Raw genomic sequence first — 142,267 nt, 5'->3', positions numbered from 1 at the left:
ATCGGTTTTTCTTTTGATATAGTCATTAAACGATGGCGGCGCCGCGGAAGTAATGCGAAAGCAGTTCCCGTGGCGTCGTCGGTTAAAAATGAAAAAAAAAATATAGGTTTTTTTAGGAAAGCTAACATATTTGCGATATTTTCGATGCCTGATTCTAATGTTTCATTAATGTTGGTTAGTATGTTGAATTTTCTGAGTTCGTCGGAATATTGAAACTATTTATTTAATAAAACGTCAATGTATATAATATTATCATTAATGATACATTGATATCTACTTATTTAATATAGATTATAGGCATTGGAAATTGTTCCTAAATGAAATAAAGGAAACTTATTTCACTCCATATTGTAAGGATGGCAATAATGTAATGCTTATAAAAAGGAAAATTGTACGATAAATATCGAAATCTAAAAAAACATATAAAAAATTTAATATTAACTCAGACACTGATGTTGCTATACTCATTCTGATGATGATAATCACAACTTTATAGATTCAGGTTGATTTAAATACATCTTTAATTTATATTATTTTTTGTAACTTTGTATTATGTCTTAATAGATTATGAGGATAAAATTCTATGGCTCAAAAATAATACTCAACTAAGCCAAACTTTTCAGACATATTGGGTAGAAACAGTTAGATATCGGCATAATTTCAATCATAACCAAACATAATTTAATGGAACCATATCCTGCTCTAAACAGACCTTTAGGCCATTGTTTGGTTAGTTTTTGTTAAGTACCTATTAATATAATATAGGCTAATGGCTATAAGTATCTATTTACCTATATTAGTTGGTGAGATCAGGGCGTAGTATAACCTTGCACACCAACAGAGGGAGAGTATACAATAAATGCCAAATATGTATAATGTATATTGTATAGGTACTCTATTACTTTGCGATACCTCAAATAGGTAAACTGCAGCGGGGGCCTAGGAAAACCCCACATCCGGGGGCAAGCTATGGTATTATTACCCCCATCACCTCGATAATTTCTATATTGAAAATTATTGTGAGTGGTGGAGGTTAGCAAGAATGTATTAATTGTAACATTATTAGTATTTTTAGCTGTTTGTAAAATTTAAAAACTTAACTGCATTAAAAAATTTTTCATTTATTTATACATTTTTGAAATAAAAAATTTGAATCTTAATACTCGTATACCATTCAATTATAATTTTCATATTTACTTATTACTGTTAAAAAACACATATAAGTATATTAATTTGCTCCTGGGGTATAAAAGTTAGGTTAAGTATATTATATTTTATTATTGTTGCAACAAAAGTTGATCGTGTAAAAATCAGATGAATTAAATAGTATTTATTCATAGGTGTTTGTATTTCTTCTACAATAATAAAATACATTTCTTAAACTAATTATTTACCAACAAACATATTACCAATCCTCTTTAGTGCACGTATCTGGTGACAACGTCGCCTGATCGTCGCCAGTCGATCTCACGATCAAGGCGAGCGTAATTATCAATATAATAATATTATATAATACGCCATACGCGCGTAGGGTGTATAATACGCAGTATAGTCGATATAACAATATTATTATACAACACAACACAACGTATCCTATACATATACATCAGTACCAGATCGCGGTCGGCAGCACATATTGGATGGTTTTTTTCATTCCTCTTTTTAGTTTTTTTTTTCCTGTTATACGTGGAGAATGCTTAATAATATATATAGTAATATAATTAATGCACGAACAGTATATATATATATATATATCGCGATGAGAACATTATTTTTTATTTATATTTTTCCGAATAATCCCCGTTGGCGGCGCACTATAAATTATGGAGTTGGCACTTGGCATCTGTGCAGCAAATATCACAAAAAGTATTTTATCTATGTGCACAATGCACGCATATTATACATATATATATATATATATCAATAACATACGTGCGTATATCTCCAAGATTCGATATATTTATTTATAAATTTTTTTTGCGCATTTCTTTCGCGGACATTTTTCGTGGATAGGCATTGTTCGTTTTTCTGTGACTATAGCGAACAAAAAAAAAACCACACAACACGTTCGTCGTTTCAGACGGCGCCTTCTACAGCGCATAAATATTAAGAGCGTCTGAGCGTGTATTACGTAGGTATAACTGCAATCGTTTTCATCTCCTTACTATATATATTTCCATTTAATATATAATACCATACGAAAGAGTTGCATCCCTATATCCATTTCTTTGTAAGGGGTTGGGGAGTGGGAGTGAAAAAGCTCCGAATCCTACAAAATCTTTAAAAATATATATGCAATGCTCTCATTGTGAATAAGAATCTTGTGATTTTTGACGCATCCTCGATGATGATGATTACTACGTCACGAAACCGAATTCACGGTACACTTACCACTTGTAGATTCGAGTCTTTTTTTTTTTAATTTTTATTGAGAATAAGGCTTCAACAGATAGGTTATTAGCCTACGGTTGTAGATACAATATTATTAATGGATGCTTTAGTTATGATTGTATGTTACATGATTACAGATTAAGTGATTATATATTTACATTAAATTTGCCATTTGGTATGCGTCATAGATTTAGCTTAATATATAAATTTTTGTGTCGATGCCAATGGATTTGAAGGAGCTATATGGATCTGGTAGGTATTGTGTTCTCCAAGTGTTTCCTCCATTAAAGAAGGTTGGTTGAGGATGATACTTGCGTTGACATATAGTATTCGAGTCCTTGACACCCTTGTTTTTCCACTATACTTCACTAATCACTATATTAAAAATGTATGTTGTGTTCTTTAAATTGATAAAAAATTATGTAATTGGATTTTAATTAATTATTATCAAGATAGAGTTATAAGAAATATCCATTATACTTAACCGTTTCACAGGTGCTTACTCAATTTTAGCACCCTTATGTTTTTACTGAAGTACACTTTTTGATGTATGAAAAGTAAACATTAGGGGTAAAAATTTATATTCAGACGGTTAAACTAATTCAATAATTGTTATTACTATTTTATATAGAGAACCGTCAGAATTCAACTTGGAGATTATTTTAAGATAATTAACCAGGTCCATTGTCAAGAAACACATCAAAGTATTCCAAGGTAATTGCTTGTAATTCATAATATTTTTTAAATATCTGTGAGGGGAGGGCTCAAGTGTATACTCTTTTGACAACGATCGTTTACTCGGTAATTGGTGAATAACGTAAATCGTAATTTATACACACGTAACATATTATGCTATAATAATATTGTGTTTATAATAATATAATATAATACAATGCGTATATATAATTATCTAGGTATTATAAAGAATTGACGTAAATGTATATTAATAGGCACATAGAACACTATATCATGGCCCTCATCTATTGTTCTTCAATCCGGTCTGATTTAAAGAACGCACGTCAGTCCTCTGGAATTTTGTGTATACGATACAATGTATAATATTATAAATTTATAAACGCTATAATTTTATACGCAATTCGGATTGGTTGACGAAGTAAAATATATTATTTTATTTTTATGATACGTTGGTCCGAATCGGTGTGAAGGCGATTTACGAGGCACTTATACGTACACGAGTTATACATAATATTAAAAGTGATCTTCTCGGCGGTCGGCGCAGTACCTAATAGTATCGCACATCGGGTGATGCGACCAGATATATTTAGGTACACAACGACGCGGTGTGTCGCTTGTGTCTATAAAAAGAGGTCGGTTATTTCAAGATGTTTTGTTTTTCGTTTCGATTGTTGTGTGAGCTGCAATAATATTGTAACGTGCGTTTATGCAAAGAAGTTAACATTTTCAGGCTTTTGTCACAAGACGGTTTAAAACGTTTTGCACACGGCTCTACGATGTAACAACTGTATTCACACGCAGGTATATTATAACACCGAAATATCCAATAAATCGATCTCAGTGTCAATAGGTTAGATTCCCAATAGGTATACGTCATGTCCAATAACATACTTAGGCCCGTTTCACATGGCACGAATCAAACGCGTGCGTTGTTAGCTTATATTATTGATTGATGTACATCGTTTAGTAGGCACTAAGCAGTCTTGTCGATCCGATACCAACACATTAGATGGCAATCCCACCATACCATTCCCATACTAAGTTGTTGTCACATATAGGTACTTTAATTTATAGAAAACATGTTAAATTATAAATTAAATACGTATAATTAATAAATAATTTGATGAACTTCAAAAATTTAATTTACATTTTAGTTTAGCCTTATTTACATGCATAGTAATTTTATAAATCACTATAATATCATTAAATGTAAAATTCATGATTAATTAATAATAAATCGATGAGGCCCATCGCAATCGTATTAGTCGCATCAGGTAGATAAATATAAATGCACCTTGCACGTTTCTTCAAATCATAATAATATATACAAGATATCAAATAGGTTAATTAGGTTAAGTTATAATTTCTTTTAAATATTATCGAAAATTATACATTATTTAGTGTATTATATTATCGCGAATTTCATTATTATTACACCTGTACGTGTTGTATGTAAAAATACAATATAATACGGAAACCATATTGGCATTACAACTATTAGATAAAAAAATATCATACAAACCATCAATACCTGTGTAACCTGTTTTCTAGTGTTAGCAGTCTATTAAAAATTAAAATACATATTGGCTATTAATTATTATTAATAAACAAGTGTTTAGGTACCAATCCCAAACATATACTACAAAACATATATTATATAGGACGGTACTATTATTTTTTAAATTAACGTCATTTACAAACAAGTGGAGTAATATTTAGTAATTTGATAAATATATAGCCAGACAGTCTTTGCTCAAATTTACACACTCATTACAGTGACATACTCGATGTCAAAGTACACTCGACATCTATACAGTGTACAGGGTACAGGCTACAACTATACACCAGTCGAGGTCTCTGCATTTTTAAATCTTATGCAGTAACAATTATTTTCTCAGTGTTTAGTATAATAGAAAGCAATGTGTTGAAAATATAATTCATGTAATTTATGAACCACAAAATAAAAGTTTTTGTTTAAAAAAAAAAGCTTATACTAATATTAATATTAATCTATCAATATTTAAAATTTATAATAATGTTCTAAGTATAATAAACAATAGATCCGATATTTCTAAAATCTATATCTACTTTTATATTTTTGTAAAACAATTTTTAAGGAATATCATCCTTAATACAAATATTTTAATAACTGAAAAATTATTCATTCAAATGTTTATTTAGGTACATTAAACTTTTTAAAAAACTAAATCAATAGATCTCAATAAAAAGGGGAGGTCTTTGTTTGTTAAATAGACAGTTGTATCGCAGCAGAACACTCCTTAACTAGGTATTATAAATAAAATATGATGATTAAGTATATTTCAAAATTTCGAAAATCAGAATGTTAATAAACTCATCATTATATGGAAAAATTGCCGTTATCGTGGTTGGTGAATCATTTTGTATACATTTTATATTTATTTAAAACTTAAAGTTAATATTATCGTAAGTAGTTACTACCTGCTACCTTTGTCATTATAATGCCATGTCCTTGGAGATGGCCGATTGAAATCATATAAGCAAATAATACATATTCAGCAAAATATTAATTTATCGTGCGTTTTGCAGTGTACACATAGTTTTACCGCATTAACATCTTCCATTTCGAACAAAGAATGTTAATTGGTCGTACTTATATGTATAAATAGTGATCTCATCAGCCATTTGTTTTTCAACATAAGCAATATTGAAGATTTTTTATAAATACTTCAAAATATTGCGTGGACGATTTTTTTGCTTCACTACCTCAGTATAAATGGTATCAATATAATTATTGTATACGACTGTTCTACGAATTCTTTTTTAATTTCATACGTAAACAAAAAAATGTATCAATTAAACGTCATATCATTAATTAGGCGGCTATAATTTATACACGATAAGCCTATAAATTATAATGTGAAACTCAATTATTCTTATAATTAGCAGTTATTAATTATTAAATTACATTAGGTAGCTCTGTTCTCTGTTTTTTTCTGTTAAACGCATCAAATTATAATTTATTTTTGAACATAACGACCCTGAGAACAGACATATTTAAGGGGTTGAACTCTTGACCTTCTCTGAGCTCTCAATGATCGTATGTCGTAGCAAAAAAATAAAATGTAATTTTAGCATTCTACATATTATATGTTATAGAAGACTGCTATAGATTTTAATCGCAGATTATTATATATAGAGTATCCTTTGTCTTGACAACGATTTTTTTCCTCTGATGTGAACAATATGTTGCCGCTTATATTATAATATTATACTCGTCGAATAAACTGCAGCAGTCTTCTCATTTCCAAACAATTTCAGTCCTGCAAAGCGTATAATAATAAACCATTCAAAATGTCCAACACATCGGTGCGGCTATCGTATTAAACAACATACCAGTTAATTCAACGATAACATATTATAATCCATATATGTATATAATAAGAAGTCCTGACTGATTCGTAATCAACGCACAACCAAAACTATGATAGCTAGCGACTTGGAATTTTCATCGTTCGTTTATATTATAGTCTTGGCGCGCAGGTGAGCAATGAGGAAAGATTTTGAATAATTTTAATTTTACAGAGGTGGTCAAACCGGGATCTTAATATTCATAATGGAAAGAAACATTTTTTTTTTCATAAATGGTTGGCATTGGTTGCAGATTAAAATAAGTGATAATAGAAGAAATTAATATTACTTTAGAATTTGGATTTTAAATGTTTAATTGTTCTATTATAAATCAAAAAAGTTTAACAATTTTTAAATTTTACAAATTATTTAATAGTTAAAAATTTTAAAACGCTCATATTTTATAGTTAAGAATTGAGAATTTGAAACAAGGTCAAGTAGTCCATTCTGCAACCAAAATATCAACAAAAAAATATGAATGCAGTTTTTTGTATAGTTATTTTAAATTCAAATTTGGACAAAAGTACGTATTAAAATAATCAAGAATAACGATTTTAGTTATATTGTTCTAATTTAAAAACATTTTTTTGCGGGTACTTTAAACTTTTAAAGTATATAATTATATGCATACAAATAATATTAATTCATCCTACCTGTTACAGTAATAATGATAACAATTTAAATATATTATAAAATATCCTAAGCCGACAAAACCGTGATATCGTATCATTGAATTCAAATTTAATATCATCCAACATCGCAATGATCCAATGAGACACTAATTTTTTTTAAGTATTAATAATTAGTACTTAGCAATTAATGTGTATATAGTGATGGACGATGGTAGTTTTTCTGTATATTTAACTGTTTTAAATCTTGGTGTTTGACAAAATTCTACTATATAGTACCATCTATAAACAATTATATAAGCGTCGTGCAATTGATATAAATGTTGTGAGTAAGACAATTTAAAACTGATTTATTTTGATTGCGTAATTATATTATTTAGTGAATAGCATCTCAAATAGTTGTTCCTACCATTGTAGGTTGAATTAGGTAAAAACGACAAACTTGATATAATTTTGAAACTTAAGAACTAAAAATTATGCATTTACGTATACACCTTCCTGGGTTGCGATCTCATAGGTGGGATAGCTATCTAGCCTATATGAATTATAATATGATATTATGATTTACAATTAAAAAGATATTGCTTCTACAGCAAATTACACCCGAAAGGAATTGCAGAGCTTTCACAATATTTTTTTAGTTATAATTCAGGTTGTACCTACTATATCTATATTTTCAATTACTTATTATATGTGTATAATTTCTAACTGGATATCAAAATAAATATATCATACATAACATACAGTATCATATATGTATATATACCAACATTATAGTTAATATTATCTAACATCGAGTATTATTGTATCAAACATTCAAATATTTTATTTCAAAATAATATTTTCACCAATGTGTCACACCAATTCAATGAATAATTGTATAATATGAACACACACTAATTAAGAATTTGGTGTCTAATTTCATTAAGAGTTATTTTTCTTAATTTCTTACCATGTTTACATATTTATGAGATTATAAACTTTGTAGTTGTATAGTTCAAAAAGTTCAATCGGGTAAGATTTATTATTACACATAAGATATTGTTTTAGTATAGTTTCATGTATGTAGTATAATATATTATATATAGTCAATTTTAATTTCTTTACCCACTTCGCAATGAAATGACTCACTTTAATTGGAACTTTATTGCGGCGAGCAAGACCATAACATTTAAGCATTTCCTACTTCTGGGGTGGTGGGTAAATCAATAATTTTGAACTATGATTTTGTCAAATTACAAGAGTATTTTATTTTTAGGTTAACTTTACATATTATGATGAATGTCTATAATCAAACTTTGTTATTGCTGCATTAATGCATTCTCCTTGCTTGTCGATTTCTTTATATAGCTATATAAGTACACATTAAAATTAGCCATTAATCAATGTACCGATCTACATAAGCAATGTTGCGTTGCCACAACTTTAAGTGACATCTAGGTCATAGAGCACCATGTGATCTGAAAATATGTCAAAGTAAAAATTTTAAATTTAATTCAACAAAGAATGCACGTGGGTGGAAGATGAATATTCAATATCAATTCCGCTGGCCAGTGGCGTGGTGAACTTCATTATGTTATGAGGCACAGTTATATTGTTAGACCAACCACCCAATCCAACCATCACAAAAAACATTTAAAAAATTTTTTTTAATGACATATAATATTTATTCATTTAAATAATAATGCTTTTTTAACACATCAGATGATCTTTGAGGACACCCACCACCCCTCAAACTGAGGCACGTGCCTCAAATATAGTCCTTCCTCACGCCACTGCCGCTGGCATTGCAGAAGAAGGGACGCGGTGCAACAATACATTGTATTGCCCGGACTTCAGCACGTCAAAGGTACATATAAGTTTTTAGCAGTTTGGGGGAGTTGGTAAGTTGGCTGGTCCCGTCAAAAACACTCGGGAAATGCTTTTCGCCCCATCGAACTGAATTTTGCACAGTATGGAAATGCGTCAAGCAAGTTTTCCGCGTTTCGTGTTGTTGCTGAAGATAAACAGTCCACGCATTTCACAACATTTAAAATACCTTAGACCGGAGAAGTCGACTGCAGGACCACGGCGACGCAAAAGCGGGGAGGATACGAGAAAGAGCATCGATGGTGCCAGGCTGCAGTTACGATGGCGTTTAGTGAAGGACAACGAAGCGGCGGCGGCTGTATATATAGGTATAGTAGATGAGGTACCGGCGTGGGCAACGATTCTGCCCGATGGTACCTGCATGCGATGATGACGGATAAGTGGCAAATCGTTGAGACAGTGGACACTTTGGCACTCGCAGGTAAGTGGTAGGTGATATGTGCTGTAGGAACTCGGTCGTCACTCACGCCTGACCCGCGTGGAAACTCGACCGTTTCAAGGTTTGGCGGCGATCATCATTATAGACGAAAACGCGGCTGAAAGGACATCGTCAGTGCGAAAGTTACCGATTGTCCAGTTAGTTTTCAACTTTTCACCCTATCAGGGAAATCCCACATCGGCCGGGTCGATTGTCCGCGGTCATTTTCGATTCCACAGCACCAAATCTCTCTTCACTCGCTCTGTGTCTATAGTGGTTTTCGCTCCACGCCAACCGTCGACGCGCATGACATCGCGCACTAACCGCCACTCGTCGCTGTCAACAATCGCGACCGTGGTACTTGTCATCCACTCGGGACATCCGCCTAAAACTTTCATTTATATTAACGATTCTTTGTTAATTTGTTATGTATTCACCGCACTTTTTACGGAGTAGAGACTTTGATTCTAAATATCCAAAGTGTTGACCAACCCATCTACCGAATCCAATAGTATTTGAGATGTGGATATACCCAAACCTGCTATAGTTAGTTTTGATTCTACTTTTGTAACTTAATTAGTTGAATTTAATGCACATAATAATTTAATCTAACTCTTTAAGAACAATAAGTAACTAGTTTTTTGTTCATTCCAAAAATCCAAATGTTCCGTAAAACTGCCGAGTTTTGACCATTATATTAATTTAATATCTATAGCCATGATCATAATTTATTAAAAAGTTGTGAATTTTGATTTTTTTTTTTAGTAAAGAAATTTATCTTGTTACATTATTTCTTATTGATTATTTGTATTAGTTTTCCTTGATACCTATATATTTATAAATTTATAATGACCAATATGGTAGTATAGAAATATATACACGACTAAATTATAGTAGGTATATAGTATTGTTTTTTGCTTATATATTTCTTATTTTGTAATACATTCTGTATTCTAACTCAGTTTTTGCATTAAAGTAACTTAACTTCAACTAATTGAAAATAATAATTAACTTACCATGCTTTATATTTAATACATTATTATGCTTACTAATTGATTATTAAATTAGATAATCTCTCTATACTTCTACCTCGAGTCCTCGACAAGAAGTCAGGAATTATTATATGTGAATAGTATTAACAATATTATAAAAAGCTATTTACCAACCTTAAATAACAATCAAATGTAATAAATATGAATTTATGAATCATGGTTATACTTGAGACTGAATCGAGAGTCAACACGGTATTATCATATTTTCTTAAATATTTCATATCCTATTATATACCTAGTAATGAATGTTGGTAAACCAGCGTATTTTTATATATGTGAGCTGTTAGGGATTCAGATATCAGATGTTGGTGTTTAAAAAAAAAAAATAGTTGAAGACAATTTTAAACAGTGAATAAAATGATAGTTAATTAACTATTTCTATATTTAATTTAAGCAAAAATTATAAAGGAATACAAGTCGTGTTTGTGTGAATGACGCGAAGGTGTGAAGGTATAAACGGCGATGGTACATTTTAATGAGCTTTTTTTTTTTTTTTTAGCATCATAGACCATTTAGGCCCTTTGCTGCCAATATCAAATTCTTCCACTCTTCTCTATTATATGCATGCATTAGGTCTCCATGCCAATCTGGTCTTAACTCTTGGATATCTCTTTTGACTACATAACTAAGAATTATAATAATTAATAATTACAATAATCATAAATTATTGAGAATTTTGTTATGTTATATTATAATATTTTTTAACTGCGAATTAAAATGATGTGATACAATTTATAGACATTCTAACTTCTAAGTCTAATATTAATCCATTATTATTATAACTATTTATAACTATTTATAGCGTTCTCTAATACTATAACTTTGTTTTTTATTTTAAATTTTTTAGTTAATATGATTGTTGAGATATATGATTAAGTTTTACAAAACCAAGTCCTTATAAGACCTTAACACTGGCGAAATTTCCATGAACCTATGATTAGAGGGGAAAAAAATATCAGAGTTTATAATCACCCATCTGAATTTAATCTGTAGATATTCTGGGCTCCTTTATAAGTGTTTTTCGGCTCTTTGGTATTGAATGGCTCGCGTGTGTTCCTCCAGACGTCTGTCTTTGGGCGTGATCGTTGAAAATTGTTATTTTTGTAAAAAATGCGAAAAGCAGCTAATGGTTATGAGTACTTATCGATTAATATTAATTTTTATAAATTTATCAGGATTCTAGGAGTATAATTATATAATTATCTGTTTTAATTTTCTAAGAATCCGCTAATTTTAGATTAAAATTAACAGTACCTATTTTAAGCCAAAAACTACTAATTATACCTACGTCTATAATACGAGTACATCAATCATATTGTGTTGTTGACGTTGTTGTTCTATCTATTCGTTATAATTGCTTTTATGTATTATATGTATTATCATCGCCTTCAGGTCGGAATGTTTTATCACCACCCGACCACAGTTTTTAAATTCACAAAAAGCAAACATGTTTAACGTTTAAGTATTGCTAGCCTTACACTGCAGTTTATCGTTTGTTGCCTTCCAACGGCGTCACTAGTCAATCTTTCGTATCTCAATTCGCAAACGCATTGTCATGAATTCAAAGAGCCATACTACGTTTTTAAACAAATGGCTTAATTTTTTTTTTTGTTTTTTTTTATAATCGAGTTTTTGTATAATACCTATTTATGTACTATGCTCAAGGAGTCACAATATTAACCATATAACTTCGTGAGTTTCTTTAATTATGCTGCTCACAGTGCTCTTCTACCCAGAGAAAATGTATGTTTTATGGCAACAAAATTAAGTCCTAATGATAAAAATCTAAAATATATTAAATAAAGATTAAATGTAAAGTATCTACGTAGTAGGTACTTATGTAATATATTATTTACATTATTGTATTTATAGCTGAAGAATTGAAAAAATATATATGTGACGACACTAACAGTACAGAAATTAATGAAACAAGATGTGAGGGTGCAAGTGGTTGTGACAAGAAAATATAGAATAAAATATGCAGGAATTATAAATAAATTGATTGTCATTTAAATTTAAAAATAAGTAGTTAAGTAAATAATTTAAATAAGTAGTTAGAATTTTAATATTCCTATTGATATAAAGTAAATATAGTTAAATAAAATATGTTAAATATGTTGGTTTATAAGCTAATAAAAATATAAATTAATAATACACTATATACAATTATTTTGATTAGGTATTCAATAGATTTTTAACTCATTTTTATTATTGATGCATACTGCATACAAATTTATTAATTATGACTATACACAAAATAATTTATCAAGATGTTAGTTTTATATTAAAAAACTTATTTTATTGGATATTATTACTATCATTACTTTTAATAATAAGTAGTTTCTTTAAATTTTTAAATTTTTCTGAAAATAGTCATCTTGAATTGGTGTTAGCTATAATATATATTTTTCAGGGGATATAAACATAAATATGAAAATGATTGATGATATAAACATTTTAAAAAAATTTACAAATATTTACAAATAGTAAAACAATAAATAATTGGTAGTATAGGACATAGGTATTACCAACAAAAATATTTGTTTAAAAAAATAATTCTTGTAAGATTATTTATTTATGGTTCTGTTTCAATAATTTTAATTTTATTATTTTAATTATCTATAGGTACTCTTTATAGTTACCTACTTCCATAGACCATAGGATATTATTGGAGTATTGAACAGTGCTTGTTTTTTATGCTAGTACGCCATTTTCTAATAACCTTCTAATAACTATTAAGATTTTAATAGCTACATTTATATATTATTTATGTATACCTGTAGATACTTCTTTGTAAGCTTTTTAATGAATTTTTTAACAAATTATACAAGTAGTACAAATACATTTTTTAATCATTCTAATAATCTTTGTGCTCAACATTGAGATTGACAAGTGATAGCGTTGACACATATTATTCATATATCATATACCAATTTTTTTTCAAGTTTAAATGATATATCGTACAGTATTTTACTACCACTTAGTTTTTTTATTGATTTATATAACATCATTCAAATTTATTGAAATATTGATTCAAAGAAAAAAATTATGCCTTATAAATAATTTTTTGTTTTTGTTAAACAAATTAAATATTTCTATTTGTTTTTTTTTATTGAAGAAATGTATTATATATTATTATATATATTGTATAATGATATCCTTTGTTTAAAATATAAAAATTTTAACGTTTTATTATGTAAATTTCCCTCACATAGTAATGTATGTACTTTAGTATATACAATAGGTATACATTTAGATATAAAAATTGATCTATACATCCAGTTTACAGAATTTTTAATTGTATATTTTGCATTACTTATTTTTAATTTATACTTACAATCACTTGCATAAATAAATACATATAATTAAATGCTATATAATAGCCCAATGAATTATTTTATTTATATAATAAAATATATTTAGGGTTATGAGTGTAAATTTTCATTTGAAAATCATCCAATTTTTACTAACCTTGAGATATATATTTTTATGTTTTCATAGGAGTACTAATTAAACTTTATCCATCAAACTATATCTCTATCTCTTATGCCTATAGTCTTATCTATCTATACTTACTTATAAAGAAGTAAGAATTTGATTAATTTTTAATGATAAACTAATATGGAGAAGATATGACCATTATATGAATACTATATACCTACAAGTAAAAATAAATATTAACTTGTTAGGTACTTATTAGGATTAGGACTCAAGTCGTATTTAAGTATATCATATACAATTATAACAATTTTAATATTTGCTCAATTTTGTCTATGCTACCTGAAATTTACAGTTTATACTACTTTAGTAGGTAGTAGGTACTTAACATAATTTAAGATTTATTTATACTATAATTACAAAAGTTTTTACGATAAACAATAAAGTTGTATTTATAGTGACTTATTGTATAATACAAATTCTAAAATGTATACCTAGGTAATAAAATACTAATAATATATTAATATGCTAAACTTAAATAGCTAGTAAAGTATAATGCATATTTACAAACTAAACAATATCAGAAATTATAAAACTGATTATATTCATATAATATTTATTATGAATTATGGTATGCTAAAGAAATAAATGGTATAATTTTTAATAAGTTTCATACCTAGCACAGAGTAGAACCCATATTAATAACTTGACTACCTATATTTTGGATAAAAATATGACTAGGCGAATTTAAAATTTTCATTTTTCACAAAAATTAAGTATTTTAAACCCTTAATTGTATTAGTTCAATTGATAGATATGTGTATTAATATGTCATTAAACTGAATCAAAGATATCATAATATTAATTGTTACACTCTAATAGTTGTTACCTTTTGAAGTATGTATAGGCAAATTAATATTTAAATTAGCACATCGTTTATTATCTGCGTTATATAGTAAGACCTAAAAACTGATCTCATTTATGATTTATCTTAATTAAATTTGTTTACATTATTTCAAACATAGAAAATTTTAAATATTTATACAGACACTTTTTCTTGAAATCAGCAACCATCATTTTCGCTACTTCTTTTTTTTTTTTAATTTAATTTATATAATTAGACGTAGGTACCATTTACGTTTGAGAATAGTATAATAGTATTAACAGGGGTCGGCAACCTTTTTGATTTCATGGGTAAAAAATTATGATATACATTTTACACAGATCACAATTTGAATAAATTATCTTATTTTATTTTAAACAAAAATGTTTAATCATATCAATTTTTTTTTTTTTAAGTTCGTTAGTGTTAGGTTTATTAATTTAACAAGGTATCTATATAAAATAAACAACTTTTAATCCACAGTTTCCTGTCCATACTATCTTAGATGTTAGTTAGTTATTTTTAAATAAATTATAAATTTAACTCACGGGCCACCTAAAATTACTAGGTACCTATATGAGCCCTATATGCGGTAGGTTAAAATAAAAACTAATCAAAAAACATGGATGTTTTGAACGACGTTCATAATAATTATATAATTTACATACGCAAGTACTCAATAATATCACGAATCACAAGATTAAACGCGTTTTTAAATTATAATAGCTGAAAGAACAAGACTTGTCAGTGACTTAGTCAGTATAATGCAGTGGTTCCCGAAATGAGCATCGCAAAAAGTTTTTAAATACCTATAGCTATATAAAATATGATATTTTTCATATTATATATATATATAAATATCTACAGTTATTTCCATGTAAATGTAACAAATATTTTACATTTATTATTTTTTGTTGATCTCCGAAATTAGTTCTCTCATTTATTGTAATCGTTATCCTCGAGTGTACACACCGATGTTTCATCATGATGCTGCCACACTAATATCTATATATATTTCTATCTATATATTATAATATATATAATACATAGAAATTAACAATGAAACAATGAATGAGCTAAAAAAGGTCATTAGTAGGTCTGAGATTTAGAAGCATTTGCATCTTTTTTCCTAGAATGCTAACACGATGCTTTCCAAAATACAAGTTCTTTTCATGTACCTACACAGCAGTATGCTAACAACTATATTGTTTCTGTATATTTTTGAGTTTAAATGCATTTTCAAACATTTTTAGAGTGTCATCTATTTTTTTAGTTATTTTTAATCTATTTCTAGTAATATTACGAAAACAAATATAATATATTATTAACACATATTCGGCACTTGGTAGGCACTTATGTGGGTGCAAACGTTTATGGTAATAACATTCACAAATCCATAGGGAAGTTGCCTCCCAGTACCCCTAATATATTATAACTATTGCTACAACAAATGTAGTTTAAAAAATGTATTTATTAATAACTATTAATTGGGTCTCTGTATTTCAAATATGTACATGAATAGGTATGTAAAAATATTATTAAAAAACAACTTTTATTTTGTAAATATATTATTATTATTTTAACATTTAATCACGGACTAAGATTTTAGTCCGTACAATTAATTGAGTAATCAGATATAAAATAATGAAATGATCCATGGTGATTTTTTATTATCAAAATTACGTTATATCAGTATAATTGTTAACAATAAAATAATTAAAATATATTTTACTGTTGTGATTGTCTGTGTGTGGGTACGAAATTATACCTTTGCCCCCCCCCCCCCAGAAAAATTGTCGTGGGTGCAACTGTACCCTCTTACCCCCCCCCCCCAGATGCCGCCTATGTATTAACACATATTAATATATTACTAAAGCAACATAATATAATTGGTATTAATATAATTAAATTAAATGATTTACAAATTTATCCTGGTTTATGAAGTAATCTGGGGTCAATTTCTAGGTTTTAAGATTATATAAATTAATTTTTTGAACCGTCATTTTTCGATATTTTTAAAGGCATATAAATCTAAGTTCTATAGTCATTACTCATTAATATGTTGTGAGCTATAAAAATTGAAAAAAAAAATACATAATAGGTCAAATCCATAGACCTGAAGAGTATCAGTTATGTATGGTTGACCATCATTAAAAGTTTGGGAATTTCTGAGCTAGTATGTAATAATAATAATAATAATAATAATAATAATAATAATAATAATAAATATAATACTAGGTAGTTTGTGCCAATAAAAACGGTCGAGTATATAATTATATTTTGTACAAGTTTTTAACTCATTTGTGCACCTCCACCATCCACATCAATGCCGCATACTATAGCAAACCATCGCGTGCTCGATTAAAATTGTTTTGAATTGAAATAACAAGCCGTACAGTAACCAGCGTTTAGTGCGTATATATTGGCGTGTTGCACATCACGTTAAATTCCTAAGAACATCAGCTACAATGTACATTATACATAAATATTATATTATACATTGTATAACGTATAATGCGCGGAGGTATTATGCTCGTAATTATATAGTAAGTATGTGATCTGCATGGCCGTCCCGAGGGCATGGCGAACGGGGCACACGCCCAGGGCTTCGCGTATATACAATAATATAATATTAAATCGTGTAAATAAAATCTTTCTAAACATTTCAGCATATAATATTGTAAGTCCAGGGCCTCGCAAAACCTGGATACGGCACTGATGATCTGCCATGGCATATAGACGACGGTGTGAGTCAAACGGTTCGTACCTGAGCAGGACCATCAGAGAATATTTATTTTATTATACTCGATGAAGATTGTTAACTCAAGATAGGAATTTAAGCTTCAGATTAATTTTACACCCACTGGTCTTGTTTTTCGCGAGGCTCTTGTACCTTGGAGATTGTACAAACGATCAATAACTGTACCTATCTAATATATACTTTGTACAAAGACTATTTATGAAAAAATATTAAACAGCAACGGTAATCATTCCCGCAAACATTGTATTTTTTTTTGGTGGTATTTATATGAATACATGGGATCAATAAGCAACCAAAATATCAATCTCTCTTTTATCAACCATCACTGTTAATTTTAATCTATTATATAACGTGTACGTGCGCCATATCAGTGACGGCCATATTCCAAACACTTTCGCAGTTTTCTCTTTGACGTATATTATAATAACGTCATCTGACTCATCTGAGTCTGACTTGCAAGGACTATAATAAAAAATATCTGCTTTTTTAGCCACTGTGGACGCGTAATGAGAAAACTGTTCGCGCCTAATAGACTGCACTATATAATTTTATATTATTATCTAATTGCCTTATAGCTAGGCATGACGTGATTTAAAAAATACCATTTTACACTCGACGAAGATTTTTCTATTTCTAACGCGCATTAAAATTTCATTACGTTAATTTTTTAATCAAATTGTATTCGTATTTTTTAGATTAGTTTGTCCTTAAAAGTTTACACTTGGTCATTCTTCACTGATGATGTTTTTACTAATAACAAACACAAAAATCAAGAAATTCCTTTCTATATACAAGCCAGAGTTCTGGACCTGGTTTAATTATTTTTATTTTCTCTCCATGGTATGCACAATGCACCTTTATATATTACAGTCTCTACACATAATATTTAATAATATGTAGAATATAGTTGGTATCTGAAAGATTCCTTCGTCCAATTTTTTCGTTTTTATTATATGATGTAATTATTGATGATTATACTAATTACTATACATTTATATTTGTATGCAATAAATTTATGAACTATCTAGGTAATTCGGCTCCGTTGTTTTGGTACAGTGCGGTACTGTCAAATTATTTACTAATCCTAATAATCTATATTATGGACTACCTAAATCAGCGCTTCTCAAACTGTGGTAGGTACGCGTATGTCGCGAAAGACTCCATGGTAGTACGTGAAAGGCCGCATGGTGATTGGATGGAAAATTAAAAACAAATATTAGATTTTACAATATCGTGTGTTTTTTTTTAATATTCAGCTAATAAAGGTTAGATTGCACGGAAAATACGTCAATAAATAAGATATCGTATAGGTATAATCGTTGATATTGTCGATATTTTTAATCATCAGTGGTACGCGACTGATTGATAACATACTTAATAGTGGTACGCGAAAAAACAAGTTTGAGAATCGCTGACCTAAATATATATTACTTATAAATATATCGTTATCGTTATTAATTTTTTACGAGATTCGCACAAACATGATATCGTTTTTTTTTTCTCAAATTTTGATTATGAAGCGTCGCAGCGGTATAAATGACAACCGTGTTGTGCATTAAATTGCATGACTGTTCTCTTGGTTGTATTTATAGACTTACCAGCTACCTATACAGTACGTCAATACACTTGTAATATACGTTTCAAACAAAATAATTATTAGACGGGTAAATACGGCAGTAATGTAATATCGCGTATACGTGTCTATTTTCATGATAATATTACCTATATTATTACTGTAGGTACATATTTGTACTGTGATAATGGTCAATGGCCCCGGCAATGCTGATAGTACCTATGTCGCGGCCGTTTTCGTCGCGACGAATCGATTAATCGTGAAAAAATTCATAATATAAGTACTTATAGCTGAAAATAACACTGCCGCCGAATAAATAGAATCTATATAAGGATGTTGTGTGGAATATTTTACCGATTTCGTTCGGTTAATGAACATCGATACATTAATTATATTCACTGAATATAGCTGCGCACCTTTGTAATCTTTAAAAACAGTTTCAAAGGTAAGCATTGCTATACTTGTCTTGTATTGTGTACAAACTATACAGAGTACAGAGTGATGTACCTATAGGTATAATATATATATATAAGTAAAACACATTCGTGTTCTGAAACATTGTAAATTAGGGTATATTAATTGGTGAAAATCTAAACATGCGTAGTAACCTGCGAAGAGGTTATTTTTCAATAATTTGTTATTTTCATTTACGAAAACATCCTATTAAAATAAATTCGATACTCACAAGTATGTTTTTTACTATCGTGATATATTTTTGAGTTATTTCATCGCCGAGTATTTATACATATCAAATTTATATATAAGTACCATATCGTCTCACATTGTTCTCACTGTAAGTTACTCAAATTTCTGTTCGGCATAATATAGGTACATATTTTATAGTATACATACACAAATGTATGGAAAAATAATTTTAAAACGAGAAATAAAAATACTCATGAATTTTGGATTTTTATTTAAAAATCAAAAAATTATAAACAACAGCGAGAGGCTTGTAAATATGTAAATTTAGAGAGAAAATGAGACTAAAAGTTTCCAATACAAAATTATTATTAAAAAGTTTTAGCATAACCTGATTTAATTTTGAATAATTATTATTCATATATTATACATAATCAACTTTATACAAAAAATTATAATCCACTCGTTGGAAAAAAATCTATTAATTATTCTTTAAATCTGGAATTAATTTAAAAAAAATTCTTTTTAATCCGGAAATCTCATTGATGTAGATGAAAAAATTAAAAATACTGACAGCTGGTGGAAACTCCACGATGTATATCCCATAGGGCCTATGGGATAGGCCATAATATAAATAGTTCACTACAATATCATGGTATATAGGTGATTATTACTTATTAGTTATTAGGTAGCTTATTTATTATTAATACTAATTCAAATTCAATTATAACAATAAACCATTTGATTTAAAATGTGATAAAATTTCATAATAAGTCTTCGTCATCTGATTATTTAAATACGTTGGTATCTAGTACCTTCTATCAAAATTCGACTTTCATTTTTAAGCATTACTATTTTGCTAACTACAAAATATGGATTCCTCTTGTACCTATATACCTTATAGTATTATAATCTTATATCATATATTATTAAAAATTTTCTGCATAGTGACGATACCAAACATTTGTGTTCAATTCAAGGTTTAACATTATAAATTAATGGCTCGTGCTTAGGTCCAATTTAAGATAATCCCATGAAACCATCATGCACCAAGAAATTTAGCGATCTAATTATTATGTATGTATCGGCTAGAATTTCAGATAGGTCCCTAGTAAATATTTTCACGTTATTCATAAAATCATCATCTTATACTTACACTTCTTTATGATAAAAAAAAATTTGAATTCAACAAATTTATTTTTGCCTGACAATTTTCCCACTATTTTACTAAATAATAGACGACAGTTATCACATAATTTAGTTATTCTTGATAAATTAAATTATAATACCTATTAAACCGTTTTGATAATTAAACTATCATTAAAATTTGATTATACTAGCTGTAAAAGTCACTTCCAACAAAAAACATAAATCAAATAATTATGTTTTTTAGTACCAATAATTGATGGAAATATTAAGGACTTGGTGCTTTGGGAAATTAAACCCACTCACACTATTACCACCAAACGATGCTAAATCTCCACAGCTAAAAATCTCATAAACTAAATAGGTATGGATTTAATATAGGTAATAGATTTCTACAATAATTATTAAATTAAACCCAATACCAATAGAATAATAAAATTACTATGTGACCGATTATTTTACCACCGATAAATTTGTATTTATGATGGTTGTCAGCTAGGTATAGCGATTCTTTAATGAATACAAATATTAAAAAGTACTATTCAAAGGTATACTTTGAATATTAATTGTAAATAATGTAAGTTATGTTAATAAAAAATAATAATTTATATTTGTATATATCTAAAAATTGTATATATGTACACATATATTGATAAGATTATAACTAGTATGTCTGTTGGGAAGAGGTGATGGGTATTATCTTAGAATATTTACGCATATGTCTTAAACTTCTATATAATTCTTATTAATATCATAAAAATTACTCTTATAGAAATTAACAATTTATGACTTGGATATTTTCTTATATCATCATCGTGACATCGTATTATTATTTAGTTCAGTTACAAACCGTCATAAATTAGGTAAGTAGGTACTCGACACTTGTGTAAGGAATATTATTATAATTTATAAGTTATAACCTATAACTTCATTAGTCACTAGCTCAGTGACTGCAGTGACTTGTAGATTATCGTAATTACTGAGTATACTAATCACTAAGTTGTGATTATAATATTTTTCTGGTTTTCCCGACATCATATTATTTTAGTAAAATAAATATGTATGTATGAGCATAAAGTGGTAGGTAAAGTACTATAGAAGTTAAGTCTAAAGATAATGCCTCTGCCTTCCTCATCAGAGCTAGGATGTTTAATTATTTTGATTTGTGACATGTCATATGCCATATAATTGATTTAGCGGTGGATTCAAGGACATTCGCAAAAATATAAGCCTCTCCCACCCTTCTTATAGAAAAATCAAAAGCCACTAATTATATGATATGCACATATATTTTAATTTTACAAATGATGAAAAAAATCATCAAAGACAAGATATCTCTCACGAGCACCATTGCATAGATTTAGTTTCAACTTTCAATGAATACCTATAATTAAAATTAAATTAAATTTATGTATTTGCATGCAACATAATTCAAGCTACAAACAACGCACCCTATTTTTATTTATTGAAAAATATTAATATCATGATACGTTTATGATTAAAAAAAAAAATGAGTAGGTATCTAGTTTATTGTTAGGCAATAAAATAATATAATAATTTATAGATATTATCATTATTACTATTACGATGGTCATGTATCTCCTTGTAAAGTGTTAACGAACTACGCATATTTGAAAGAGCCTACCCCAATAATATTTTATTTATTTATCGATAGCTTTTTATGCAATTCACTTCAGTCTCAAAATATTCAATACCTATAGTTAGTAGATAGGTACTTATGCTTCGTTAATTAATCAGCGATTGACAATAAACTATTGTTTATGCACTTTTAATGCATTACATGTATTGTTATTTATAACGAAGGTCACTAAATCATAAAAATTGTAAATTCAGACGACAAAGTTGCATCTTCCTTCTGCACTGCAGTATTTATAATAACGATCGACTATTGAAGTGTGTAAACTTTAAAGGTACATTTTATAATATTGGTTATAGTCATATTATAATATTATATTATATTGCGTACGAAGTAGGTACACTTTTAAATATTATTTGTTTTACCTAACTTATGTAGTCGTCACACGTGCACGTTTGCAGCAGGACAATCTACGCATAGCGCATACTGCGAACGGTCTGTATCCTAACCTGACCTAATCTAACCTGCCTATAGTACCTTATTATCCTACTAAATTGGCACTGATGATATTAACATTAATAACGACATTGAACACAAAGTGTTTGCCTATATAATAATATTAATTATTCGAAAGAAAAATTAAGCATACGTCGCGTTCTTGATGCGATTCACTTGAACTTGGTTGTGACCGTGCCATGGGGCCCCCTCTTCATATACATCGACTTAATGTGACAGTAGCGGTTGGCGGACTGATCGTCGTCGCATTTATAGTTTTGTTTACTTGTATACTTCAATATTATACACGAGCAATGGTATATATACGACTGTTGTGGGAGGTTATATAGTATTACGTTTGAAATGTACTTGACATGTAATGCACATATGACATATACCTACCTGTTTCTCGTATACGGGGCCATATACGATGGTCTCAAACCTCGAGCACCAAATATTGTTTGCATATTTTGTCTGATATAACATGTCGTCATATTCAAAATTTCAACGAGTTACATCAATGGTTTTAATAATAATGTTACACGGTTTCTGAGATCTAGTCTATTGCGTATTTGTATTATACATAGTGGATTGATATTGACATAGGATAATATATCCTATACAGTAGGGTCTCGATAATCCGAACGAGATTGGGGAAAGGGGTCGTTCGGATTAGCGATTTGTTCGGATTACCTATGGCTTAAAAAAAAAAACATCAATTTTATTTTTATTTAAAATATGAAATTTTATTTTTATTTGTATTAATCGTGTAAAAACTCGTTATTTCAAAAGACATTGAATACATAAAAATATTAATATTAATTATGAACTTTACCATTTAAAATATTGATTTTTTTTTGTACATTGGTTCCCGTTATGAATTGGTAGCCTTGTCCCACATAATTGAAAAACTTTATTACCGGAAAATATTATTTATAAATACATACATAATATGTACATATTATGTAGTATGTACATATTATGGCGATAAGATAATTCTCAAGCCCGTTCGGATTACCGCGTCTTTCGGATTAGCCTGTGTTCGGATAATCGAGACCCTACTGTATATATATATAATATATGAAATACATCTAGTAATTAAACGAATCAAACATATTGGACACTTGAATATTGTTTGATTATTCATAACAGGTTAACTAATAACAAATTAATGTATAATATTAATTTCGTCTACGACTATTGATTCAGCAACGGTATTTTTATGCCGATGTTGTAATCGCAACCGACGCATCAAACACGGTTTATATAGTAGATACTTATTGACATGACGAGTGAGTCTTTCAAATGATTATCGTTGTATAAGACAATAAGTGATGTATTATTGCATTAAAATGTATATAAACAAAACTAAAAGCTTACTGAGTACTCATTGGAGTAGAGTGCAGACACTTTGTAAAGAGTACGCTCATCGCCCTGGCTCGTAGCGACGTGACTTGGTATTCGCTAAAACGCGCATATATGCTAAGCAGTAACAATAATAACAATAAATTGTACAATGTACAAACCCTTTATTGAATAATATAACCAAATTTACTAATGTACATTATTTATTATTCATGTACCATCATTAATTATCATTAAGCTAACGGTATTCTTAACATTTATTTATATTTATTCATAACGGATCATAATATTATATAATTTTTTTTTTATCTCCTTTAAACATACCGATTTCTTTTTCGATCATGTTTTTGATGATCGTATTAGGATTCTGAATTTTCGTACTCAAAAGACAAGTACCTATATATTTCAATTTTTAGTATAACTTGAAAATACAAGTACGTAGCTGCAGCCTTATTATTTTCACCACTGCACTGTGTATAATAATAATATAACAGATCATATTATAAAGCTTAATATTATGTGAAAAATGTTTAACCACTTATATTATATGGAGGTCGCAAAAAGGACTGATGAAAATCATCGGTGATGTGGAACACATATATTTTGAGCACATGAAGAACACTGGACATTCTAAAGTTTGCTTGGGCATTTTTTTTTTTTTTTTTGTACGTTTATATTATAGTTTATAGCTCATTGGTCGCAAAACTAACATTGTCTTATTTTATCTTTCAACTCTATCGAAACGAGCATCTAAGAAAGACAAAATAAATTTAACGAAATACAATGTTTTGTCATACATATTATTATTTTATGCATATTATACATGTACTATTATTCTATGTGTTTTACGTAATACCTAGTATACGTTATTTGAACGATTTTTTTTATTACATTTTGTTCAGAGAAGTTATATTTGCGTATAAATGTATATTTATATATGATATACTTGGATAGGTTTCGTGTGTTGATTCTTTTTTTTCCAAAACTAGTTTCGATGACTCTTTTTAAGGTGAATTCCAATTCTATAGGTTTCGAATTTATACGTTTGTTCGATGTTTCGAGAATAAATTCCACAAACACTATCAATCACGTAGGTACCTATTATACGCCGAGAGAGAAGAAAAAAACCCATTGTTTAAAAGCTGTTTTTGATGGCACAGTAGTGAACGTATACTTAATATTATTATATTATGTAGTAGGTACGCGTGCGAGTATAATATTGTAGCTATTTATTGGTTTGGGAATCCAATTATAAGTTTTCTTTTGTTGACCAGCCCTGGTATTATATTATTACTATTATTATTATTCTGAATCTATAGTTCTATGTTATATCAGCTATAGGTACCTTCATATGTCGCACTATACCATACTATGTTGATTCCGTTTATCAACATACAACATACCAAATTTTACTTTTGAAAAAATCCATTTTAATCTGCTAATATTTTGATATTTTTGTAAATTGACTTATTATAAAATTTAATGTTAAGAATATTATCCAGTTGACCTCAAAGAAGAATTTTTTAGTTTCTGAGTGAATCGATTTTATGATGAAGTGTGTGTTTTTTTATTTTTTTTTTATTTGTATCCGTGTACACGATAAGTCGACGAAATAATTCTTCGATTTTTAATTTCAGTAGGTATCTTTTTCGGTGGGAAAGTGAATTTAGTTGGTGCATTCGGGAGGTCAATATTTTAAATTGGAAATTCATTAAAATTTTGCATATACCTACTTCATTTTCGTGATGAATTAGGGATATTTTTCCTACTTGGAATTTCATTAGTTTTTTCAAACTCTATTGGATTAATTTTGGGAATGTGATGCAATGGTCAATGGGCATGTTTGGTAAATCGTTGTATTTTTATAATATTATACAATATTTTTTAATTTTAAATTTACATCATCATTCATCATATACAGAACGATAACTAACGGAATATTTTACCTGGGTTATCTTTAGATCTTACAAACCTATCACGCGAAAACTATTGATAGTCGGTTGAGATTTTTTGTCGAAATATTTTCACACTGTACAAACACACAGGCATGCAGTTTACAGTAAACACACACACTCACGGATACGAAATCGACCAGTGATATTTGGTAGAAATGCAAGGACGAGGTACATATGCAGCGATAGAGAAAATGCGCGGGCTGAAAGTCGTGACGACATAGACTTCAAAATAAAACCACGTAATGGCGGTATAAAAAGAAAACTGATATTGACAAGACTATAAAGAGAATTGTTATTCAAGTTTATATTTACATTTATGTACAACTCATATACGCAATACACCCAAATATTTTATAGATTTAAATAATAATTAATTATAATATGTTATATATGTACGTATTTATTATTTTTAATAATGCTACTAACGTATTATTTATACTCACGCCTTATTTTCACAGATTAGTACAAGTATAAATAAATAATCAAGTCACATAAAGTCTTCAAAATGTAAAAAATTATGTTGGTAGCATTTAAATTTTTGATGCATAACGAATAATGACAATAATAGTCAATCCGGATATTTGTACACCATTACGCTACCTACCAATGGGCAATGGTATCGAGCTAAAAAAAAATATGCCAATTCGATAAAAAAGAGCATTATTTATCAATTACAGCAATGTTGATAAATTCATCAATATAATACTGCATTATTACCAGACGATTATGCATTATAATATAATTTACTATATTTTAATTTTCATCCATAGCTTATGGTATCAATATTTATAAAAGTGAATCGCATATAACGCTAAAATTATTAACATTAACATTTATATATAATGCATTTTTTTTAACGATGTTGCATATAAAATAGTTTTGAATTTTTTAATAATTAATTAATCAATGATGTTTTGGGGTCAATCGAATATTGATTATGTACAGAATTATGAACTATACTTCATAAATCGATCGCCATTGACTGGTCGATCTTTAAAGGAATATTGGTCATCGAATTAAAAATTATTTAAACCAATTTCGGCTCACTGCGTTATCTTTTACACATTTTTATGTTTTTTATACAAAGTAAAATATTTAATATTTACCCATTAGCGAAAAAAAAAACAATGTTCCAATGGAGAATTAATTAAAGAAGAATATTATTATACAATTTATTATTAAGCAGCCGCGTGTAATAATATATAAATATAATAGGTACTTAAAAAAAGTGATCTATCACCACAGCTACTTAAAATTTTAAAGTAGCTCACTTGATGGAAAAGGTTGGCGACCTCTTGTGTGTCGATATACTACAATTTTAATTCCGTTAATTTTACACACATCTAAACGTATACATATTATATTAGATAAATGTTAGTGAATTATATTTCAACATAATATACCTAAAATATGTACTAATTGTGTTTTTTGCATAGACTACTGCGTGTTTAGTATAATAAATATGTTAATACATGTTATTATAATAACATTAATTGTGTAAAAATATTAGCTGTAATATTAGTGTACCTAATATAATAATGTTGCAATGTGCACGTGGTGATCGGTGACCGTGAAATACGCTTTGAGGTACGACCGCATCGAAGGGCCTGCGGATAATCAGCACCGACTAACCGAAACCCTATAATTCTTTCATATATATAAATTATAAATGCAATGTTTATTATACGTTATTATCTTGTATTCCAAGATTCGATAAATTGATCGAAAGAGCTGCGAATTAAGCAGTTATAATTGCTAAAATGCAATAAAATGCATTGTTGACGCTTAATAATAATAATAAGCTAAAATTAATGAAAAAATTATGATAATTATTTATAAATTATGTATTTTACAATACGCATTGTAAATCATTTACAAAACCTAGGAAAAAATGTAAATCTAATTATCAGGATTTATATTTATTTTAATATTTTATACAGAGATTATTATACCTACAAATACTGAAGTACGTATATACCTACCTATAGCTTCAGTATTTATTGTATTAATAACCATTTTTTTAGAACATAATACTTGTCTACTTATATATTACTCATCGTATTGTCTAAAGAAAATTACATTGAAAATTGGATCTGCAGCTTAGAGGCCATTGAATTACGCATATTGTAAATTATAACGATTGAGCTCTACCATAAAAATATAACGATTGATTTATCTAGAAAATTGGCTAAAGAAAAAACAACTATAGGAATGAACTTATTTACGTAAAATTCCCTAGTTAAATAAATATGTTGTTACCAAGAACAATAAAAGATTAATAAGTATATGTTTAAATAAAGGTAAGTTGATTTTTGATAAAAATCCTATTGAAGCTAACGAATTTATAATAATTAATGAATAATGATATTTGAAAAAAAAATATATGTTGCTATAATTGTGGAGAAGTGGATGCGGAGTTGTTACAAAAGTATATTAGTATATTAGCTACTAAGTGATATAATGAAAAATGCGTAGGTACTCTATTTTATGCTTTAAACATATAGGTATAACTAAAAAAAGCGGGAAAGTGGATGTCGCTCTGCTGTACAGTAGGTTACAATAAGTGGGTTACTGTAATGGATGGAATTAAATTTGAATCCAATGATATAATATCATTGTATACGAAAAATGATTCTGAGCGAAGGCGGTTTATCTGTTTAGGATATATTATAGATTATTAAACATATTTTTAGATTTAAAATAAAAATTTTTTATGAATTTCTAAATTAAAATAATTTGCTAATTTTCATGATTTTTACGTTTGTTGTCAAAATTCAAAATTTGAACGCTTGTAAAAAAAAATTGTGACTATATATTTTTAATATTTTTTAACTGCTATTGTTACAATGTGTAGAAGCCTTGTATTAAATTTTCAAGCTTTTCTACCCAACAAATACATTTTTATCGATATTTATAGAAAAAAAAACTAAAAAAAGTTGAAAAATTAAAATGTCAGTAAACAGCTCAAAACAAATTTAAATATTTTGAAAATTTTATCAAATATAGAAAATGCCTATATAAACATTCAGTGAAAATTTCAAGTAGGTAGCTGCGGTCATTTGTTTCAAGAGTTCCACCAAAATAAGAAAATCGCTAAATGTGAAATCCAGTGAAAATCCAATGTTGTAAAAATGTTAATTTCAAATGCTCATAAAAATGTAATTTGAATTTCCGGTGAACTTTTTATTTGTGATAAAGATTGAAAAACTTGTGTGGAATCTTGTATTAAAAGATTTAAAAAGAAATTTTTTTAAGAAATTCTAGCTTAAAATAATTTGTGAATTTTTGTGATTTTTACGTATTTTGTCAAAATTCAAACTTCGAATGCTTATAAAAAAAATTGTGACTATGAATTTCTTTAATTTTTCAACTGCTAATGTAACAATATGTTAAGAGCCTTGTATTAAAATTTCAAGCTTTTCTTTCAGCAAATACATTTTTATCGATATTAATTTAAAAAAAACTAATAATGATCGAAAATTGCAAATACTTATGAATAGTTCAACTTAAGTCGAATGTTTTTTTGAAAATTGCATTCTAGATAGAATATACTTATTCTATAAAAATTCGGTGAAAATTTCACGCAACTATGGTCATTTGTTTTAAAGTTACTTCAAAAACCAAAATAGATTTTGTCGAAGACTAATTGTGCGTAAGATTTCCAGTTTTTCCCTTAATTTTTAGTTTGTTTTTCTCGATTATTTAGAAAAGTATTAAGAATTTTTTACTTTTGACCCCCCAAAGCACCAACTAGATTCACTTTCTGATGGAACGAGGTACTGAAGTCAAAAATCGAAGCACTTTTACTGCCCCAAAACGTGATGACAGGACACAAAAAAATAAATAAAAACATACATCATGGTAAAAATGTAAAATCAATACATTCATCGCTCCGCTCAGAATCTAAAATTGTATCTATTGAATAATTACTATTTAGCATCAATATATTATTTATTATTTAATATTTGATTGAACTAGAGTCTTAGATTTTGTACACTTCCTTTATTATACGATGAGCACATTGATTTTTACAATATAATGGGTTTTTTTTAGTTTTGAGTTTGAAAACACTTCATTTGTAGATGAAATGCTCTGATTATCAACACTGATAGAATAATTTCTGGAAAAAAATCATTGGAACTATAATTGGTACTTTTTGGAAGTGAAAATTAAAATTTTTAGTACTTTTTAAAATAATTTAACCCAAAAAACTACAAACATTTGTTAAAATTGTATAATATAGGTAGTAATATATAGTTATAAAAATAATTTTTTAATAACATATAGTTATTGCCGTATTGGTTCCCAAAAATTTGAACTGTCTTCGACTGTTTTTAGATTTTTTTATAAATTTAAATGAAAATTTTTTATTCAAAAAGCTTTAGCAGGTTGTACTTAATATTGTAATTTAAAAAAATGTTGATTATAATTTATTCCAGAAATTGATCAAATGAAATATAAAAACTAAATCAACCTAATACATTCAAATACATTTAGGTACTAATAACAAAATGTATTACTTTAATATATATCATCATAAAATAAACTTAATAATATGAGTTGACCGACTGTCTTCACTCAGAATCGTTTTTCGAATTTAATGATTCATCTTTGAATATTAATTTCAAAAATATTTTTATTTTATTTATATTATAATATATGTTTTAAGTAAATCCTAATTGATTGTTTTTCATAGAATCTTTAAAGATTACCTTATCTATATTGCCCATAAACCGTGCATCATCAATTCGAGCAACGTTTGATCGAAAATAATTATATTATATACCTACTTATACTGCTATACATAATTTATAAATACAGCCAGACCAGCCAGTGGTCGTGTATATATGTGTGCAATGTGGACACGAGTCAAAGACAAATTAGACTGTAAAAAAAACCAAGTTTAATAAATTACAAAAAATAATTAATCTCTACAATGTCTAAAGTTATATATATGTATATATACCTAATATATTTATTCGTCTTTAAAAAATATAAAATAATGATTATCAATCTATACGCTTCGGGGTGCACTTTTATTAACTAATATATATATATATACAGATTAACAATGCAACAAGTTATCGGTATACTACTAGGTTCTCATATTATAGCTTAATTAATAAACCGCATTATTGTTTTAATTGTTGTTTGTTTTCCATAAAAGAAGGTTATAATTTGTTTTGCCTGGAAAAAATTTATAATGTATTAAGTACCTACATGTCATATGCCTATAAAAATAAAATATACAGGTGTATAATATTAATGGATTATTTTGGACAACTGCTGTGATGTTGTTTATTAAAGCATACCAGTAATTATATTGATGTACTTATAGGTACCTTTTTTTTTTTTTCGTGATATCGACGATGCTGCCGCAACTGCTTGCGCATTACTTCGACAGCGTCGCCATCGTTAATTGCAAAAAATAAAATATATACAAAAATATACGATACGTTAAGAATTGAGACTATTAAAATAAACGAAACGTACTTATATCTACTCTACATTATATTGTTTTATATTTCATTTAAAAAAGTTTTATAATCAATGCGCTGCGTTGTCACTTGTATTTTGAACATCAATAATTATTAAATATATTGAGCCGAGTAAAAACCTATTTTTTGATAGAAATTACCAACCAGGTGTTTTTTATTTACTGGGACTACTTTATTATGTGGACACTGGACGTGATAACAAAAAAGTGTTGTAGGTACTGTTGTTATTTTTCGGAAAATTAAACACGTTCGAAAATGTTTTTTCAGTAATAGACATTTAATTTGTTTCGTTTTTTTCTCATTGTTGTGATATTTTGATAAAGCATGTCTTGTACACAATATTATAATAATATAATTTAGTAGTTGTATATTTGTTACTTGTATCAATGCGCATAGGCCAACCTTTATAATATTATTATGCAGCGTAAAACGTTTATGTTGTATATTATTGTAATGAATAAAAAAAAGTAAAAGTAAAAATAAGAACACAATACGTTTTTTTTTTTTTTTTTTTATCAGATGATAAAACGTTTAAAGTGCACGATATGCAGCGTTGTCGTCTGCCACTGCGGACCCCGTGCGCATCTCTTGAAATATTTTCGGGGTGCATAATTTATCACGAATCGCTGAAACCCGTACCCGCGGTAACTGCTACCTACTTATATGGTATATATATATATATATACGACTTTTATTTTTTACCTATTAAGGTACATATATATAGGTATATAAAACATGCAATATATTTATACACACACCTCGTCTATCCATGCAGTATATACCTTCTAGCCTATTCAAATAATAATAATAATGATAATATATTTATACTATATACTAGGGGTTTCGCACGTACTTCGGGATGAATGACGATAAACATCGCACCTCGTCAATCATCCAATTCATACACGGTGTTGATTGCTATCGTCACCAGTCTATATTTTTAGGCAGTTCAAAATAGCGTTATGAAAATATAATGATCCGAGTTTGTGTTACTGTTAGACACCATCACGAGTGCAACATCGGCATTTATTCGTTGGAAATATTTTTATCAGTCATTTTTTTAACGATAAACATAAGTGTGTTGCATAAAATAATTTAAATTATTCATTTAAATGTTATGTATTTATACGTACGCTATTATAATATAGTATTATGAATAACAGGTATTAGTGTATTACGTATACGACCGAATGCGCGTGCATTAAAATGCATTGGCAATTAAAAAGATCGTTCAAGGTTAAACTGCATTACGAATTTACGACGAATTAACCTAGACGCTTTATTTGTATAAATTAGCGTACTTGTATGCACGTACGTATAATATGTTTATCATAGCTTTGCGATTCGACTATTCGTTCGTGCTGTCTCGGCACGAGATATTCAAGTGTATACTCATTTTGTCTGGTGCAGCGGAAGGCCGCCGTGCGCGTCCAAGTGCATATTACTATTACTCGTACTATTAATAATTATTGTTATTATTATTATTATTATTATTATTATCATTTATTATACCTGTTGCCGGTTGGCTATGTCGTTCGAACAGTGCAATTCACGGACGCTCGTTAAAAAGAAAAATTTTAAATAAAAAAATGGACATTGCATTACGACGACAGAATCTTATAGGAGAGGCTCACATTTAGGTGGCCTTGGCTTCGTTGCATAATGCGGTGTTGCACCGGGCACCGAGTGCACGCAAGCGCATATACGTTTTGTCGGAACATAGAAACCATAGTATATTATATTGTTGTAGAAACACGAAAATAACAACAAAAAAGTTAATTTATTTATTATTATCTTGTGCAAAAAATAAAAAAATGGATTACTTATTGTAAAATAGTTGATAAATAAAAAAAAAAAACTAAAATTAATTTGAAAACATCAATTAAATATAACAATTCAAAATTATTTAGAAAAAAACAAATATTTATGGTATTTTAAATTGTTTTTTTTCTAGGCAAAATATAAATCAAATTTAATGCATATTAATAATAAATCACCGAACTGGGAAAATAGAAATTAAATCATTATGCTTAGAGCATTTACAAAAATGTGTATATAAAATTTTAAACCTTAAATCTTATTGATGTACTTCAGTACTGCACAAATGTAAAGCATATGCCTTAACCTACTCTGCTATTTCATATTCTATCATATTGTATAAGATTCAGAGCTTAGAAGAGTATTCTATACGGTATATGAAATACCTACTACATGTCTACATCTGAATATCTGAGCCCCAAATTAGTATAATGCATATAGATATTAATATATGGGTACCAAATATGATTTTAATAAATATAATATATTTATAATTAATATGGGTACCTAAATTATTTTACTTCGTCATAAACACTCTGCCGATAAAAGTAGAATCGATCTACGGTTTGATTATGGCTTATTTATCTCATCGAATTTTTTATAATTAATTGCTACTATACAGACGTAAAGCCACAGAGCGTCGCGCGTATAACTGCAGGGTAGCACGCGTTATGAATCATACGATTGATAAATCGTGTTAATATAATTATATTTTAAACATATTGATAACTACCGTCTACCGTAGATATACGTCAGCTACCATATAACTTTTGGCACTACTTACATTCATTCTAAAGAATCATAAGGTTAGGTTTATAGTAAGGTTTATAATACGCAACACACTGCGGGTTGCGGGTATAACCTATAAAGTCTGAACACTGTTGGCTGTTTATTATTATTACGTGTTTTGCACTGTAGTCATACATTATATTATTATCTTTCGCAATGATGATATTATCGATGGTCCTATATTCGTCGAGTCCGTCCCGACAGACATAAAATGCGATATATAATCATGATGAGTGATAATAAAAATAAAAATATAAAATAAATAATAATACATAGGCAACGGTGCGATTGATATATTATAATATAACGTTGTGGTATTTTACGTACATATATATAATAATATAACAATATAGTAGGTAGGTGTACCTATGTATAAATTATTTTCAAGGATTTCGCACATTATTATAATGATGGCGTATTGGCGTGTGCAGTGTAATAATAATAAAAATAATAATATCATGTATAATTTACAATGTATCGTATTATGATAGAATAAAGTATAATAAACACTAGCTGCAAGTGCATCGTCTGTCCGACGCGTCGTCTAGCGTCGTCGACGGAACGCGCACACGCCCAGTTGAACTTGAACGCCCGCGGTATTATTTTTCCTCGTTATTCACCGAAGCCATACCTCGGCGATTTCCGGAAAGGTCGTTATTGCATTATTATTTCCATTCCGATACGGAGGCGCTGCTGCACCCAAAACACTGACCGCGACGTGTACTTACCCACCACGTGCACCACGTACCTAATATGTGTCTGCGTTCACGTCCGTTAATCTTCCAGAATATACCTACACACCCGCGGTCCATCGAAATCATGGGCATTTTGTAAATGTATTGCGCCCACAGCGAATAGTTGGAAAATAAAAAGTAGGTATATGGTAACTTATTGAATCAAACATAATTTCAATATTTCAAAAATTGGTATACCTAGTCATTTTGTGCCCACACATACTATCGTATCTGAACGTGGACTTTGAATTCATCAAGATAAATTTAAGAAGCTGCGGCAGTGATGGTGGTATACTTATTTTGGTGTAGAAGCCGAACGTTTATATATTTGAGTGAATCTACTATAATCTACATAAAAACTATAATACCTAGTATATATTAGTATGCGCGATCCTTATAAAATTGCAAAACACGAATAAACAAAACAATTTAACGGAGGGAAACAATATTGTTGACCAGTAAAAAATTATATAATACGTATATAATGGTTTAACTTCTATTTTCAATTGGATTTATACGAAGTCCAATATTATGTAAAATTTATTGCCATATATTATATATCATTAATGTATTATATATATAGTTAACCCAATAATTTTTTTTTTTATATATTCTAAATAATATAAGCTGATAAATATAACTGTAATGTTTTTTATTTTATCATTGAATTAACAAACAAAATGTAAAATATATTTTTATTTTATTTTTCGTTTTAACTAAACATGTAAATAACACATTTCGGTGAAAAATTATAGCTGCGTTTAGGTTTAGCTAGGGTATAATAAAAATTATATTATTACTTCTAGGTGCACAATTTACTACACGCAGCTGATATTGGTACCGCAAAATATATTGTGTGCAATTTAATAGGCATATTTAGACATTTATAAAATAAACGTAAATTTTAAGTATATATACTTAAAATTTACGTATTTTGTGCAAGTTATACGTTTATGAAAAATTATTTCTTTTCTTTTATCGTCATCCTTCCTCGCGTGAAATCAGAACGTACAACTTGTAGGCGTCATAAAAGTATTTATATATAAAAAGCAAACTGTTATACTCGAAACAATTACAGTTATTATAGCTGAGAATGTATAATTCGCGAATTTTTAATTTTTGCAGATGTATATAGTTACTATATCTGCAACGCGTATCTCCTACTTGAAGATTTTACGGTTAAGATAGGCGATAAGATATGATAATAATTATATGGTATCACGGGTCAGCCGGGTGTATAAAGTTATCAGTTTTTTTCGACATAGTCTAGATTTTTAAGTTTTTAACCATTTTTTAATCCGAGCCGGGCACAATTTATTCCTATATTCTCACATCTGCAATTCTGTGAGTGTGTTGGATACATATTATAATATGCATTTATGCATACTTAAATGTGCTACTTAAATATTCATGAAATTTGAAGTATTATTCGACAACTCTTTAATTAAATTGAACCGTATAGTAACAATCCTTTATATAGTTTTATTTATATAGCTGAATTATCCGCCGTTACCGGTGGAACCGTGATGTTTTGACCTAGTTAAATTTTACCCCTCGGTAAAAATCCACTAGTGGAATTTTACCGGGGGTAAAATATAACTAGCAAATATTGAACAAAGATAAATAATCACTGGTAAAATTTCACTAGTGAATATTTACCTCCCGGTAAAAATTCCACTAGATCAAATTCATAAATTTACGCTATTAAAATGTTTTAATATAAATTAATATTTTACGTTAACTTAACTAGGAATAAGGTCCATTTCCCCAGCCACCCCCCCCCCCCAAATAAAAAACCCAAATTAATTTTACCAATTCTTTTCTTCAGCCTCAATTTGGAATGTTTTATGATGATACTTATTTCATTTACATATACATAAAATCCATTGAGGATTAAAAATCAATTATTTTAGGGGAGTCAGGAAACGCCCCAAATTTTAAAATTCCAATTATCGTTTGGAATTTGTTTGTTTTAAAGATATTCATACTTTGTTAACAAAAATAATTCGGTAAAGACCAATTTTGTGAGAAGAAGAGGATGCCTCATTATATTTAAAGAATAATCATCAAATTCAAATAAAATATTTTGTATTTTTGGAAATTTTATGTGTCAATAAAAATGTGCTCCGACCTTTTGTCCGACATTAAAAAAATGAATCCGGACTTTTTGTTCAACTAGACGCCAAAATGGTATAATTTGTTCAAGAAGTAATACGCATTAGAATGTATGGTCAATATTAGTGGCAGGTACCTATATTGTTGGGTTCACTAACACGACATTTAGAAATATTCTTGTATCTTTAAAGTAAAATGTTATTTTAAATTTGTATTTAATAGATAATAATTGTTTAGGTAATATAATATTTATACAATTAGGTATAGGTATTAGGTAGTGTACAAACTGTTTGAAACAAAAAAAATGATAAAAGGATCTAACAAATATCATATCATATCGTTATGTTTTTTTTCGCTGGACTTTTATTCAGAGATTCATAAATAGTACTAATAATCCCTTTGTATCTTAAAATCAATATTATCAAAAATATTATTATTATATTTTTTTAAATTGTACATATACCCTTGGCAACATAGGCCATTGGGCTTTAAGTGACAAAAAAATTATTGCATGTAGTCAAAATGCTAAATAATTAATTATAATGTTACATGTTATAATTTAAAAACGTTGCACTCCAACAAAATAGTTGTTACATCATTCGACCGGAAAAATAAAAACAGAATAAAGTAGTATTCGAAAAAATCTACCTATTTGAATCAGCATCTGTCTTAAATACCTTTGTACTATAGTGTACTATACTACTATACATATGTATTACTTTTTTGCCTATTGTGGAGTTTGCGACTCATTAAGACGACCAGACTACCCAAATGTCAACTTGTCAAATATGATAACATTATGTGTTATTGTCTTAATAGCTGATTTTCGTATTATTCAGAATTTCAATCAAGACAATACCCATGTGTATTTTGTAATAAATGATAATATTATGTCTAGGTACATACATAATGATATAATATAACATAAATAGTAAATACACCCATATATTTAGTACATTTATAATGATAATGGGCCTGTTAAATAAATGGTTTTTGGGTAGGAATGAGACATTTTATAACATTTAAAGTAAAACTTTTTCATTGAAACCTCTAAAAATACCTCTCGGTCACCAAAACATTTGTCCGCTATTAAGAGGGGAAATAAAATGAGTACACGTGTCGCCGTACTCACAATGTCGACCATTATTTGGAGGTGTCCGCTATTGAGAGGTGTCCATTAAGGGAGATCACCGTAATATATAACCAACTTATTTATTTGATAAGAAATACAGCGGACCCAACTTACATCAAAATGCCCATTATTAATATTTCCGGTTAGACGCTATCTTTTTACTGGGAATGTATCTACACTAAATTTGGAATAAAGATTATTATATTAAATTTTAATTACAAAATGGTAAATATTGCCAGCTACAAACAATTCGCTGTAACCACCGTAGACAATTGGATTTTCCATATCACGAATATAATCCTCAGAAGTGAAAAATTTGTCACCATATGAGTTGTAAGACATATTAACAAAGATATTCCAATTATCAGAAACATATGCAACAATTGTATTTCGGATCTCCTGGCATCTTTCTTGAGTCTTATATAAAAAAGGAAATTGAACGGAAAAGGCGGTAGGCATCATCATCGATAATTGGTACAACTATTTGAGTTGTCAACATTCTATTCACAGTAATTTCATCAATAGATGACATTTTTTATCAATGAAAGTGAAAGAGTAACTGAATGATAAATAATATCTTATGCCCATATTATATGTATTGTCAAAGACAACCTCAAATCAATAATAATTTAATAATATAAATTAATTAATATAATATAAATAATATTATATATTGCTTGATAAATGGCAACACTGTTGTATTCTTACAAGTTACAACCACTTAATTTTACCTTTAGGAGTTGAATTTCCAAAAATCTTTTCTTAAAGCACGGTGAAATTATAATATTAATTCATTCTGAAAATTTCAAGCAGATCTGCCCTGTGGTTCGGGCTCTACGGTGATCCCTCCGGAGGACAAATTCCTTTATATATATATATAAGATATAGCCATATAGGTACTTAACCTGCAGTGCATTGTACGCACGCTGTGCATATACATTTAATACGACATTCAAGTATGCCTTACACGTTGTATTACTAGGTATAATATTATGGATAGGTTGGGAGTCTGCTCTTCATATAACAACATCGTGTAATACGATAGATATATGATACTAGTTTTTGAAATTTGTGCACCACGTGGATACGCATATCAAGCTCTTATGTTGCTCGCATAATAAATGCGTAGTAGTTAGTAGTAATAATATTACTATTATTAAATACGAGTCAAGAGGCGTCAGGCTGCGGAGATAAAGAGAGAGAGATAGAGAAACAGCCAGTCGCCAGTAATAATATTTACATATAAATAGGTAAATAATAGGTCTTACATAATATATATATATATATAATATTATATAGATGTATGATAATATTGATTTCGACCGAAACGGTTCCATTATCCGGTGGATCCACAACAGCAAGCAAGTTTCTTCCGTATCTGTATCACACAGTGCGCAAAATAAACCTGCAGGAGTGTAATATATTATTTAATATTTAGTATTATATATTTATTTATTTACATATATTAACGCCAATCGGCTTTTAGAGGATAGAATACAGAATACTACGTAACATTACAATGAGACAGATAATTATAACAGATAATTTAATTATATTATTATTATATTATATATTTAATTGATTGATAACATACATTTTATCGTTTAAAATCATCATTAGGTTGGTTGAATGTTGACATGTTGTCCAATGCGATTGTGCGTAGTATAATATCTTGTCATTTGATTTCGATCGCGTATTTCTAATGTAAATAATATAGATAAAATTTCACCTATAAAAAAGAATTTTGGGTGGTAGTAACTATGGTGAGGGCTGAATTAAATGATTTTTTTGAATATTAATCATTATAAATCTCATTTGCAGTTTTGACATGCTTATGGTTTAAGAGGACGCTACACCCGCATCTGTTCTTACAAGTGCGTAACATTGCAAAAACTGTTACGCGCGGGAAAGAACTGAGAAAGATACAGTTATAACTAAGAAACGAAATTTTCACCAAATAAAAAGGAGAATTTTGTCTGTGCAATATCGTTTTTATTTTTTCGATATCACTTTACAAAAAAAATTCTTATTGTTTTATAATACATTAATTTTGTGTTTTTTAAGCATGAATAACTTTTTTTGTAGTTCTGATATCGAAAAAATAAAAACAATATTGCACAGACAAAATTCTCCTTTTTATGTGGTGAAAATTTCGTTTCTTAGTTATAACTGTAGCTTTCTGGGTTCTTTCCCGCGCGAAACAGTTTTTGCAATGTTACGCACTTGTAAGACGGAGACATCACATGCGGGTTCCTCTTAAAACTGTTGATTATCTGATTATTCAGATTTTTGTATTCGTTGTTCGGATAACTTTGCTTGATAAAATCTGATAATTTATTATATTATCAAAACATTAGGTAACATATTACAATTGCAAAAGAATTCAACGATACCAATTTTAGAAAATGAAATGTAACCTATCCTATAACCATAGTGTTCGATATATTAGCGATTGATATAAATGATATAATGATCAATCGTATCGGTGATTAAGATGAAAAGAATAGCGAACAACAGTTTGACGTTTAAAATGAAAATAAGTTAGTCTACTGATAGCTGCGATCTATCAATCGTCAACACAAGTGCGACGAAATAGAAAAAAATTATTTAAATTAAAAAAATATGTTCAAAATTTCTTAAAAAATAAATGTTTCATGTACCTATAATTAAAACCAATAGTTAACTCAATTAATAAATCAAATATTTAAGTTCAAAATTATCATGCGTTCGATAAACTATTATTTACAATCGCCGTACGGACCGAACATCATATAGAAAATATGTTTTCAGAAAAAGAAGATTGTTACTTCAAAGTTTTTAAATTAGATAATTATTTAATGACGAAGATACCTAGAGATTTGACCAATCATATTACACATTTATACAGCATATTGCTAAATGCATATTATGTATCAAATTTTAAGTTTATAAACTATAACAGGGTTAGCATCATATAGCCCCTTATAATAGTATGTGCTGCGTACAATAAAGGCGTCCACGTCCGCGTCCTTGACATATTATACAACATAACATAATTTACAATATTACATTATATTATATTTGATTTTGCGTATTCGTGTTCCTAACGATTATAAATTTATAAAGATACATCATATACCTACAATATAGGATTTTGTTTTACATAATATACTATAATAATACGTCCTATTGTCCAACGGATACACCACACGCGCTCATGTATAAAATATTAGATCGAACATGTTCGGATAAAAGAAACCGATTAGTAATAAATTCACTGGTGCGCGAATCGTGCGTTTTTGTGTGCGAGTATATTATATTATTTTTATTGCTTTTTTACCACGCATGTGGTTTGCCAATTGCCAATATAAAATATCGAATGAGATTTTATTTATCGATGTTTTATACACTCACAATTTATTTTTTATGTTATTTCTTCGCTACGCAGTATACACATGCTGCATCAGTGATATAGTGATATCAGTGTATTACAATCGTATATAATATATTATTTTATAATGGCGGCAATGTGGCATAATATTACAATTCGAATTAACATTAAATAGAATACAGCTTACACAAATCTAAACGCCGAACGTCGGGTCAACGTTTTTTGCCGACGGCCTGTCACAAAAAAATACAATTATAAATAACACTGATTTGGAGCAAGTTTTTTTAATTTTAAGTGGGAGTAGTTTGGTTAGATCAGGTTATGAATTTATGATGGAGCTTATGCATTGCGTAACATCACCATGTAAATGGGATATATTCGGGTGTTTGAACATCGAAATAAAAAAATGTCAGCAAACCACTGAGTGAAGGTACATTTTCCCTGAAACGTAATAATAATCAGTGAAACAGCAAGGCGAGATGCCAAGTCAAAGCGCTGACTAAATGCTCTGACCGGTTGATACTCACGCCGTGCACAAACGCTGCAGGAAAACCGCGTCTTTATACCTCATTTTAGATAATATATAGAGTACAACATTTAGATTAAAAGTAAAATCTTTTTTAAAAATTTGATCTTGAGATAAATCATAAATGTATAATTCTATAATACATTGTGCAGCGAGCAACTGTGGCGATTGGCAGCAGGTGAGCTGAAAAATAGATTCACGAGAGTAATTAATCTAAAAATACTATTATGAGCCAAACTGCAATTTCATAATATTTTACCAAGATAATTATAATAACGTGTGGTCGGCGTACCTCCGTAACATGGTCGATCACTGATTGTGGCCACTAAAACAGTACATATTAGACCGAAGAACCAATGGCGTGTTTAGATGGGGGGGGGGAGGATATATGGTCTTTTATTTATAATATTGTGATGTCGATGGTAAGTTTCCCTCCTCTTAAGAAAATTAATTGTTTTCTAACGTATGCTCCCCTTGACAAAATTATTCTAAATACGCCAATGGCAAGAATAACATTATACATCCGATAATAAGCTATATATAGGCGGTCCTATAATAAGTATAAGAGAACAAATATAAAAAACCGTTAGTGACGAACGTGTGATGAAACAGAAAGCAAAATATAATATAGTTCGACTTCGAAATATCATAATATTATGAGCACTGAGCACTATAAATGTGTATGCATGTGTACTATTGCTGTACTCGTTCTTCAATACTTAACTATAAAGCTAATAAATAATAATCACATGATGTATCATATTATGCGCTTTTAGCGTACGTTATGATATGCGTTTAAATACAATATTTAAATATTATTATATACATAATTTCCAACAATATTTTCTCACATTAAATTTATAGGTAATCGTTTTGGACTCGAGCAGGTGTTTGATCTATTTCCGTGAGTGTTACCGTAGCATGGGCGATTTTCACAGAGCTTCTAACGACCCATACCGGTGTGTTGATGGTGTTGTTATCGACGTGGTCGCGCCTCGGCACATGCCGTCATCGACACGGCCACTGCGGCCACCTGTGATTGTTGTCGCCCGATTGTCCGCGCACTGCGGTCATGACGTGTCCGCATTCATCGCGGCGATATGAGTGTCGTCGTCGCAGTCGACCAGTGACAGGAGCATTACCAAAAGCGGTAGCACCAACAGTAGTAGAAGTAGCAGTAGCAGTAACAGGAGCATCACCAAAAGCGGTAGCACCAACAGTAGTAGAAGTAGCAGTAGCAGTGTAGCAGCAATAGAAAGAGCAGTGGTGCGGAAAACAGACATCTGTACGTGAGAAACGAGCACTTGATTGCGTGGTCACGGAAAAGACGAAGACGTCGACGGCGAAGACGACAGCAACGACTACTGACGGACGACTCGAGATGGATGACGACCAGTAGTTGAGCAACCTGCACGTAAACAAAGTGCTAAAAAATACCAGATGAGTGCGCACCGTGACTGGCAGCGACTCTGAGTCCGGAAGACACCGGCGCCGACAACACCACCGCCTCCGCCCCTGCACTCGGTTCTGTATGTGCCTGATCAGTCGGGATGCGAGCTGTTTGAAACGGATCTAGAATGGGAGAAGATCGCGTGTTTTATGGTGGGTGGCGAGATGCGGTTGTGCCTGCCACAGATCCTCAACACGGTACTCCGGGATTTCACGCTCACCCAAATAAACCAGGTATGCGACGAGCTGCGCATCTACTGTTCTCGGTGTACGCCCGAACAGCTGGACATGCTCAAGCACTGCCAGATACTGCCGGTAACGGCGCCGTCTTGCGGGCTGATGACCAAGACAAATGCGGAGCGACTGTGCGTCCCACTGCTCCATCGGATCTTCCCGCCCGCGGTTCCGGTGCCTGACGACGTGGTCACGTTCTCGTTCGAGGTGTTTCACGATGTGTTCGGTAAGACTCGGGGAGTGTGTATGCCCGAACTGCACACCGAAAAGTTCTCGGCGTGCATACAGTGTGTCGATTGCAAGGCGCTATTCGCGCCCCAGCCGTTCGTCAACCACATACGGTATGGTTCACAGGCACCAATTGTTGTCACTGGGGTTACTAACGCGAGAACTGAAAAGCGTACGAGTGTCGCGCGGACATTCGGATTACGCGCAAGTTTTCGATCTGTTGGAGACGATCAAAGAGCTAATCGACCATTTGGCCACTGCGCACTTCTTTTATCGAAAACAAAAACAAGTAAGACACTCAACAACATTAATAACAATAAATCCATCTCAAAGCTCGCAGTCGTTATTATTATTATTATTATTATCGTTATACTATCGCCATCGTAGTAAATGTTTTCGGAAATAAAATTACGTATTATAGACGGATTGATTGTACACCTATAAGCCATAAGGATCTATATATGGATATACTAAAAATATTAAGCCATTTCCGCCCGGTAAAGTTATCTGTGTAAACCCTATTCGCCGACTAGTTGTAAAGGGTATATTCGATTGCGTACGATAAACATTTTTGGTAACAACTTTGCACAGAGACAACAATAGCACAGCGATTTGCTTGTTGGTACTTATATTATTATATCTATTTATTTCAACACGTTGTAATATAATTATGTCATACGTTAGGTTAGAGGAAGGACGCCTAAAAACGCAAGTCTTATATTTTTCGTACATTGTCTTGTACGCGTGTTCTACTATGTGAATGCGGCGAGTGCGATGAGTGCATGTGACTTCAATGGTGACTATGTTGATCCGTCGCAATACGATGATGCGTCCGATGGTATAAAATACAAACGGTTTTGTGATTTTTCACGTTTGTCGGATTCACGTAGGACACGGCAATACACACGCGTAACATGGCAAAGAAAGATTGCAAAGTACCTATAATTTATTTATAATATCAGAGCAAAAATACATATTACCAAATTTGAGAAAGAAGACGTTCGTTTTTATTTTTCTTAAACGAATTAAAATATTTTGAAAAAAATATTAATGTGCCTAAAAGCCATATACTGTATTAAAAAATAAAAATAGTATAAACTCTATTTGTTGTACCAGAAATAAACAGAAATAAGAGTATTTAGAATATTTTCCTCTACTAACTCAATAACATTACGTAAATTTAATTTCATATCAACTATGAAGTACAATCAAAAAGTAAGTTGCATTGGGTCATAAATGAAAAAGTAGGTAATATTTAATACTGATAATATTTTTATAAAACAAATCATTTTATTGAAAAGTACTTATTTTACACTATTTTCCTACATAATCACTATACAAATCTCTACATTTTTTTTTTTTAATCTCTGAACGAGTTTAGAAATGCTCTATTCGAAAAATCCCTTCTAGTTGGTGGATGCCAGGCGTTAATGTCATTTTTTATTTTTTATCTCGTTTATTAGAAACAAAATATAAACTACAAAAGAATCAAGAATTCGGTACGTATATCTTACAAAATGTTAATGTAATAGTATAATAAATTACTATTTACTATACTTTTGAAACCATTTTATACGGTATACCTTTAAGCTTATTTTTGCATTGTATAATTTTATAAATTTTTTGTATGAATTAATTATTGGATTTAGTATCCTGAATCCTTATAATCAACATAGAGTTTAATAAATTAGAAACTGTTCTTTTGAATTTCAATTTATATACATCAGTATTTTCAAAAAGCCATCTGCTCCAAGAAGAAAAGCTAGTAAGTGTTCGAAGGTATGGACGGTATGGTCACTCTAAGCAGGTGTAATAATTTATGTAAAATATTTTATGCTTGGTAAATAATTTGAATAAAATCAGAATTCGAATAAAATATGCAAGTTAAAAACGGAGGTGAGCACCAAGCATGTTTGGTGATCACTCCGTAATACTAGATTTCGCGATTTTGACCGAGTATTAACCAACACGTGTACAGCGTGTACACGCGTATCTTAAATGTATTAATACCCATGTAATTAAAATCCGAGGTACACGTGTGTAATTATACTCGGGAGTCCGTGTATTTAAATTTTGTATTAAATTATAATTCCTTAATTTTGTTTTCTTATTCATTGTTAAACATATTATTATTTATATATTTATTAGGTTATTTAAAATGCTATAAAAATTAATATGTTTTTTATTTATATACTGTGTGAAATCATCAAGCATATTATTGTCATACTTAATTATTTCATTAACTTTTTTGTTAATGTTTTGCGTGAACTGTATTATTATTTATTACTTAAAAAAACCTAATATATTAAAATCAGATTAAAAATGTATAAAACAATCATATAGACTGGTAATGCGATTTTTTTCGAAATTTTGCATAGTAAATTATTTCTACAATTCACTATTTGGAAGTACCTATTTAAATTGAAAAGTAATGAGAATGTCCCCGTTCTCAAGATATTGTCCACTATTAGGATGTATCCGTCAGGGGAGGTTTACTATAATTATATTACGTACAAATATTAATGCAAATATTACACGGGTATATCGTACACGGATTTCAATATTAATTTGCCCGTGTATTTTATTTACACGGACTTTAACACCGTTTTGTTAAATACACGTGAAATAGGGACCTCTATACTCAACGTACACCAACCGAGTCGTATTATCGGGGCATTAATGTAACTACGTTACAAAATATTCGGCAACAAATGGGTGAGTGGAACGTCGCATTCTATTATTGTTATTAATGTTGTTGTTATATACCATTATCGTTTTGCCGGCGGCGGAGCGTTAAGAGATTTGGCCGAGGAGCAGTGTTCTGCGTCTCGGCTCTCTCTTTGTCTCTCTCTGTCTCACTCTCCGCGATAGCGGTAGCGTGATGCGCTCATCGTCCGTTGCTGCCGATGTTTTTTACGGTGCAGCTCGTCGCATCCGTTGCCGGTGATGGATGCAGTCGTCGTAATCGCACTCGCATAATACTGTGGCGACAGCAGTTGGCGGCTCGCGCGCGGCACGGCGATACACCAGGCAGCGAAACGACCGCGTTGGCAACCTTCTTGGCACGATCCACCTCGATCACCAATGTGGAGAGTCCCTCGGTCTCAGTCTTGTATTTTCGTTCGCATTCCATTCTGACGATTTTTCTTCGTGTGTACGCGCCCGAGACCAGTGTGACCAGTTTCCGCACGTTCTTTTCGAAACGCCGTCGCTAATTGCGTACTAATTCAGGTATTCAATTGCGTTATATGCGTCCTGCAATCAATATGAGAACAATAAGACAATAATAATTGGACAACTGGCGAGAGATATATAAACAAATAAAAAAAACAACGGAAAAAAGTATTTTTTACACATATACACACAACACTTGCTCGGCCGTCGCGTAAACGAAATAATAATAGCAATGTGGTAGCTAACCTAACCTTGCGATTTCGCAATATGTAATTGTCACTACGCGATGCATTTGGCGCATCGTGTCCTCGGTCTGACGACGAGGAGGATGTGTATCATTATAATTTCTGGTTTCAGGTTTGTCGGGCCGGGCCGCAGGTAGATGCACGTGTAATACACGTTTATGTGTCGGTCGTGCGCCCGTAGTACACAGCATACGCTAATATACGAGTAGGCTAGTATGCATTATGCATGAGTGTATGACGTGTGCGCGCAAAAAGTAAAATAAAAAATGAATAATCGTAGTTCGGAGACCGCCCGACGGTTACAGCGATACTATATAATTTTATTGTAATGCATTCGAAACGAGTTGAACCGACGTCGTCCGTGCACGTTATTATTATAGTCATCGAAAAATATATAACTATTGACAGCAGAGATAAAATAACTTGCTCGCGCGCGTTTTTATATTTTACATTCCGGTTAATTAAAAATGACGCGCTTTTACTAAAATGTCCATTCAGCACAATAATTTACCATGGACACCGTTGTTGCATAAGTAGTTATATTTTGTTGTGCGGCGAGCAACTGTGTTGATTGGCGGCTGGTGAGCTGGAAAATCGCTTCACGGGCGTAAATATCCTAAAAATATTGTTTTGTGCCATACTGCCATCTAATATTATTTTATAAAAATAATAATATCGCGTGGTCTGCGTAACTCCGTGACAATATGATCTATCACTGATCGCTGCCACGGGGAACAGTACATTTTAGACGCAAGAAAAACTGAACAATATATCGCTCGTGAATTTGGCATAATATTATCTACATAATAATACATAATATTATATCATTATTATTATTATTATAGTAAGTTGTTATGCATGCGCCGAGCCGTCGGCCGTCGCCACCGCCCGACGAAGATGACGAAAGGTCAACGTTCGGTAATATTTTTTCGCCGACGTCTGCGTCTGGCGGCTCAGTAGAAGCAGTTGCGTACGCACACGGGCACATTTCACATGCACACACGGCGCGCGCTGTACGGCCACACAACGGTGGTGTGTGTGCGCGCGTGTGAGAACCGCTCACGACACACCCGGAATATGTCTGTCTCACTTTCGGTCCACCGTCTGAGTGTAATCTTTGGAGTATCTACGACGGCGTGTTGTTTGCGACCGAGTGCTCTAATACGTCTCGTCAACGAGTAGTGCCGACTAACAAAAATTAGCACACCAAGATTTTGAACATTATATTATTGTTGATAGGAGAACTGGGACGTGTATACTGCCAACAGCCATAGAAAAATTTAAAATATTTTATACGTATTACAAGCTCGTTGGTTAGGTTGGTGGGGTATTAAACAGGGGTGGTGGAGCCCTGATAAGCTTACCCCCGGGTTAACCCAAACGCATCGAATAAAAAAAAGAGTACATTTCCAATAATTATTATTGTCCAATGATTCACAAATTATTCACAATTAAAAAACATAACTTTTTATATGTTTCAAAAGTATTTTGCTAATGGTAAATAAAAAATGAGCAATTTATCATCGTGGAAGAGAAATTTAATTTTTAGGGCCTGAGCCTCTCCCAACCGTAAACACACAGTAGATCGTAATGCCGTCGAAAACAATTCGTAGGTACATTCAGTACGACACAAGTTGACAAAACGCACTTTTCTGGAACAACAAAACAAAAAAAAACATAATATTATGACGTCGGCGTGTGCGTGAAAACGTACGATCTTGTATGTATCGGTGCTTGGTCTATAAAATGATGATAATAATAATAATAATGTGACGCGGTGAATAATTTCGGGTTTTGGCGACTAGACGGTTGCGCGCGCACAAGCACGCACACAACAAGGATCTGCCGCCGCCGCCGACGACGCCGCCGCCCCTTGTCTGGTCTCGACGTCTGCCAACGTCGCCGCCGCCGCCGCTACCGTTCCGCAGGTCCCGTGGTCGCGCACACTGGGAACGCTGTATGAGTGTGAGTGTGTCTGTGTGATCGCACCGCTCCACTCCTCCTACCGCACCAAACGTTCTATCGCAACACTGTGTGTTCTTCCCACTCTGTTTTCCGATGCGTGTGCGTCGCCGCCGCCGTCTGCGTGTCCGACCGCCGCCGCCGATCGAGGGCTAGCAGCGCTATTACGTTCGACTCGGTCACGGCACCTCCACCTCCACCGCTGCCGCCGACGCCAACACCGCCGCCGACACCGCTACCACCGCCACCATCACAATCACCGCCACCACCCGCCGCCCGACGGTACTACTACAACGTCTACAACACTACACATACTACTACTACGCTACTACTGCCGCCGCAGTCATACACAGTCATTCGTGTAGTGTACGCGGGACCGTCAACGAGTGTGTTAGTTTTGTTATTGTCGTTCGCGACGTGTTTTTTGTTTTATTATAACCTTATATATATATATATGTATATATATATAAAAAAAACTATTTAAACTTATAATATTATTATAATAAAATTGTAAATTTTTTTTTCGTGTTGGTCAGATACTGTTAGACGCGCGTGTACTGTGTGTTCCGAGTATGCGTATTAAGTGTTATCGTTTTGTGTGCGCGTTTGTTCTTCCATACCAAAGGTAATAATCATTATATGCTTTATCATTTTATGCTCTTTTCGCGCGCGTCGTGATACGAGTTTAAACACAATATTTTATACATATTTTCCGATTTTTTTTTTTTACACTAAATACGTTTAATCGTTTTGGACTCGAGCCGGTGTTTGATCTATTTCCGTAAGTGTTACCGTAGCATGCGCGATTTTCACAGAGCTTCTAACGACCCATACCGGTGTGTTGATGGTGTTGTTGTCGACGTGGTCGCGCCTCGGCACATGCCGTCGTCGACACGGCCACTGCGGCCACCTGTGATTGTTGTCGCGCGATCGTCCGCGCACTGCGGTCATGACGTGTCCGCATTCATCGCGGCGATATGAGTGTCGTCGTCGCAGTCGAGCAGTGACAGGAGCATCACCGAAATCGATAGCACCAGCAGTAGTAGAAGTAGCAGTAGCAGTAGCATCAATAGAAAGAGCAGTGGTGCGGAAAACAGACATCTGTACGTGAGAAACGAGCACTTGATTGCGTGGTCACGGAAAAGACGAAGACGTCGACGGCGAAGACGACAGCAACGACTACTGACTGACGACTCGACCCGCCCGGTCGAGATGGAAGACGACCACCAGAACGACCAGCAGGTGAACAACCCGCACATAAACAAAGTGCTCAAAACATACCAGATGAGTGCGCCCAGAAGCCTGCAGGGACCGAATTCGGTGCTAGACGAACCGTCTGGCGCTGCGGTGGCCGTGTGCTCGCCTAAAGCGCCCATGCCCACCGCGACTGGCGGCGACTCTGAGTCTGGTGGCGGTCGGAAGACACCGGTGCCAGCACCACCGCCGCCTCCGCCCCTGCACCCGGTTCTGTATGTGCCTGATCAGTCGGGGTGCGAGCTGTTTGAAACGGATCTAGAATGGGAGAAGATCGCGTGTTTTATGGTGGGTGGCGAGATGCGGTTGTGCCTGCCACAGATCCTCAACACGGTACTCCGGGATTTCACGCTCACCCAAATAAACCAGGTATGCGACGAGCTGCGCATCTACTGTTCTCGGTGTACGCCCGAACAGCTGGACATGCTCAAGCACTGCCAGATACTGCCGGTAACGGCGCCGTCTTGCGGGCTGATGACCAAGACGAATGCCGAGCGGCTATGCTTCGCACTGCTCCACCGGATCCCTCCGCCCGCGGCTCCGGTGCCTGACGACGTGGTCACGTTCTCGTTCGAGGTGTTTCACGATGTGTTCGGTAAGACTCGGGGAGTGTGTATGCCCGAACTGTACACCGAAAAGTTCTCGGCGTGCATACAGTGCGTCGAGTGCAAGGCGCTATTCGCGCCCCAGCGGTTCGTCAACCACATACACCGGTTCACAGGCACTAATTCCTGTCACTGGGGTTACAAGCGCGAGAACTGGAAAGCGTACGTCAAGGTGTCTCACGGGCACCCTGATTACGCGCAAGTTGTCAATCTGTTCGAGACGTTCAAGGAGCAAATCGACGATTCGGCCACTGCGCAATTCTCCACTCGAAAACGAAAACAGGTAAGACACAACAACAGTAATAACAGTAAATCTATCTCATAGCTCGTGGTCGTTATTATTATTAGTAACATTACTTATCGCTATCGTAGTAAATGTTTTCGAAAATAAATGCTAAATGTTATAGTCAGATTAATAATACACCTATAATGTGGATTTATATGGTTATATTCAAAATATTAAACCATTTCCGTCTAGATAACCTTATCTTTGTAAACCCTATTCGTCTTATAGCTTTTAAAGGGTATACCCGATTGCGTACGAAAAACATCGTGTATGTTGTCGAATGACACGGGAATCCTAAAATACGACACTATTGCATTATATCTCCAACGTTGTCAAATTTATAACCAGGTATAACATTTTCCAAATACTCGTTTATAAATATACAATTTTATGTCTTTTTATCGGCTTGGAAAATTTTAAATAACGGTTTATGGTTAAAAATTAGCTTATGTTTATTTAAAATTATACTATTGTTGTAATCATCAGAATTACTGTTGAAAAAATATATACTTTTATAAAAAAAAAAAACTAGTTTATTATAGTGAGCTACCTTCATGTCGTAAAACATGTAGAAAAAAGCGTTATTAATTTTCCAACTATAAACTGTTATTCTATATTATTTTAATAACAGTTTAATTGAAAGTTAAGTCTGATAGAACTATTGTTTGTGGTCATATCTTGAGATTGAATTGTTTTTGTTTCGACTTTGAGTTTCGTTGATTTGGATAATAATGATGTAAGTATATTACTATACGTGTAGGCGTACACCGAACACCACTTATCGATTGTCATGTAATGTGGTCGGTGCAAACGCGATCTATAATCCAAAATCTTTCCCTGCCGGCCATATGTTATCGGACTGGCTACTACAATAGCAGGTACCTACGTTATCAAGGATCATTGTGATCTAAGACTCTGTCATTAGTCATTGACCATTAGACACTGGTGCCGTTGAATGTTTCGCATGCTACTCAACTTAACAATATTATAGTTCACTATTTTCTCAGCCGTCTGCGTACAATATATCGTTTCATAAATTGTTAAAAAAAATAATATGTACATACAAAACGATGTATTGACATGTCAATCGGTGGGTCATCTACGAAACAACAACTATTACATGGACGGCGTGCTAAATCGTCGTCAACGGAAGGATTTGGGACAGAATTATTTCCTGCCAGTCGGCGCGGCGTTTGCACACCACCTCATGTGTGTAATATTTATACTTTATTTCATATCATAATAATTAATAATACTCCTCCCGTGTCTCTGGTGGTATACCTACGTCGTTGAGTCTATAGAATCGCAATTTTAAATCCGTCAGCCATCCGTACGTCGAACACAAATGTCCGCAAAACAAGCGTGTACAACCGACAGATTAACTGATGAACTCGGCGCAATTTAATATTAATTATGCGTATGGATGTACATAACAATAATAATATAATATTAATGTCATAATAATAATGGCAATAACGTTATGCACGCGCGCGCCAGTCGAGTCGTCCAGACGTGTGTGTGTGTGTGTGTGTGTGTGTGTGTGTGTGTGTGCGTGTGTGTGTGTGTGTGTGTGTGCGTGTGTGTGTGTGTGTGTTTTTATAATATCACGTGGAGTGAGTGAGATAGAATGACGACGACGAGGTCACATATTATTATTATTGTGGCGTGAGCGCATGTGTGTTTGTCGGCTGCGTTGACGTTAGGCGGTTCGTCGTTTGTGGATGCGTCGGCGGCACACACACACACACAACACATACACACACAACACACATACACACACACACAACACATACATGCGGTCGTCGTCAGGGCAGCGGCGCAATAACAAACCGTACGAACGAAAAACAATATCAAATCGTGCGTTCGCGCGTATATGTGTGTCGCGAAAAAGACGATATTCGTATGCATTCGTGTGTGTGTGTGCGTGTTCGACGAGTACCGTCTATATATATTTATATATTTTATAGCCAAGGACACGACCACGACGACGCTGCTCGTTCTCGAAGCTCTAAACCACACTCACGTCTGACTCGCACACCCACCCACCCATCTACACTCCAACGGTCGACGAAACGAACGTAATATTATTACATAGTATTATTACTATTATTATCATAAAATGCATCCTACATATTCGCTACGTGCAATAATGGTGCGCTCGCCATCCGTCTCCGACCGCGACTTTCGTTATCGTCGAAAAACATCGGTTGTGTGCAACGTATCCCCCGCCCACCGGACCGTCTTTTATCTTTCCGGCTCGCGTAGTCGGCTACTACTACTACGACGACGAGACTATTTGTTTGATATTTTATTGTTGTCGCGTTATTGACCGCCGCTGCCGCTTCACACAGGTGGTTTGCCGGATTCGATTTTTCAAAGTATTGCCTATTTGTATTTTATTTAAAATGTTGTTTTTTGTTATTATGCATACAACGCGGACCTAATGTGATTTGCGAACGCAAGATCACCACTGATTAGCCAGGGACGGTAACCGATATTATTATGGTTTTGATCGGTTGCCAGGGGAATTGGTTGGTTATTTCATCGCGGTTGCGGTGTATCGGCGAAGAGAAAACGTTTTCTATAATAATACCTACGCACAATAATATTATAATGACCGCCGTCGGCCGAACGCGTTATCCGTTTCTTTCGAGTATTTTTTTTTCTAACGGAATTCCGCTGTAAATAAATATGTATATATATATATAATTGTATTTAATGTTTCAACATACCAAATGTTTCTATAATGTTGAAAATTATACAAACATAATAAATAAAAATACAGGGGTAAACAATAAAATCATCTTCATGGTAGTAGTATGGTTGGTCTTCTAAGAAGATGTTCTGTAGTAGACGTGGTTTTAGTCAAGGTTCGTTGTTTTTCGCCGATTTTGTAGAGGAGCTCTATCAGGAATCAGTTTTATTTAGGTAATTGTTGATGTTTTGTATGTTAATTATCCATTTTTATTGGTAGGAATGGTAGGGTAATCTCGAGTAGTTGTTTATTACGCACAATTCTAGGTAATTCTAGGGCTTTATTCTTAAGAATATAACTTTAGTATAAATGCAGTTTTTAATTTCTACTGGCGTAGTGGCAGCTTGAATTGCGTATTTATTAGTTAAGGGCGACGGTCACTGGTAGGAGGTATAGGATTTTCATCCTCGTGTAACCTTGGTTTAATTTTTTTTCTTTTGGATCTCTAAATTAGTTTTTGTCTGGGTGTATCTCTAAGTATTTTACCAGGCTATCCTTGTGCTCCACTAGATTTCTTGACTGTTGCTTTGTTCTAACTCTGAGTTTAAGTATTTTTCAAATTAAATACTGGTGGGATTTAGGTTTAGTAGCGAATGTTGTAACTTGCCGACGTACGAACAACTGTAAATTATGGTTTTTCTTAGAAATAAATTAAAGCACACAATAATTGTTAAATGTAGGCATTCATATTTTTATAAAGTACCTATGCACTGTAGTATTTTGTTGTTATCAGTGTTAGCCGTCGAGGACTTGAGTAATAGTAGTTGTGCCTTTATTAAACCACTGCCGCCGCCGTAACTAGTTTTTTTTACTGTAAATCGGAAACTATAAAAACGTTTATCGCCCCATTCATAAAAATCCTACAATATTACCGCGGTAGGTAGGTATATTATAATTTATATCATGTAATACATACGTGATTAGAAGCACGCTTATATGTTAATAATGCAATAATGACGATTTATTACAACACGTTGGATCGGATAAAAATATTGAAATGCGTAAACCGCACCGTCGTGGTTAGTCGCATATGGTGAGTGTGTTTTCTTTTGGAAAGAACATCGTTTCCACGAAAACGAAAACAGATTATAACAAGATGAAGATCGCGTGTATGAATCGTCGTCGTTCTATCCGCATATAAGCAGAAGATAATTATTACTAAATCAATCGTGTTTTAGTACACTGGTAATGGGGAAGATCCCAAGAGGTGTTTCCCTCAGGAGTAAACGTGAACGCGTTCGTGCGATGTTGCTACTGCTGACATTTAAGTAGCATTAGTGGTCACTAGTTGGTAATTATGGAGTCTGTGGTTTTGTAATGCTATTGTTATAATAATAAAATAAATTGCATTTGGCGGCTAAACCTGTAGCATCCCTGCACGCGTGTGCTAAACGGCTCTTGTATTATATATTATTTAGGGATTAAAAAAGTTTTTTTAAAAATATTAAAAACGTCCGGTAGAGCCTCACCATAATGGATTGGGAATTTGACTCCAAACTCTAATATGTTATAAGAGCACTAAGTTTAACATAATAGTAACTGTGTGGTATACTGGTATAACTTGGTTATACTTGGTTAACCTAACGTTATTACTATGATTAGTGATAGTATACTCATAGACAACACGTAAATCTATAGTGTTCAGTGATGTCTGTTATAAATATGGTAATTGTGGGAACTGGCCAGCAGGCTACCCCATAAGCGATTCACATAAGCATGCCCTATCCTTAATATATTATCTTTATGAGCCCCACACACAAACTATTCTTCTTGTGTCAGAAAACGATGATCGGTGAAGAAATCATATCCGTCCCGGGCGAGGGTGTCGGAGACTAGGATGCATTTTTTCTTTATTTTTTGAATTGTTTTTTATTTTCTGTTGTTTACGGTTTCCATATTATTTGGTGTTATTGTTATTGTTTCCGTCGCCCGGCAAGGTTGTGACAGGTTGATTGTATAGGCCATTGTTACTGCGTGTGGCAGGCGGCAGCGACGATGGCAACGGTTCGTCGCAGTGTGTTGCGTTTTCGTTTTGTTGTTGTTTTTGTTGTTGTCGTAGTTGTGTTGTTGCTGCGTTTTTGCGACGAACTGAATGAAAAACGCGTTGAAAACAAAGAGAACCGGCCTTGCTTAACCCTGCGCCGCGCCGTCGCCGACGACTTTGAGTGCCTTCGCCCTGGCCGCGTTGCGGCGGCGGCGCACAATGGAAACAGGAATCGCAGTAAAAATAATAATATAATAGGGAGTGAGTGAGTCGGGATGACGATGACGGCGCGAGATGAAACGGTGAGTGAGAGAGACGTAGACGAGCGTAAACGTGTGTGGCGTCGGCTGGGGGTGAAGAACAGGTCTAACGAGCTCAGGTTGAATGGCCAGTGGGAAAAATTACGGAAAAAATATCCTTTTTAGGAACGTCCAACGATCGTATTACTTTAAATCTATATAAAATATACGAACTATGTGTACCAACATATTTATATGGACATATATGAATACGTATTTTGGTATAACGCGCATATATTATGCAAATGCATTGTCGTTTGTTCGCAATTTTGGAAGTATGTTCTGTAAAGGTTGTCGATCTCCTCTCGCAGTAGATCGAGTCCGCGAACCAACCGTAACCGGGTATATGATTGAAGAATATACCCACGTGTATCGGGTTACCACGTGCATTTTCCCTTTACACCCTGTCTATATAACATTGTACCATTTGTATCCATCATTTATTCAATTTTGGTAGACTGTAGCCAGGATAGGTGTTTTTCCATATTATTATTGTGACATACGTAACTAAAATATTATTATCATGACGATAATTGACTTTTTTTCAACACATCACCTGTATTTTGTATTTTTACTCCACTCTTGTCCGCCCTGAAAGTTTTTTCAGCGACAGGCACTCGTGTAATTTATTATGTATTATGTAGAATCTGCCTATGTGTATTGGAATTCTCGGAACGCAAATTCTCTAACGTGTACCTCTATTGGGGGTCTCGCATATTCGCATAATAATGATAAACCGATCCGGACGTCTAATGTACACAAGTATATTATATTATGCGACCACGCTTGCTGGTTACTTCCGTCCGTTCACTATTTTTGTGGTCGACATAACATCGAGTATAATATGTACCTACCTACGCCGAGTGTGCCGCGACGACCGCACGCATTTATATATCGCTCCGAAAATCCTCGAGCTTATATCGATTAGGTACATTTCGTTTTATTTTTCCGGTGTTTTCGAATGTTTACTGCTGACTCGTATATATTTTTTGAAATACAAGCCTTAGTTATCTATTATGTAACAGCCGGACGTTTTCCCAAGTCTGTGTACATACTACATAGTATGTAAGTTTTCCCACGCACGAACAGAATACCAAATTTCCCTCGCGAATACCTCTTAACAAGTCTGTCATAGACATACGTGTATAACATACATGTGTATTGTTTTTGTCCATGTTTTTTTACTAATGTCATTCAGTATCATTTTAATACTGTTACGTATTTTAAATACTTATTCTGAAATGAAACCATTTAATTATTATTTAAAATATTAATTCTTCTAATTTATCTACAGGTATGTTGATTTTAGATAGTTATTATTTTAAATTGTATTTATGGTGTCTACACTCTACATTGGTGGTTGATGTACGTATTTACATTTCGATATTGTATAACGTTATAAAGACTTAATGATCGTATTCAAGTAATTAAAAAGTTATGTGTAAGTTCTCTATTATTCCAACTCTTAAGAATAATACTGGTTAATCGGCAGAGGCCCAAAAGTCACAACCAAGTATCTGTCTCTTATGGACTTAATCCAGGATTGGTGATAGGAAAGTCGATTTTCCGAGAACCGTCGGTATTCAAATATTAAATAAAATGCTTGGTTAATTGTATTTTTATTATATTATACGAGTATAAACATTGATAATTGGATGTATATATATTTCTTAATTATTACAATCGGAATCCTGCTTGCATTATGGCGAACAACCGGTTATGGTTATTGCCGTGCTGTAGGTGCTGTAGGTAATGATTATAATATTCTCGTGGCATACGTTTGAAATGCTTTCATCATTTTCCCCTGTCGTGTGCCGTACCTATTGTTTGAATAAAAAAGAAAAAAAACAAATCAAAATCAATAATTGATGTTAGAACGCGTTTGTGTATAGATTTTGCATACACTTTAGGGATTGCAGGAAATCGCATTGTGTAATAGTGTGGTGACATGAGAAATGCTGGTGCAAAACAAAAATTAAAAAAATAAGATATTCTTCTGGCTTATATACGACTGCGACAACTGCTGTGTACAATATTATACTATAATCTGCGCTCGCGTTATGGTTCTCGCACGCCAATACAAGGACAGAGGTGAGCGCGCGCAGCATAGAGCAGTGGCCAGCGCAATCCACACTGGCAGAAATAGCCGCGATCCAAAATTAGACACGTTCGGACGGAGCCTGCGTTGCCCGCCGCCTTGTCCCGCACCTGCCAGAAAATTAAACAGATAAACGCAAGGAAAAATAAAACCGTTTCTCGTTTGTGCTGTTTACAACATTATTATATTACGGATAACGATAAATATTTATGTATATCGTCTTCGTTTTACCAAACTTTCGCTTTTCCGATGACTAGTGACTGCAACGCCTCTAGTGTATGATCGAGTATATTTTCATATTATGATGATTATAATAATAATAATAATAATAATAATAACAATAATATATTAGTATGAGAAGTATGACTTGCGTATAAGGGACAAGTGTACACCTCCAAATCGTCACCAATTAACGTACGCGCGCGCACGCATCAATAATTGTTGTGTAACACGAGACGCGGCGGCGGAGTGTTTGTACACGTTTTTTTTGACACACGGTACATCTACGATAACCTACCGCGTGGTGGCTAACGATGTGATATTTTCGTCCCACGCACACCTCCACCGCCGCCGCTCCGGGATCTGCGGGAGACCGTTCGAAATATTATTTTTACGCGCACACGAGTCGTCTCCGTCTCGTCGAGCCCGTGTCTATGCGGACGGAAGATTAAAATGATAATCTTAATAACGAGCTGAATATAACATATTATTTCGTTGGCACCCATTATTTAGTATTACAATTTACAAATTATCGTCTCCGGTGAATATCGCAAACGTATAATGAAACGTACGGTATTATTCGTCAAATATTGTTTTTTATATGAGTGTAACTAAAGCTGGGAATCTAATGTTCTAATTAGTTCTATACATATACAAATCCAAAAAATGCTCTAAAAATTAATATAACGCACTTATAAAATATATTTCATACAAATTTGAACCAAAAAATATTACTTATTTAATCTAAAAACAAATTTAATGGACTGCAGAATTCCAAGTCTTTGTTGCTTGAACTTTTAATGTGAAAAAAATAATTATTCTCATTCAATTTTCCGTTACCACATCTTGTAATTTCGGTTTTTACGTAGTACAGATTTGTTTGAAAAATGATATAAAATTTGGTAATGTTATGGAATGTATAAACCATGAGTTTAGTGTTAATTCCCTAAAAAAGCCTTTATGCTCAAAAAAATAATATTATATTTGAAAATTGTCAAAAAATCCCAAATCATGCCAAACAAAACTTCTTATTCTGATTCAAAAAAACATGAAACTGTGTCATAAAATAAGACGAGCAAGCTTTGTAAATCAATGCAAATTAAATTGAATGTCACATTGTGAATTAATCATGTTCCTGGTCAAAACACACACGCATAAAGTTATAACTCATAAGTCATAACGTTATTGATTGATATTACTTTGCGAAAAAATACAGTTTCATCGTCATCAAGCTTTATTTTAAGCATACATGGAACTTAAAGGCAGACATTTTGTGCAATTTGTTATATACATATAGGGCCGTTTTAAATTGACGTGTATGATAGGTACGCGCGTTTTTAGTAAATTGGTTGCATTCATACGCGCCACTCCGACGATGGCGCGTTTCCCTCGCCGGTATGTGATAACGTTGTTATTTGGAACGCGAAATTATTTTAACATTACGCTACTACTGGTAGTCTGTCGATAGCAGTCCGGAGTATGAAGAGGAAGGGGAAGGCGTGCGAGAGAGCTGAAAAAAAGTTGATAAACAATTGTCGGTACTGTTGGCGACCGAGGATAGTCCTAGAGGTATTGTGCAACCAACGTCTCTCGGTGTAAAATGAAAAACGCCGACGATTGAGAGAACCGGTTGTTGACCCGTTGGCGCGCTAACGACAGCTGACCTCCGCACGCATGTATGCACGCACGCACATGCGTCGGCAGATCGAACTCCCGCCGTCGACGGTCGTCTGCGCGCTGCGCTCGCTTTGCTGCTGTCGCGTCGCGGTTCGTTCTCGCCAATGCCACCGCCATTGCAACACGTTCACGAGCTTCCCGCCTGCCAGTCCACCGTCCGGCGTCCACCTAACATACTATCATTATACCATTTATACTGCCACAGGTCTATTATTGCTGCAGCCAGCCGACGCCGTTATAAAAAAAAAAAAAAAAAAAACGCACCAATACTGTATAATATCGTTATTATTTATTATTATTGATATTATATAGTTATACCTCTATACCTCTCACTCAATGTTTGTCGTCTCTTTCCTCAAACGTGATTTTTTCGATGTTTATGGAATATGGATTGATAAAGTATAATATTATTATAATAAATATAAGCGAGTATTATTATTATTATTTATTGTGTGCCATCATAATATATTATATAATATATGTTTTATGTAAACGTTCATATTTATGTTGTCTGCCACATGCCATCATTGTCATTTATTCAGTGTGTTATATGGTTCGCGACGTTGTTCTACGACGAGTTCTGACATCGTTTTATACATTTGTTTTTTTTATTCCGTTGATGCCGTGAGAGGGTCAGAATGTCGAATGGCGATCAACGACGATGTCTCCCGGTTACCCAAATGTTTGTAACATGCATAGACTAGTATACATAACACTGTGATAACATGTAAATTGGAATTGTGTTGACAGCGATGGTCATTTCAGATGCTCGTCGTAGCGTGCATAATTGTGGGCATTTCATTATTTTGCTACTGTCTGTAACGGGCATCCATCGCTAATGTTCAACACCAGATAGAGTCTAGAATAAAAATTAAAATAAAGTTAACTAGTAAAAATTATAGTTTAGATATTTTACGCACTCAAGAAGTAATATAACACCGTTGATGAACGTTATTGGTGATCGGATGATAGTCCCGAGTTTAACGCGAGTTAACCCGCGGCACTCAGCGATACTACTATTAAACGGTGGTTCACAAAAAAATCTCCGAGGTTGTTCCATCAGTTGTACTAAAACACGTTCGGTAGACACGATACTCAGAGTATTCACTATCTACGATTATACATAATTACAGTGCTGTTTATGTTCATTACTCATTTTTGATTTAAGACTGATTTTTTCGTTCTATTTCACTATTGCTCTGCGCTCTATATGCTATAGTATAGCAGTATACTGCTATACCTACAGAAGTAACTGTGTTATCGTTATACGATGGGTGACATAACGTCCCGATTGTCCCATTCGACTTGTAAAATAATTTGACTCGTATAGACCAATAATATAAGTCTATATAAATTATATAATGAATCAACAGACTTAAATAGTTATTATTATTGTTATTGCTGCAGTTCTTATTGTTGATGTATATATCATGTATAGGCTATGGTCTCTCTCCAGAACGCTGTTTTCGGTTAAGTCTATCGTTTAATTTAGTCAGATTTGATCCATTTTACAGTTTCTTATCAGTAGCACACACACATTGCCCTTTATAACGTTATTATTTTGTTGTTCCTCGGGACGTATACGATCGATATTTATTTTTGTTTACGACATATTATATGATTCTCTGTTATATATTTTCATTGTGATTAATGTATAAAATCACCCTGTATACATATTACATACATATAAAATAAAAAATGTATATTAGTTGTCCCGAATCTTGAATAATATGTCACCGAAGCCCTTCATTTTCTCTTTTAGTTGCTAAGAAAGACTGCTGGATTTCGTCGATTAAAACATTTATCGTTATGTATACGATTAGAATGAACGACGTTATACTTATACAATATCTGTTCTGATTAGAAATCTGTTGATATTAATGCTCCATTTTGTCTTGGATTTGTTTTCTTCACTGGTACTAAGTTTCCTCTCTATTTTTCTCGGATAATAATTTGTCTGAGCGATTCCGCCTTAGAGAATGTACATCGTGTCTCCGTGATCGTCACTATTTGAAAACGAAAAAGAAAAATCAAAAACCGACGATAAACGATTTCTTCCATAACGCGTATTATTATATACATGATACTCCCGTCGTCCAGGCGTCCTCCACGCCGACCTCTCTGTATTTCGACGATTTTTTTTTCGCTCTCGAGGGTATTAATTATTGATCAAAGTCGATCGCATATATTACAGTCCATGTGAATAACTATGTATGACCCTCGAAAGGTCTCGTCCAGTAGGTTACTATAAATTGTTACAGCCGCTTTAACGACGAACCCACGCCAACTATATTATATCAACGCAGTGTACAGTGTACACGTGCCAGACAATAACGGCAGCAACCGCAACTTTGATGGCGTCGTTGTGTTGTGCTATTTGACCTTGTGCTAGAGTTTATAATATGTACGTAGTGTATGGTATGTGTATACGTGAAACGTTAATGCAGTTATTACTGCACTGAATGCAAGCGAAACCTTTCAAGGATGACTGCAGTTTTTTTCTCTTCTCTGTGTAGCAATCGTAAATTTAAGAAACAATAACGCTTTTCTTATTATGCCACGGCGCGGCCGCCGCCGTGGCATTCGATGATATTAAATTATGATCCAACGAGTAGGATTAATTTTTTGGTTATTATCCCAAACTATAAAACAATGTTATGAACTCTGGCGTTGCGAAAAAAAAATAAAAAAGATAAATCAATTTCATAAATATTAGGGCTTCAGTCTATTGTAATAAGGATGACAATTTTTCATTATTTTTGTTCTTGACTATAGATAGTGAAGGGCGCACTAACCTAATGCATTTTTTATTTTCTTCCGCTTCGCTTTATCATGAGATAATAACCATTAACCACTATACGCTGTGGCTGGTGTACCGCCATAGTTGTCTGTGAAAAAGGAATTGGTTTAAAATGGATTTTTTTTTAATATAAACTACAATAAACTAAGTTTAAGGTTTTGAAGAAAATTATTTTATTTTATTGTATATTATTTGTTATATGTATAATACTTATTAGTATAAGAAATTGTATTAAAGTTTTCTACAAATAATTGTTTAAAGGTGATTATTTTTTGAGAATAAAATTCAGAGAGTCAAAAATACTTCAAGGACTCTGTACAGTTCTATATGGCCGCTGCAGTATAGTAATTTTCGGTTCCGTGCCAGAACTTTTTTAAAATTATATACTGATCTGGGAAACCGTAGGGTTATATAGGAAGGCTGCAAAAAATTTCTCGTGTAATAAACGAAAAATTGTTCACTAGTTTGTGTGCAGGAATGTAGCAAAACAAGTTTTAAAATTTATATTTTACATTATTACATTGCGACTATTGTAACATATCGACGGTTCTGATTTTTAATAAACTTGTATTATATCAATTGCTTTATTTTTAATTAATACGGAAAAACATCATATTACATACCTACTGATAAACTCTCTTAATTAATAATAATATCATTTGTGCTTACATTACCATTAATCACCACGTGTAAGGAGATTAGTAAAATCAGTAATAATAATATTACAACCCGGCGGGGCCATGTTGGAAGAGAGCGGACCATCCGATAACAGACCAGATTGATTGAAGGTACAGGTAATAGGTACACCTTTTTATTATTATTTTTTTTTTATAGTACCTGTCAGGCAGTGGCGGCGATGACGGTATGCCATAATAAGTTATACCTAAGCTTATAACTTATAATAATAAAGTGTTATTTCGGCTACTGTGTAGTACTTTAATTATTTTATTAATTATTAAGTCTAGTGTATATAAACAAGCAGCCAGTTATATTTTTTTATCAGCAAATAATGACCTGTATACATATAACGAATATTAGATCATGTCCCATGATGTCGTAAACAATCAATCTTGTCAATCCGATTGAGAAAAGAATTCACAGTTTCCAAACGTGATTAGGATGAGTGGTAATAATATATTATTATTTAAATATTTTGATATAATGCTACTCATAATATACCACATAGTACAAGTACACATACAACATATTATATACTTGTGTCGGACTTCATGTCTGCCATAGTCACAGTTCTTTTATTGGCTTAGAATTTTCTTTGTGATTTCCTCAAAGTAATCGATATTGACAAACGGCAAGTCCAATTTTATTAATACACCAGATGTTAATGATAGTTATTTTTTTTTATCAAGGTAATTATCAACAGTCTTTTTATTTATTATATGTAGCTTTTATTGTTTACACGTACATTACCGTCATTGGCCCAGCAACCAGCTCGACATATTATAATCTATGTTAAAATATAATTTATAGTATTTATACCTTCGTATGCTGAAATTATAAATTGACGACGTTGTTGATCCTTGTTTTCTAATCCGTTAACCCAAAATGCTTTTAATGTTAATGTTTTATAATTTTGATACATTGTGGTAAAGATATCTATATATAAATATGTATAGTTTCTCTTGTATACTACTTATCACGTTTGTTTTGCGAAACTATGTTTTTTTTTTAGCAAAAATATGCTATATTCTTATGCAAAAACTGTGAATATCGTTTTTGTTTTCCTTTCGTCTATGTCGTGCTATTCAGCTCTAGATAGATTTGTTTGGTCACTGGTGGCTTATCCCAGACAATTAATATCGATAAATTATAGTGTAGTAACTCGTTACTAATATAAATCATAATGTTGTATTTAATAATAATAGTATGAATTTAGAACAACCTGTGGTAGCCTTCTCAGCCTAAGTATTACGTATGGTTCTGATAATGAAAAATAACTCATCTATAATAAATTGGATTATGATCGAGATTTAAAGAATTAATACTAGTTTGTAGTAGATGTTGATATAGGTTTGTTTACACATTATATCCCAGACCCAGATCCCAGTTATCATTTCGAGCTTCGAAGGTATCGTCCACGAGCTGTACGTTAATTTTATGTATTATCTGTTAGAGTTGTTGCTGCTGATTTTTAATTTCATGTTATTATAATATTATAAATCGTATATATTCATGTTATTGAATAATTAATGAATGATCGCGCACGGGCGCATTCACACTTTATAATATATGACCCACCGCGGATTGGAGCTGATGAAAACCGGTGCAAAATAATGATTTATGGCGTGTGTACGTGCACTACCTCCGGGAGGGGGTTAACAGAGGTGTAGCGACTGTGACATCTGTATTTGTTTCGTTATTTTTCTTCCGTTCGAGGGACGTCTGATCTTTCCCCTCTTATTCTCCCCCTTGCCTTGTTCTGATGTTTTAGTGATTACCCTGGAGGCAAAATATGTAAACTGTGCGCTGACGGGGGCCCTTTGAATAGAACCTTGAGGTGTGAGTGTGTATATAAATAATAATTATAATATTACAATATATGTATACTATACACTTATATAATGTGTATAATTTTTATTATTATATTCGACACGTACAAGGTGTGGAAAATACGAGTAAAAGGAATCGAAAGTACGACCGCGACGATGAAATAGGGTTATGCATTGACAAGAAAGAAAAATTATTATATCAATGTATGATTATTTGTTTATATAATATATAGGAGCAATAACAAAAAAACATGTTTGAGGTTATTGTTGGGTAAACATTTCTTTATTGTTAACATGTTTCCACACGGGACAGCACCCGTGATATTATTATTATTATTATTCACCGCCGTCGCGGCATTTAATAGCAATTGATTTGCGTGGTGGAGAAAAACGGGGCTTTTTATTTCACCAACCGACCAACCCCGTGCGACGGCGTCTCATGAATACGTAACGATTTTCTAGACAAAAAAAGCACCGAAATATTCCTGCTCGTGTGTGGCTTGTGTGTGTATGTGTGTGTACAGTATTTCTAAAAATTGCCCTCTGACTCGACACCGTAGGAATGCAATTGGGAATTCATACAAAATGTGTACGAGAGCGTGCAGCAGCGCGCTACAGCCCAGCCGGGCAAAGTCGGGGCCACGCTAATAAAAAGAGGAATTCTCGATTTTATATTTATAGCCGTATATTGTGTGCGCGTGTGTTGTGCGGTTGTGCCCAAAGTGTGTATATTATAATATTATGCTGTGCGTCAGCGTGCATTTCGCTTTTCGGCATGTTACAATATATTTTCAACGCTTTAAATTCTGTCCGTACATCAACCACCGTCCACCAGATCTTTTGTAATCTTATTTAATAGATCACGACCGTCGTCGTATACGCACGTGCTCATATATTCGCGTTAGAATGAGATTGCACATGTCTGTCGGAAATAGCGGCGGGGACGCGTGGTGAGCTCCCGATTTTTGTAAGGGATTTTTTAAAAGTTCGGAACTTAATATCTTTGAATAAAAGTAATAATGGTTTTATCTTTAGTGATATTTAAACTAAAAATGATTAGATACGTGGAGTATTATAGTGGAGTAGAGATCATCAATTAATATTTTTAGATGGTGACTGTTTTTGATGGACATTAAAATTGAATGTTCGTGTTTATCTTAAAAAGTCAAATGCTAGATCAAACATTTTGAATAACTTATTTATTTAATTCACTATAAAAATATACATTTTTAAAATAATTTATTTTTTGACCACAAGCCAGATAAAATTGAACATATCATTAAATTGGTAACTTCTGATATTAAAGTGCACCATAATTTCGAGGTTTCGCCCGTTGATTATTCGTATCGTTCTGCTATGACACACCCAAAATTAAAAATGTTGTCGCATATTATAATAATAAAATAATATGTATCGTTTTTATGGACGCATTGGACTCTTTATATAATATGATATATACATTATACATGTATGCATCGTGGTATCAGATTTCACGCACTGCAAAGCTCCAGTGTTCGCGTCGTGTGATTTTCTCACGGAAAACCAGCGAAATATCGCTCTCGGTATTATTGGACTTATCCGAAGAGCAAACAACCACGGCGCCGCGCCGTGGACGTGACGGTCACCGGTTTTTTCTCTATCCCTCTTTCTATCTCTCTCTTTCTTTCTCAGTCAGATTTCGGGAGGGTCGGTAGCGCAACAGAAAAGCGGTTGACAGCTGATGACGGACAGGCGGCCAGAGCAGGCAACGGTTACAAAGGTTGGGGGGGGGGGGCACGCCGTGCGGGCCCAGCAGGAGCGTATTCACGTACAGAAGCGCGAACACGAATCTACGCGTGTGTAAACATTCCCTGGTTGTATAATATGACATTATAATATAAACCATATACACATTATTATGTATATGTATATGTATATTAATGTGTTCACCGTGTAAACTGCATATGGATAACAAGCACATTATGATGAGCAAAAAAAAAAATGAAACAATCAATAACGTGTTTTTTCACAGTTCTCACCCAGCGATGATGACTTTTCCTTGTCGAAAACAAAAACACTTCCCATCATCTTGGTTGCGAACTCAGAATAGCTTTATCTAATAGTATATTGTATTAAATAATTTAATATAATATTTGATAACAATAATTATTGTTATATATACCTGTCATACCTATATGTATATTGTATTGGCACTGCACCTACAATCGTGTGGAAATGTCACATTTTTTTTCTCTGTAAACAAACCCATACGTTCAGAGCTATTTTGTTACTCTTGAGAGAAATCATCATGAAGGTGATTCTTTTTTAGATTCTGAGCGGAGCGATGAATGTATTGATTTTACCATGATGTGTGTTTTTTTTTTTTTTTTTTTGTGTGTCTGTCATCACAGTTTGGGGCAGTAAAAATGCTTCAATTTTTGACTTCAGTATCTCGTTCGATCAGAAAGTGAATCTAGTTGGTACTTTGAGGGGGGGGGGGGTCAAAAGTAAAAAATTCTAAATACTTTTCTAAATAATCGAGAAAAACCAACTAAAAATTAAGGGAAAAACGGGAAATTTTACGCACACTAATTTTTCGACAAAATCGATTTTGGTTTTTGATGTAACTTTAAAACGAATGACCATAGATACATGAAATTTTCACCGAATGTTTATATAAGTATATTCTATCCACCATGCAATTTTCAAAAAATGTCGACTTAAGTTGAACTATTCATAGACATTTGAAATTGTCGATCATTATTAGTTTTTTTAAAATTAATATCGATAAAAATTTATTTGTTAGGCAGAGAAGCTTGAAAATTTAATACAAGGCTCTTAACATATTGTTACAATAGCAGTTGAAAAATAAAATAAATTCATGGTCACAATTTTTTTTTATAAGCATTCAAAGTTTGAATTTTGACAAAATACGTAAAAATCACGAAAATTCACAAATTATTTTAAGCTAGAAATTCATAAAAAATTTTCTTTTTAAATCTAAGATTTAAAAATTTAATACAAGATTCCTTACAAGTTTTTCAATCTTTATCACAAATAAAAATTCCACCGGAAATTCAAATTAAATTTTTATGAGCATTTGAAATTTAAATTTTTATAACATTGGATTTTCACTTTTAGCGATTTACTTTTTTTGGTGTAACTCTAAAACAAATTACCGCAGATACTTGAAATTTTGACTGAATGTTTATATAGGCGTTTTATATATTTGATAAAATTTTCAAAATATTTAGATTTGTTTTGAGCTGTTTACTGACATTTTAATTTTTCAACTTTTTTAGTTTTTTTTTCTATAAATATCGATAAAAATTTATTTATTCGGTAGAAAAGCTTGAAAATTTAATACAAGGCTCCTATCATATTTTTACAATAGCAATTGAAAAATAAAAGAAGTTGTCACAATTTTTTTTTACAAGCATTCAAAGTTTGAATTTTGACAACATGTAAAAATCACGAAAATTCACAAATTATTTCAAACTAGAAATTCATAAAAAATCTTCATTTTAAATCTAAGATTTGAAAATTTTTAATAATCTATAATATATCTTAGACAGATAAACCGTCTTCGCTCAGAATCGTTTTTTGTATACAATGATATAATATCATTGGATTCAAATTTAATTCCATCCATTACAGTAACCCACTTGTAACCTACTGTACAGCAGAGCGACATCCACGACTTACCTGCCTTTTTAATTCAGAATTTTAAGTTAATTTATAATTTTTGCAAAAACGTACTACATAACTGCAGTTGTTGTTCATATTAAGTATGCTGGTGATCTTCCATTAAGAATAATAAATTTTAAATGTTTACTGACATTATATTGTAATAACGTTGTTACGCATATATTTTGAATAAAACATTAAAACGTTGCATTTGTATGAAATATTTAAAATAAAAAGTTTAACGGATTAATTATTTAGTAATATAGTTTAGTTTTAGTTAAGCATTAAAATAATATGAATTTAATACAAAAATAATAATAATTAAGCTTCTGGAACTCATAAAATTATTTTCCTTGACTTTTCTAAGCAGTAATTTAATTTACGAAATAAATTCATATTGTATACAATATGTTGGACAAATATTAGGCATTTTTACTTTGCAATAATCGGTCAAATAAAAATCTTTGTAGTTAATAATGCTCAATTAAAAGTATACTTGTATATACTTGTATTGTATGTTATAAAATATTATTTCAGTATAGGTTAGGTTATGTAATATGTACACATTGATTTTGTTTTGGATTTAATCTCCTTGGGGCATTGGGGTTATTTGATTTTCGGGGGACACGACTAATTTAACCCAGATACACCCTCCTCTTAATGAGCCAGTTTATACCTCCAAAATGTCAGAGTACTCATGTGGCGTATTTACCTCGAATAATTATAAATTTTAATAAAAGATAATTGTATCATAATATGTGAAATTAATATTTGGCATTTTCTTGATATAAAAAATTCACAACAAAGTTGCAATTTCCATCAATGTCCGTCCGAACGACCAACGTGTACTCGTTGAAACGAGTCATACAATCTTATCTTGAACAAGTTTCTAAAACTTGTCTTTTCCTTGTTCAACACCCGACAGACAGACACTGCGAGCGTCGTTGTGTTTCCTCTTCTGTGCCAGCAATTGGGTGTCGGCGACGGGTGAGTGGTGATGCTATTACATTTCCCGTCACTTTTTCTTATAATAATCCCTTCTGTAGTTTTCTTTTTTTTCTTCTTTTTAATGACATACGACTTGACGTCATGGTCGGACCCAAATATTTGACGGCGACATTTGGCGAAATAAGGACTTACTTCTTTCCCCTCATCGTCTCTATACTTCAATGCAAATTCTTCTGTCAGGTACGGTGTTCGCTAAACTTTTGTACTTTTGTACTTTTTTTTTTACTTTAAGTAAATAATCAAATAACAAATATTTGACGAGTTACTGGAAAAAAGGCATTAATATTCTCTTGTCAGTTTTATTTTAATTCCAACGATACATCTCTTTGACATGTCGAAAACGATATTTACAATTTTTTTAATTTGTTATATATTTCTATTGTGTCGACATGTTACAAAAAATTAATAAAATATATATGTTTATGTAATATTATATAATAGTATAGTATACTTTTGTTATCTTATTTCGGCTAAAACTCTGGTTCCAATGCTGTTAAAATTTTTTCACTATTTTCATTTGTTTGACAGTACTCTATCGTATACCTTAAAATTACTTAAGAGGACGCTACACCAAAAGCGAAACGCATACAACGGCCAAGAGAACCAAGAGTACCTTTTAAAGTAGGAATAGTATTTAATAATTCAATAGTCGTCAGTGAATCATGTTTTCGTATTTTGGAGTATTAGTTATCACTTGTATATCAGACAATATTTTTCTCTTGTCACATTTTAACAATTTTAATTTTTCTGCGTATCTCTCCTCACTTAGTAATTTATTTAACTGCAATGTTAACTATTTTCTATAAGGACTATATGCATGTGTGTCTGTGTGTGTGTGTGTTTGTTTGTCTAGGAAAACGAAATAAGAATAATACGAATCTTAAGATCGACTGTCATGAACCGTGTAAGTTATCTCATTATAGTTATTATAATGGAGCGATAAGAAAACGCTTTTCTTTTTTTTTCTTATAATGTTCCTACACCATTCAAAATGTTTTTTTAGTTAGGTATTTAGTAGAGAATATAGCTCTACCGTTTAGGTTTTAAACAATGCAGAAAATTGCATAAATCTCGTATCCGTTAAATGTTTTTTAGAAAATAATCTTTATTGTTACTACTATATAGTATATAATATTTTTCACATATTTTCATCGTGTTATCAACATTTTTGAACAATGCTAATAGTATAATAATCAATATTCGCAAAGGTCACCTTTTTCTATGTACAAGTTACAAGTATGTATTTATTATTTAAGTTTTTTTTATTTTTTTATCATGCACATACGATAATGTTGTCGAACTGTGTACCTGAAAGTCATTGAACTTTAAACTTGATTCTAAAATATCGGTCATAATTATTATTGTGCACGTATAACCTATCAATATCATAACTTTTTATCGATGTATATGCACGACACATTGTTGCTTCATATGTAAACAACTGCAAGTTTTTTAGCCACTAAAGTTCATTAAATATTGTGTTCACATCAGAGAAAATTCTCCGTTTGTATATCATCTTACGATTAATCGATCCGTTTATTACCTATATTAATATGAATTATTATATTATATGTATATGTTTTGTGTTGTGTATTAATTAATAATCTTTGATCTTTAAATCTCTAGTGATTATATAAAAACAGAGGTAACTGTATGGTCTGTATGGTATTTCGTATAGCATGTTTATTATTTGTACGCATATATTATATTGTCTCCAATCAGAGACCCATTTGATTGTTATTGGATGCGGAGAGACTATAAACAGCCATGTAATTGCCGAACATAATATATATAATTTGTTTCTTTTTCCGAGCCGTCAATGCCATGCATGTATATTATATATTATTATAATATACATAATAATAAAATATATGCAACATTATTTTTAGAAAAAAAAAACTGGTTATACGTGTACACTATAAAGCTGAACGTCGCAGCGACATTGTAACAATTTTCTGTCTACTTTAGCTGACCGGTTTTTTAACATAAGTTTTTTTTTGTAATATGCCATCAATTGTACCGTGTGTATGTTCTTAGGGGAATTCGCGCCTCGTTCGGTCCTTTTGTTCGCAAACGATTATTATTATTTTCTGAGATGTGTGTGCGCGCGACCCTTGACCACGTCAAAATCTAACCGGACGTATTCGTGTATTTACATACACATAGACCTAACTAACCAAAATTGGCCGGTATATGTTCACGCGAGAAGAAGCCACAAACAATAAATATATAATATATATAATCATGAAAGGAACCCGCGGAGAGAAAGAGAGAGAAAAAATGATGCGAAAACGTTTAAAAAACATATAATAAACGGGAGTTCTTTTGTGCGTCGCATTGTTGGAGTAAAAAAGCGAAGGGATTTCTGAATAACAACAACGAAAGGGGTAAAACGGCGGTGCGTCTTGTTGGTCAGTCACCGTCGGCGACGACGACAATGTTGTCTATGACAGAAAATGGACCTCCCGCGGTGTCCGAGCTCAGTGCATTGTTCGTCGTCGGGCTTCTGCAGCCGTTTCCGTCACACAGCACGAATCATGGTTCGCCACTGTTTTTCCGCTCAGTAGGTATATATACTTACATCATGACGTGTTCTTCTGCGACGACTTCGAAAACCATTCACCCTATTTTCTCTCTTTCTGTGCGGTCAATGTGCATAATATATAATATAATAAGACATTATATTAATTATATACCTACAGTATATCACAGTAATATTATATAATACATATTTATGTTCATACACGATTGTGGTTCGTAAGGGTTAAAAGTCGAAGTAAAATAGATTTTATGTAACTTATAATGTTGTTATAGTACGACAATTCCTACCAGCGTATCTCATTGTAGACATTGGAAATAATATTATATAGCGATGGCACGATATATAGTTGCATCCTTGTCACTTTGCTTTACGATTTTTTAGCTTCAAGTACGCTCGAATACTTTTATCACAGTCGAGAGTATACGGCAGTTGTCTCCCCATTATTATAATCGGCTTTTTTTTTTAAACATTAAACTGTCATGATCCGCCTTCAAAATGAATATCATAAAATGAGATTTATAATCTGCTTGTGAACGTGTGTGTGTGTGTGTGTGTGTGTGTGTTAGTGTATGCGCAGTTATACTTGTATTACAGTATAATGTGAATAGTGTATCTGCCTAACCCTCAGAAGCGCAAACAAATTTATTGCTCGATGAAAACGATTTAGATTTTTAATTTTTTTTATGTAATTTATTTACTTTGTTATTGCTATTTATTATAATATTATATGTATTACATTGATGTTGTGTGGTATTATGTAAAAATAAATACCACCAGCCATACGCCCATATGCTATACAGTTAATATTGAATAATTTGTTTACACATCAATGATGACTGCAGATGGATGATGTTCCATATATGGGAAAATCTATTTTTTTTCTGAGGGGTAGTGAAAAATCAAATAAATTCGGTAGCACGGTATGCGTACACTGATTATTCAGATTTTTATTCGATTACGGTACATTTCAATACATATACATGCACGCACGTTCACAGTTTTCATGAAGTGTTCTTCCTCAGCCACCGTGAACACCCTTTTGACGTGCATATTTGTGTGTATGTATAATGTGTAATGCGGACTCATGAAAAAAGAAACAGACCCTTTAACCTTTGCAACGGTCAAGATGTGTTCACACAATGGAACCACTTAATAGAAATAATGCAAGAGCACGGCAGTAAATAATAGCAATAAAATATATAATACATATATATATATATAGTAAAAAGAAGGTATTATATTATTCGTAAAACGCTCATTGTTTAACAAAAAAATCACGGGCGTGTATTTTTAAGTATAGAAATAAAACTGAGCACGTACTACAAGTGTGTACTGTGTGTCTGTGTCGTTAATGTGTGGTCTGTCTGTGGAGGTGGTGGCATATATGAGTATCAGAGTATATTATATGAGTTTTGATGAAAATAAATAGGTAAATTCCATATCTAAAAGACTAGTGATAAATATTGAGGGGCCAAATTTTGGTAGGGTGAAACTACTATATATCGTGCCGAATTCTGTATGCCTGTATATGTAATACAAAATATATTATACACTATACGTCTTTGTCTTCACACATAAATTATATATAGGTATTCAAATAGCCGACTATATATATTATTGCCACCGCGTGTCGCCTAGCTGCCAGACGTCGTATAGCACCAGAAAGTGAAAATACGAATCGCAGGCGCGTCACTTTAAAGGGTCCTCCTTCGTATAAATCTACGAGCACGCGCACACGCGTTTATATGCATTAAGCTCCCCGGGTTTTGTAATCCTGTTAAATATATAATACATATCTATATAACGTGCTTGGTTATAAGTTTTCAAAATACTTGCCCGGATTTTCAGTCATCACTATTATATAATGTGATTTTTACTATGTATTATAATATTATACACCACACATATATAGAAGTACTCAACGAAAAGATTAGATAGGAAAGCGATAAAAAAAACCCGACGTTATTATTCGTTTCTTTAACACAATCATTGTTATCATTGTGACACAATGTCTTGTGAGATGTTGAAGTCTTCTTTTGCTCCTAGTATGTTTGCCTGAGATACCTCATCTCCGTCAATTGCCTAACTCGATGTGTTCAAAAGTCAGTTACCTAATTCCTAAATATTATTCGTTATAAATTGATCTGTTTATGTGATGATTACGATGTTTATGAATTGTATTTGGTGTTAGAATTGTAGTATCGAGGCTTAGATTTTATAGCGATAGTCGATCGCAATGCTAGTGATTTCGATTTTTCTGCGGAATAATATGCATCGATAGAGATTTTGGAACGATGTAGTGCTAAGTGTCATATTATAGTCTTGAAAAAATAATCCACATTGACAAAACAAACGCAACTTGCGAATTTTGGCAAAACTATCGTCGGCCACTGGCGGACCACCAACGGACACCATCACGTGTTCGGGTTCATTGCACTCAATTTTTTTTTTAATTTGCACTGAAGAAAAAAATAAAACTTTGAAAAAACAAAGCTATAAGTAGCCCGTCGTGTGTGTCAGTTGACGCGTTTTGGCACTGCTTATTAAAAGCTTCACGCGCGTATATAATAATACACAAAATGTCCGTTTTTGCTGATGTGCGTCCGTGATGAAATATACTGTATCTCGTCTCAATATACCAATTTAGTCGTAAATTTTACTACATATTATATACCAATGACGTTTTCCGAGCGAAAAATTCAAATACATTTTGAAAAGAGAGGGTGCGCGCTGCTGCAGACATAGACGCGAATTAAAACAGGTTGAAGTGCATAAGAATTTATCTCATTATTTTTTTCTTCGATGGAAACCGAAGGGACCAGAGGGGTTATTCTCCTCACTCCATCACGCTATTATAAAGTATACACGCATCGCGTGTACATTGTACATACCTATATATATTTATTTCTGCAGCACCGCGATACCATACCGTCGTAGCGTCTGTATATGGTGTATACACTTATACAGTATACATATTATCGTACATTTAATATATACATATATAACTACTGTATAGTGTATTATGTTCGCCCCCGCTTTCACAAAATCCCGTTTATCGGCTCGAGAAAAACCTATTACACGGTCGTTTATTTGGCGTAGTATACGTATTTATTTTTTTCTTCGTGCGCCACTCGTTGCGAAAAAAACACCCTCGCACCCTCCATCACCGCCTTCCGGTACGTCCTCTTCCTCTGACCTCCTCCCAAAATATATAGGTATTATATTATACATATGTGGTGCTGTGTGCGCAGGCGGTGGCATATCACAGCTGCGTTTCATTACACATGCAAAAATGATTGTGTGCAAAGAATATTACACACGCATTTGTATAATATATATTATATACATATAGTATTTTTCCGAATATAACCGTCTTTTGCACACCCGATATCACACACATATACAAACGACAGCACCGGTAAAAAGAGTGCTGAGAGTTTGGCGCTAACATGTGCTGCTCACACGGCCGTAAAAACGACCACGACCTTTCTCACGTGGACGTCGAACACCACTTTGTCTATATAAATCATAATATATATAATACGTGTTGTTTTTAGATCCGACCGGATAGATACATACGCGTAGAAAAAATAAAATCCCCATTTAAGACCTTTGAAGTCGTAGTTATCACCGTAGTTACAACAGACACAAGGAGTTAATCCTCTTGATTCTAACAATGATGTCGACGTCGCGACAGCAGCAGATTTTCGACGTACGACAGACCCCTTCACTCGGCCGTCGGCCACCCAGCGATGATATCCACACACACGAGCGCGCGCAAGCGCTCTCATATATTCCCGTGCAGCGACAGCGAATGAACGCCAACAATGACTCGGCCCGTTTACAAAGACGGACTTACAACGAGGACTGGTTCCTTTTTTCTTTTCATTTCTTTATTACTCCTGACAGTCATTTGATTTCAACTGTATGTATATTATACAATATATTTGTATATAATAATATATATGCCACAATGACTCGATTAACCGTTACGCCAACAGTAAGCATTAACTGTTTATAGTAAATGTACACACGACCTGGTCTGCGCGATAATAAGTAGGTACTTATATAATATGAATAATATGATGTGTACTTTATGCATATAGCCGTTGTACACAAACGTCACAAACACACGTGTCTCGGTAACACATATGTCATTTTATTGATTGCGTTTTAACGTTTATTTTTCTTTCAAATATTATACCAAGTCTATATTATTTAATAGTTAAACTCACGCAAATAGCGTCGACAAAATAAAACCAACTGAGGTATAAAAACTGATGAAATATTATAAATCATAATAAAAATCGAGTACTTTTACTACCGAGTGATAGCTACTGGTATAATTTAATGGAAGAGATTTTTGGTTTTTAATTTGACATTTGAATCTATAGCGTGTTTCCGAGCAATTTCACGATTTCGTCCCGCGAACTGTACAGACCTGACATAATGTTTTGAAAACAACAGTATATAATAACTGTATACTACTCGTATAATATATACCGACTGCTTCGAAACAATACAAAATTAGTTTTACGCGTTAAGGAAAAAAAATGTGATATTTGATATAACATACAAACACGCCATCGCCATGTGCCGCGTGGAAGTTTCAATAAAACTATATTATTCTAATATATATAGCTAGGTATATTACATATGTCATGTACTGCAGACCACCGTTTTTAAACTTTGTATTTTACCAACAGTTGTTTTATATTTATATTTATGGATTACGCCTCCTGAAAACGTTTAAAAAAATAAATATATAAATTCCGCGAAAACACGTCTCTATTATCCACGTATGCTGTTAATCTGATATACCTGCAATGTACGAAACCAAAACGACGAGAGGAACAAAGAAAATTGATGGGTTGAGATTGAGACGGAGATAGATATAGAGTGATATAGAGAAGGGACACGATACGACTGAGAAAGAGAGACAAGAGCATAAAAGGGCAATGACACGGACCTACTGCGCGATTTACTTAGAATTTTCGTCATGAGAATTAATGTGCAATGAAATAATTGGAAAACCAGAATTGTGATTATCCTCAGTGTACTTATACTAAAACAAGAATGCTAGGCATCTGTTACGAAATGTTTATTATTACTCTTTATATTTTTTTAACATTGGTGTGCTAGATAAAATATACTTTTAATACCGTTGGCTGTTTTATCATATCATTATTGTCTTTACAGCCCTACGGCAGTATAAAATATACTCTCATCAAAGATATTCACTTTTAATCAATTAATTGATTTGATTATAAAGAAACCAGCTCAAAATGTGATATTTGGATGTCGTGTATTGGTTAACAGTTGTCAAAGTCAAATCTGCACGAGTACATAGGTATTTGATTTACATTTTAATAATATTGCAATGTATTAAAAAAGCGTGTACGTTTTTTAATTAATTTTCAATTTAGTTTAAGCACATCGTCTCGTGTATCAATAATAATCAATTTTATTAAAAAAAAAGCACATAAGAATAACGAAACTTGCAATATAAAATATATACCTACATATTATTCATATTCGTACATCTCGAATGCACGCAGAAGCGAGCGTATCGCTCGCTGCAACCATCATGCATATTTAGGACTAGAAAAATTGAATTTATAAAAATATAATTAAATAATAATATGAACGATGTAAGATGGCAAATAATATTTAAAAAATGAGGAGAATAATTCGCGAGTGAGTGGTGGCGAGTGTGTAATACTATTATAGTGTGTGTACTATGTTGGCGATGCGATGGTCAGTATAGTCAGCAGTCAGCATATTTTTAATAATAATATAAAAACGTCAAGGCTGCAGTCACGGGCTTTCGCCCTCAGTTGTATTTTCTGCGGATGTCGCGTACTAGCTAGCCGTGTTTAATGTACGTATTACATTTCTTCTTCTTCGTCGTCGTCTTCTACTTGCAATTTTTCTTAAACTATTTCTACATCTAGTCTAAACTGCCCAGTGCGTGTGTCTCGAACGCTGGAAATGCAAAAAAATGACTCGACAAGGACGCAATATAATAATAATGATACGCGCTAGACCTGTCTATACATAAGTTCATTGTACACAACATAATATTGTATTTCAGTATAATATCACGTGCGTGCGTAATAATAAAACATATTATACGGCCTGTGCGACCGTAACTGTAGAATGATATAATCAGTGTTTATGCTATTATTATATTATTCAGTGATGTCTTGTAGATATTAATTGATGTAAATATCTATCATAAGTATTTATTCACGGCTCACGCTGTCCATAGTGTTTCCTGAAAACAGTGTTCTTTCCGTCACCCGCTACGATCCCTGGCCTGTATTGCCATCATTGTCAGGTTTTATGTCTGATTAAACACGATGTAACGGATTTTCGTTTTTTTTCACCGTTCCCACCCAAACGATATTTGCCACACATCTGCATAATCCGTATATGGATGATCACCTCGTTGTATTAAATAATTTAGTGTGCACTCTGCATTAATGCATTATATATAACTCGTCTATAATATATACACAACAGTGGGCAAAAAGACAAAACGGATAAAAAAACTATGAATACAATATTATAATACCTATATGGGGTGCATATTACTGCATAATCAAAATAAAAGAATATACGATAAGAAAACTCTCGGGCCGGAAGGAATCGTCGGCGGCGGGGGTGTAAGCGCGTTAATAGACGCGTCAATCACGTGGCTAATATCATAATGTATAGGTATACAAACCCTCTCCGCGTGGCCATGTGACCACTCGGGGGTGGGGATCGGTGGGCGTCTGGCGCGGGCGTGTGGGAAAAAGACGAACACATAATACGACGAGGATTGCGATTACGACGACGTTGATTATAATATTATAGTATGGTATATTATAGTATGCATAATATAATAATATGTGCGCGTATGTGTGCAAGGAATTTTACACGGACAGAAATATGCCTGTTCATTGTTTAAATCGGAAACCGGACCTGTCGTTTTGTGTTCGGGTAATGGCCCGTGAACCCTTTCCGTTGTGAAGGGTATTTAAACGACTCCCTCGTCACCGCTGCCACCGCGTCTCGTTGTCCCTCGTTGACGGTTGTTAATAATAATCTTTTACCCGCATACACTCGTACGCACAGCTTACATATTTGACTTTTTATTCCAAATTGTCATATAAGTTGTTTTGTGATGATAAGACGGACGTAGTCATTGTGACTTGCACAACAATAATATCATATTATATTTCCGAAAAATGAAAAATAAACCCGGTCTCGTATTATCCAATAGTAATGCAATGCTCGCCGCTATTCACGCAAAACGTCTGTTGCCGTTCTATATACAAAAACCGCACCGCCAGTGAATATATTTATTTGAATTTCCACGGAGCCGCCGTTCTTCATGCTGTGCAGTAGCAGTCATAGTCTGACGGGTCGACGGCAACGGTTTATTGATTTAAGGGTGCGTTTGTAAAATATGTAGGTACGTATAGCTATTTCGGTCCTGTGGTGTCCCTTGACAACGATGGCTGTTTCACTATTCGCTGCTGTTATAACAGGTCATAAACGCTTGTTAGATGGAATGTTCACTCCTTTAAGGCTCTGTCAAACAGAAAACATTATTTTCACGTGGCGTGATTTTGTAATTTTTTACAACGTCGCGTTATACAAGTGAAAGCACCACGCCGACGAGCCATAACCACTTTAACGCGCGTTATAACGCGTTCTGTTTGACAGAGCCTTTAACGTTTACTGTTGGTAAATGTTATAAGTTAAGAACCTCTCCATCACAGCAGTCTTGCTTCTTGTGTGACGGTGATGATTAGGAATAGTATATATTAATATATGGTAAGTATCTAAATTTTGTTGATAATTTGGCTCATCCTATGAGGGATGGCCCCATTAGAAAAGTTTAAATCTGTATTTTAGAAGTACTGAAATAGTAGAATTAAAAATGAGTACCTATTTTTATTATGTTATGTAAAATAGTTTTCACTATTCGTATTTATTTTATTGATCATAGTAAATAAATTATATTCATTATGTAATACGCTTGGTTATTTTGAACAGTGCAGATGAGCTTCTGTGCAAAGTTATTAAAGTATTCATGTAAGATTCAAAATATGTGGTAAAGGTCTGTCATACACACTTGCATATTATAAGACGCTGCTGTATATATATAATATATATATGTGTGTGTGTCATGAGATACGACATGTTTACGGTATTATTAAAGTTCGCTCTTTGAAAACTTTGAAATAAAAATTTACTGTGTAGACTGTATAGATAAGGCCATGGGGAGGGGGACGCTAGACTTGAGGCGATCTCTTGAAGTCTGCAGCACTGCCACCGACACCAACCCTTACATCTTACGTTGTGAAGAAAAGCCCTTTCGGGGTGACTCTTTGTGCTGTTACGATTGCAAAGTCGTTATTCGTTTTATTACTATATTGTCGTCACTGCCTTGCAACAGACAGTGTGAATTCAACAAATAAAAGCCTAAAACACAAAGCATTGAGAGAATATAATATGTATTGTACCTATATAATATGTCCTATATAGTAAATGTCTGTTTTATCTTCACGCGCGCGCGCGCGCGCGCACACACACACACTACAAGTATATAAACGTCTATCATATGCATTAAATTGTTTTCCTATCAACGAGGTGTTTTATGCTCAGAGTGATCCACTAACAGTCATTTATTTTTGAAAAAAAAAAACAACTATATATAATTCAAAAGCGCATCATATAAAATATACTTACTATAGGCGTATAAGATATAATATATATATTATACTTATCATACTATCAAATACTTGATATTTGATCCCTTAAATTTTAATTTTTCTAAAGCATTTTTTATCATGTTTACTTTTTGAAACTTATATTTATTTTAGTCTAATATTTTTATTTTTTCATCCTTAGTTTGTCTAATGAATATTTTGATGCATAAATATTAAATAGCTATTGTATAATATACTGAACATGGTATTGTTTATTATTTCTAAGCGATTGCATTCTCTGCTATTATCAGTACTTCAAACCATATTAACCAATATACATTTGTTTATTACTATGTTTGTCTAAGAAAATGAGTTTAACATGACAAATAAATCACCGTAATATATTATAATATATAGAAACACATCATATTACACATATTATATGCACAATGACACAAAAAGCTTTTTTCTCTATATCTTTCATATTCTATTTATTAAATTTACGCACCGTTGCTCTTTATTGGTAGTTTATATGTAATGTGATTTAATGTCTCTAGTATTTTATGGAGTATATAATATAATAAATAACCACGTGTAGGTATTATTATTTATTCATGGTTAATGCAGTATTCACTATCGTCGAAAATATCATAATGAAATATGTTCGACATGACTATACGAGATGCAATTACTTATATTATTGCCATAACTTATTCAACAGAAGCCTTAATTTTTTTTTATTAAGTAGCTCAGCTCGTACGCATTCACATATCATATATTATATTACAGTATTACACGCATATATTACTATTTTTATGTTTGTGAGTTTATTACTTTATAAATAATAATTCCCTGGTTGTCATTCATTAGTAGACGCGTCTTTAAGACTTATTATTTTTATTTTTTTTTAAATTATGTATAATGTTCACTTGCGTATGTTAATTCTATATTAATATCACTCATATTGACCGCAAAAAGGTTTTAATATTAAATCCACGTCGATATGTTGGTACGTTGTGTAGAATTAGTTCTAGTCATTGTGTCTGATAATTTATATGGATTTGTTTATTTGTGCATTGTCGTACAGTTATGCACTTTCTGTCCATCTACACTTACCTATCCAGCATGGCATCGTATCATTATGTTGCTCTACTAAAATTGTAGTCGATAATTTATTATAATTGATAATATTAACCACGTATATGATCGGTTCTAGCGACGAATTACGTGTCTATACGTAAGACGACGTATATATATGTATTTACTGTAGACGTCATAGTATATCTGCAATAACAATTTTTACCCTGTGAAAAAATACTATATTGCCATATTTTTAATGTTCTGAAACGACCGCATATAAGTGTGTCTCTATAGTATGGAGCTGGTGTGTAGGTACTAGGTATATTATGTTAAATAGTGTTATCACATTTTATTTTATATTATACATTACCAGTTGTTGACACAGGTGCCATCATGACATACACACACGTCAAACATATTTTGCAAAATCATTCACGTGGATTTTTTCTCCCCGGACAATATATTATATACAGTCGGTAGCGATAACTCAAAAAACTCAACTAGGATTTTTTTTTTTATTCTCCTACAAAATGTTTCTCTTATTAATTATTTAATTATATATCTGGAATAATACATATCTCAAAGCGAATTTTTATCCTCCTTCAACTTCGAGTTATCATGACTCGAATTTTCGTATATATTAATAACTATGGTTGACGTAAGATTTTCCATTAACAGTTCTGTCTTCGTAACTATATGTATGGTAATAATATATAAACCGTGCGTCTTAACTTTTTAGCGTACTACCTATGTATCAAATGTTAAAATACAATATAATAATATCATGCTATCGTAAAAAATCACTCGTGCACTTGTTGCAAGGGTATAAATTCCATAAAACCCAAATTACCTTTATCGATTGTACATAGTGCATTATACGTACGAACATTTATACTTCCATCTCTAATACACACGTACATACATATGTGCAATATTTCTATACCGACTTGGCAAACTCGACATCGCATCAATAGTTTTCACCTTGCATCATGTACATAGCCAACACGTTTTGCTTGAAAATCGCAGCTGCGTGTTTGGTCTCGTATAATCATTATTGTTCAGCGTATTCCTTGACGTCGTATTTTTTTCACCGTACAATAATATATCAGGATTTCAATATTTCGATAGTTATATTTTTTTGGTTTCCAGCCCGGACCCTGCCATGTAATTATTGGTATACGCCACCAATGTATTAAAAATATTTTTCGGAATCTAATCTAACCTTAGTGCAAAGCACCGCATATTCTAATTTTGCCACGTTGGAGTAAATCGGTTGTGGTGATGGTTATGGTTAGAAGTGTTTATCATCAAAAAACATGTATAGTTAAATAAGTTATAGATGTGTAGCTATAGTGTGTATAAAGTGAAAAAATAATGATCGACGGCCGTACCGAATTATTGTTGTCGATCCGCGTCGGCGACGACAACCCACGTCCCAAATTCTCGACGAGAAAAATCTGATTAAATTACATATGGATACACGTAGGTTTTTGAATTACATGTATATAAATTATTTTTCTTTTAGTATTTCTTATGAATCTCGTGATAACTGTTGGCATTTTGTAGCTGATTTTCGCCGGTTATTACTTATATTGTGACTGACGACGTGCGCGCTATATATTACGTCGACGTCGTGCGTACGCGTGTTGCGTGTATATATGCGCGTGTATGTACTCCAGGACGTATAAGTTCAAGGTTGGCGAAAATCGATCGCGCAACCACAATGTTTTGAACATTTCATCGTGGGGGTGAAGTGCAGACGGTGCTGCAGTCGCGGCACACCACCGCGTTGTCGGCTGCCTACGAGGGGTGTACAATGTACATTCATATATATATATATATATATAGTAGTGGTGTATATATAATATATGAGTACATCCAACCAAGTGAATAGCGACGGCAGTGGAAAATTCGTGGTCTTTATATATATATATTATTTTCTAGCGTATCGGCACGTAGCCAAACCTCCCCTCTCCCTATAGGCCCGCCAACTCGACCTCAAATCGAGACGCCACCCCCGCTCAGAATTGTTGTATACGTCTACGTACTTACTTTCTTGTCCTTCTGCCGCATCAATAGAACAGCAGCACTATATATTGTATAGGATATAGAAGTACATTCACCGTCCATTCTCTGAGGTCCACCCTTTCAAGTGCCATCCCAGCAAAAATGTGTAGTTTTGTTTTCTCTCTGCAAGCCGTTTTGCTACAAATTCCTAGACAAATGATTCCATCTTCAGCCGCTGCAGGTATTACAAGTTTTTTTTTGTATACCTACGCAAATAATTATAGGTACCTACTGCAGCGTTCTGTTTCATCTTATACGATTTTTATTGCTTTACACGACAGTTGTAGCCGGAATCAACAAGTCGTACTCAGTATATACACAACAAAAAAACGTCGATGGCACATAATTATTGTCAAACTCAATTATAATTGCGAGAACATATGCGTTTACATATGTGTATAATTGCAGCATAGCCAATTGATATTCTACAGAATACGTCCACATCTGGTTTATTACGTGGAGGTATTTCCCTACTTTAGTTTTTGCATTTTATATTTCAGTCGCCAAATTTGTTTGGACCGATGAGGATAAAAATAAAATCTCTACATCCGGCGGTTATTACATGCGTGGTGCGTGAATTTGTGATGCGTGGTGTGTGATATTGGTGAGGTGGGAAAATGAAAATGAAAATCCTGCAATAATTACTTGTGTATGTATACTAAATATTATAACGATCACAGCTATATAATCTACGTCATCGTTTCGTATACCACTTTGGTCGACTCAAGCAAAATAATCTGATGCACCCGCCTGTGTGGGGGCGCTAGCGCGTATAAACCGGCTATAAAATATATAGGATTTAAGCCGTGGACGATTATTCGAACGAGAGGATTTTTCCCGGTAGTTAGGAATCACTGCGACTGCAATGCTATAGTTGAAGCACGCGTATTCGGTACGTGGTATATACAGGGTGGTTTATTGCTGTGGAAAATCGGTTGACCCCTGTCGTGTATATATAAGGGTGTTTTAATTTTCCCCTCGATATTGGCAATTTTTATATTACTGATGCGTGATTGTTTTCTGATATTACTTTACCTTCCTTTGTGGCGCGATGTCATCGTATCTATATTATATACGTTCACCCTTACTACGACGAACCTCTGATATTCAGCATATACCTATCTGTGAATTCTGATCACTATGACGATAGGCGAAGAATTTCCAATATTATGACGTTGACATAACATGTACCTAATTAAGTCGTGGTTACAATTGTTACAACTTGCCAAAGGTTTGAAGAAGCATTTGCGTTTGTGTTGTGCTGGGAGAGAACGAGAGCTGTGCTGGTCTCTCTCTCCTTCCTACAATGTGACGGATTGCTTGCACAAGCATTACCTTGTCCATCGGACATCGACTGAAACGGCGCACACTGAACGATGTTATGTTGTTATTATAGGTTAATTAAAAATAATTAATATATTATGTAGGGACCATTAAAAATATCTTTACTGCGCCCACAATGAAAATTATACGCCGTCACCAACTCTTTCCCTTTGTTTTTCAACTTTTATTTTTTTATTAGTCGGACACGACTGGTTTTTGTTGAACGCAATAGTTATAGATGGCATGCGCTCGCAACAACTCATCATATAATAATTTTTAAGTTTTTAACATATGATATGCGTTGGTCTATCAAATCTTCATTAAAGCATCTAACACTCAATATAAATAATAGGAATATAATTTATATTATATTATACATATTATGCAGTTTACATAATGTAAAATGTATGATATATGTTTTGATAAGGTGATATAAATGACACGTAGGTTGCACACAGTTTGTAATTAATATTTGATAATGTCAATAAACGATGGCGGCGCCGCGGAAGCAATGCGAAAGCAGATCCCGCGGCGTCGTCGGTTAAAACAGAAAAAAAAAAAAAAAAAAAAAAAGGTTGCACACAGTTTTGGTTTCCCTCGTTACTGTGCAAAGAAGTAATAACTTGTGCCATACCTTTATTGTTTGAATTTTCAATAATAATAAGTGTCTAATAGTTGCGTTTGAAAAATGCATAACATAGCATTAGAATGTTATTATTATCTTATTCCAGTGTGTGTGCAAGCGCGTTCGGCCTTATCGTTTCGACCAATTGACTTAGCAGTTCATTTATTTATACCTTGAGTACTTACCGCAGATGTTTAACAGAAAAAATAATACTGAATAATGCCCGGAATATTATCATGTATCTATATATACAAATTGCGATTGCGGGCCAGTAATATTTAATCACCCTGTCGGAATTTATGTGTGAAAAAAGTGTGGCGCCAGCGGAGTCGACGTTGCTGCTGTATCGCATGCAGAATTGTCTATGACGTCTTTGTACCGACGTGATAAACTTCTCTGGTGCAGTGATTAGTGAATGTGACATTTTATTCTTTTGAAAGGTATCGTCAATAGTTGCAAATGATCTGTATAAATACTATATTTTGTAGCAAGCTTAGAGTTTTAGACTGGAAAATTAGGTACTAGTAAATATACCTATTTACTTAACATTAGAATCGAATTGAAAAATTAAATTGAATAAGAAGCAACTAAAAATTGAAATCATCCCAAAAAGCCATAGATTATAAAATACTATTCCTCATCCGTTGTTTTAGCGGCAATTGAATTTTAGCTTAAAATCTGCTGTTTTTAAAATGATAATCATGATAACTTTTAGGGTTTACCCGTTTGAGGGATTTGAAAATCTTTGTAAGTCAGCGTCATCTAGTATTGCGAAAAAAAACATTTGCTGATACGCGTTTCGTTAATTGTTCAATGTTTTTATGTGACCATGGTAACAATAAAAGGTAGAAATTGTCGCTGGTGTGCGGACTAGGATGTTAGGTGGATATCATTACAGCATAATATAGTACCTAGTTATAAATTTCTTTAAAACGACAACTGCGATGAAGATTATATACACAAAAGGTAATCAAGTAGCTATTGAGTGTACCTGCACATTCGCTCGGCGTAATTGAATTCGTTTCTGTTGGCCGTTGGTAGTGGTGGTGGGTACGAAGCGGGACGGGACTAAACGAGAATCCAATTTTGGGTGGGCGTTATATTCCGTTGCCGTCGTCGCCGTTATAATATATTGCGACATCCCTCCCCCCGTTTAAGGGTCCTTGTCGTGTCGCCTCCGTAACAACCCTTTTTGATGATCAACGCACGCGCATAAGCTATATAATATAATCCTTGAGCTTTGGCTTTATAGGTACATTATACCATTTATACCTAACCTATATACCGTGTAGCTCGATCTTGTTTAAAAGCTTAATTATCACCACGTCGTTCGCTTGCAGTTCCTTGCACCACTGAAGCAGGGTAACGTATTCTCGCGGGGAATCTATAATAACGCCTTATTATAATTATTGTATTATCATTAGCGCGTTTGGCTTTTGTGTGGTGGGGGGAGGGAATGAGATGACATTTGCAGGAATCTACCGTGAAACCATTGAAACCTCTAGGACGCCCTGTTTGCCTGCAACATAATACAAAGAAACTTTTATTATAGTTACACACGACATAAGTACATATTGCGCGTGCACTCAACCTTTTTTTCCGTAAAAAAAAAAAAAAAAAGAAACGATCGAAAGAAAACAAGTAAATAGGGTCATGCGCACGTGCCACTGTAGCAGTTAGGTACACCGTGGTGTCGTCGACTGCGTCGTTCGCCGTTATACCCCCGCGGTCGTTTTGACGCAGATAAAAAACGGTCTTCCTCAACGTTGTTTTATTCAGACGGTTTAGCGGGGCGCTTGAAGACATCCTTTTTGTTTCTTCCTCAAAGTACCCATGTATTAATATTGTGTTTTCCAAAATTTTTAGGGCCTAATATAAGAGTGCAGTATACTATTACAATATTATCAATGATTATTATTTGCTGCTTAGATTTACCATAACAGCTAACCTTGAAGATATAATATCATTGTTTTATTGAAGATACCGCCAGAAACGATCTTGTATACTATATTTATCAGTATATTTTAAATTTTACATCGATAATCACTTTCGGTTCAGCAATCGTGCGTAGTATACTAGTTTCTTTGCCGCCGTGGTATACCGGTTGTGACGCCGCCATTCGATTGGCCAGTTTTGGTTGGCACATAACAAAAAAGAAATATGTGAGGTATAAAATATTTTATAATAATATAAGAGTATATAGCTTTATACTGTACCTCAAGATTATCGAAAATTAAAACCCTGTTCAACTACCTCCTACTCGTTTGTTGCTGTTCGATTAATTTCGGACATATTGCTGAATTTTTTTTTTTTTTTTGTAATTCGATTGGATTAATAATTGCGTGTTGTTGCCGACCATCGGCGGCGTTTCTTTTTGAATCCAGGATTATCATTTATTATTATTTTTATTCATTTTTACTTGTTTCTACGGGTTATAGGTATACGTAACTTGATGCACCTATAACCACGTCTTATTTGGATTTTATTGCGTTGTTTTGTGGACTTATAATCTATGTTAAGTGTATTATAATTATTAATTATTAAACGTGTGAAAGACTAGATTTTCTTCTGTATTCAATAGCTTATATTTTTGTAAATATTAATGTAAAGCAGCTTATATTTGTCGAAAAACATAGATAAAAATGTAGGTATTTCCAAATACATAATATATATAATATATATATATATATATATATTATTTCGTTCGATGTTCCGCACAAATGATTTAGAGCTCTCTGAAATTTATTGTTTCTTGCACGAAATTACAACGAAAGGAAATGAAAAAATATGAACTATAAAGATAGAAATAATCGTTCACCATCGTTTCCTCTGGTACAAATGCGACACGCGTTACATCATTCCTGTCCTCCCCGTGTAGATTGTCGTATGTTATCTGCAGCTTGCAGGTGTACTTGAAGTTCTGATATCTGTGTGTATTGAACAGTCAAATTTTGAGACTATTACAGCAACTATTATGAATTGCATCACAATAGTTTGCGACAGATCTCTATTTGATAACTAATATAAAGTTGGTTAGGAACTCTCCGCGCGTGTGCGATTAGCTTACGTTAATGCAAACACTATTAGATGTGTCGTTCTCTCAAAATCTTAGATACACTAGGTATACATATTGTCTTTGATATATTATCAGATTAAAATGTTCAGTTTTTAAACTGTATGCAATAATTTTTCTTCCTATTTTTTGTTTTTTTTTTTTTGTTTTTGTTGAACGGTTTTATTTACGTATTACTGTACGTTTCGTGGTGTAATGTAATCGTATAACAGTAATAATAATAATAAATAAATAAAAGCCAACGGTTCGGCGGCCTTGGTATTGGGACCGTTTGGTCCGTACTCCGTAGTATACGATTAACGTACAAGGACACACACAGAAAACATGGCAAACGTTGCAGCAGTGGCGTTCGGGGATGAGACGGCTGCAGCAGCAGCGTTAGCAGACAATGGTCTCAGCGCGCGCGGATATCATATAATATGTTATATAAATGTGTGTGCCAGTATAACAAAAATGCTCTCGTCGACCGAACAACAGCTGTCGAACAGATGCGGGATGTGATGCTGTGGTCGTCGGTATAATATAATCGCGTGGCCGCCGCCACTGCAACTGTCCGAGACTCCTCGAGTGCATGGCTGTGTGGACCGTGATGTTTGCAAGCGACGGCCGCGGTACACGTCTCTGGGGTCCCCGCGATATATTATTGCGCGTCACGAAGGAGGAGACCATCCGGTGCAGGTAATGGGACCTGCCGCGATAATTGTGTGTGTGTGTGTGTGTGTGTGTGTGTGTGTGTGTGTGCAAAGAAATAATATCACGATTCACGAATATAATAAACATGTACATGATGATTCACAAAATATGTCCACCTCATTTTTTTCCATTTAATATTAAATTTATTTAAATTCCAAGTTTGAAATTAAAGTACTTAAATCTACGTATACTACTTTGGCCATTTTTACAAATTATATGTGTTGATCAATTAATATTATAATGATTAATATTTTAAACCACCATATTACCCATAATATTATTATCTTCCAAACCCATTATTACATAGACCTATATCCTGTGTACACAAACTTTTAAAATTCAAATACTTTATTTGATGTGTTAAGACTGTCTGATTATTTCCAAAAAAAATCTTGAATTAAAAATTAGAAGTTTGTTTCTTCGGGATACTTCTTAAGTAGTACCACAATTGTCAAGCATTTTATAATATTGTCATTTATAATATTTAAAAATCCAAAAATCATATTTTGAATAACTCCATTATTGAAAAAAGGGTGAATCATTCTGTTTAGGTATGCCGTATAAAGAGAAGATGGCGGAGTGAGAGGAAAACGAAAAATAAACCGGTTTGTAACCTGGGTTATTACTTATTACGCATCTCAAAATTTGCAGGCAGCAGCAGGACGACAGGGAAATATGACGACGATGTGTGTGCGAGCACCGTTCGTTCTGGATAGTATTTTTAAGGGAATAAATAAACTGAAATTCTTTTAGGTGGAATGAAGACATGGGATTGGCCATCATGCGTATTATAATATTGTATTATATTATATGCTTAGTGATTATAATATCGTTTGTGAGAAAAACATAATAAACAACATAGAATAATCGTCGTCGGCGAAATCCGACCAGCCACAAAAGAGTTCCGCAGAATCCTCCGTGAAATAAATACGTCGATGATATTACTATTCTGCGTATCCCTCTATTGTTTCACCGATTGGTATAAGTTATTCGGTTAGTAAATATATATAAATAAAAAAAAATAACTACTTGAAAAACAACGAATGTGTTGTAATAATTGCCCTTGTATATTATATGATTGTTTTCTCTTTTATCCCGATACGTTTACCTAACACTGATAATTTAAATCGTATTACCCATAAAAAGAGAATAATAATCGTATAGGCAGGTTTACGCTCCAATACCATATACAAGATGATCAGTTTAAAATATTTTCACACTAATTATTATGAAAATTACAATAACTTTTTTGAAAATACTATTTCAATATAATTTGATGTAATTTAAAAAAAAAAACGTTTTTTACAGTTATTGTTGTCATCATGATTTTGAACTTTTTAATTATTTTTTTTTAATACAGCATAGGTAGTAAGTTATAACATATCTCCAAACAGAATATTTATCAGAGTACTTCGCTGCTTATAAATCAAATTTCAAACAATTATAATTAATTATAGCTATAAATATTAAAAATAATTTTAAAATAATAGTGATAAAAACTTGTAAAAAATATAAATTTCACAACAAAAATTGTTTACATTATTATTATTGCATGAAATAATAAGTATAGAAATTTAAATTATTCACCTTGTATAGGTACCATGATTTAATACATTATTGTGTTACGTCCGACGCCAAAAAAACTCGTTTGCGACGAAAAAGAGATAAGTATATACTTTTTTCCACTCTGTATTATGTGTAACTGTGTAAGTATTTAGAGAGATTTTAATAATTCGTTGTGAACGGTTTGCTAAAAACAATATTGAAAAAAAAACTAAATCCTTTGTTCTGCGTAATGGTGTGTTATCTCACTGTAAAATCTCGATGTGGCCGCCGCGTATACTATCCACACGCATACATGCATACGCCATAACAAAATTAAAACCGTCAAGGTGCGTTGTACGTAGGTAAGTGTGAGTGCGATATCGTATATTCGTTTAATATTGTTAGGTGACTACCGACTTTGGCTAGCTGCACTCGAAAAAAAGTCGTATTTCCACCGATGCGAATAGATGGGAAATCATAGTCCCAAGTCGGAGGCGCTCCAATTCAAAATTATATCATTTTTGAAAATATTATATGTGGTAGGAGGGGAACTACTGACTAACAAATTTTGGCTGTTTTTCGCAAATAGGTAGATATAGTCTTAAACACAAAGTCATAACATACCTCTATTAAATTATATATTTTTTATTTATTTATATATTACTTATATCTTTTTATGGCCTCTACACTCCGCGTAAAAAATTAAAATGCTCGTATAATATAGCACATATATAATTATTTTATTATTACTATTACTAACCATCCATCCCTCCACTACGTAAAACCTCCGGTCTCGACCTTCGTCGCACTTATACTGGCACCAGAAAAATGTCCAGCTATGCCGGTGGTGAATAAGGCGAAATTTATTAGTATACGACCGCACGGTAACGGCGGTAACAATATAACAATAAAAATTATTTTGTATCGCAGGCATACAACGTGTATGTTTATCATCGTCGTTACGATCTATACTGTATCAGGCGATCACACGCCGTACGTGCATCGTGGGACGCTATTTAACATGGATTTGTATTTTTTTCCTCCCCGTCAGAAGACGCATACTCGTTTAGTTTCGGCTTGGTTTTTATACATAATTTATAATATAGTGTATCATGTTCGTATATGCGTATTATACACACTACGTATCATGTATAGTAATATACACTAATATATAAATGAAATAACCCATTGACATTTTATGGTTTACACGTTTCATGCACTGTCCGAACGCGGATCGCTCGACGCTCCGTCGGTGGTGATATAATGTGAGATTTTTGTTCTTTTCTGAAAAGTACACTTATATATATTATATCATGTCTTGCGCATCCCGCAGTGAATCCACCCTGTCATCTCCGCGCCACACACTGCACGCAGCACATATTATATTATATTCAGCACATCTCGCACGCAAACGTATACATTGTTTATTATATTTTTCGCGCTTGTATCTCCCCGCGCACACTGTGTATATTAGACAATAAAATGATAATAATAATAATAATAATGATAATATATTTTATTACTATATCATATACGCTCCTCACCATATAAACGTATACTTTGCGGGGCGCCGCCAGACGCGATGCGCTCGAGTTCGATCTGGCAGCCCGCCTCCGCCCCCGCGCTCTCGACGACTATATACTGCCCTTTGTCTCCCGCACACACACCCACACACACACACATACACCCCGTCGACCGTTGCAACCGCGCACCCTCGCCTAGCGCACGGCAGCTTCTCGTCGTCGCCGCCGTCTGCAAGGGATGTCTGGACGTGACGTCACCGCCAGACGGATCAATACGCTACCCAGGGGTTCGATTTCGATCATCATAATCACATATTATTATTCGCTAGCTTGAGTGTTTTTAAGAAAATAAGTGTGTTTATTTTTATGTGTAATATTATACAAGAGGCGTCAACATTTTTCTGCGTTAGTTATCACACTTGAACATGTGACTTGTACCTATTGGTACAGCAGTGTACATGCAGGTTACATGTCATAGTTTCTCGATCAAAATGGTTTTCATCCAACCCAGGTATGGTATTAGTGGTTTATGTCGGAGTCATAAAAAATATTATCCCCACCTACCCGACACGTTAACCGGCACATTCTATACTATAGGTTTGCACCCGCGGAGACGGAGTGAGCGAGATGAGGCCGGCGTCAGGCATTTGTATAGCTTATCGAATTCAATCGCTTCTACTTACGTTGTTAGCCTACCCAATTGACTTTTAGTCTCTTAGATTATCCTGATTATCTACGAGTAAAATAAATAAATTTTATCTAATTTTTTATTTTTCGTTTCGCCTTAAACATGCGCGTTTGTGTTTGAACTGTGTGCCAGTGTAGTACTTGTACACAGTTTTATTAATATGCGACATGTAGTGTAATGCGTGTCGCCCTCCAAACCACGCCCCTTATCGATTATATTCCTCAACGCGCCGCCAAGCCAATTTTTCTCTCTTTAGTCTAGTCGAGTTTGTGGTGATGCCGTCGCCGCAACCACGCTATACGACGACGGAGTATTTCACCGAAATCGATTTTCTCGCTCAGACCGTCGACGCCGCAGTGTTTGACCTGTTTTCGATGAGATGTTGACGATACGTATAAACACTATAAACACGTATATTATTATACTATAACCTACCTGGCTACCTATAAAAATATCCAATCGGAAAACAAACGGAATGTACGACAATATTATCGTTCATTTTCCTGTAAATCAATTCTATATTAACATATTATAATGTTATATAAAGGCTTAAAGCGATTTCGTCGTTGTATTAGTCTGTATCGCTATACTATCTATATGTTGTCGCATATACAAAACCAACGAATTATTATAAAAAAAAAATACAAGTTTCTCGACTATTCTATGACAATAATATAATGTACTTGTATTTTTAATTTGTTTATGTATTATAGGTAAATTTATTAACTTTGAATTGCGCAAAATAATGAATACCTAATGATAGTCTAAAATCAAAAGATGATTCAATATTTTAAATTCACCTATATACCTATTTAATTTCGATATAATTACGATGTAACAATTTGATTTGTTATCACATAATTTATGATATACTCTATGTATAAAAATAGACATTTTTTCTTGAATAATTTTAATAACTGTAAATATATGATGCATCCACTATCCATGTCTATCGGCATGAATCCAGTCCTTTACTGAATTTGTAAACTATTATACTTTTATTTGATACTCATTTTTTGTGTTATCTTGGTCGTACATTTCTTTTTTCAAAATTATTATTTTATTCTGCGTCACATATATTCTTTGAACGGAGAAGGGTGCTTTGTGCGTACAACAATCGATTTAAACGTTCACGTTGAAATAAATATTATACATACCTCAAACCAGGATAATACTTGCGTTTATATATTATATTTTCTGAATAATATAGGTATTACAAAATGTTTTTATATTTTTGAACTTTAACCTGAAAAATATTTAGGAATAAAAAAAATTATTACACATGCAGTTTCTATAGATAGGTTTTTCTTTAATGGCGATTTTAGTATTATAAATTATAATAATATATGTATAAATGTAATTCTGACGACCTCGAAAACGTTGAGATTGGTACGTTGGAAAAACTCGCCTCCATCTTCGTTTTTATTATATTATGATAGAACTATTATAATAATAATGGAGCATCAACACAATTCGATTCTGGCCCGACTAATTGCGCACACGACGGCGTGTTTCGTGGTCACTGTAACACGGCAAAAGAAATATATTATGACGAGCAATGAACGCGAATTTTGCTTTAAAAAAAAAATTATATATATATATACCTATATAATAAAATAATTGATCATAAAAATAGGCATCGTGTCTAATTAACCATCAACGTCGCCTCGATCTCCTCTTCTGACGATCACGGTGCCTAGGCAAGGCAAGGCAACAACGAGTTCTGCGGCTACCAAGTTTCCCCGTCTTACCCGAGAGAAATCTGCCAAACTCGTATTATTATGTTATTATTATCACTAAAGCCGACGCGTAGACCGTGATCTGCGGTCGTCAAAAGTTAAATTGTTTAATAATATATAGGTGTTCTTTGGCAACCGCGACTTTTGCAGCTCGTGCGTTGCTCCGCGCACGTACTTGCCGAATCGATATAATCTGAAATAAATGTGGTTCATCTATACCTGTATACGCGTGACAAATTACTCTACTGCGGTAAAAACTATAGTCCCGAGTAGAAGCAACAAATATATTATAATTTAATATACGGTTCAAAGAGATTTTTGAAAAAATATATGTATTTCTCAGCATTTAAATAAACACTGTAGATTTATTGTGAAAATACCCTTAAATTTGTAAATGTATAAATCGTCGTTTAAGTCATTGAAATATCATAGGTTTAAAGAGACATCTTGTAACGACGTGAATGGTATCTCCTAGTAGCGTTAGGTATAGCGTATATTTATATATTACCTATATAAACAGTACATTGAGGTTTCTTTGTCGATGACTTAAAAGACCGCCGAAGAACCGTTTTACCCGCGCAATAAGCATTAATACCATCATAATAATTAATATATAATAATCAAACGACACTTATAAAATAAGAGAAATCACCAGTAAACAACATCTGCGTTTGATGACTAATCTTTGTATTTTTTTCCCTCTCAGTTGATGGAACTGGTGCCCATTTCGTGTACAGTCCGTCAGTCCAGGGCCGAGACGCCACCGCCGTCACTGAAGAGGACCAAGCTCGAGGACGCACCGCCAGTGGTGCCCTCGGCGGCCTATTACTCGGCTCTGGGCATAGCGCCCACGCTACCTAACTACATGGTGGACCCATTCCACTATTTTTACGGTGCATGGGTGCCACCACCCGCTGCCATGTACATGAATAACTCGCATCACCAGCTGTACAGGAACGACAGGTTAGATACATATCACATTTTTGCTCTTTGTTTCCAGATATGCATTTTATGTAACGTTTTGTTGATTTAATGTTGTTTTTTGTTTCGATCCGCAGTCTGATCAAGAGGGAGAGACCGCCTAGGCTTGTGGACCCGCAAAAAGTCATATCACACACGCAGTCCGAACAGTTCAGCAGGAGTTTTCAACCGAACGTCGCGCTGGCGCCGCCCAACAAACACAACGGCAACGCTAATACCACCAATCTCTTGGGCCATCACCATAACCATCACCACCAAAATGCCAACAGTGTCAACATCAACAACAACAATAACAACAATAACAATAACAACAATAATAACAGCAGCAATAACAACAACAACACTGCCAAACCGATGGTTAGTATCTAAACGTCGTCATGCCACGAGCGTAGGCATAAACGAATATCCTCTTATAGTGTTTTTGATTCTCGTTTTATCATAATACCATTATAATATTCGGTCTCTTTTACATAGGTGAAATTCAAATTCAAAGACGATGGTGAACAGGAAAATAAAGACATCGTTCCCAACCAAGAGTCTGAGAGGAGATATAACAGTGTCGGTGAGTAAACCATCAATCTATCGAGTAGCTGAACATATCTGTTCAGATTTTTATGTATTAAGAATTGTATCAATAGTTAGTTAAAATCGTCAATCGTCATTTTTACAGCCGCCAGTGTCATGGAGCAAGTGGCCGCTGTTTTAGACGCATTGAGCGATGCCAAGGAGACGACGCGACAGCAAGTGATCGGATTGGTTGAGCGAATCGCTTTGCGTCTTGAAAAGGTCGAATCAAAAAATCTACAACTCGTCCGGGAGAACGAATTACTTAAAAACCAATTGAACATGGTGCGTGCTCGTTATTAATTATAACTCAAAACTGATTAAAATTAATTGCTCAATATATTATGCTATTACATTAGTGCTGTATGATGAATACCTACTTATAAAAATTATTTTATATGTGATTATTATTTTATTTCCTTACAGAAGAGGCATACGAACAAAGAAGATCCATTGTTAGTAGACGACTGTACGATGATCAAATGGGAAGATGGTGGTGGTATTGATCAAGAACATAGCAAATCCAACAGTTTGCCATTGATGAACAAGAGGTGTAGTCCAGTGTCCGTGATAACCTCACCACCATGTCAGCCCAAAACACCTCCACCTCATAATTTACAGTCCTCTACCATGGCCACTACTACTGCCACCATCACAGCCACCTCAGTGTTGATCAAATCGGAATCCATCGACTGATTATTATAAATGCAGCCGGCTGTTTACTTATTATTAATTATTATTATTTAATTTAATATTGCTACCACCGACAATTGATCTCTCCTTTAAAAAAATAAAACTAAAAAAAAAAATATGTATAAATTATACAAGCTTTTTATAATATTTATTCAGTACTACAGTATGATATATGTGTATAAATATTAAATATACATAAAGTAATAATAATAATTATCATTATTGTTATTATTTTATGTCTATCAATATTATGTTGTTGATTTCTCTTGTCTTGTGTAAATTATCTAATTTAGAATATTGTTAATTTGATTTTCTTAATTTTCTGACAATTTCTTAATATATATATACTATATATATTATGTATATATATATATTTTTTCTTTTTTGTTATGAATTTTTAGTTTAGGATTATTTTTATTTATTTGAATTTTTTTGTTATTCGTTTTAAATTATTTATGTTAAAAGTTGCTGTGCCAATTTTTTGTTTGTTTTTTTTCTATAATAATTATATTAACATCAGCAGTAAATTTGATTATTATTAGAGGAAAAATAGAAATAGTGTACTTAAAATAAAAAAATTTAGAGCATGGTTATGAAGGAGCTCAATTTAAATACTCGATTTTCCAATATTTAGATAATTTTACTAGTTAACCTGTACAATTTTCAAACATTTTCTGTTGAGTACGAAAAGAAACGTTGGCAACCAGCTAACATGATATTCTGCCTCAATAACCTTTTGAGATGGTTCTTGATAAATTCTGAGGTTTTTTTTCATTCTTAACAAGGTTTAATTAATGGAATATTTTGAAAATGCGTGCTTTTTCAATACATTCTATTAAATAGTTAATGGACGAAATTATGCTTAAAATAATTACACCGTTTCAATATTATCACATGTAGAAGAAAACATTTGCATATATATTACATATATTATGGCACCAAATATTAATAATAATAATAATTAAAAAAAAAAGCAATCACGTATAAGATAATATTTATACATTTCCTAATACTTAAATATACGTAAAAAAATAAAAAAATAAATAAACCTTAATGATTATAAGACGATAATTTAGAATAAGTATTATGTTTTCAAATACATTATGAATTAAAAAAAAAATATATATATATATATATATATATATAGTTTGACGAACAATATATCCTAAATCCCTCTGGCTAGAAAATAATTCAGTACAAATTAGTAAGTGCCTTATTTCTGTAATACTATACACTAACCTTATTAAAAAAAATTATAATGATAAACATACATAATATGATATGGTATATGTATGTTTAAATGCACTTTAACGATTATATAGTTTTAATATGCTTTTAAAAAAAAGAGAAAAAGAATGTTAATATTTAGAAACGATGGTAGATTGATTTATTATTTATTATTAAGTGAATTTTTGTTGTTAATGTTGGCGTGCGACGTTGTGTCATCCGACAAATATTTTTCATTGCATCTAAAATATTTCAAGTATGCAAATTAATGTTAAGAGTTAAGAGTATTTGTAATAGCAATGTGTATCAAATATACAGGTTGAAAAATATGTAAAACTTTTAAATTTAACTATACCTATTATTGTTTAGTTAAAAATAATATAGTTTGTTACCACATAGTTTTAATATGTACCTGATGTGTATGCCAGTAGGTAATTTATGTATAAAGTATATACTATTATAATATATATTATGTAAATATACTTAAAAATGTTTCTTACCATTTTTGCAAACAATGAAATAAAAATAAGCTCCCTATTTTTTTGACTAAATGTTGAGTCTTCCTTAAAAGAGAAAAGATAGAAAAATCAAATTACTCATTTTATTCTGTAATTAATTGAACATTTTAATGCTGTATTAGTTCTTTTTTTCTATCTCGTGCAATTTAGCTGAATAATGTCGAAATACAATGATAATGTATGATATAAATATATTTATTAGTTGTAATAGTCTGATGAACATAAAAATGTAATATCTATTGAAGGAGTAAATTAATATAATATTTTATTATAATAGTATAATAAATTTTTATTCAACTTGACTGGAAATCAAAAAATAACCATTGTGTTCACATACATTTTTCTCATTATATTATTATTTATTGTTAATTGACAAAACTGTGTAATAATATTGATTTTTCAATTTTTATGTTCTTATGTATATTTTGTTGTTGATGTACAGACATTTACATTAATTGTAATTTTTATGGTTTTTAAAACTCTGATATGAATAGAAATATTTAGATGTTTCTTTTTACTATCATAATAATAATAATAATAATAATTTTTTTTTTAATGATGTTAAGTTTTTTTAAGTAACTTATATTAGGTAGTTTTTTAACTGTGCCAAGCTTTGTAGCACTTTTTAAGCAAAACCGAGTCATTATGTTTTTTTTTTGTATATATTATACTGCCTGTACCAAATACATTGTGTTATAATATACATGATTATATGGTGTATTGAAATAGGTTTTCTTTACATGTATTATTTTGTGTAATGTTATTAATTTAAAACAAAAAACCATTTTGTTTATGGACATTTTTTTGGAAAAAAAAAATAAAAACCAGAAAAAAAGAATCAAAATAAAAGAATACTATATTAATAAATAATAATTAGGATTGTGTTTTGTTTTTGTATGCAAATGTATTATATATTATGTAATTTAAATGTTATTATGCATAATATGCATTTGTCCGATCTGAAGATTAGGTAGATACATAATATATTATCAATAATGCTTAAGATGAGAAAAAGATCACAATGTGTCTAATAATCTATCCATTATAAATAATAATAATATTATTATGATAATAATGGATGATTTGACTCATAATTTGACAAAGGTGATGTACCATACACTTTGAGCGATAGAAAAATAAAATCAGTTATTAAAAAAGAAAAGTACAGTGAATTGAATTCTTAATATTATATCATTGGAAACTTAACATTTGTAAACTCTGTTTTGACTTGCAAAATAAAAAGGCTGTAAAAGTCAAATTAGAAAAATAAATGAATAAAAATAGATAATTTCATAGATATTTCTATTAAATAGCAAATTAACCGTCTCTTTTATTGTGAGAATCACAAAAAAACCATAATAAATATACTTATAAGTGATTTTAAAAATATATAGTATTTATCAATTGATTTTAAAATATTAATATTTAAGTTTTTAATATTTAACCTCATTTTAAAACTAAGAAAATAATGCAATATGTTACATACCTGAGATCCTAGATAATAAACTAGTAGGATATACTATTGAATATGATTTCCCTTACTACGTTTTTACTTAGTAAAATAGTAACATAGATAAAATTACTTGTAGTATGTACATTCAATGTTTTTAATGTCTTCATGTCTATTAAAATTTACATCATAAAAATTTTAGGTAGGTAGGAATACCCGAATACAAATTAATATTGCTTATGTGATTTGTGTTTGTTCTTTCATATCTTTGACAATATTTAATCAAAAGGAAACAAAATTAAATATAATCTTTTTAAATTTAACTATTTAGTTAGGTATTTTATTGTCACATTCAAATAAAATCTACAGAAAGTAGGATCTCCTACAAAATCAATATATATGTAAAAATAGTCAACATTTGAAAAAAAATAATCATAATGTGTTGTATGCCAAATTCTCATAAAAAGTGAAAAAGGATGATGAAGTATGATAATTTTAAGGTGAAAAATAAAAAAACTTATTTTTCCAATACTTTTGTAATTGGATATACTGCTTTTTTATTTTAAAGAGTAATGTCACCTCTATGCAGGATAGTGGCATAGTTCTGGTATCTTTCGTTTTTTAATTAAAAAAAAAAAACATTAAATTTGAAAAAAAAATTTGAGATCAATATTGTATTTGAAACATCTGAGTTTACCTATTGGAGTACATTGATTTATGTATAGATCAAACCTAGCTCAACCATTCATGTTTCCAACGTACCGATAAAAAATGAATCAAAAATATATTTTTTTTCGTACTATATAATCTCAGGCAGACATACATCGACACTTGTTGATGGCCGTTTTCACACCTATTTTAAATGTTTCTCAATTTTCAGGTAAAATTATATCAGGTCGGTCTTCAAAATTGCTCTAGATAGTTTAAGTGAGTGTTAATCTACATTTCCGGCACAAATAATTCACTAATACTCTTGATTTAAGAACATACATTTTGGAAAACAGTTTTAAAAATTTCAAAAATATTTTCTACATTATAATGTACAAGGGCTACATATTTAAAGATCAAACCTAGCTCAACCCTTCATGTTTACCGTGTTCAACGTACCGATAAAAAAATTAATCATAAATATATTTTTTTTCTTACTATAATCTCAGACAGACATACATAGACACTTGTTGATGGTCATTTTCACACCTATTTTAAATGTTTCTCAATTTTGGGTAGAATTATATCAGAACGGTCTTCAAAACTGCTTTAGATAGTTTAAGTGAGTGTTAATCTACATTTCTGGCACAAATAATAGGCAAATATTAACGATTTAAGTACTTCAATTTCGGAAAACAGTTTTAAAAATTTCAAAAATATTTTCTCTATTACAACCTACAAAGAGAATATATAGACACATTATAGCAGGCTGAACCTTACATATTTTCGATGTACAACAGTCCAATTAATTACTAATTTAAAATATAGAATATTTTTTTTTCGTACTATATAATTTCAGGCAGACATACATCGACACTTGTTGATGGTGATTTTCACACCTATTTTAAATGTTTCTCAATTTTGGATAGAATTATATCAGAACGGTCTTCAAAACTGCTTTAGATAGTTTAAGTGAGTGTTAATCTACATTTCTGGCACAAATAATAGGCAAATATTAACGATTTAAGTACTTCAATTCCGGGAAACAGTTTTAAAAATTTCAAAAATATTTTTTCTACTACAACCTACAAAGAGAATATATAGACACGTCATAGCACGCTGAACCTTACATATTTTCGATGTACAACATTCCAATTAATTACTAATTTAAAATATATAATATTTTTTTTTCGTACTATATAATCTAAGGCAGACATATAAAGACACCTGTTGATGTTCATTTTCACACCTATTTTATATGTTTCTCAATTTTCAGGTAGAATTATATCAGAACGGTCTTCAAAACTGCTTTAGATAGTTTAATTATGTGCTTATCTACATTTCTGGAACAAATAATTTGCTAATATAACCGATTTAATTACTTAAACTTTGAAGAACAGTTTTAAAAATTTCAAAAATATTTTCTATATTACAACCTACAAAGAGAATATATAGACACGTCATAGCACGCAGAACCTTACATATTTTCGATGTACAACTTACCAATTAATCGCTTATTTAAAATATATAATATTTATTTTTCGTACTATATAATCTCAGGCAGACATATATAGACACTTGTTGATGGTCATTTTCAAATCTATTTTTAATGTTTCTCAATTTTTAGGTAGAATTATATCAGAACGGTCTTCAAAACTGCTTTAGATAGTTTAATTAGGTGCTTATCTACATTTCTGGAACAAATAATTTGCTAATATAACCGATTTAAGTACTTAAACTTCGAAAAACAGTTTTAAAAATTTCAAAAATATTTTCTCTACTACAACCTACAAAGAGAATATATAGACACGTCATAGCACGCTGAACCTTACATATTTTCGATGTACAACTTACCAATTAATCGCTAATTTAAAATATATAATATTTATTTTTCGTACTATATAATCTCAGGCAGACATATATAGACACTTGTTGATGGTCATTTTCAAATCTATTTTTAATGTTTCTCAATTTTTAGGTAGAATTATATCAGAACGGTCTTCAAAACTGCTTTAGATAGTTTAAGTGAGTGTTAATCTACATTTCTAGCACAAATAATAGGCAAATATTAACGATTTAAGTACTTCAATTTCGGAAAACAGTTTTAAAAATTTCAAAAATATTTTCTACATTATAATGTACAAGGGCTACATATTTAAAGATCAAACCTAGCTCAACCCTTCATGTTTACCGTGTTCAACGTACCGATAAAAAAATTAATCATAAATATATTTTTTTTCTTACTATAATCTCAGACAGACATACATAGACACTTGTTGATGGTCATTTTCACACCTATTTTAAATGTTTCTCAATTTTGGGTAGAATTATATCAGAACGGTCTTCAAAACTGCTTTAGATAGTTTAAGTGAGTGTTAATCTACATTTCTGGCACAAATAATAGGCAAATATTAACGATTTAAGTACTTCAATTTCGGAAAACAGTTTTAAAAATTTCAAAAATATTTTCTCTATTACAACCTACAAAGAGAATATATAGACACATTATAGCAGGCTGAACCTTACATATTTTCGATGTACAACAGTCCAATTAATTACTAATTTAAAATATAGAATATTTTTTTTTCGTACTATATAATTTCAGGCAGACATACATCGACACTTGTTGATGGTGATTTTCACACCTATTTTAAATGTTTCTCAATTTTGGATAGAATTATATCAGAACGGTCTTCGAAACTGCTTTAGATAGTTTAAGTGAGTGTTAATCTACATTTCTGGCACAAATAATAGGCAAATATTAACGATTTAAGTACTTCAATTCCGGGAAACAGTTTTAAAAATTTCAAAAATATTTTTTCTACTACAACCTACAAAGAGAATATATAGACACGTCATAGCACGCTGAACCTTACATATTTTCGATGTACAACATTCCAATTAATTACTAATTTAAAATATATAATATTTTTTTTTCGTACTATATAATCTAAGGCAGACATATAAAGACACCTGTTGATGTTCATTTTCACACCTATTTTATATGTTTCTCAATTTTCAGGTAGAATTATATCAGAACGGTCTTCAAAACTGCTTTAGATAGTTTAATTATGTGCTTATCTACATTTCTGGAACAAATAATTTGCTAATATAACCGATTTAATTACTTAAACTTTGAAGAACAGTTTTAAAAATTTCAAAAATATTTTCTATATTACAACCTACAAAGAGAACATATAGACACGTCATAGCACGCTGAACCTTACATATTTTCGATGTACAACTTACCAATTAATCGCTAATTTAAAATATATAATGTTTATTTTTCGTACTATATAATCTCAGGCAGACATACAAAGACACCTGTTGATGTTCATTTTCACACCTATTTTATATGTTTCTCAATTTTGGATAGAATTATATCAGAACGGTCTTCAAAACTGCTTTAGATAGTTTGAGTGAGTGTTAATAAACATTTCTGGCACAAATAATAGGCAAATATTAACGATTTAAGTACATCAATTTCGGAAAACAGTTTTAAAAATTTCAAAAATATTTTCTCTACTACAACCTACAAAGAGAATATATAGACACGTCATAGCACGCTGAACCTTACATATTTTCAATGTACAACATTCCAATTAATTACTAATTTAAAATATATAATATTTATTTTTCGTACTATATAATCTCAGGCAGACATATATAGACACTTGTTGATGGTCATTTTCAAATCTATTTTTAATGTTTCTCAATTTTTAGGTAGAATTATATCAGAACGGTCTTCAAAACTGCTTTAGATAGTTTAATTAGGTGCTTATCTACATTTCTGGAACAAATAATTTGCTAATATAACCGATTTAAGTACTTAAACTTCGAAAAACAGTTTTAAAAATTTCAAAAATATTTTCTCTACTACAACCTACAAAGAGAATATATAGACACGTCATAGCACGCTGAACCTTACATATTTTCGATGTACAACTTACCAATTAATCGCTAATTTAAAATATATAATATTTATTTTTCGTACTATATAATCTCAGGCAGACATATATAGACACTTGTTGATGGTCATTTTCAAATCTATTTTTAATGTTTCTCAATTTTTAGGTAGAATTATATCAGAACGGTCTTCAAAACTGCTTTAGATAGTTTAAGTGAGTGTTAATCTACATTTCTGGAACAAATAATTTGCTAATATAACCGATTTAAGTACTTAAACTTCGAAAAAAGTTTTAAAAATTTCAAAAATATTTTCTATATTACAACCTACAAAGAGAATATATAGACACGTCATAGCACGCAGAACCGTACATATTTTCGATGTACAACTTACCAATTAATCGCTAATTAAAAATATATAATATTTATTTTTCGTACTATATAATCTCAGGCAGACATATATAGACACTTGTTGATGGTCATTTTCAAATCTATTTTTAATGTTTCTCAATTTTTAGGTAGAACTATATCAGAACGGTCTTCAAATTTGCTTTAGATAGTTTAAGTGAGTGTTAATCTACATTTCTGGCACAAATAATAGGCAAATATTAACGATTTAAGTACTTCAATTTCGGAAAACAGTTTTAAAAATTTCAAAAATATTTTCTACATTATAATGTACAAGGGCTACATATTTAAAGATCAAACCTAGCTCAACCGTTCATGTTTACAGTGTTCAACGTACCGATAAAAAAATTAATCAAAAATATATTTTTTTTCTTACTATAATCTCAGACAGACATACATAGACACTTGTTGATGGTCATTTTCACACCTATTTTAAATGTTTCTCAATTTTGGGTAGAATTATATCAGAACGGTCTTCAAAACTGCTTTAGATAGTTTAATTAGGTGCATATCTACATTTCTGGAACAAATAATTTGCTAATATAACCGATTTAAGTACTTAAACTTCGAAAAACAGTTTTAAAAATTTCAAAAATATTTTCTATATTACAACCTACAAAGAGAATATATAGACACGTCATAGCACGCAGAACCTTACATATTTTCGATGTACAACTTACCAATTAATCGCTTATTTAAAATATATAATATTTATTTTTCGTACTATATAATCTCAGGCAGACATATATAGACACTTGTTGATGGTCATTTTCAAATCTATTTTTAATGTTTCTCCATTTTTAGGTAGAATTATATCAGAACGGTCTTCAAAACTGCTTTAGATAGTTTAAGTGAGTGCTTATCTACATTTCTGGAACAAATAATTTGCTAATATAACCGATTTAATTACTTAAACTTCGAAAAACAGTTTTAAAAATTTCAAAAATATTTTCTCTACTACAACCTACAAAGAGAATATATAGACACGTCATAGCACGCTGAACCTTACATATTTTCGATGTACAACTTACCAATTAATCGCTAATTTAAAATATATAATGTTTATTTTTCGTACTATATAATCTCAGGCAGACATACAAAGACACCTGTTGATGTTCATTTTCACACCTATTTTATATGTTTCTCAATTTTGGATAGAATTATATCAGAACGGTCTTCAAAACTGCTTTAGATAGTTTGAGTGAGTGTTAATAAACATTTCTGGCACAAATAATAGGCAAATATTAACGATTTAAGTACATCAATTTCGGAAAACAGTTTTAAAAATTTCAAAAATATTTTCTCTACTACAACCTACAAAGAGAATATATAGACACGTCATAGCACGCTGAACCTTACATATTTTCAATGTACAACATTCCAATTAATTACTAATTTAAAATATATAATATTTATTTTTCGTACTATATAATCTCAGGCAGACATATATAGACACTTGTTGATGGTCATTTTCAAATCTATTTTTAATGTTTCTCAATTTTTAGGTAGAATTATATCAGAACGGTCTTCAAAACTGCTTTAGATAGTTTAATTAGGTGCTTATCTACATTTCTGGAACAAATAATTTGCTAATATAACCGATTTAAGTACTTAAACTTCGAAAAACAGTTTTAAAAATTTCAAAAATATTTTCTCTACTACAACCTACAAAGAGAATATATAGACACGTCATAGCACGCTGAACCTTACATATTTTCGATGTACAACTTACCAATTAATCGCTAATTTAAAATATATAATATTTATTTTTCGTACTATATAATCTCAGGCAGACATATATAGACACTTGTTGATGGTCATTTTCAAATCTATTTTTAATGTTTCTCAATTTTTAGGTAGAATTATATCAGAACGGTCTTCAAAACTGCTTTAGATAGTTTAAGTGAGTGTTAATCTACATTTCTGGAACAAATAATTTGCTAATATAACCGATTTAAGTACTTAAACTTCGAAAAACAGTTTTAAAAATTTCAAAAATATTTTCTATATTACAACCTACAAAGAGAATATATAGACACGTCATAGCATGCTGAACCTTACATATTTTCGATGTACAAAATTCCAATTAATTACTAATTTAAAATATATAATATTTTTTTTTCGTACTATATAATCTAAGGCAGACATACATAGACACTTGTTGATGATCATTTTCACACCTATTTAATATGTTTCTCAATTTTCAGGTAGAATTATATCAGAACGGTCTTCAAAACTGCTTTAGATAGTTTAATTAGGTCCTTATCTACATTTCTGGAACAAATAATTTGCTAATATAACCGATTTAAGTACTTAAACTTCGAAAAAAGATTTAAAAATTTCAAAAATATTTTCTATATTACAACCTACAAAGAGAATATATAGACACGTCATAGCACGCAGAACCGTACATATTTTCGATGTACAACTTACCAATTAATCGCTAATTAAAAATATATAATATTTATTTTTCGTACTATATAATCTCAGGCAGACATATATAGACACTTGTTGATGGTCATTTTCAAATCTATTTTTAATATTTCTCCATTTTTAGGTAGAATTATATCAGAACGGTCTTCAAAACTGCTTTAGATAGTTTAAGTGAGTGCTTATCTACATTTCTGGAACAAATAATTTGCTAATATAACCGATTTAAGTACTTAAACTTCGAAAAACAGTTTTAAAAATTTCAAAAATATTTTCTCTACTACAACCTACAAAGAGAATATATAGACACGTCATAGCACGCTGAACCTTACATATTTTCGATGTACAACTTACCAATTAATCGCTAATTTAAAATATATAATGTTTATTTTTCGTACTATATAATCTCAGGCAGACATACAAAGACACCTGTTGATGTTCATTTTCACACCTATTTTATATGTTTCTCAATTTTGGATAGAATTATATCAGAACGGTCTTCAAAACTGCTTTAGATAGTTTGAGTGAGTGTTAATAAACATTTCTGGCACAAATAATAGGCAAATATTAACGATTTAAGTACATCAATTTCGGAAAACAGTTTTAAAAATTTCAAAAATATTTTCTCTACTACAACCTACAAAGAGAATATATAGACACGTCATAGCACGCTGAACCTTACATATTTTCAATGTACAACATTCCAATTAATTACTAATTTAAAATATATAATATTTATTTTTCGTACTATATAATCTCAGGCAGACATATATAGACACTTGTTGATGGTCATTTTCAAATCTATTTTTAATGTTTCTCAATTTTTAGGTAGAATTATATCAGAACGGTCTTCAAAACTGCTTTAGATAGTTTAATTAGGTGCTTATCTACATTTCTGGAACAAATAATTTGCTAATATAACCGATTTAAGTACTTAAACTTCGAAAAACAGTTTTAAAAATTTCAAAAATATTTTCTCTACTACAACCTACAAAGAGAATATATAGACACGTCATAGCACGCTGAACCTTACATATTTTCGATGTACAACTTACCAATTAATCGCTAATTTAAAATATATAATATTTATTTTTCGTACTATATAATCTCAGGCAGACATATATAGACACTTGTTGATGGTCATTTTCAAATCTATTTTTAATGTTTCTCAATTTTTAGGTAGAATTATATCAGAACGGTCTTCAAAACTGCTTTAGATAGTTTAAGTGAGTGTTAATCTACATTTCTGGAACAAATAATTTGCTAATATAACCGATTTAAGTACTTAAACTTCGAAAAACAGTTTTAAAAATTTCAAAAATATTTTCTATATTACAACCTACAAAGAGAATATATAGACACGTCATAGCATGCTGAACCTTACATATTTTCGATGTACAAAATTCCAATTAATTACTAATTTAAAATATATAATATTTTTTTTTCGTACTATATAATCTAAGGCAGACATACATAGACACTTGTTGATGATCATTTTCACACCTATTTAATATGTTTCTCAATTTTCAGGTAGAATTATATCAGAACGGTCTTCAAAACTGCTTTAGATAGTTTAATTAGGTCCTTATCTACATTTCTGGAACAAATAATTTGCTAATATAACCGATTTAAGTACTTAAACTTCGAAAAAAGTTTTAAAAATTTCAAAAATATTTTCTATATTACAACCTACAAAGAGAATATATAGACACGTCATAGCACGCAGAACCGTACATATTTTCGATGTACAACTTACCAATTAATCGCTAATTAAAAATATATAATATTTATTTTTCGTACTATATAATCTCAGGCAGACATATATAGACACTTGTTGATGGTCATTTTCAAATCTATTTTTAATGTTTCTCAATTTTTAGGTAGAACTATATCAGAACGGTCTTCAAATTTGCTTTAGATAGTTTAAGTGAGTGTTAATCTACATTTCTGGCACAAATAATAGGCAAATATTAACGATTTAAGTACTTCAATTTCGGAAAACAGTTTTAAAAATTTCAAAAATATTTTCTACATTATAATGTACAAGGGCTACATATTTAAAGATCAAACCTAGCTCAACCGTTCATGTTTACAGTGTTCAACGTACCGATAAAAAAATTAATCAAAAATATATTTTTTTTCTTACTATAATCTCAGACAGACATACATAGACACTTGTTGATGGTCATTTTCACACCTATTTTAAATGTTTCTCAATTTTGGGTAGAATTATATCAGAACGGTCTTCAAAACTGCTTTAGATAGTTTAATTAGGTGCATATCTACATTTCTGGAACAAATAATTTGCTAATATAACCGATTTAAGTACTTAAACTTCGAAAAACAGTTTTAAAAATTTCAAAAATATTTTCTATATTACAACCTACAAAGAGAATATATAGACACGTCATAGCACGCAGAACCTTACATATTTTCGATGTACAACTTACCAATTAATCGCTTATTTAAAATATATAATATTTATTTTTCGTACTATATAATCTCAGGCAGACATATATAGACACTTGTTGATGGTCATTTTCAAATCTATTTTTAATGTTTCTCCATTTTTAGGTAGAATTATATCAGAACGGTCTTCAAAACTGCTTTAGATAGTTTAAGTGAGTGCTTATCTACATTTCTGGAACAAATAATTTGCTAATATAACCGATTTAATTACTTAAACTTCGAAAAACAGTTTTAAAAATTTCAAAAATATTTTCTCTACTACAACCTACAAAGAGAATATATAGACACGTCATAGCACGCTGAACCTTACATATTTTCGATGTACAACTTACCAATTAATCGCTAATTTAAAATATATAATGTTTATTTTTCGTACTATATAATCTCAGGCAGACATACAAAGACACCTGTTGATGTTCATTTTCACACCTATTTTATATGTTTCTCAATTTTGGATAGAATTATATCAGAACGGTCTTCAAAACTGCTTTAGATAGTTTGAGTGAGTGTTAATAAACATTTCTGGCACAAATAATAGGCAAATATTAACGATTTAAGTACATCAATTTCGGAAAACAGTTTTAAAAATTTCAAAAATATTTTCTCTACTACAACCTACAAAGAGAATATATAGACACGTCATAGCACGCTGAACCTTACATATTTTCAATGTACAACATTCCAATTAATTACTAATTTAAAATATATAATATTTATTTTTCGTACTATATAATCTCAGGCAGACATATATAGACACTTGTTGATGGTCATTTTCAAATCTATTTTTAATGTTTCTCAATTTTTAGGTAGAATTATATCAGAACGGTCTTCAAAACTGCTTTAGATAGTTTAATTAGGTGCTTATCTACATTTCTGGAACAAATAATTTGCTAATATAACCGATTTAAGTACTTAAACTTCGAAAAACAGTTTTAAAAATTTCAAAAATATTTTCTCTACTACAACCTACAAAGAGAATATATAGACACGTCATAGCACGCTGAACCGTACATATTTTCGATGTACAACTTACCAATTAATCGCTAATTAAAAATATATAATATTTATTTTTCGTACTATATAATCTCAGGCAGACATATATAGACACTTGTTGATGGTCATTTTCAAATCTATTTTTAATGTTTCTCAATTTTTAGGTAGAACTATATCAGAACGGTCTTCAAATTTGCTTTAGATAGTTTAAGTGAGTGTTAATCTACATTTCTGGCACAAATAATAGGCAAATATTAACGATTTAAGTACTTCAATTTCGGAAAACAGTTTTAAAAATTTCAAAAATATTTTCTACATTATAATGTACAAGGGCTACATATTTAAAGATCAAACCTAGCTCAACCGTTCATGTTTACAGTGTTCAACGTACCGATAAAAAAATTAATCAAAAATATATTTTTTTTCTTACTATAATCTCAGACAGACATACATAGACACTTGTTGATGGTCATTTTCACACCTATTTTAAATGTTTCTCAATTTTGGGTAGAATTATATCAGAACGGTCTTCAAAACTGCTTTAGATAGTTTAATTAGGTGCATATCTACATTTCTGGAACAAATAATTTGCTAATATAACCGATTTAAGTACTTAAACTTCGAAAAACAGTTTTAAAAATTTCAAAAATATTTTCTATATTACAACCTACAAAGAGAATATATAGACACGTCATAGCACGCAGAACCTTACATATTTTCGATGTACAACTTACCAATTAATCGCTTATTTAAAATATATAATATTTATTTTTCGTACTATATAATCTCAGGCAGACATATATAGACACTTGTTGATGGTCATTTTCAAATCTATTTTTAATGTTTCTCCATTTTTAGGTAGAATTATATCAGAACGGTCTTCAAAACTGCTTTAGATAGTTTAAGTGAGTGCTTATCTACATTTCTGGAACAAATAATTTGCTAATATAACCGATTTAATTACTTAAACTTCGAAAAACAGTTTTAAAAATTTCAAAAATATTTTCTCTACTACAACCTACAAAGAGAATATATAGACACGTCATAGCACGCTGAACCTTACATATTTTCGATGTACAACTTACCAATTAATCGCTAATTTAAAATATATAATGTTTATTTTTCGTACTATATAATCTCAGGCAGACATACAAAGACACCTGTTGATGTTCATTTTCACACCTATTTTATATGTTTCTCAATTTTGGATAGAATTATATCAGAACGGTCTTCAAAACTGCTTTAGATAGTTTGAGTGAGTGTTAATAAACATTTCTGGCACAAATAATAGGCAAATATTAACGATTTAAGTACATCAATTTCGGAAAACAGTTTTAAAAATTTCAAAAATATTTTCTCTACTACAACCTACAAAGAGAATATATAGACACGTCATAGCACGCTGAACCTTACATATTTTCAATGTACAACATTCCAATTAATTACTAATTTAAAATATATAATATTTATTTTTCGTACTATATAATCTCAGGCAGACATATATAGACACTTGTTGATGGTCATTTTCAAATCTATTTTTAATGTTTCTCAATTTTTAGGTAGAATTATATCAGAACGGTCTTCAAAACTGCTTTAGATAGTTTAATTAGGTGCTTATCTACATTTCTGGAACAAATAATTTGCTAATATAACCGATTTAAGTACTTAAACTTCGAAAAACAGTTTTAAAAATTTCAAAAATATTTTCTCTACTACAACCTACAAAGAGAATATATAGACACGTCATAGCACGCTGAACCTTACATATTTTCGATGTACAACTTACCAATTAATCGCTAATTTAAAATATATAATATTTATTTTTCGTACTATATAATCTCAGGCAGACATATATAGACACTTGTTGATGGTCATTTTCAAATCTATTTTTAATGTTTCTCAATTTTTAGGTAGAATTATATCAGAACGGTCTTCAAAACTGCTTTAGATAGTTTAAGTGAGTGTTAATCTACATTTCTGGAACAAATAATTTGCTAATATAACCGATTTAAGTACTTAAACTTCGAAAAACAGTTTTAAAAATTTCAAAAATATTTTCTATATTACAACCTACAAAGAGAATATATAGACACGTCATAGCATGCTGAACCTTACATATTTTCGATGTACAAAATTCCAATTAATTACTAATTTAAAATATATAATATTTTTTTTTCGTACTATATAATCTAAGGCAGACATACATAGACACTTGTTGATGATCATTTTCACACCTATTTAATATGTTTCTCAATTTTCAGGTAGAATTATATCAGAACGGTCTTCAAAACTGCTTTAGATAGTTTAATTAGGTCCTTATCTACATTTCTGGAACAAATAATTTGCTAATATAACCGATTTAAGTACTTAAACTTCGAAAAAAGTTTTAAAAATTTCAAAAATATTTTCTATATTACAACCTACAAAGAGAATATATAGACACGTCATAGCACGCAGAACCGTACATATTTTCGATGTACAACTTACCAATTAATCGCTAATTAAAAATATATAATATTTATTTTTCGTACTATATAATCTCAGGCAGACATATATAGACACTTGTTGATGGTCATTTTCAAATCTATTTTTAATGTTTCTCAATTTTTAGGTAGAACTATATCAGAACGGTCTTCAAATTTGCTTTAGATAGTTTAAGTGAGTGTTAATCTACATTTCTGGCACAAATAATAGGCAAATATTAACGATTTAAGTACTTCAATTTCGGAAAACAGTTTTAAAAATTTCAAAAATATTTTCTACATTATAATGTACAAGGGCTACATATTTAAAGATCAAACCTAGCTCAACCGTTCATGTTTACAGTGTTCAACGTACCGATAAAAAAATTAATCAAAAATATATTTTTTTTCTTACTATAATCTCAGACAGACATACATAGACACTTGTTGATGGTCATTTTCACACCTATTTTAAATGTTTCTCAATTTTGGGTAGAATTATATCAGAACGGTCTTCAAAACTGCTTTAGATAGTTTAATTAGGTGCATATCTACATTTCTGGAACAAATAATTTGCTAATATAACCGATTTAAGTACTTAAACTTCGAAAAACAGTTTTAAAAATTTCAAAAATATTTTCTATATTACAACCTACAAAGAGAATATATAGACACGTCATAGCACGCAGAACCTTACATATTTTCGATGTACAACTTACCAATTAATCGCTTATTTAAAATATATAATATTTATTTTTCGTACTATATAATCTCAGGCAGACATATATAGACACTTGTTGATGGTCATTTTCAAATCTATTTTTAATGTTTCTCCATTTTTAGGTAGAATTATATCAGAACGGTCTTCAAAACTGCTTTAGATAGTTTAAGTGAGTGCTTATCTACATTTCTGGAACAAATAATTTGCTAATATAACCGATTTAAGTACTTAAACTTCGAAAAACAGTTTTAAAAATTTCAAAAATATTTTCTCTACTACAACCTACAAAGAGAATATATAGACACGTCATAGCACGCTGAACCTTACATATTTTCGATGTACAACTTACCAATTAATCGCTAATTTAAAATATATAATGTTTATTTTTCGTACTATATAATCTCAGGCAGACATACAAAGACACCTGTTGATGTTCATTTTCACACCTATTTTATATGTTTCTCAATTTTGGATAGAATTATATCAGAACGGTCTTCAAAACTGCTTTAGATAGTTTGAGTGAGTGTTAATAAACATTTCTGGCACAAATAATAGGCAAATATTAACGATTTAAGTACATCAATTTCGGAAAACAGTTTTAAAAATTTCAAAAATATTTTCTCTACTACAACCTACAAAGAGAATATATAGACACGTCATAGCACGCTGAACCTTACATATTTTCAATGTACAACATTCCAATTAATTACTAATTTAAAATATATAATATTTATTTTTCGTACTATATAATCTCAGGCAGACATATATAGACACTTGTTGATGGTCATTTTCAAATCTATTTTTAATGTTTCTCAATTTTTAGGTAGAATTATATCAGAACGGTCTTCAAATTTGCTTTAGATAGTTTAAGTGAGTGTTAATCTACATTTCTGGCACAAATAATAGGCAAATATTAACGATTTAAGTACTTCAATTTCGGAAAACAGTTTTAAAAATTTCAAAAATATTTTCTACATTATAATGTACAAGGGCTACATATTTAAAGATCAAACCTAGCTCAACCGTTCATGTTTACAGTGTTCAACGTACCGATAAAAAAATTAATCAAAAATATATTTTTTTTCTTACTATAATCTCAGACAGACATACATAGACACTTGTTGATGGTCATTTTCACACCTATTTTAAATGTTTCTCAATTTTGGGTAGAATTATATCAGAACGGTCTTCAAAACTGCTTTAGATAGTTTAAGTGAGTGTTAATCTACATTTCTGGCACAAATAATAGGCAAATATTAACGATTTAAGTACTTCAATTTCGGAAAACAGTTTTAAAAATTTCAAAAATATTTTCTCTATTACAACCTACAAAGAGAATATATAGACACATTATAGCAGGCTGAACCTTACATATTTTCGATGTACAACAGTCCAATTAATTACTAATTTAAAATATAGAATATTTTTTTTTCGTACTATATAATTTCAGGCAGACATACATCGACACTTGTTGATGGTGATTTTCACACCTATTTTAAATGTTTCTCAATTTTGGATAGAATTATATCAGAACGGTCTTCAAAACTGCTTTAGATAGTTTAAGTGAGTGTTAATCTACATTTCTGGCACAAATAATAGGCAAATATTAACGATTTAAGTACTTCAATTCCGGGAAACAGTTTTAAAAATTTCAAAAATATTTTTTCTACTACAACCTACAAAGAGAATATATAGACACGTCATAGCACGCTGAACCTTACATATTTTCGATGTACAACATTCCAATTAATTACTAATTTAAAATATATAATATTTTTTTTTCGTACTATATAATCTAAGGCAGACATATAAAGACACCTGTTGATGTTCATTTTCACACCTATTTTATATGTTTCTCAATTTTCAGGTAGAATTATATCAGAACGGTCTTCAAAACTGCTTTAGATAGTTTAATTATGTGCTTATCTACATTTCTGGAACAAATAATTTGCTAATATAACCGATTTAATTACTTAAACTTTGAAGAACAGTTTTAAAAATTTCAAAAATATTTTCTATATTACAACCTACAAAGAGAACATATAGACACGTCATAGCACGCTGAACCTTACATATTTTCGATGTACAACTTACCAATTAATCGCTAATTTAAAATATATAATGTTTATTTTTCGTACTATATAATCTCAGGCAGACATACAAAGACACCTGTTGATGTTCATTTTCACACCTATTTTATATGTTTCTCAATTTTGGATAGAATTATATCAGAACGGTCTTCAAAACTGCTTTAGATAGTTTGAGTGAGTGTTAATAAACATTTCTGGCACAAATAATAGGCAAATATTAACGATTTAAGTACATCAATTTCGGAAAACAGTTTTAAAAATTTCAAAAATATTTTCTCTACTACAACCTACAAAGAGAATATATAGACACGTCATAGCACGCTGAACCTTACATATTTTCAATGTACAACATTCCAATTAATTACTAATTTAAAATATATAATATTTTTTTTTCGTACTATATAATCTAAGGCAGACATACATAGACACTTGTTGATGTTCATTTTCACACCTATTTAATATTATGTTTCTCAATTTTCAGGTAGAATTATATCAGAACGGTCTTCAAAACTGCTTTAGATAGTTTAATTAGGTGCTTATCTACATTTCTGGAACAAATAATTTGCTAATATAACCGATTTAAGTACTTAAACTTCGAAAAACAGTTTTAAAAATTTCAAAAATATTTTCTCTACTACAACCTACAAAGAGAATATATAGACACGTCATAGCACGCTGAACCTTACATATTTTCGATGTACAACTTACCTATTAATCGCTAATTTAAAATATATAATATTTATTTTTCGTACTATATAATCTCAGGCAGACATATATAGACACTTGTTGATGGTCATTTTCAAATCTATTTTTAATGTTTCTCAATTTTTAGGTAGAATTATATCAGAACGGTCTTCAAAACTGCTTTAGATAGTTTAAGTGAGTGTTAATCTACATTTCTGGCACAAATAATAGGCAAATATTAACGATTTAAGTACTTCAATTTCGGAAAACAGTTTTAAAAATTTCAAAAATATTTTCTACATTATAATGTACAAGGGCTACATATTTAAAGATCAAACCTAGCTCAACCGTTCATGTTTACAGTGTTCAACGTACCGATAAAAAAATTAATCAAAAATATATTTTTTTTCTTACTATAATCTCAGACAGACATACATAGACACTTGTTGATGGTCATTTTCACACCTATTTTAAATGTTTCTCAATTTTGGGTAGAATTATATCAGAACGGTCTTCAAAACTGCTTTAGATAGTTTAATTAGGTGCTTATCTACATTTCTGGAACAAATAATTTGCTAATATAACCGATTTAATTACTTAAACTTTGAAAAACAGTTTTAAAAATTTCAAAAATATTTTCTATATTACAACCTACAAAGAGAACATATAGACACGTCATAGCACGCTGAACCTTACATATTTTCGATGTACAACTTACCAATTAATCGCTAATTTAAAATAAATAATGTTTATTTTTCGTACTATATAATCTCAGGCAGACATACAAAGACACCTGTTGATGTTCATTTTCACACCTATTTTATATGTTTCTCAATTTTGGATAGAATTATATCAGAACGGTCTTCAAAACTGCTTTAGATAGTTTGAGTGAGTGTTAATAAACATTTCTGGCACAAATAATAGGCAAATATTAACGATTTAAGTACATCAATTTCGGAAAACAGTTTTAAAAATTTCAAAAATATTTTCTCTACTACAACCTACAAAGAGAATATATAGACACGTCATAGCACGCTGAACCTTACATATTTTCAATGTACAACATTCCAATTAATTACTAATTTAAAATATATAATATTTTTTTTTCGTACTATATAATCTAAGGCAGACATACATAGACACTTGTTGATGTTCATTTTCACACCTATTTAATATTATGTTTCTCAATTTTCAGGTAGAATTATATCAGAACGGTCTTCAAAACTGCTTTAGATAGTTTAATTAGGTGCTTATCTACATTTCTGGAACAAATAATTTGCTAATATAACCGATTTAAGTACATAAATTTTGGAAAATAGTATTAAAAATTTCAAAAATATTTACTCTACTGCAACCTACAAAGAGAATATATATAGACACATTATAGCACGCTGAACCTTACATATTTTCGATGTACAACATTCCAATTAATTACTAATTTAAAATATATAATATTTTTTTTTCGTACTATATAATCTAAGGCAGACATACATAGACACTTGTTGATGTTCATTTTCACACCTATTTTATATGTTTCTCAATTTTCAGGTAGAATTATATCAGAACGGTCTTCAAAACTGCTTTAGATAGTTTAATTAGGTGCTTATCTACATTTCTGGTACAAATAATTTGCTAATATAACCGATTTAAGTACATAAATTTTGGAAAACAGTTTTAAAAATTTCAAAAATATTTTCTCTATTACAACCTACAAAGAGAATATATAGACACATTATAGCAGGCTGAACCTTACATATTTTCGATGTACAACAGTCCAATTAATTACTAATTTAAAATATAGAATATTTTTTTTTCGTACTATATAATCTCAGGCAGACATATATAGACACTTGTTGATGGTCATTTTCAAATCTATTTTTAATGTTTCTCAATTTTTAGGTAGAATTATATCAGAACGGTCTTCAAATTTGCTTTAGATAGTTTAAGTGAGTGTTAATCTACATTTCTGGCACAAATAATAGGCAAATATTAACGATTTAAGTACTTCAATTTCGGAAAACAGTTTTAAAAATTTCAAAAATATTTTCTACATTATAATGTACAAGGGCTACATATTTAAAGATCAAACCTAGCTCAACCGTTCATGTTTACAGTGTTCAACGTACCGATAAAAAAATTAATCAAAAATATATTTTTTTTCTTACTATAATCTCAGACAGACATACATAGACACTTGTTGATGGTCATTTTCACACCTATTTTAAATGTTTCTCAATTTTGGGTAGAATTATATCAGAACGGTCTTCAAAACTGCTTTAGATAGTTTAATTAGGTGCATATCTACATTTCTGGAACAAATAATTTGCTAATATAACCGATTTAAGTACTTAAACTTCGAAAAACAGTTTTAAAAATTTCAAAAATATTTTCTATATTACAACCTACAAAGAGAATATATAGACACGTCATAGCACGCAGAACCTTACATATTTTCGATGTACAACTTACCAATTAATCGCTTATTTAAAATATATAATATTTATTTTTCGTACTATATAATCTCAGGCAGACATATATAGACACTTGTTGATGGTCATTTTCAAATCTATTTTTAATGTTTCTCAATTTTTAGGTAGAATTATATCAGAACGGTCTTCAAAACTGCTTTAGATAGTTTAATTAGGTGCTTATCTTCATTTCTGGAACAAATAATTTGCTAATATAGACGATTTAAGTACTTAAACTTCGAAAAACAGTTTTAAAAATTTCAAAAATATTTTCTCTACTACAACCTACAAAGAGAATATATAGACACGTCATAGCACGCTGAACCTTACATATTTTCGATGTACAACTTACCAATTAATCGCTAATTTAAAATATATAATATTTATTTTTCGTACTATATAATCTCAGGCAGACATATATAGACACTTGTTGATGGTCATTTTCAAATCTATTTTTAATGTTTCTCAATTTTTAGGTAGAATTATATCAGAACGGTCTTCAAAACTGCTTTAGATAGTTTAAGTGAGTGTTAATCTACATTTCTGGCACAAATAATAGGCAAATATTAACGATTTAAGTACTTCAATTTCGGAAAACAGTTTTAAAAATTTCAAAAATATTTTCTACATTATAATGTACAAGGGCTACATATTTAAAGATCAAACCTAGCTCAACCCTTCATGTTTACAGTGTTCAACGTACCGATAAAAAAATTAATCAAAAATATTTTTTTTTTCTTACTATAATCTCAGACAGACATACATAGACACTTGTTGATGGTCATTTTCACACCTATTTTAAATGTTTCTCAATTTTGGGTAGAATTATATCAGAACGGTCTTCAAAACTGCTTTAGATAGTTTAAGTGAGTGTTAATCTACATTTCTGGCACAAATAATAGGCAAATATTAACGATTTAAGTACTTCAATTTCGGAAAACAGTTTTAAAAATTTCAAAAATATTTTCTCTATTACAACCTACAAAGAGAATATATAGACACATTATAGCAGGCTGAACCTTACATATTTTCGATGTACAACAGTCCAATTAATTACTAATTTAAAATATAGAATATTTTTTTTTCGTACTATATAATTTCAGGCAGACATACATCGACACTTGTTGATGTTCATTTTCACACCTATTTTATATGTTTCTCAATTTTCAGGTAGAATTATATCAGAACGGTCTTCAAAACTGCTTTAGATAGTTTAATTATGTGCTTATCTACATTTCTGGAAAAAATAATTTGCTAATATAACCGATTTAATTACTTAAACTTTGAAGAACAGTTTTAAAAATTTCAAAAATATTTTCTATATTACAACCTACAAAGAGAACATATAGACACGTCATAGCACGCTGAACCTTACATATTTTCGATGTACAACTTACCAATTAATCGCTAATTTAAAATATATAATGTTTATTTTTCGTACTATATAATCTCAGGCAGACATACAAAGACACCTGTTGATGTTCATTTTCACACCTATTTTATATGTTTCTCAATTTTGGATAGAATTATATCAGAACGGTCTTCAAAACTGCTTTAGATAGTTTGAGTGAGTGTTAATAAACATTTCTGGCACAAATAATTTGCTAATATAACCGATTTAAGTACTTAAACTTCGAAAAACAGTTTTAAAAATTTCAAAAATATTTTCTCTACTACAACCTACAAAGAGAATATATAGACACGTCATAGCACGCTGAACCTTACATATTTTCGATGTACAAAATTCCAATTAATTACTAATTTAAAATATATAATATTTTTTTTTCGTACTATATAATCTAAGGCAGACATACATAGACACTTGTTGATGGTCATTTTCAAATCTATTTTTAATATTTCTCAATTTTGGATAGAATTATATCAGAACGGTCTTCAAAACTGCTTTAGATAGTTTAAGTGAGTGTTAATCTACATTTCTGGCACAAATAATAGGCAAATATTAACGATTTAAGTACTTCAATTTCGGAAAACAGTTTTAAAAATTTCAAAAATATTTTCTCTACTACAACCTACAAAGAGAATATATAGACACGTCATTGCACGCTGAATCTTACATATTTTCGATGTACAAAATTCCAATTAATTACTATTTACTAATTTAAAATATATAATATTTTTTTTTCGTACTATATAATCTAAGGCAGACATACATAAACACTAGTTGATGTTCATTTTCACACCTATTTTATATGTTTCTCAATTTTCAGGTAGAATTATATCAGAACGGTCTTCAAAACTGCTTTAGATAGTTTAATTAGGTGCTTATCTACATTTCTGGAACAAATAATTTGCTAATATAACCGATTTAAGTACTTAAACTTCGAAAAACAGTTTTAAAAAATTCAAAAATATTTTCTATATTACAACCTACAAAGAGAATATATAGACACGTCATAGCACGCTGAACCTTACATATTTTCGATGTACAAAATTCCAATTAATTACTTATTTAAAATATATAATATTTTTTTTTCGTACTATATAATCTAAGGCAGACATACATAGACACTTGTTGATGGTCATTTTCAAATCTATTTTTAATATTTCTCAATTTTGGATAGAATTATATCAGAACGGTCTTCAAAACTGCTTTAGATAGTTTAAGTGAGTGTTAATCTACATTTCTGGCACAAATAATAGGCAAATATTGACGATTTAAGTACTTCAATTCCGGAAAACAGTTTTGAAAATTTCAAAAATATTTTCTAAATTATAATGTACAAAGGCAATATATTTAAAGATCAAACCTAGCTCAACCATTCATGTTTTCAGTGATCAACGTACCGAAAAAAAAATTAATCAAAAATATATTTTATTTCTTACTATAATCTCAGGCTGACATACATCGACACTTAATGATGTTCATTTTCACACCTATTTTAAATGTTTCTCAATTTTTAGGTAGAATAATATCAGAACGGTCTTCAAAACTGCTTTAGATAGTTTAATTAGGTGCTTATTTACATTTCTGGAACAAAAAATTTGCTAATATAACCGATTTAAGTACTTAAACTTCGAAAAACAGTTTTAAAAATTTCAAAAATATTTTCTATATTACAACCTACAAAGAGAATATATAGACACGTCATAGCACGCTGAACCTTACATATTTTCGATGTACAACTTACCAATTAATCGCTAATTTAAAATATATAATATTTATTTTTCGTACTATATAATCTCAGGCAGACATATATAGACACTTGTTGATGGTCATTTTCAAATCTATTTTTAATGTATCTCAATTTTTAGGTAGAATTATATCAGAACGGTCTTCAAAACTGCTTTAGATAGTTTAAGTGAGTGTTAATCTACATTTCTGGCACAAATAATAGGCAAATATTAACGATTTAAGTACTTCAATTTCGGAAAACAGTTTTAAAAATTTCAAAAATATTTTCTCTACTACAACCTACAAAGAGAATATATAGACACGTCATAGCACGCTGAATCTTACATATTTTCGATGTACAAAATTCCAATTAATTACTAATTTAAAATATATAATATTTTTTTTTCGTACTATATAATCTAAGGCAGACATACATAAACACTAGTTGATGTTCATTTTCACACCTATTTTATATGTTTCTCAATTTTCAGGTAGAATTATATCAGAACGGTCTTCAAAACTGCTTTAGATAGTTTAATTAGGTGCTTATCTACATTTCTGGAACAAATAATTTGCTAATATAACCGATTTAAGTACTTAAACTTCGAAAAACAGTTTTAAAAATTTCAAAAATATTTTCTATATTACAACCTACAAAGAGAATATATAGACACGTCATAGCACGCTGAACCTTACATATTTTCGATGTAAAAAATTCCAATTAATTACTTATTTAAAATATATAATATTTTTTTTTCGTACTATATAATCTAAAGCAGACATACATAGACACTTGTTGATGTTCATTTTCACACCTATTTTATATGTTTCTCAATTTTCAGGTAGAATTATATCAGAACGGTCTTCAAAACTGCTTTAGATAGTTTAATTAGGTGCTTATCTACATTTCTGGAACAAATAATTTGCTAATATAACCGATTTAAGTACTGAAACTTCGAAAAACAGTTTTGAAAATTTCAAAAATATTTTCTAAATTATAATGTACAAAGGCAATATATTTAAAGATTAAACCTAGCTCAACCATTCATGTTTTCAGTGTCCAACATACCGAAAAAAAAGTTAATCAAAAATATATTTTTTATCTTACTATAATCTCAGACAAACATACATAGACACTTGTTGATGGTCATTTTCACACCTATTTTAAATGTTTCTCAATTTTGGGTACAATTATATCAGAACGGTCTTCAAAACTGCTTTAGATAGTTTAATTAGGTGCTTATCTACATTTCTGGAACAAATAATTTGCTAATATAACCGATTTAAATACTTAAACTTCGAAAAACAGTTTTAAAAATTTCAAAAATATTTTCTATATTACAACCTACATAGAGAATATATAGACACGTCATAGCACGCTGAACCTTACATATTTTCGATGTACAACTTACCAATTAATTGCTAATTTAAAATATATAATATTTTTTTTTCGTACTATATAATCTCAGGCACACATACATAGACACTTGTTGATGGTCATTTTCAAATCTATTTTTAATATTTCTCAATTTTGGATAGAATTATATCAGAACGGTCTTCAAAACTGCTTTAGATAGTTTAAGTGAGTGTTAATCTACATTTCTGGCACAAATAATAGGCAAATATTGACGATTTAAGTACTTCAATTCCGGAAAACAGTTTTGAAAATTTCAAAAATATTTTCTAAATTATAATGTACAAAGGCAATATATTTAAAGATCAAACCTAGCTCAACCATTCATGTTTTCAGTGATCAACGTACCGAAAAAAAAATTAATCAAAAATATATTTTATTTCTTACTATAATCTCAGGCTGACATACATCGACACTTAATGATGTTCATTTTCACACCTATTTTAAATGTTTCTCAATTTTTAGGTAGAATAATATCAGAACGGTCTTCAAAACTGCTTTAGATAGTTTAATTAGGTGCTTATTTACATTTCTGGAACAAAAAATTTGCTAATATAACCGATTTAAGTACTTAAACTTCGAAAAACCGTTTTAAAAATTTCAAAAATATTTTCTACATTACAACCTACAAAGAGAATATATAGACACGTCATAGCACGCTGAACCTTACATATTTTCGATGTACAACTTACCAATTAATCGCTAATTTAAAATATATAATATTTATTATTCGTACTATATAATCTCAGGCAGACTTATATAGACACTTGTTGATGGTCATTTTCAAATCTATTTTTAATGTTTCTCAATTTTTAGGTAGAATTATATCAGAACGGTCTTCAAAACTGCTTTAGATAGTTTAAGTGAGTGTTAATCTACATTTCTGGCACAAATAATAGGCAAATATTGACGATTTAAGTACATTAATTTTGGAAAATAGTTTTAAAAATTTCAAAAATATTTTCTTTATTACACCCTACAAAGAGAATGTATAGACACATTATAGCACGCTGAAAATTACATAATATTTTCGATGTACAATATTCCAATTAATTACTAATTTAAAATATATAATATTTTTTTTTCGTACTATATAATCTCAGGCAGACATACATAGACACTTAATGATATTCATTTTCACACCTATTTTAAATGTTTCTCAATTTTTAGGTAGAATAATATCAGAACGGTCTTCAAAACTGCTTTAGATAGTTTAATTAGGTGCTTATCTACATTTCTGGAACAAATAATTTGCTAATATAACCGATTTAATGACTTAAACTTCGAAAAACAGTTTTAAAAATTTCAAAAATATTTTCTATATTACAACCTACAAAGAGAACATATAGACACGTCATAGCACGCTGAACCTTACATATTTTCGATGTACAACTTACCAATTAATCGCTAATTTAAAATATATAATGTTTATTTTTTGTACTATATAATCTCAGGCAGACATACATAGACACTTGTTGATGGTCACTTTCAAATCTATTTTTAATATTTCTCAATTTTGGATAGAATTATATCAGAACGGTCTTCAAAACTGCTTTAGATAGTTTAAGTGAGTGTTAATCTACATTTCTGGCGCAAATAATACGCTAATAGTCTCAATTAAAGTACATAAATTTCGGAAAACAGTTTTAAAAATTTCAAATTATTTTCTACATTACCCCCTTCAATGAGAATATATAGACACGTCATAGCACGCTGGACCTTACATATTTTCGATGTACAAAATTCCAATTAATTACTAATTTAAAATATATAATATTTTTTTTTCGTACTATATAATCTCAGGCAGACATACATAGACACTTAATGATGTTCATTTTCACACCTATTTTAAATGTTTCTCAATTTTCAGGTAGAATAATATCAGAACGGTCTTCAAAACTGCATTAGATAGTTTAATTAGGTGCTTATTTACATTTCTGGAACAAATAATTTGCTAATATAACCGATTTAAGTACTTAAACTTCGAAAAACCGTTTTAAAAATTTCAAAAATATTTTCTACATTACAACCTACAAAGAGAATATATAGACACGTCATAGCACGCTGAACCTTACATATTTTCGATGTACAACTTACCAATTAATCGCTAATTTAAAATATATAATATTTATTTTTCGTACTATATAATCTCAGGCAGACATATATAGACACTTGTTGATGGTCATTTTCAAATCTATTTTTAATGTTTCTCAATTTTTAGGTAGAATTATATCAGAACGGTCTTCAAAACTGCTTTAGATAGTTTAAGTGAGTGTTAATCTACATTTCTGGCACAAATAATAGGCAAATATTAACGATTTAAGTACTTCAATTTCGGAAAACAGTTTTAACGGTCTTCAAAACTGCTTTAGATAGTTTAATTAGGTGCTTATCTACATTTCTGGACAAATAATTTGCTAATATTACCGATTTAAGTACTTAAACTTCGAAAAACAATTTTAAAAATTTCAAAAATATTTTCTATATTACAACCTACAAAGAGAATATATAGACACGTCATAGCACGCTGAACCTTACATATTTTCGATGTACAACTTACCAATTAATCGCTAATTTAAAATATATAATGTTTATTTTTCGTACTATATAATCTCAGGCACACATACATAGACACTTGTTGATGGTCATTTTCAAATCTATTTTTAATGTATCTCAATTTTGGGTAGAATTATATCAGAACGGTCTTCAAAACTGCTTTAGATAGTTTAAGTGAGTGTTAATCTACATTTCTGGCACAAATAATAGGCAAATATTGACGATTTAAGTACATTAATTTTGGAAAATAGTTTTAAAAATTTCAAAAATATTTTCTCTATTACAACCTACAAAGAGAATGTATAGACACATTATAGCACGCTGAAAATTACATAATATTTTCGATGTACAATATTCCAATTAATTACTAATTTAAAATATATAATATTTTTTTTTCGTACTATATAATCTCAGGCAGACATACATCGACACTTAATGATGTTCATTTTCACACCTATTTAATATGTTTCTCAATTTTCAGGTAGAATTATATCAGAACGGTCTTCAAAACTGCTTTAGATAGTTTAATTAGGTCCTTATCTACATTTCTAGAACAAATAATAGGCAAATATTAACGATTTAAGTACTTCAATTCCGGGAAACAGTTTTAAAAATTTCAAAAATATTTTCTCTACTACAACCTACAAAGAGAATATATAGACACGTCATAGCATGCTGAACCTTACATATTTTCGATGTACAACTTACCAATTAATCGCTAATTTAAAATATATAATGTTTATTTTTCGTACTATATAATCTCAGGCAGACATACATAGACACTTAATGATGTTCATTTTCACACCTATTTTAAATGTTTCTCAATTTTTAGGTAGAATAATATCAGAACGGTCTTCAAAACTGCTTTAGATAGTTTAATTAGGTGCTTATCTACATTTCTGGAACAAATAATTTGCTAATATAACCGATTTAATTACTTAAACTTCGAAAAACAGTTTTAAAAATTTCAAAAATATTTTCTATATTACAACCTACAAAGAGAACATATAGACACGTCATAGCACGCTGAACCTTACATATTTTCGATGTACAACTTACCAATTAATCGCTAATTTAAAATATATAATGTTTATTTTTCGTACTATATAATCTCAGGCAGACATACATAGACACTTGTTGATGGTCACTTTCAAATCTATTTTTAATATTTCTCAATTTTGGATAGAATTATATCAGAACGGTCTTCAAAACTGCTTTAGATAGTTTAAGTGAGTGTTAATCTACATTTCTGGCGCAAATAATACGCTAATAGTCTCAATTAAAGTACATAAATTTCGGAAAACAGTTTTAAAAATTTCAAATTATTTTCTACATTACCCCCTTCAATGAGAATATATAGACACGTCATAGCACGCTGGACCTTACATATTTTCGATGTACAAAATTCCAATTAATTACTAATTTAAAATATATAATATTTTTTTTTCGTACTATATAATCTCAGGCAGACATACATAGACACTTAATGATGTTCATTTTCACACCTATTTTAAATGTTTCTCAATTTTCAGGTAGAATAATATCAGAACGGTCTTCAAAACTGCTTTAGATAGTTTAATTAGGTGCTTATTTACATTTCTGGAACAAATAATTTGCTAATATAACCGATTTAAGTACTTAAACTTCGAAAAACCGTTTTAAAAATTTCAAAAATATTTTCTCTACTACAACCTACAAAGAGAATATATAGACACATTATAGCACGCTGAAAATTACATAATATTTTCGATGTACAATATTCCAATTAATTACTAATTTAAAATATATAATATTTTTTTTTCGTACTATATAATCTCAGGCAGACATATATAGACACTTGTTGATGGTCATTTTCAAATCTATTTTTAATATTTCTCAATTTTGGATAGAATTATATCAGAACGGTCTTCAAAACTGCTTTAGATAGTTTAAGTGAGTGTTATTCTACATTTCTGGCACAAATAATAGGCAAATATTGACGATTTAAGTACTTCAATTCCGGAAAACAGTTTTGAAAATTTCAAAAATATTTTCTAAATTATAATGTACAAAGGCAATATATTTAAAGATCAAACCTAGCTCAACCATTCATGTTTTCAGTGTTCAACGTACCGAAAAAAAAATTAATCAAAAATATATTTTATTTCTTACTATAATCTCAGGCAGACATACATCGACACTTAATGATGTTCATTTTCACACCTATTTTAAATGTTTCTCAATTTTTAGGTAGAATAATATCAGAACGGTCTTCAAAACTGCTTTAGATAGTTTAATTAGGTGCTTATTTACATTTCTGGAACAAAAAATTTGCTAATATAACCGATTTAAGTACTTAAACTTCGAAAAACCGTTTTAAAAATTTCAAAAATATTTTCTACATTACAACCTACAAAGAGAATATATAGACACGTCATAGCACGCTGAACCTTACATATTTTCGATGTACAACTTACCAAATAATCGCTAATTTAAAATATATAATATTTATTTTTCGTACTATATAATCTCAGGCAGACATATATAGACACTTGTTGATGGTCATTTTCAAATCTATTTTTAATGTTTCTCAATTTTTAGGTAGAATTATATCAGAACGGTCTTCAAAACTGCTTTAGATAGTTTAAGTGAGTGTTAATCTACATTTCTGGCACAAATAATAGGCAAATATTAACGATTTAAGTACTTCAATTTCGGAAAACAATTTTAACGGTCTTCAAAACTGCTTTAGATAGTTTAATTAGGTGCTTATCTACATTTCTGGACAAATAATTTGCTAATATTACCGATTTAAGTACTTAAACTTCGAAAAACAATTTAAAAAATTTCAAAAATATTTTCTATATTACAACCTACAAAGAGAATATATAGACACGTCATAGCACGCTGAACCTTACATATTTTCGATGTACAACTTACCAATTAATCGCTAATTTAAAATATATAATGTTTATTTTTCGTACTATATAATCTCAGGCAGACATACATAGACACTTGTTGATGGTCATTTTCAAATCAATTTTTAATATTTCTCAATTTTGGATAGAATTATATCAGAACGGTCTTCAAAACTGCTTTAGATAGTTTAAGTGAGTGTTAATCTACATTTCTGGCACAAATAATAGGCAAATATTGACGATTTAAGTACATTAATTTTGGAAAATAGTTTTAAAAATTTCAAAAATATTTTCTCTATTACAACCTACAAATAGAATGTATAGACACATTATAGCACGCTGAAATTTACATAATATTTTCGATGTACAATATTCCAATTAATTACTAATTTAAAATATATAATATTTTTTTTTCGTACTATATAATCTCAGGCAGACATACATCGACACTTAATGATGTTCATTTTCACACCTATTTTAAATGTTTCTCAATTTTTAGGTAGAATAATATCAGAACGGTCTTCAAAACTGCTTTAGATAGTTTAATTAGGTGCTTATCTACATTTCTGGAACAAATAATTTGCTAATATAACCGATTTAAGTACTTAAACTTCGAAAAACAGTTTTAAAAATTTCAAAAATATTTTTTATATTACAACCTACAAAGAGAATATATAGACACGTCATAGCACGCTGAACCTTACATATTTTCGATGTACAACTTACCAAATAATCGCTAATTTAAAATATATAATATTTATTTTTCGTACTATATAATCTCAGGCAGACATACATAGACACTTGTTGATGGTCATTTTCAAATCTATTTTTAATATTTCTCAATTTTGGATAGAATTATATCAGAACGGTCTTCAAAACTGCTTTAGATAGTTTAAGTGAGTGTTAATCTACATTTCTGGCACAAATAATAGGCAAATATTAACGATTTAAGTACTTCAATTCCGGAACACAGTTTTGAAAATTTCAAAAATATTTTCTAAATTATAATGTACAAAGGCAATATATTTAAAGATCAAACCTAGCTCAACCATTCTTTTTTTCAGTGTCCAACATACCGAAAAAAAATTAATCAAAAATATATTTTTTTTCTTACTATAATCTCAGACAGATATACATAGACACTTGTTGATGGTCATTTTCACACCTATTTTAAATGTTTCTCAATTTTTAGGTAGAATAATATCAGAACGGTCTTCAAAACTGCTTTAGATAGTTTAATTAGGTGCTTATTTACATTTCTGGAACAAATAATTTGCTAATATAACCGATTTAAGTACTTAAACTTCGAAAAACCGTTTTAAAAATTTCAAAAATATTTTCTCTACTACAACCTACAAAGAGAATATATAGACACATTATAGCACGCTGAAAATTACATAATATTTTCGATGTACAATATTCCAATTAATTACTAATTTAAAATATATAATATTTTTTTTTCGTACTATATAATCTCAGGCAGACATACATCGACGCTTGTTGATGGTGATTTTCACACCTATTTTAAATGTTTCTCAATTTTGGATAGAATTATATCAGAACGGTCTTCAAAACTGCTTTAGATAGTTTAAGTGAGTGTTAATCTACATTTCTGGCACAAATAATAGGCAAATATTAACGATTTAAGTACTTCAATTCCGGGAAACAGTTTTAAAAATTTCAAAAATATTTTCTCTACTACAACCTACAAAGAGAATATATAGACACGTCATAGCATGCTGAACCTTACATATTTTCGATGTACAACTTACCAATTAATCGCTAATTTAAAATATATAATGTTTATTTTTCGTACTATATAATCTCAGGCAGACATACATAGACACTTAATGATGTTCATTTTCACACCTATTTTAAATGTTTCTCAATTTTTAGGTAGAATAATATCAGAACGGTCTTCAAAACTGCTTTAGATAGTTTAATTAGGTGCTTATTTACATTTCTGGAACAAAAAATTTGCTAATATAACCGATTTAAGTACTTAAACTTCGAAAAACCGTTTTAAAAATTTCAAAAATATTTTCTACATTACAACCTACAAAGAGAATATATAGACACGTCATAGCACGCTGAACCTTACATATTTTCGATGTACAACTTACCAATTAATCGCTAATTTAAAATATATAATATTTATTTTTCGTACTATATAATCTCAGGCAGACATATATAGACACTTGTTGATGGTCATTTTCAAATCTATTTTTAATGTTTCTCAATTTTTAGGTAGAATTATATCAGAACGGTCTTCAAAACTGCTTTAGATAGTTTAAGTGAGTGTTAATCTACATTTCTGGCACAAATAATAGGCAAATATTAACGATTTAAGTACTTCAATTTCGGAAAACAATTTTAACGGTCTTCAAAACTGCTTTAGATAGTTTAATTAGGTGCTTATCTACATTTCTGGCACAAATAATAGGCAAATATTGACGATTTAAGTACATTAATTTTGGAAAATAGTTTTAAAAATTTCAAAAATATTTTCTCTATTACAACCTACAAATAGAATGTATAGACACATTATAGCACGCTGAAATTTACATAATATTTTCGATGTACAATATTCCAATTAATTACTAATTTAAAATATATAATATTTTTTTTTCGTACTATATAATCTCAGGCAGACATACATCGACACTTAATGATGTTCATTTTTACACCTATTTTAAATGTTTCTCAATTTTCAGGTAGAATAATATCAGAACGGTCTTCAAAACTGCTTTAGATAGTTTAATTAGGTGCTTATTTACATTTCTGGAACAAATAATTTGCTAATATAACCGATTTAAGTACTTAAACTTCGAAAAACCGTTTTAAAAATTTCAAAAATATTTTCTCTACTACAACCTACAAAGAGAATATATAGACACATTATAGCACGCTGAAAATTACATAATATTTTCGATGTACAATATTCCAATTAATTACTAATTTAAAATATATAATATTTTTTTTTCGTACTATATAATCTCAGGCAGACATATATAGACACTTGTTGATGGTCATTTTCAAATCTATTTTTAATGTTTCTCAATTTTTAGGTAGAATTATATCAGAACGGTCTTCAAAACTGCTTTAGATAGTTTAAGTGAGTGTTATTCCACATTTCTGGCACAAATAATAGGCAAATATTGACGATTTAAGTACTTCAATTCCGGAAAACAGTTTTGAAAATTTCAAAAATATTTTCTAAATTATAATGTACAAAGGCAATATATTTAAAGATCAAACCTAGCTCAACCATTCATGTTTTCAGTGTTCAACGTACCGAAAAAAAAATTAATCAAAAATATATTTTATTTCTTACTATAATCTCAGGCAGACATACATCGACACTTAATGATGTTCATTTTCACACCTATTTTAAATGTTTCTCAATTTTTAGGTAGAATAATATCAGAACGGTCTTCAAAACTGCTTTAGATAGTTTAATTAGGTGCTTATTTACATTTCTGGAACAAAAAATTTGCTAATATAACCGATTTAAGTACTTAAACTTCGAAAAACCGTTTTAAAAATTTCAAAAATATTTTCTACATTACAACCTACAAAGAGAATATATAGACACGTCATAGCACGCTGAACCTTACATATTTTCGATGTACAACTTACCAATTAATCGCTAATTTAAAATATATAATATTTATTTTTCGTACTATATAATCTCAGGCAGACATATATAGACACTTGTTGATGGTCATTTTCAAATCTATTTTTAATGTTTCTCAATTTTTAGGTAGAATTATATCAGAACGGTCTTCAAAACTGCTTTAGATAGTTTAAGTGAGTGTTAATCTACATTTCTGGCACAAATAATAGGCAAATATTAACGATTTAAGTACTTCAATTTCGGAAAACAATTTTAACGGTCTTCAAAACTGCTTTAGATAGTTTAATTAGGTGCTTATCTACATTTCTGGACAAATAATTTGCTAATATTACCGATTTAAGTACTTAAACTTCGAAAAACAATTTTAAAAATTTCAAAAATATTTTCTATATTACAACCTACAAAGAGAATATATAGACACGTCATAGCACGCTGAACCTTACATATTTTCGATGTACAACTTACCAATTAATCGCTAATTTAAAATATATAATATTTTTTTTTCGTACTATATAATCTCAGGCAGACATACATCGACACTTAATGATGTTCATTTTCACACCTATTTTAAATGTTTCTCAATTTTTAGGTAGAATAATATCAGAACGGTCTTCAAAACTGCTTTAGATAGTTTAATTAGGTGCTTATCTACATTTCTGGAACAAATAATTTGCTAATATAACCGATTTAAGTACTTAAACTTCGAAAAACAGTTTTAAAAATTTCAAAAATATTTTCTATATTACAACCTACAAAGAGAATATATAGACACGTCATAGCACGCTGAACCTTACATATTTTCGATGTACAACTTACCAAATAATCGCTAATTTAAAATATATAATATTTATTTTTCGTACTATATAATCTCAGGCAGACATACATAGACACTTGTTGATGGTCATTTTCAAATCTATTTTTAATATTTCTCAATTTTGGATAGAATTATATCAGAACGGTCTTCAAAACTGCTTTAGATAGTTTAAGTGAGTGTTAATCTACATTTCTGGCGCAAATAATACGCTAATAGTCTCAATTAAAGTACATAAATTTCGGAAAACAGTTTTAAAAATTTCAAATTATTTTCTACATTACCCCCTTCAATGAGAATATATAGACACGTCATAGCACGCTGGACCTTACATATTTTCGATGTACAAAATTCCAATTAATTACTAATTTAAAATATATAATATTTTTTTTTCGTACTATATAATCTCAGGCAGACATACATAGACACTTAATGATGTTCATTTTCACACCTATTTTAAATGTTTCTCAATTTTCAGGTAGAATAATATCAGAACGGTCTTCAAAACTGCTTTAGATAGTTTAATTAGGTGCTTATTTACATTTCTGGAACAAATAATTTGCTAATATAACCGATTTAAGTACTTAAACTTCGAAAAACCGTTTTAAAAATTTCAAAAATATTTTCTCTACTACAACCTACAAAGAGAATATATAGACACATTATAGCACGCTGAAAATTACATAATATTTTCGATGTACAATATTCCAATTAATTACTAATTTAAAATATATAATATTTTTTTTTCGTACTATATAATCTCAGGCAGACATATATAGACACTTGTTGATGGTCATTTTCAAATCTATTTTTAATGTTTCTCAATTTTTAGGTAGAATTATATCAGAACGGTCTTCAAAACTGCTTTAGATAGTTTAAGTGAGTGTTATTCTACATTTCTGGCACAAATAATAGGCAAATATTGACGATTTAAGTACTTCAATTCCGGAAAACAGTTTTGAAAATTTCAAAAATATTTTCTAAATTATAATGTACAAAGGCAATATATTTAAAGATCAAACCTAGCTCAACCATTCATGTTTTCAGTGTTCAACGTACCGAAAAAAAAATTAATCAAAAATATATTTTATTTCTTACTATAATCTCAGGCAGACATACATCGACACTTAATGATGTTCATTTTCACACCTATTTTAAATGTTTCTCAATTTTTAGGTAGAATAATATCAGAACGGTCTTCAAAACTGCTTTAGATAGTTTAATTAGGTGCTTATTTACATTTCTGGAACAAAAAATTTGCTAATATAACCGATTTAAGTACTTAAACTTCGAAAAACCGTTTTAAAAATTTCAAAAATATATTCTACATTACAACCTACAAAGAGAATATATAGACACGTCATAGCACGCTGAACCTTACATATTTTCGATGTACAACTTACCAATTAATCGCTAATTTAAAATATATAATATTTATTTTTCGTACTATATAATCTCAGGCAGACATATATAGACACTTGTTGATGGTCATTTTCAAATCTATTTTTAATGTTTCTCAATTTTTAGGTAGAATTATATCAGAACGGTCTTCAAAACTGCTTTAGATAGTTTAAGTGAGTGTTAATCTACATTTCTGGCACAAATAATAGGCAAATATTAACGATTTAAGTACTTCAATTTCGGAAAACAATTTTAACGGTCTTCAAAACTGCTTTAGATAGTTCAATTAGGTGCTTATCTACATTTCTGGACAAATAATTTGCTAATATTACCGATTTAAGTACTTAAACTTCGAAAAACAATTTTAAAAATTTCAAAAATATTTTCTATATTACAACCTACAAAGAGAATATATAGACACGTCATAGCACGCTGAACCTTACATATTTTCGATGTACAACTTACCAATTAATCGCTAATTTAAAATATATAATGTTTATTTTTCGTACTATATAATCTCAGGCAGACATACATAGACACTTGTTGATGGTCATTTTCAAATCAATTTTTAATATTTCTCAATTTTGGATAGAATTATATCAGAACGGTCTTCAAAACTGCTTTAGATAGTTTAAGTGAGTGTTAATCTACATTTCTGGCACAAATAATAGGCAAATATTGACGATTTAAGTACATTAATTTTGGAAAATAGTTTTAAAAATTTCAAAAATATTTTCTCTATTACAACCTACAAATAGAATGTATAGACACATTATAGCACGCTGAAATTTACATAATATTTTCGATGTACAATATTCCAATTAATTACTAATTTAAAATATATAATATTTTTTTTTCGTACTATATAATCTCAGGCAGACATACATCGACACTTAATGATGTTCATTTTCACACCTATTTTAAATGTTTCTCAATTTTGGATAGAATTATATCAGAACGGTCTTCAAAACTGCTTTAGATAGTTTAAGTGAGTGTTAATCTACATTTCTGGCGCAAATAATACGCTAATAGTCTCAATTAAAGTACATAAATTTCGGAAAACAGTTTTAAAAATTTCAAATTATTTTCTACATTACCCCCTTCAATGAGAATATATAGACACGTCATAGCACGCTGAACCTTACATATTTTCGATGTACAACTTACCAATTAATCGCTAATTTAAAATATATAATGCTTATTTTTCGTACTATATAATCTCAGGCAGACATACAAAGACACCTGTTGATGTTCATTTTCACACCTATTTTATATGTTTCTCAATTTTGGATAGAATTATATCAGAACGGTCTTCAAAACTGCTTTAGATAGTTTAAGTGAGTGTTAATCTACATTTCTGGCACAAATAATAGGCAAATATTGACGATTTAAGTACTTCAATTCCGGAAAACAGTTTTGAAAATTTCAAAAATATTTTCTAAATTATAATGTACAAAGGCAATATATTTGCCCTATGTTTTCTTAATTTTCAGGTAGAATTATATCAGAACGGTGTTCAAAACTGCTTTAGATAGTTTAAGTGAGTGTTAATCTACATTTCTGGCACAAATAATAGGCAAATATTGACGATTTAAGTACTTCAATTCCGGAAAACAGTTTTAAAAATTTCAAAAATATTTTCTCTATTACAACCTACAAAGAGAATGTATAGACACATTATAGCACGCTGAAAATTACATAATATTTTCGATGTACAATATTCCAATTAATTACTAATTTAAAATATATAATATTTTTTTTTCGTACTATATAATCTCAGGCAGACATATATAGACACTTGTTGATGGTCATTTTCAAATCTATTTTTAATGTTTCTCAATTTTTAGGTAGAATTATATCAGAACGGTCTTCAAAACTGCTTTAGATAGTTTAAGTGAGTGTTAATCTACATTTCTGGCACAAGTAATAGGCAAATATTAACGATTTAAGTACTTCAATTTCGGAAAACAGTTTTAAAAATTTCAAAAATATTTTCTCTACTACAACCTACAAAGAGAATATATAGACACGTCATAGCACGCTGAATCTTACATATTTTCGATGTACAAAATTCCAATTAATTACTAATTTAAAATATATAATATTTTTTTTTCGTACTATATAATCTAAGACAGACATACATAAACACTAGTTGATGTTCATTTTCACACCTATTTTATATGTTTCTCAATTTTCAGGTAGAATTATATCAGAACGGTCTTCAAAACTGCTTTAGATAGTTTAATTAGGTGCTTATCTACATTTCTGGAACAAATAATTTGCTAATATAACCGATTTAAGTACTTAAACTTCGAAAAACAGTTTTAAAAATTTCAAAAATATTTTCTATATTACAACCTACAAAGAGAATATATAGACACGTCATAGCACGCTGAACCTTACATATTTTCGATGTACAAAATTCCAATTAACTACTTATTTAAAATATATAATATTTTTTTTTCGTACTATATAATTTAAGGCAGACATACATAGACACTTGTTGATGTTCATTTTCACACCTATTTTATATGTTTCTCAATTTTCAGGTAGAATTATATCAGAACGGTCTTCAAAACTGCTTTAGATAGTTTAATTAGGTGCTTATCTACATTTCTGGAACAAATAATTTGCTAATATTACCGATTTAAGTACTTAAACTTCGAAAAACAATTTTAAAAATTTCAAAAATATTTTCTATATTACAACCTACAAAGAGAATATATAGACACGTCATACCACGCTGAACCTTACATATTTTCGATGTACAACTTACCAATTAATCGCTAATTTAAAATATATAATGTTTATTTTTCGTACTATATAATCTCAGGCAGACATACATAGACACTTGTTGATGGTCATTTTCAAATCTATTTTTAATGTTTCTCAATTTTGGATAGAATTATATCAGAACGGTCTTCAAAACTGCTTTAGATAGTTTAAGTGAGTGTTAATCTACATTTCTGGCACAAATAATAGGCAAATATTGACGATTTAAGTACATTAATTTTGGAAAATAGTTTTAAAAATTTCAAAAATATTTTCTCTATTACAACCTACAAAGAGAATGTATAGACACATTATAGCACGCTGAAAATTACATAATATTTTCGATGTACAATATTCCAATTAATTACTAATTTAAAATATATAATATTTTTTTTTCGTACTATATAATCTCAGGCAGACATACATCGACACTTAATGATGTTCATTTTCACACCTATTTTAAATGTTTCTCAATTTTGGATAGAATTATATCAGAACGGTCTTCAAAACTGCTTTAGATAGTTTAAGTGAGTGTTAATCTACATTTCTGGCGCAAATAATACGCTAATAGTCTCAATTAAAGTACATAAATTTCGGAAAACAGTTTTAAAAATTTCAAATTATTTTCTACATTACCCCCTTCAATGAGAATATATAGACACGTCATAGCACGCTGAACCTTACATATTTTCGATGTACAACTTACCAATTAATCGCTAATTTAAAATATATAATGCTTATTTTTCGTACTATATAATCTCAGGCAGACATACAAAGACACCTGTTGATGTTCATTTTCACACCTATTTTATATGTTTCTCAATTTTGGATAGAATTATATCAGAACGGTCTTCAAAACTGCTTTAGATAGTTTAAGTGAGTGTTAATCTACATTTCTGGCACAAATAATAGGCAAATATTGACGATTTAAGTACTTCAATTCCGGAAAACAGTTTTGAAAATTTCAAAAATATTTTCTAAATTATAATGTACAAAGGCAATATATTTGCCCTATGTTTTCTTAATTTTCAGGTAGAATTATATCAGAACGGTGTTCAAAACTGCTTTAGATAGTATAATTAGGTGCTTATCTACATTCCCGGAACAAATCATTTGCTAATATAACCGATTTAAGTACATAAATTTTGGAAAATAGTTTTAAAAATTTCAAAAATATTTTCTCTATTACAACCTACAAAGAGAATGTATAGACACATTATAGCACGCTGAAAATTACATAATATTTTCGATGTACAATATTCCAATTAATTACTAATTTAAAATATATAATATTTTTTTTTCGTACTATATAATCTCAGGCAGACATATATAGACACTTGTTGATGGTCATTTTCAAATCTATTTTTAATGTTTCTCAATTTTTAGGTAGAATTATATCAGAACGGTCTTCAAAACTGCTTTAGATAGTTTAAGTGAGTGTTAATCTACATTTCTGGCACAAATAATAGGCAAATATTAACGATTTAAGTACTTCAATTTCGGAAAACAGTTTTAAAAATTTCAAAAATATTTTCTCTACTACAACCTACAAAGAGAATATATAGACACGTCATAGCACGCTGAATCTTACATATTTTCGATGTACAAAATTCCAATTAATTACTAATTTAAAATATATAATATTTTTTTTTCGTACTATATAATCTAAGGCAGACATACATAAACACTAGTTGATGTTCATTTTCACACCTATTTTATATGTTTCTCAATTTTCAGGTAGAATTATATCAGAACGGTCTTCAAAACTGCTTTAGATAGTTTAATTAGGTGCTTATCTACATTTCTGGAACAAATAATTTGCTAATATAACCGATTTAAGTACTTAAACTTCGAAAAACAGTTTTAAAAATTTCAAAAATATTTTCTATATTACAACCTACAAAGAGAATATATAGACACGTCATAGCACGCTGAACCTTACATATTTTCGATGTACAAAATTCCAATTAACTACTTATTTAAAATATATAATATTTTTTTTTCGTACTATATAATTTAAGGCAGACATACATAGACACTTGTTGATGTTCATTTTCACACCTATTTTATATGTTTCTCAATTTTCAGGTAGAATTATATCAGAACGGTCTTCAAAACTGCTTTAGATAGTTTAATTAGGTGCTTATCTACATTTCTGGAACAAATAATTTGCTAATATTACCGATTTAAGTACTTAAACTTCGAAAAACAATTTTAAAAATTTCAAAAATATTTTCTATATTACAACCTACAAAGAGAATATATAGACACGTCATACCACGCTGAACCTTACATATTTTCGATGTACAACTTACCAATTAATCGCTAATTTAAAATATATAATGTTTATTTTTCGTACTATATAATCTCAGGCAGACATACATAGACACTTGTTGATGGTCATTTTCAAATCTATTTTTAATGTTTCTCAATTTTGGATAGAATTATATCAGAACGGTCTTCAAAACTGCTTTAGATAGTTTAAGTGAGTGTTAATCTACATTTCTGGCACAAATAATAGGCAAATATTGACGATTTAAGTACATTAATTTTGGAAAATAGTTTTAAAAATTTCAAAAATATTTTCTCTATTACAACC

General features: G+C 30.9%; 1 protein-coding gene across 1 annotated transcript; it reads left to right on the top strand.

Moving 5' to 3' along the window:
- The first annotated feature begins 49,766 nt into the window (after positions 1–49,766).
- Snoo (Sno oncogene) lies at positions 49,767–101,191 on the top strand. Its single transcript, XM_015513881.2, has 6 exons — positions 49,767–51,716; positions 97,042–97,298; positions 97,394–97,673; positions 97,791–97,878; positions 97,987–98,165; positions 98,307–101,191. Exons 1-6 carry the CDS (start codon positions 50,787–50,789, stop codon positions 98,574–98,576), a joined length of 2,004 nt encoding a protein of 667 aa, XP_015369367.1. The 5' UTR covers positions 49,767–50,786; the 3' UTR covers positions 98,577–101,191.
- The last annotated feature ends 41,076 nt before the right edge of the window (positions 101,192–142,267 follow it).

Source organism: Diuraphis noxia, unplaced genomic scaffold, assembly GCF_037042655.1.
Source record: "Diuraphis noxia isolate RWA-SAM2 unplaced genomic scaffold, SU_Dnox_SAM2 contig0002, whole genome shotgun sequence".
In the NCBI taxonomy this organism is placed as follows: Eukaryota; Metazoa; Arthropoda; class Insecta; order Hemiptera; family Aphididae; genus Diuraphis; species Diuraphis noxia.
This window is presented reverse-complemented; position numbering and strand designations above follow the sequence as displayed.

What these genes read in the sequence shown, in the direction of transcription:
- Snoo (XM_015513881.2), top strand. Translation starts at nt 50,787, where the DNA reads ATGGAAGACGACCACCAGAACGACCAGCAGGTGAACAACCCGCACATA. An exon ending in CCACTCGAAAACGAAAACAG is followed by an intron (nt 51,717 to 97,041) that starts GTAAGACACAAC and finishes TTTCCCTCTCAG; the next exon opens with TTGATGGAACTGGTGCCCAT. An exon ending in TTAAAAACCAATTGAACATG is followed by an intron (nt 98,166 to 98,306) that starts GTGCGTGCTCGT and finishes ATTTCCTTACAG; the next exon opens with AAGAGGCATACGAACAAAGA.